The sequence below is a fragment of the Dromiciops gliroides genome, chromosome 2 (assembly GCF_019393635.1).
Source record: "Dromiciops gliroides isolate mDroGli1 chromosome 2, mDroGli1.pri, whole genome shotgun sequence".
NCBI lineage: Eukaryota > Metazoa > Chordata > Mammalia > Microbiotheria > Microbiotheriidae > Dromiciops > Dromiciops gliroides.
The window spans coordinates 546,336,716-546,480,894 of NC_057862.1; the positions used below are offsets into that span (position 1 = coordinate 546,336,716).

The 144,179-nt window shown below is 38.9% G+C and overlaps 1 protein-coding gene and 2 pseudogenes across 1 annotated transcript; 2 read left to right on the forward strand and 1 right to left on the reverse strand.

Moving 5' to 3' along the window:
* Nucleotides 1-18,544: 18,544 nt before the first annotated feature.
* ELP3 (elongator acetyltransferase complex subunit 3) lies at nucleotides 18,545-116,256 on the reverse strand. The gene is made up of 15 exons (XM_043989788.1): nucleotides 116,176-116,256; nucleotides 114,708-114,807; nucleotides 110,476-110,614; nucleotides 108,675-108,745; nucleotides 107,775-107,838; nucleotides 104,572-104,640; nucleotides 102,479-102,633; nucleotides 90,650-90,811; nucleotides 86,188-86,314; nucleotides 75,157-75,350; nucleotides 67,688-67,778; nucleotides 55,577-55,642; nucleotides 44,677-44,904; nucleotides 43,854-43,935; nucleotides 18,545-18,776 (listed from the first exon to the last, which is right to left on the reverse strand). The coding sequence occupies exons 1-15, from the start codon at nucleotides 116,192-116,194 to the stop codon at nucleotides 18,700-18,702; spliced, it is 1,644 nt and encodes a 547-aa protein (XP_043845723.1). The 5' UTR covers nucleotides 116,195-116,256; the 3' UTR covers nucleotides 18,545-18,699.
* On the forward strand, nucleotides 87,437-87,964 carry LOC122742504 (annotated as a pseudogene).
* Nucleotides 106,036-107,085, forward strand: LOC122744337 (annotated as a pseudogene).
* Nucleotides 116,257-144,179: the final 27,923 nt, after the last annotated feature.

Sequence of the window (144,179 nt, forward strand, 5' to 3'; positions counted from 1 at the left end):
CTTGGCCTTCCCATGCTGCTCAATTCATGGTTCAGCAGCCCAGCTCTCTGCTCCAGTGACATCTGGGTGGTTAGAACTGGCCCTAGCTGGATGTTGTGCCTTTTCCCTCAGGCTTTACAGGCATCTGCTTTACCCCCACTCTTTGTGTGCGCGCACACACACACACACACACGCATGCACACACGCATGCACAGACACAGACACAGACACCACCCCCCTCCCCACACACACACATACACCTTGTCCTCTGGCTTGGCAGTCATCGGGAAATCTGCAGCCTTGAGCTGGGGTCTTCATGGCACTGGAAAGGGGAAGGGAGGGAAGTGTTCTCGAGTGGGGGGAAGTTGGGGGGAGTTATAAAAGGCTCTTCTAGTGCAACCTTCTTGCAGGGTGGGAGGTGGGGGAGGGTGCTGGGTGAGCTCAGGGTGAGTGAGCATCAGTTTTTGAAATTTTTTAAACCTTCCTTTGGATTCTGGGTATCCTAGAACATGGAGACAGCTGAAATTGTACCTTTTGTGCACAGTTTCTGTTTTAGAGAGGCATGAGAGGTAATGGGGATCGGAGAAAACACGACCCCAAAGTGTCTTACATTTCTTCTTGAAGAGAATAGTGTATGCTGTTGGGCTCTTTCAGTATTAGAAGATGTTTTAAGAGTGTCTGAGAGGCAGGCCCTCCTCTGCCTTCTGGATGATGGTGGCATGTACACATCAGACTCTGATGTATTCTTCTTTTTCTTCTTATTACCATTTTTATAGCTCTAACAATTTCTAACCTTCAAGACAAAACTGGGCTCAAAGGCAGGGAAGTTGCCCTCTGAAGGATTTGAGCTAATGTACAAATTTGCCTTGATTAAAGCAACTTGTAAGGGTGGTGGGAGAGAAGATCACGTAGAATTACCTTTGACCTCAATAAGAGAGTTTTCAAGCTTCAGTGCCTTTCAATGAAAAACCACCTTGACATTTTGTACTTGGGACTTGCTCACTCTCTCCAATCTGTAGCCTTATTGACAGAGCTGGCTCAAGATTCCAGACACGTTTACTACATCATGTTATGTGTGAAGGGTTGATAGAAATTCACTGGGAACAAACAGAATCTAAGCTAAAGAATAGAAAGTGACTTCAGGTGGCTAAAGGAGGAATATTCAGAGAATGGAGCAGCAAATCAAGTCACCAAATATTGGAACACTTGTGTGTGAGGAATGCTTCTAGGCAGTGTATGTGTGGGATACTTAATTCCTGTCTTTAAAACAGAGATCCTTGGGGGTTTATGGATCCCTCTAGCAGGCAATCTGGTCAAGCCTAGGAACCTCTTCTTAGAATCATGTTTTTAAATGCATAAAATTGAAACATATGAGATTACCAAAAAAAATAAGTTATCAAAATATAAAAAACAAGTTCACAAATTCCAAGATAAGAACTCCTACCTTAAAAAGGAATATACTGTATGGGAAGACAAAACTAACATGTGAAAAAAGAAATCAGAAATACCACAAGACTAGATACGTGTAATTGCTAATGGCATAGTTAATGAACATTGCCAGAGGCCAGTCTACAGTGGTGCCTGGGCATTTCGGTATATTTAAAAGAGTGATGACTCTTGAATCGGAAGATCTGGGTTCTCCCTCCACTTCTGATACTTGATACTTGTATAACCTTGGGCATTCAGCCTCCCTTGGGCCTCAGTTTCCCCATTTATAAAATGAGGGGATTGAAGTAGACAACCTTTGGGATGACTTCCGGTCCAAAATCTGTGACTCTGATGGTGATTTCTCCCACCCCTAAATTCATGGGCAAGAAGGGGCAGGCAACCCTAAATAACTATCTCTTATATGATATTGCACTTTGCTGTTTACACAGTTCAATTTAGCAACACATGTATCAATGCTTGCTTAACCCTTTGCAAAGTGAGAGACAGCAGAGTGTAGTGAAAAGAGTTCTGATCTTGGAGTTAGGCAGATTTGGGTTCATACCTTACCTCTAACACATATTAGTTGTGGATGCATGAACATCAACTCTTTAAGACTATAAGTAACATGTTGCTGAGCTAAGTTGGTGGAAGGAGTTTCCATGCCAGGAATTTTCTACATCAAAGAAATGACAGGTCTAGGCCAAAAAGATGCAAGGCACTGTGCTAAGTATTGGGGATTGTTGTTCAGTCAGTTCTGTGTGACTCCATGACTCCATCTGGGGTTTTCTTGGCAGAGTGAAGTGGTTGGCCATTTCCTTCTCCAGCTCATTTAACAGATGAGGAAACCGAGGTAAACAGAGTTAAGTGACTTGCTCAGGGTCACACAGCTGGTGATCTGAGGCTGGATTTGCATCCAGGTCTTCCTGACTGCAGGCCTAGTGCTCCATCCACTGTGCCACCCGGCTGCCCACAGGTACTGGGGATTTGAAATAAAAAATTGCATGGTCCCTAAATTTAAGGAGCTTACATTCTGGGGTGAGAGTGAGGGTTGGGGGATACATTTACTCAGACATGACATGTGCATAAGGACCTTGGAAATAAAGCTTGGTAGGAGGACAGGGGTGTTCCAGTCTTGGGAGGGAGTGTTGTGAAAGAAGGCACAACTTAGGGGGGAATTGACCCCAGGAACTAATGTTTAGGGTAGAGAATTCTGTGGACAAAGGGCAGGGGAGATGAAATCAGAGTTCCCATTACCAAGAGGAGAGCAATTCTAACCCCTAAAACATGTTGGGGACAAAGAAGAAAAGCACTCTGTCGACCCAAAGAGCTAAAAGAAATAACTTAACTTTGGACTATATTAGAGGAAAAGGAGTTTGAGGGAACACTAGAAGGGCCAGAGAACAGCTTAAAAAATTGGGAGGAAACTGCTGACCTAAAGAACAAACAGCACAGGGAGGGCTGGGTTGTTCTTTCAGTTTAGTTGAGTCACTCTAGCAGAATGCTGCAGTGGGTACTAGGCCTGAGTCAGGAAGACTCACCTTCATGAGTTCAAATCTGGCCTCAGACACTCACTAGCTGTGTGACCCTAGACAAGTACCCTGTTTGCCTCAGTTTCCTCATCTGTAAAATGAGCTGAAGAAGGATATGGCGAATCACTCCAATGTCTTTGCCAAGAAAACCCCAAATGGGGTCATGGAGAGTTGGACATGACTAAAATAACTCAATACCACCACCTCCTACCTCCCACACTAATAAATGCAACAAATGATGAAGACAAGTCAACAAATCAATGACGCTATTCTTATTGACACAGGTTTAAATCTGAACCTGAGGATTTTATAGAAAAACAACATTAAATTATGGGTTAAATGCCTGCAATAATAACTTATTCTGAAAATAAAATTAGTCTCTTGAAGACATCTTGTAAATTTATTTAAAAATTAACCTCTGTATAACTAAATGTTAAAATGTGTCTCTGTCATATCAAACATTTAATTTGAGTGAATGGAGACCAGCCTGGCATATCACATGGGAAAGGCTGTAGTCTCCTTAATATGGAAGGGTCCTAAATGGGGTGAGGTAACTTTTCACTAAAAGGAGATAGAACTGAGTTTTATTCAAATTGTTCTCACTTAATCTTTACTATTGATCTTTTAAGGTGTCTGTAGATAAAATGTTTGACAATGTTTTTTTTTTGGGGGGGGGACACTGGGGGTTAAGTGATTTGCCCAGGGTCACACAGCTAGTAAGTGTCAAGTGTCTGAGGCTGGATTTGAACTCAGGTCCTTCTGAATCCAGGGCTGGTGCTTCATCTACTGTGCCACCTAGCTGCTGTTTTAACTAAGCTATCCTGAGTATTATTAATATTCAAATTAACTACAAAGGAGCTATTGAAAGAAGATGCTGTCCAACTCCAGAGAAAGTGTGTGTGTGTGTGTGTGTGTGTGTGTGTGTGTGTGTGTGTGTGTGTGTGAGAGAGAGAGAGGCAGAGACAGAGACAGAGAGAGACAGAGAGACAGAGACAGAGACAGAGAAAGAAATGGTGGCCTTCCCTAGTGTGGGGTGGGGAGGAAGGGACGGAACCTAAAATGTAACAACAAATAAATTCAATTAAATTTTTAAAAAACCTTATGTTCTGTTTAAATGCATTTTAAAAGTTTTGTTCTAGTATTGGCTTGGGTTTTGTAACTCAGCCAACAAAACCAACAGCTGAAGTAGCAGCAGAGGTATTTGAGTCTGATGGTTGTCAAGGGACTGTTCATTGCAGATTAGAAATAACACCATCCATAGTTTTAAAGGTTTCATGCTGAGACCAGCATGATTGCCCTGTGTGTCATGACTGATCTTTCTCTTTTGGCAGCAGCTGCTTTTAAAAGGGCATGTTTCTTTCTTGAGCTAAAAGACGGGCAGATAGACTGGTTAGTTAGACAGCAGGTACCGAAAACCTTACTGGCTCATTGAGAAAGCCCAGGTTTTTTCAGCAACAGGCTGCAATGGGTTTTTAACACCTGGTGATGCGACTGAGAGCCAGCCGAGGCTAGGAGAGTCCCAGATGAGTGTTTTATTCAAGCATTAGGAGAAAATGAAAGTTAGATTAATCAGTCTTTTAAATATATTTATGTTAGAGTCCTGTGGTGCAGAGTCAAGTAGACCTATTAAAGGCTGATGACCATGACCAAGCCACTTAACCCTTACTGCTCCAGACAGCTGTGTAAGGTTAATAGGTGAGGCAGGTTACAGATCTGCACAGGTGGAGGGAGTCTCCATACTGGGTATCCCCTCCCTTTCTCCCTATCCCGCCCTGTTGTGAAATCACAGACCCATACCCTTCTTCCGATGATTATGTTGAACACTTTTAATAGTTTTATTTTTTAGAGTAAAAACATAATTTGGAAGAAGATTTTATTCTTTATTAGCCATGCCACTCTGGACAAGACACTTAATCTTCCAGTGCCCCAGGCGACTCTCTAAGAAATAATCGGAGAATCAGAGAATTTGCGAATTTAACCCATATGTGAAAAAATTTATACCCACCAGAACATATTGTGTAAAGTCCAATTTCTAGTTAAAGACATCCAAGGAGGGGGAACCCACCATCTCCAGAGCCAGCCCTGTTTTACTTCTGGACAGCTTTACTTGTTTAGAAATATGGCCTGACAGGAGGCCTGAACTAGCCTATTTGCAAAGTCTCCCCATTCCCTACGGTTCTGCCTTCTGGGGCCAAACAAAACAGGCCCAATTCCTCTTACACATGGCAGCCCTTGCAATGCTTCAGTGCTGCGATTGTGAGTTCCTAACCCCCTACCCAGTCTTGTCATCTCCAGGCTAAATACGCCCAGTTAGTTCAACTGATCAGCATGTGGTAGGTATATCAGCATCCTTCATAAATCGTGGTACTCAGCACTGAACATGATGCTCCAGTTGTGGCCTGAGCAGGGCAGGGCACAGTGGGACCATCACCTCCTTATTCCTGGAAGCTCTTCCCCTCTCAGTGCAGCCCAAGATCATGTTAGCTTTTTTGGATGCTAGCACACACTGCTGACTCAGAATGAACTGGGATTCCACAAAAACCCCAAGATCTTTTGGGGAACAATTGCTGTCTAACAATGTCTCCCCACCTTCAACTTGGTAAGTTGTTTTGTTTTTTTTTTACTCAAGAGCAAGAATGGAAACTTCTCTCAATTGGATTTTGTCTTGTTAGAGTCAGTCCAGAGCTCTGCCCTGACAAGATCCTTTTAGATCCTGGCTGTCATCTGAGGTGTTAGCAGATCTGATGATCAGACCATCTATATTTTGTTCAAGTAATTGATAAAGTTTTTAAATAGCATAGTTAAACACAGATCCTTCCGCTATTGCACTGGAGACCTCCTACAGGATTAACATTGAATCATTAATTACTAGTCTTTGGACCCTGCCTTACAATCAAAATAATTTTTTTGGTAGCCCCTCTTGTAAGGCTATAGCTGAAGAAATCTCTCCTGTGTGCTACCAACTCTTCTTTCTTTATGAACCTAACTGTGTCTCAGGCTCACGAGGAAGACTGGGAGAGAGCACTAGCCTTTGTTCATGCAAAACCTTTTACATTTTATACAATCAAAATTGTCCATTTTACCTCCTGTGAACCTTTCTGTTCCTTGTTTCATCAGATCTGACAGGTAATTTCTTCCATGCTCCACTTAATTTGCTTATGATATTACCCTTTATATATAAATCATATGCTCATTTTAAGCTCATCTTGGCATATGGTGTGAGATGTTGGTCAATGCCTCATTTTTGCAGAACCGTTTTCCAGTTTTCCTAACAGTTTTTGTTGACTAGTGAGTTCTTGCCCCAATAACTGGAATCTTCAGGTTTATTAAATACTATGTTAATATGCTAATTTGCTTCCTTTTATTGTGTACCTAATCTGTTCCACAGGCCAACCTCTCTACTTCTTACTCAATACCAAATTGTTTCGATAATTATAGCTTTGTAATATAGTTTGAGATCTGATACTGCTAAGCCTTTTTCCTTCCCACTTTTCTTCATTATTTCTCTTGATATTCTTGACCTTTTGTTCCTCCAGACGAATTTTGTGGCTATTTTTTTTCTAGCTCTTTAAAGTTATTCTTTGGCAGTCTGATTGACATAATGCTGAAAAAGTAGGTTAATTTAGGTACTATGGTCCGTTTTATTATATGGCTCAGCTACTCATGAACAAGGAACATTTCTCCAACTATTTAGAGATAATGCTTGTTCTTAGTTTGAGATAGATATTACTTATAATTTTAAGGAAAGTTTATTCTATTTAATATTGTTATTTCTAGTATTTTTAAAAAACAGAAATGGGTATTCTATTTTATCAAGCTTTTTTCTATATTTACTGAAATAATTATGTGCTTTAAAAATTAATATGGTCAATTATGTTTACAGTTTTCCTAATATTGAATCAGTTCTGAATTCCTGGTATAAATCTAGCCTGTTTATAGTGTATGGTCATTGTAATATATTGCTGTAACTTCCTTTCTGGGATTTTATTTAAAATTTTTGCATCAATATTCATTAGGGGAATTAGTCTATAGTTTTTGTTCTCTTTTGAATCTCTCATTTAGATATCAGGACTATATTTCTGTCATAGAAGGATTTTTATAGAAACACTTTATTCCATATAGTTTATGTAGTATTATACTTATTCTTTAAATATTTGGTAGAATTTACTTGTAAATCAATCTGATGCTGGGGTTTTTATATTTTATATCTTGTAATGTTCTCTCTCTCTCTCTTATTTGGTCATAAATTCTAATTTTTATTATTTTATTTATTTGGGGGCAGGGCAATGAGGTTTAAGTGACTTGCCCAGGGTTACACAGCTAGTAAGTGTCAAGTGTTTGAGGCTGGATTTGAACTCAGGTTGTCCTGAATCCAGGGCTGGTGTTTTATACTGTACCACCTAGCTGCCCCCCATAAATTATTTTATCCATAGATCTGACTGGTATACTATTCCATGCTGCCCTAATTTGCTTATGGTATCATTGTTTATTACCAATACATTCTTTTTTATGAGATATTTTATTTTTTCCGTTACATGTAAAGATAGTTCTCAACTTTTGTTTATACATGCTTTACAATTTCAGATTTTTCTCCCTCCCTCCCCTCCCTCCCCCCTCCCCTAGACAGCAGGTAATCTGATATAGGTTATACCAATACATTCTTTAAAGTTGTTTCCAATTAATTTTAAATCTTTGCTTCAAAGTTCTTTATTGAATTAATTTTTATTGCATTATGGTTGATAAAAGATGCATTTAATATTTCTGCTCTTCTGCAATTGTTTCTGAGTTTTTTGTGTTCTAATACATGGCTGACTTTTGTGAAGATGACATGCATAGCTGAGAAATAGGTATATTTTTTTCTATTCCAATTCAGTATCTCCAGAGATCTATCATATCTTACTTTTCTAAAATCCTATTCGAGTTCCTTAATGTTTGTTGTTTATTTTTTGGTTAAATTTATGTAGCTCTGAGAGTGATAAATTGAGGTCCCCTACTGTTATAATTTTACTGTTTATTTCTTCCTATAACTCATTTAATTTTCTCCTTTAAGAATTTAAATGCTAGGGCAGCTAGGTGGCACTGGCCCTGGAGTCAGGAGGACCTGAGTTCAAATCCAGCCTCAGACACTTAACACTTACTAGCTGTGTGACCCTGGGCAAGTCACTTAACTCCAATTGCCTCACCAAAAAAAATTTAAATGCTATGGTATTTGGTGAATATATAGTTAGCATTGATATTAATTCATTATCTATACTAATTCGTTGCCTACCTCTTAAGCAAAATTTAGTCTCCCTACTTATCTCTTTAATTAAGTCTTTTTTGCTTTATCTGAGATCATGATTGCTACCACTGTATTTTTTTTTTAAGTTTCAGGCAAAGCTGGAAGAGCAGCAAAGGCTGATGACTTTGTGTAGCTCTGCTTCACTTAAATCCAGTTCTCATGCAAGTCAAGACATCACTCTCATGATGTCACTGGTCTTCTTTAAGAATGAAGCATCTTAGGGCTGCTAGGGGCAGCTAGGTGGCGCAGTGGATAGAGCACCAGCCTTGGATTCAGGAGTACCTGAGTTCAAATCCGGCTTCAGACACTTAACACTTACCAGCTGTGTGACCCTGGGCAAGTCACTTAACCTCAATTGCCTCACTAAAAAAAAAAAAAAAAAGAATGAAGCATCAACAACAATAAAGGGAGATTCTCCAAGCTGAGAGGATTCCCAGAGAAAGCGTTGTGAGTTAAACCTTTGTCACACATATTTCTTTTATGTGTGTCTTACTACTATTAAAGTCTAAGTTTAAGCTCACTTATCCTATGTATATTTGTGAGAAGGAGTAAACCAGGTTTTTAGAACCTTTTGTATTAACTGTCTTTACTATCATATCTGGGACTAGTGATAGTTGCCTCACTGCTATTTCTTCTCCTCCTCCTTTTTTTTTCCCTCACCACATGTGGTCCCTCTCTCCACTTGGGGCACACTACTCTTACATGTGGGTGCTCTATACATAGGGATATAAATTTTGGTTGCTTATATTGTGTAAGACATTTTAGGGTTTGGTAGCTAGATTAAAATTCTTTACATTATTTTTTTTTCCAAAAAGTCAGGATAATTTATTTTTTTCTTCATTTTTTATTTCTTGAAACATAGCTCTGGAAAAATTGGTTTTAAAAAAGCTGCTTGTGGGGGCAGAACCATGATTGCAGAGGAAAGGCTGATTCTTCCCACTCACAACAAACCCATCCACACACATTCCAAAAATAATGCCATAAACCAACTCCTGGAGAAGCATAACCCACAAAAGAACAGAGTGAGACTATTTTACAGCTAAAGATGCCTTAATTAGGCAACTGGGATCACCTGTTGTTTGGGCTGAGAGAGGGCACAGCGTGTAGTACAGAACCAGCCCCAGGCAGGCAATGCTTCCAGAGCCTTGGAATCTTCAGCAGCTTCTTCTGAAGTTTGGCTCATGGACCAGTGAGGGGGTCCAGAAGTTGCGGGGAATAGCTGTGGTCTCTGCTGGAACTGGGGCAGGGCACCCATGTTCAGAACCAGCAAGCAAATTTGAGTGATAGCCACCCAGTGGGGGAAGGGCACAGACATGTCAAGCTTCCAACCATAGAAAATCAGATTTCAATCAGACATCTGCTTCCAGGTAAAGAGAAAGTGGGCCATGGTTATTTACAGGCCAGGCAGACTGAGAATGAGCCTAATCACCCCCTGGGCCATGCTGTAGCTTGGGATAGTGTGTCATGAAAGCAGAGTTACACGTTAAGAAGCAGTTAAAAGCCAAGAAATAGGGGGTCAAGATGAGTAGGCAGAGAAATCAGCGGGCCATAGAAAGCTTTTTCGGGGGGCAAAGTAAACCAGAATACACTCTCAGAAGAAGGTAGTAACAAAGTTAAAGCTCCTGCATCCAAAGCTTCCAAGAGAAATATGAATTGGTCTCAGGGCACGGAAGCACTCAGAAAGGACTTTGAAGAGAAAGTAGGAGAAAGAGAGGGAAAATTTAGAGAGGTAGAGGAAAAAATGGAAAGAGAAATGAGATCAAGCAATGCAGAAAAGTCATGAGAAAAAAGTCAACATCTTGAAAAGCCAAATGGAAAAGGAGATACAAAAATTCTCTGAAGGAAATAATTGCCTAAGAATTAGGATTGAATAAATGGAAGCTAGTGACTTTATGAGAAATCAAGACACAAAAAAGTAAATCCAAATGAATAAAAAAAATAGAGGGCAATATGAAATATCTTATTGGAAAAACAGCTGACCTGGAAAATAGATCCAGGAGAGATAATTTGAAAATCACTGGACTACCTGAAAATCATAATCAAAATAAGAGTTTAGACATCAGCTTCCAAGAAATCATTGGGGAAAATTGCCCTGATATTCTAGAAACAGAAGGTAAAAATGAAATTGAAAGAATCCACTGCTCACCTCCAGAAAGTGATCCCAAAAGGAAAACTTCCAAGAATATTATAGCCAAATTCCAGAGATCCCAGGTCAAGGAGAAAATATTGCAAGCAGCTAGAAAAAAGGAATTCAAATACTGTGGAGCTACAATAAGGATAAAACAAGATCTAGTAGCTTCTACATCAATGGACCAAAGGGCATGGAATATGATATTCTGGAGGACAAAGGAACTGGGACTACAGCAAAAAATCACCTACCCAGCAAAACTGAGTATAATCTTTCAGGGGAAAAAATTGTACTTCAATGAAAAAGAGGACTTTCAGGCATTTGTGATGAAAACACCTGAACTGGATAGAAAATTTGACTTTCAAATACAAGACCCTAGAGAAGTATAAAAAGGTAAACAGGAAAAAGAAATCATGAGGGGTATTAAATTATTAAACTGCTTACATTCCTACATGAGAAGATAATACTTCTAACTCATAAAAATTTTCTCAGTATTAGGGCAGCTGAAATGAATATATTTAGAGGGCACAGGTATGAATTGAATGTAAAGGGATGATATCTGTAAAGCATTTATTTTTTGTTTATCCTTGTTTTTTGTGGGGCAGGCAGGGTGGGGTGGCTTGTGTCTAGGGCTGGATTTGGGCTCGGGGCCTCCTGGGTCCATGGCTGGTGACTTGTTCACTGTGTCACCTAGTTGACCCATGATGACATCTTTAAAATAAAGTTAAAGGATAAGAGGAATGCACTGGAAGAAAGGGAAAGGGAGAGGTGGAAGGGGGGGTAAAATAGCTCACATAAAAAGAAACAAGAAAAAGCTTATGGAGTGGAGGAGAAGATGGGGAAGGAGGGGGCGGGGAGTGAGTGAGCCTTACTTTCATCAGAATTGGCTCAAAGAAGGAATAACATACACACTCAAGTGGGTATAATAATATATTTTGCCCTGAGGGAAAGTGGGAGGGGAAGGGTATAAGTGGGGGAAAGGTGAAGGAAGAGAGGGTAAATTGGGGGAGGGGGCAGTAAAAAGCAAAACACTTTTGAGGAGGGATAGGGTGAAAGAAGATAGAAAATAGAGTAAATATCAAGGGGAGGGAATAGGATGACAGCAAAACTGAGTATAATCTTTCAGGGGGAAATACAGTTAACAATACAGTTAGCAATAGTAACTGTGAAAGAAATGATGAGCAGGATGCCATCAGAAAGATGTATGAAAAATGCAGATTATCCACAGAGGAAGAACTGATGGTGTTTGAATACAGATTGAAATATAATTTTATTTGTTATTTCCTCTTTCTGAAGTTATTTTGTCTATTTTCTTTTATAACCTGACTAATGTAAAGATGCTTTGCATAACTGCACATGTATGACTTATATTGAATTGCTTGATTGCATAGGGAGGGTTGAGGAGGGAGGGGGGAAGAAAATTTAGAACATAAAGGTTTTTTTGTTTTTGTCATGGGGTGCAGAGCACCCCAGAAGTTCTCTGGGGCACATCAAGGAACCTTCTCCTTGAGAAACTAAACCAGAGGACAGATAAAGCCTAGAGAGATAAGCTGAACCAAATCAGACTGAGCTAGCTTCGGATTCCCACCCTTTATTCTGGTCTCCCTTACCCTGGGGAGATAAAGTTGTCTCCTCTCAATGTGGATATAACAAGTCAGTCATACTCCCCTGACCTGTTTGTAGGACAAAGGTCTCAGATCCCCTCCTTCCCCTCAGGTTAGCAAGGTCACATGGTTCAAGGAGTCCTGGTCTCAATTAGGTCCTCTCCAGAGTTCTGTCCATATAAGGAAGTATAAAGTCCACTCCTGAGTTATGCCCATACAAGGAAGAGGGGTGGGAATACTGCGTTCCGATTAGCTAGTTTTTGCACGTAGATTGTAACCCCTACCAGTGATGAAAAAGGGGAAGGTCCATTTGTTAGGGACTAGGGTATAAAACAGGGCCTGCGAGCCCCCTTTTTGGGCACCCACTAGCTGCACACTAGGGTGCCTCCTTCTCATGAGAAGAAAATAAAGCCTTTGTCACCTCACTGCTGAGTTCCTGAGAATTATTGAGAAGAGGATGGATTTTTCCCTCACATCCATGGTTATACAGCTAGTGTCAAGTGTCTGAGGTCAGATTTGAACTCAGGTCCTTCTGAATCCAGGGCTGGTGCTTTATCCACTGGGCCACCTAGTTGCCCCTCTAGAACATAAAGATTTTAAAAAATCAATGTCAAAAAAAAGCCCATTGTATTTCAAATGGAGCTACTTGACTGCATCTTTAAACCCAAATCACTTTTTCACTGAATAGCTAATAATACCTCCAGCCCAAGCCTCTGTGGTTCATTGTTTAGGTTTTGTTTGCTTACAATGAGTATAAATAGCACTTGTTTTCTGTTCTGGGCAGAAACTCTGAAGGTCTTCCTCTCCCAGACTGATATTTTTGTGATGGTAAACTAGGCCATCTTTTGTCTCAGTTATTACTTAGCCTTAGGATAGAGTACTGGTCCTGAAATTAGGAGAACCTGAGTTCAAATTTGACCTCATACTTACTAGCTGTGTGACCCTGGGCAAGTCACTCAACCCTAATTGCCTTAAATATCTGTGGCCATCTCCAGTTGTCTTGATATATATCTTGCCACTGGACCCAGATGACTCTGGAGGGGAGAGTGAGGTTGGTGACTTTGCACAGCCCTCCCTCCCTTAAATCCAATTCACTGCAAGTCATGACATCTGTTATGGTTGTCTTCAAGAATGAAGGACAAAGAACATGGAATGGGCATTGCCTCAGACAAACTGAGACCTGGAAAGATCTTAATTTTGAAAGGCCAAGGTCACTTACTGCATCCTGTCTTGACTTTTGCGTTGCCACTGGACTCCCATGACTCTGGAGGGGAGAATGAGGCTGAAGAATTTGTGAAACTCTGCCTCACTTAAATCCAGCTCATGTGCAAGTCAAGACATCATCTTCATGATGTCTTTGATTCTCCTGGAGAACAAAGGATGAATGAACAACAACACTTTTAGCAGAAGCATAATAGACTCTGCTCTAGCCCTTTATTCTAACTCTATGTATATCTTTGTTTTCAAGTGTTTCTTATAAATAACATATTTCTGAATTCTGGTTTCTAATCCATTCTACTTCCTTTTCTGTGTTATGGGTGATTTCATCCCATTCATATTTACAGTTATGATTGCTAACTGTATATTTCCCTACATCCTATTCTCTTATACCTTTCCTTTTCTTTTTTCCCCTACTCCCTTTTTAACAGTCTGTTTTGCTTCTGATACCTTTCTACACCTATCTTCCCCTTTCCCCAGCCCTTGCAGAGAGCATTTTCCTGTTGAATAAGATATGTTTCTATATTCAACTGTCATGGGGTGCAGAGCACCCCCAGAATTTCTCTGGGGCACACCAAGTAATCTTGTCGTTGAGAGACTCAACCAGAGGACAGATACGCCTAGAGAGATAAGTGGAACCAAATCAGACTGAAGTAGCTTAGATCTCCACCCTTCATTCTGGTCTCCCTTATCCTCGGGGAGATAAATTTTGGTGTGGCTACAACCTTTGTGTCCCGAAGAGTGATCCATAGCCACCCCTCACCCAATTCCTCCAGTCACTGCCAGTGGGGGATGGTCCTCCCTCACTAAAGGAACTTTTCACAGGCAGATGGTCCACCCCCATCAGTCCTCTATAAAAGTACCTGCCATTCTCCTGCTAGAGGAGATTGGTACCTCTGAGCCACGTGCTTTTTGCCTATCTCCCCATGAGAAGTCCAAGGATTTCTGTCATGGTTTCCCTTCCCTCTCCGCTTCCCTTCCCTTGCCCCTAAATAAACTACCACCTTATTCTAACTACTTTTGTGTGCAAGAGGGTGTAATTCTTTAAAGAGGAATTCCCAAGAACCCCAACCCTTACCAAACCCATACCCCATTTCCCCCCATTACACAACTCTGTGTTTTCTTCCCTCCTTGAGCCAGTTCAGATAAGAGATTTGTCCTTCCACTGTATAAACTCTTTGCACACCCCATTTATGTGAGATAATTTTTCATATTCTTCCTCTCCATCCCTTTCCAGTGTGTTCCTCTTCCCCACCCTTTCTTCTTTGAGATAAACAAAATTATGTGGTTCTGTTATGTTTTGATTATCTGTCCTTTGATTTTTCTCAATGTTTTGTGAAGTTATTAGTGTCCCTTTGGCAAATTCTAGTCTTTAAGGAGTTATTTTCTTCAGTAAGGTTTTGTACTTCTTTTCTGAGCTGCTAATTCCTTTTTTTGTTTCTTTCATCTTTTCCTCCTAACTCTGGTTCTTTTCTCATTTTTTTTCCTTAATTTTGAAAAATATTTTTCTAGCCCTGCTTGCTTTAACTCTTCTAGGAATTCTTGTTAGTTTCATGTTCAAATTGCATTTTTCTTTGAGACTTTGCTTGTAGTCTTTTTGGAGTCATTTTCTTCTGTGTTTGTCTTGAGCTTCCCTGTTGTCCTAATAACTCTTTATGGCAGGGTTATTTTTGTTTGCTTACTCTTCCAGTCTACTTCTTGACTTTGAAGTTTATACTAGTGCTGGGCTTTGCTCACTTCTAAGATGGGGGAGGGATATCTGGTCAGAGCTTCTGTCATCTTACGTCCTTTTGCTACTTTCATGATTACAGTTAAGGGCCTGCAAACTTTCAGTGCTCTTAAAATAATGTGATCTGTGGGAAGTTCTGTTCACTGCCCTCCTGGTCTGAGTTCTGTAAATTCTGGACCTAAATTTGAACCTGTTGGCTTGTCCCTGGTTGAGTTTCAGTTGACTGCTGCCAGACTCAATCATTCTTAGCCCATTGGGAAGCTCTGCAGGTTCAAAGCAACCAAAGTTCTGGCTTCTCTTCAGTTGGACATGGTGATCTCTGCTCCTGGGATTAAAGCCACACAGCTATTGTTTGCTTTTGAAACTCTTTTCTCTTGCTCAGTACACATTTAGAGCCAATGCTTATTACCTCTCCTCTCTGATCTGGATCCAGGATCCAGGACTGGATAGTGGGCAACAAGAGCTGACAGATGGCACTCATTTCTGTACCCAGCACTTATTCAGGAATCCTCTGGGATCTATCTCTGCCCTGGTGTCATTGCAGCCCTCTTTTGCTCCCTGGGCACAGGAATGCACTACACTGTCTGCATATTCCCAGCCAGACCTTGTTGCTAGTGTCTGCAGACCTCTCTTATCTCCTGAAGCCACCTGGGCTAGAAAAATGATCCACTGTGACTTTTTCCTTGGCTTTCTCTATCAGAATTTGGTCTGGTGCATTTTCTAGATTTTTGCCAAGGAGGTATGGCAGACTCTAATGCTTCTCACTTCACCATCTTGACTCTGTGCCTCCCCCCAACCCCTTATCCAGTCAATTTAGAATCTAATCTAATTGTGTCATGTAATATATATATATATATACATTATATATGTATATATATTTATATATCTTCATCTTTACCACAATAACAAGATACTTTATTAAATCTTTTCTACAATCCAAGTAAGTTAAATCTACAGAATTCCTTTCACCTGCCAATTTCATGACAGTCACAGAAGGAAATTAAGTTAGCCTGGCATGACCTGTTTTTGATGAACCTCACTGGGCTTGCTATCTCTGAACAGCATTTTTCTTTTTAGATTTTCACCATCTCTTTAATAATTCATTCTAGAATTTCCTGAGGCATTAAAATTAAGCTCACTGGTCTATAGCTTGCAGCCTCTGATACCTTTCCCTTCTTGGAAATCCCCACATCTGTCTTTCTCTGTTATTGTGATTGTGCCCAGATTCCACCATCTTTTAGATATTATTGATAGTGGCTCTAGTCCCTTCTGCCCAGTTTTCTTGTGATCTGAAGACAAAGTTCCTTTGGGCAGGTGACCTGAATTCACGAAGGGCAGCTCAGTGACCTCTGACAATATCCTTAACCCATCTTGGATCTGTGGCATGGTGGTAAGTTGCTTATTCTTTGTGGAAAAACAAGCAAAAGAAAGACAGGGCAGAGCTTTCTTATTTCTGTTATCAATCATCATCCCATCTACCCCAACCAAAGCTACAGGGTAGGTGTCAGTCTGAAACTAGGTGGCACAGTGGATAGACTACTGGGCCTTTAATCAAGAAGACCTAAGTTCAGATCTGACCTCTGACATTTCCTAGCTGAGTGACCCTAGGCAAATCATTAATCCTGTTTCCTTCAGTTTCTTCACCTGTAAAATGAGCTGGAGAAGGAAATGGCAAACCACTCCAGTACTTTTACCAAAAACAAAACAAAACAAAATCCTAAAAGGGGTCAAGAAGAGTTGGACATAACTAAAAATGACTAAACAAGGTTATCAACTTTTACATTGGTAGAGAAAGTTTCTGTTACTGAGAGTTCCCTAAACCAACACAATTACTGATTTTTTTTTTAAAGGGAAAATCTAGACTGGTGGTCTCCAAAGAAGGGTACACAAGGCAATTGAGGAAAATATTAAAACTTCTATATTTTGCTAAAAAAGAAAAGGAGAGAAATCTTTACTAATATGGAATATATGAACCAGCACAAGCTTCTTCAGTTGGTTCAAAGGTCAGACTGTCTCATATGTGGCATATAGCCCATGAAGTATCTTGAGGAGAGAGCAGGGATTTCAAGATATGGGAGGTTGACAGTGGTGCCTTCATTTATTTGTTCACTTTTAGTTTATAGCAATGTGTTGCAGGGCAGGTAAATGGATTAACTCAATTAACTCTTACAAAATGTATGAGTGGCTTAGAAATAGAGATTCCTTAAAATCATGGATTGAATGAGAGCACAAGTGAAAAACAAGATGGCAGACTTAAAATAATGATGTTCTAGTCAGAAATATGGACTCATTTTCATTATAGTCAATGGGTATGTTGTGCCTTAAGATATTAGCTGATGATATGTGATATCACAATTAGCACATTTTAAAACTGAGCTTTTGTTGGTCAAAATGATTTGTGTCGCCTATAAAAACTCTAACATATGTACACTTCAAAAAGATTATTTGAATTCGAAATGGAATTGTCTGTGTCTTTTAAACCTATTTGTTAAAAAAATAAAAAATGCAGTATCTTCTAATTAGATTGCAGGAATAACTGACTGACACAAGTTGGAAATCTATTAACCAAATTGTTCCAATCAACAAGCATTTATTAAGCACCTACCGTGTAATAGGCACTGAGAATATAAAGACCTAAAAAAAAAAATTCTTACTCTCAAGGAGCTTACATTCTCTGGGAGAGTGGGGGATATGAGGGTGACCAAATGTATACATGTAAATATAAACACAATAAACAGAGGAAATAGAAAGTTCTTAGGGACAAGAGGACATTAGCAGTTGGGCAGGTAAGGAAAGACTTTGTGCAGAAGGTGGTATTTGAGCTTTGACTTGAAGTAAGGATTCCATGAAGTGAGGAGAGAGTGCATTCCAGACACTGGAGATGCCCAATGTAAAGGCAGAGAGACAGGAATTAGAGACTGTATGAGGAATAGAGAGGCCAGTCAGTTTGGCTGGACCACAGATCTCATCATCTTAAAATGTGTTTATCATAGGTATGTAATTTATAAGTAAATAAATACAGTGTAGTAGGAGTGTTAGGGGCAGTGTGGTGGCACAGTGGATATAGTGCTGCACCTGAGTCAGTAAGACCTGAGTTCAAATCTGGCTTCAGACACTTGCTAACTGTATGACCTAGGCAAGTCACTTGATCCTGTTTGCCAAAATTTCCTCATCTGTAAAGTGAGCTGGAGAAGGAAACAGCAAACCATTCCATTATCTTTGCCAAGAAAACCCCAAATGGGGTCATGAAGAGTCAGACTCAACTGAAAAATGACTAAACAACAACAAAAGTAGGAGTGTATACTCGAATTTTTTCTGGTATGGATGTGAGATCAAAAAAATTTGGAGACCACTGGTCTAGACCACAAGGCCAAAACCAAGGTACCAGCATAGTACTCACAAGAAAATACACATGAATAATGAAATCTTTGAAGTGACAGTCAAACATCATAGAAGATTTAGAAGAAAAACAATTCCCATCCTCAGATGAAAACTGAAGTTTTATTGTTAAATAGAAATAGCTCAATTTAACTCTTGCCAGAGAAGCAAAATGGCCCCAAAGGATAAAGCATGTGCCTCGCTTAGGTGTTTTGTGTCCTCAGACTGAGTGTCTAAGCAGATTATCAAAAAAGTTTCTGAGAGTCAGTGTTTACAAAATGGACCTTTATTACCAAATTCATTGTTGGTTTAGAATAAGGGGAAAATTCCTTGTTGGTTTCATTGGCTTTGTTCCTCCCATGACTTCTTCCTTATAAATTAAGTCTCCACTTCTTGCCCTAGGGCATCCTGGATAAAGATGGATGTTAGTTCAACTCCTTTACCATGTAAGGTCCTTCTAATACATAGCCAATCTTCCTGTAATAATTCCTGGTGCCAACTCCTGTAAAGAAGCAGAAAAATAAGGTAGATGAACCTCTAATAAGTTTAATATTTGTCAAAGAGCTAAAGACTCAGAAGTTTCATGCTAAGAATGTTTTTAAAAAGATAGGTCAGTAGGTGGCGCAGTGGATAAAGCACTGGCCTGGGATTCAGGAGGACCTGAGTTCAAATCCAACCTCAGACACTTGATACTTACTAGCTGTGTGACCCTGAGCAAGTCACTTAACCCCAATTGCCTCACTTAAAAAAAAAAAAAGTTTCCCTTGAGTTCATGGCATTTCATAATTCATTGTCATTGTAACATGGGAGAAAACTGGTGTTAGAAAAAGATGAAAAAAAAAAAAAGATGGGCTTTTGCTTCAGGGAGTAGTTTGGGAACACTGAAACATTATACCGTTTCCCCAAAGCAGCCCCACCTATTCAGACCCACTTCTCTGTCCCTCAACTATCCAAGATAATAGTAATGGACTAGCTTACTAGATGAACCATCTAAATGAATGTTCATAATTTTGGAAATAATAAAACTTGACGTGTTTTCCAAAATTCTGTTGGTGATTAAAAAAAAATTTTGATCAAGTACACCATTTGATGGTTACTCCTAGATCCTAGAAAGTTATGCCATCTTTGGAAATGAGCGGAAGTGAGGTGGTTAGAAAAGAGCAGCAAGAGGAGAACTAAAGACTAGTGCCAGTAAGTTCCTGACATTGTGTGTCTCTATCTCACCTAGGCTGGAAGTAGAGTGGCCACTCATGGGCCCTATTCCACTGCAGATCAGGAAAGAAACTTCTAACAGTTCTGTTTCTGGCCCTGGGCCCTGGGCCAGTGAGGACAGCTGACTGCCCTAGTGAGCTCAAGCCATGCACCGGCCTCAGCCTCCTCAGGGCAGGGACTGCAGGAAGGTGCCATTGTGCCTGCTCAGTGATCCAGTCCTTCCTGACTGCTCTGGAGCAGCTGATTCTGTTGCTTACGTTCCCCTCATGTACACTCTCTCCTCTCCGGTTTTTTGTATTTCTCTTTGTTTTCCTTCTACCTTTCCAACTACTCCTCAGTCTTCTTCGCTGGTTCTTCATCAATGTCATGCCCACTATTTATGCATAGGTGCCAGCCAAGCCTCTGTTCTGGCCCCTCTCCTCTTTTCCCTCTAAACCAAGGGTTCTTCAATTTTTTTGGTGTTATGGACCCCTTTGGAAGTCTGGGTGAAGCCCACGGACCCTTTTTCAGAAGAATGTGTTTAAATGCCTAAAATACAGGATTACAAAGAAAACCAATTGTTGAAATGCAGTTATCTAAATATTTTTAAAAAGCCAAATTAATGGACCCCATGTTAGGAACACGTGTTCTATACTATTTTACTCATAATCTTCTATTAGTTCAATTATCATCTCTATGCAAATGATTCTCTGCCCCCTTCTCTCTACTCACAGAACCACGAGCCTTCTAATTGGCTTCCTCATTCCAATCTGTTCTTCACTTGGCTGCCCCAGTGACTATCCATCTCCTAACTCAGTAAACTCCACTGCCTTCCTATTACTTTTAGGAACAAACATCAAACCCATTGGCATTTAAAGCTCTTCACAACATGGCGTCTTCCCACCATTCCCACAGGTCTCACTACACTGGCCAGCTTGCTGTTCCTCTCCATGACACTTCATCTCCTTTCTCTGTGCCTCTTCCCCGGCTCTTCCCCACACTTGAAATGTTCTCACTCTTTTGCTTCTACCACTTTGTTTCTCTGGCTTCTTTCAAGACCTGGCCTAATCCCACAATTCTGCAGGAAATCTTTCCCACTGTCTCCCACTGCTAGTATTTTTCCCTCTGATTTATCCTGTCCTATGTATTATAGGCATATAATTGTTTGTAGGAGCTGTTTTTACCTTTCTTTCCATCTATCTTCAGTGCTTAACACAGTGCCTGTATCACAGTAAATGCTCAGTAAATACATTTTTTATTGATTACAAATGCTTTTGGTTTGCATTGGAAAATTCCAGATGATTTGCAAGAGGTGAATCTTCTAACCATCATACTGATGTCCAAGGTTTTGGTCTCTTCCTCTCTCACCCTACCTCCAGCCCCCCCCCCCAACTGGGAATGCATTTCATGCCTCTTGCCCCAAATACAAAAATTCTTTGTCATGGTTTCTATAGTAGACTTTCCACCAAGCCCTGGACCAACTATTAAAAAGTCTGTTAAAAGTTCCTTCATAATATTTTACTTTGTACATCCAAATTCAGTTATTATATACAAATACTTTACCACAGCTTCATTCAACAGACTGCTAAAGAGTAAAGGACTTAATAAACACAGTAACACAAATAAACACGAATAAAGTGACTTGCCCAGGGTCACACAGCTAGTGTCAAGTGTCTGAGGCCGAATTTGAACTCAGGTCCTTCTGAATTCAGGGCTGGTGCTTTATCCACTGCACCACCTAGCTGCCCTATAAACATAATTATTAAAAGGTAGACTGGTTCTAATGAGACTTTGCTTATTTGTAAGTAGTAAGACTGGGAAAAAAGTAACGAGATCAAAGGCAAATAACTAGACCAAAGGTGAATAAAGTTGTAGTTTCCCTTCAGGTATTTTTGCACTGTGCTAGTGAGTGACTTACTGAGGAAATAACTTCCCTAGTTCAATTTCTGTGACTAAGGACAGAGAATATCTATTTCTGGGAAGAAGAATGAGCAATGGATTTCTCAATTAACCTCTTCGGTTTTCATCAGTCAATTCAGGCTGTTTGGTGGCAGTGTCTGCTGAATGCCCTGTATAACCCAGCTCATCTCTTATCATACAAAGGTAAGAAAGGACATGGATTGAATGGTAATTTGAAGCTGACTTACTCAAAACATGGCTTGGTATTCAAAGCAAGTGAATCAAGAAGGCAAACAGAACTAATACTCACCTAGGATCAGGCTCCCACAATCATAAAAGAATGCCATGCTACTCAAACATCTCCCTGCTTGTCACCCCTGACCATCATTTGAACAAACAGTAGTGGAACTCGCTGTATACATATGAGGAAATCAAGGCTCATATGGGTTTTTGATCAAGACCCCAACACAAACTGGTCATAAACATAATAAATACCATTGCAAAGGTGTTCATTAACAGAATGACACTATTTTTACATCATTCCTATAACGGTCTGTTCATGGTACTAGACAATACTTTACAACTTTACTTTGTACCCCCAGAGCTTGCCACAGAGTAGGTGCTTAATAAGAGTTTAATTAAGGACCTAGAAAACTCTTCTCCATGCACAAGGCAAGGGATCCCATCCCATCTCCTCCAACAGGCTGGCCCCTCTATCATCCTCACTCTCTCACTTATTTCCAATCTCTCCTTGTCTACTGGTAGCTTTCCTACTGCCTATAAACATGTCTCCCTTATCCTCATTTGATCCATCTATCCCCATTAGTTATCATCCTGAATCTCTCCTCCCTTTTGTGGCTAAACTCCTTGAGAATGTCATCTATAATAGATGCCTCCACTTCCTTTCCTCTCACACACTTATTAATTCTTTATAGTCTGGCTTCCAATTTCATCATTCAACTGAAACTGCTCTCTTCAAAGATCCTAATGCGCTTGCGCTCTCCCTCCCCCCTACCCCCTCTTGTGGGGCAATGAGGGTTAAGTGACTTGCCCAGGGTCACACAGCTAGTAAGTGTCAAGTGTCCTAATTCAGGGTCAGTGCTCTATCCACTGCACCTAGCTGTCCCCTAATGCTCTCTTAATTGCCAGATCTGATGACCTATTCTCAATGTTTATTCTTCTTGACCTCTCTGCAGCCCTTGACATTAGGGATCACCATAATTTCCTTGATATTCTCTTCTCTCTAGGTTTGGGTGACACTGCTCTCTCTTGGTTCTCCTCTTATTCATCTGACTGCTCCTTTTCAGTCTCCTTTGCTGAATCATCATTCTGGTCATGGTCACTAATGGTGGGTGTCCTCTAAGACTCTGTCCTGATGCCTCTTTTCTCCCTCTATACTATTTCACGGTGATCTCATCAGATCCCATAGCTATCTATTTAGCTATTCTTAATCTCTCTGCTGACATCCATTCTTCAATTTTCAATTACCTAGTGGACATCTTGTGCCGGATGTACAGTAGACATCTTAAACCCAATGTCCAAAATGGAGCTCATTATCTTTTTCCTTTCTCCCCTGCCCTGCCAGGCCTTTCCCTTCTTCCTAATTCTCCTGTTACTGTTGAAGGCACCACCATCCTCCCAGTCATCTAGGATCTCAGCCTAGGTGTCTTCTTTGACTGCTAATTCTTTTTCATCCCCTATATACAATTGGTTGCCAAATCCTGTTGTTTGTTGTTGTTGCCTTTTTAACACCTCTCAAATACAGACATGCTCTGATACTACCATCATCCGAGTACAGACCCTCATCCCTTCACACCTGGACTACCTGCAGTAGCCTACTGGCTGGTTTCCCTGCCCTAACTCCTCCATCCAGTCTGTCCTCCACTCAGTTGTCAAATTTATCTTCCTAAAACACAGGTCTGACCAGGTCTACCCTTTACTCATACTCTAGTTGCTCTCTATCACCTCGAGGTGATGAAATCCTTTGTCTGGCATTCAAAGACCTTCGTACTGCTCCCTGCCCCCCTAACCATTCCAGTCTTCTTACATCTTATACCCTCTCTTCCTCCAACAAGACACATTCTTCCTGACTGGGCATTTTCAGTGACTGTCCCCTAGGCCTGAAATGCTCTCCATCCTCATCTCTGCCTCCTCACTTACTTTGAAACCCAGCTAAAATACCACCTTTTTTTTTTTTTAATTAATTAATTAATTAATTAATTAAAGTTTTCAACCTTTGTTTAGATAAGATTTCCAATTTCAAATTTTTTCTCCCTCCCTCCCCTCCCTGTCCCCCTTCCCTAGACAGCAGGTAATCTGATATATAACATTAAACATATTTCTGCATTAGTCATGTTATACAAGAAGAATCAGAGCAAGAAGGAAAAACCTCAAAAAAGAAAATCAACAGCACCAAAAACAAAAGAGATAGTATAGTCCAATCAGCATCCATATTATACAGTTTCTTTTTTTTTCAAATCTGGATTTGGAGAACCTTTTCCATCATGAGTCCTTTGGAACTTTCTTGTACCATTGGATTGGTGAGAAAAATCTAGTCTATCACCATTGATCAACACTCAATGTTGATGATACTATGCACAATGTTCTGGTTCTGCTCATCTCACTCATCATCAGCCCATGCAAGACCCTCCAGGTTTCTCTGAACTCCTCCTGCTCATCGTTTCTTACAGCACAATAGTATTCCATTACATTCATATACCACAACTTGTCCAGCCATTCCCCAATTGATGGGCATCCCCTCAATTTCCAATTCCTTGCTACCACAAAAAGAGCAGCTAGAAATATTTTTGTACATGTGGGTCCTTTTCCCTTTTCCATGATCTCTTTGGGAAAATACCACCTTCTATAGGAAACATTTCCTCCCTTAATTCTAGTACCTTCCCTTTGTTGATTATTTCCAATCAATCCTGTATACAGCTTATTTGTATGCAGTTGTTTGCATGTTGTCTTCTTCAGCAGACTACGAGCTCCTTGAGGGCAGGGACTGTTCTTTGCCTTTCTTTGTAACCCCTGTGCTAAGCACAGTGCCTGGCACACAGTAGGCACTTAATGTTTACTGACTGACTGACTTTAGGAAGAGTAAGGTTTAGGGAGAAATGGAATGACAAGAGTTATGACCTGATAAAAGAATTTGAGTGATCTTGATCATGGGAGTAGCAGCTGTTGAGTGGTAGCAGGATCAAAGGTATTGGCTGTTCTTGAATATAACTGAGGTGGAGTAGCGGAGTGCCTAAAGAGTTAGGTAGACTGAGGAACTCAGAAGTTGATGTTCCCTAGCATAAGAACAAGAGTTGAGGTAAAGGAGATTGTGAACTAGGGCTAAGCCTCAGTGAGAAAGGAGGATTGGTATATCCTGGATATTATTAGAAAGCCACTAGGATCTAGATTGGGTGAAAATTTTGGATAGAGTAAACCTCAAAGGAAGAGAGGGTGTTGACAAATTGCAGCAAAGGAAAGTCTAGAAGAGATAATGGGGGAGCAAGTGGTATTGCAATCACCCTCTGGTATCAGTGAGTTGAGATATGAAAGTACAAACAGTACTAGAAAGGATGGCCAGGGACATAGTGTCAGCTAGCTTAGTGCCAGAAGATGCAAGCATGAGAGGATAAGGAACACATATAAGAGACATTTTAATATTAGGGAATGTGAGCAAGGGCAGACAGATCTAGAATGGGACCTTGGCAGGGCAGAGTTGGGGTGGATGCAGATAAGAAAATGATAAGGAGGAAGAAGGAGGTTAAGACCAGAGGTGTTTTGCTCCCAAGCAGTCAGGCAATCTGTACTGCTAAGCCTGAAGAACCAAGAGGGCGTGGGAGTTGGCTAACCAGCGAGGAATGAGTCTAAGCAGAGCATCAGCTGGTGGGAGTAACTGCTGATGAAAACAGATGAGGAGCTAAATGTTCCTGGTCATAGCTCCACCAAGCAAATAGAGCACAAACCTCACTAATTCCCAAAATGCTTATATATTAGTATAATGCCAACCAACATATGAAGAGGTTATTTTAGATGAAGTTATAACAAAATTCGTATGGGAAAATAGATGAAGAAGAATCTTAAGAATTATGAGGGGAAAAAATGGTGGAGGGAAAGTGGCATTACTAGATCTTAAAGTGTACCAGTAACTAAAAACTGCTTGATTCTTGAAAAAGAGCAGAGAAACAAGTCAAGGGAACAGATGATAAAACCCACTGCATGTAAAATATTAATGTTTGATAAACCCACATTTAAATGTATTTGGAATGAAATCACTATTCAACAAAGATTCTGTAAAAACTGGTAAAAAAAAAGTGATTGGGTCCATGCTTCGTACCATATATCAATAGGCTCTATTTGGATTTGTGATCTAATTTTTTAAAATCATTTAAATTGGCAGAAAAAGGAATAATATAATTAATGGAGAAAAAAATTGATAGATTTTATTGTGCAAAAATAAAAGGGCTTTGCACATGAAAAAAACAAAACCCAAATCTCTAAGATTAAGGGAAAAAAAGGGAAAAAAATAGGTTGGGAAAAATATTTGCAGTAAATGCATTAAAGATCTGACATCCAGAATCTTTAAAGAATTTTATTGTATTGTAAAACTAATAATACACATTATCTAATTGAGCATGGTCAAAGGACAGGAGCAAATAATCTATTAAGGAAGAAGTCTAGACTATTAACAACCACATGAAAAGAATATTCAGAAAAATATCCAGAAAATCCAAATGAACACAACTTGAAGATTCCACCTTACAACTACTAGAATGTTAAAGATAACAACAAAAAAAAGATATAATGTTGGGGATTAGTCATGCTACTATGTCATTTGCAGGATGGGGGCAAACATTTTGTAAAGCAATATGGCAATATGCAGTAAGAATCACAAAACTGATGTCACTGTCAACTTGGAGCTTCATCCCACAAACCATAATAAAAACCCGTCTGTACAAAAATATTCATAGCTGCTTTAATTATGACAAAACTTGGAAACAAACTGTATCCAACAATTGGACAATGGCTGAATAAATGTAATAAAATATTGTGATGTCATAAAGATAATTAGGAAGCCCACAAGAAACTACAGAAAGACCTATCTGAAGTGATTCACTCAAGAAAGAGAGGAAGAAAGGAAGGCAGGAAAGAAGAAAACAGAGTTAGAAGTAGAACTTCAGATAGGCCTGGAAGGGGACACGGAAAAAACTCCATTTTCCTTGCTTTTCTACTATCTGTTCATTTTATTAATTGGCAAAAGTTTGTGTCAGCTTTTACCCCTTTGCTTTTTTACATATGCTTATTCTATAAAGTTTACAAACTGTTTAATTCCCTGGTTCAAATAGGAGCTGTTCAGATTTTCTGGTTTAGCTGTTCACATTTTACCAGTGAAGAAGATATGTCATGTTTTGCAGTGGTAAAAGGACACTTCACAGTGAACACTAACCAATGCAGAGCTGATGTTTTGAGAATAAATAAGAATTATTTATATTCCATTATAACAGTAACTTCTCCTTAGCTAACCCCTTCTCTCTGTGTTCTACAAGTAACATAACTGTTCACATTTACCTGGAATGGAGAGAGAGAGAGAGGAAAAAAAACAAAAAACTTAATGGGGAAGGAAAACAAAAACACATGACCATTAAGTCAGAGAAGCAAGCAGCCCAGCACCCCTGAACATGGAAAGACATCACTTGGTGCTTCCACACAGTTCAAAACCTCCATATGCCCAAAGTTTATCCCCGAAAAAGGAGAAGCTAGATGGTGAGTGAATAATAGTAAAATGATCACAAGATGAATGCTCTGAATCACATATCAAGTGTACAAGGCATTCAATCCTTTGTTTATTGTGACAGATTTAGGATCCCAGGGTCCTAAAAGAGGTTGCCCCAATGTCATTCCCTCTCATTTTAATTAAATCCTGTAGCGCCCCCATGCTAAAGAATGCACCATGGAACAACAAGCATCCACTACAGAAGACCCTCCTTTTGTCTTCACTTATACATGTAAATGGACAATCCTACAAAGGTGGGATAAAGAAAAAACACACAAACCCATAGATAAAATCTTCCAATTTAATAGCTCTGAAGCTCAGGACCTATACCGTAGAGAATGAGTAGTCTGTTAATGACTACTTTCCAAATTCTAACTGTAAAATGGCTGGAGCTGGATGTCAGCACTCCAATCAACCAACTTCCCAGTCTCTCCTCTCCAAAAAGGCACTGTTTTGACTATTAGGGATACAAAAATGACACAGTCCCTCCTTGAGAGTTTATAATTAAAAGAGAAGAAAACATCCTCACAAACAAGTATGATACAAAGTAAAAGGTGATGGGGCAAAACAGATATCCAGGAAAAGTGCCCCAGGAGAAGTTGAGGATCTTTAGGAAAGAGAGACTTCTAAGAGATGAAGCGCATTCCAGGTATAGGGGATGGCCTATACCAGAGATGTCAAACACATGGCTACACTCAGGAGTGTCAGGGACCAAATCAGATTAAAACACCAACTGGGAAATGTTTAACAAAATTAATAAAAACACAATAAAACATAGATAATATTACGTTTTAAAACTAAGTTAACCTGTGGCCCATAGGCATCCTTACGTACAGCTAAGTGGCCCTCTTTCTATTTGAGTCTGACACCACTGCTCTACACCAATATATAGGCAGGATAGGACTGGGTTAACAGCCAGCAACCCAGTTTGTCTTGAACAAGCAGCTCATGAAGGGCAGTAACAAAAGCTGGCATTTACATAGAGCTTTAAAGTTTGCACAGTGTTTTACAGACCTGAGATCACCTGTTCCTCACAACCTAGAAGTATAATTACTTCCCATTTTATAGATAAGGAAATTGAGGCAGGGGAAGGCTAAGTGACATCCACCAGGTCAAACAGCTGTTAAGTATCAGAAGCAGGATTTAGATCAGATCCCAGCTGGCTACAAGTCCAACATGATAAACTAGAGCCAGCTTACTGAGGAAACTTCTTGAATTAACTCAATTCCTTGCAGTGATGCATTCACCTGTTTCCCCAAATAGATTAGAAGCATTTGGCTAAAATGTTAAGAAAGACAAGAGAGCCTTTATCCCTAGTTGCTGTCCCCTGTCTGAAGCCTGGCCTCACTCCTCACACCATATGCTGGAGCATGTAATCCTTTCATGCCCAGAACTGCTGCTCTCCTGACTGGTGAGTGTCTCCCATGGCCTACAACATCCAAGCAGTTTCCAGTCGTACACCTTCTTATCCATGGTCTTGTCATATAACAAACACCCTTCAAGCTCCATACCCATTATCAGTTCTGAAATCAAAACCAAGTCAGTATTGCCATGGCTACCCAAAAGGGTGTGACAATCTGCCATCCTGCAACTCTCAAAACTACAATACCTGGTCCTGCACACCACTTCTCTATTGATGTTACCTCCCTCAATTAGAATTTAAGCTTCTCCAAGCCAGGGACTATCTTCACATTTACTTTGGTATTTTCAGGAGTTAGCACAGTGCTTGGCACATGGTAGGCATTTAATAAATGTTTGCCCTCCCTTTTGGTAAACTGATGGTATTCTCTTTAACTTCTCCTCGAGTTTTGGACCTGAAAGTGGAACAAGGTGGCCAATAAAGTTTAAGGAAACTTAAGGTAAACAAACTGGCAAACCACAGGACTATACAAATTTAGGGCAAGAGGCAGCTAACCATCATTTTCTTATATGTAGAGTAGGGGTTCTTAACTTTGAGTCTACAATGTTCAAGGACAGATTTCAGGGGATCTGTGAACTTTGCTGGGAAAAAATTACATCTTTATTCTTACTAACCTCTAACTGAAATTTAGCATGTCCTTCAATTATTTATGTAAGCAACAAACATTAGTCTGAGAATTAATATATTAGTTTCATCAGAAAGGCCACAAAAAATTAAAATAACTCTGAGATACCACTTTACTACTATCAAATTGGCTAATATGACAGAACAGGGAAATGACAAAGGTTGGAGGGGATGTGGGAAAATCGGGACACTTATGCACTACTGGTGAAGTTGTGAACTGATCCAACTATTCTGGAGAGCAATTTGGAACTATGCCCAAAAGGCTATAAAACTGCAAAATAAGTAGGGATGTTAAGAGGAAGGGTGGATGGAAGGAAAAAGTATGGAGCTCAGTTTGGGACACATGCATTTGAAATGCTGGCAGGCAGAGATGTCTCTGCAGGCAGTTTATGTGGGACTGTAGTTCAGGGATAGATATAAGAGATAAAAGGGCTAGATATATGAATTTGGAAGTCATTTTGTACAGAGGTGATAACTGAAGCTATGGAAGCAGGTTGACCTCAAATACTTACTCACCCTTAGGGGCCAGGAGATAATCTACCAGTAAAGAAGACAGAGATAGAGCAGTGGTCCAGTATGGTAGGAGAAAGAGAGGAGAGCAGGTTCACTGAAGCCAACTGGGGAGAGTGTAGCCAGGAAGCAGGATGGTTGGCAGTAGCTAAATGCCGCACAAAAATCAAGGAGGACTGTGGAGAGTAAGGTAATCCAACCTAGTCAAATAAAAGCCTAGCAACAAAAATTAGCAAAATACATTTCAAGTTATAACAGTGCAACCTATCTTGGGCTCAATGCTAAAGGCTGGCATTTTTCTAAAAGCACTGAACATTAAGGACTTCTAAAATGTTTCTAAAGGAGGTCCTACAAATAAAAATTTTCACTCAAAAGTAATGGCACTTTCTTTACTCCCAGAGGACTTCTGTCAAACTGTGAGTAGGCTGAGGTGGAGGATAAATTCTGAGGAAGTCTCCTGATAGGATCCTGATTATATCCATTACCATCAATCAACCAGCTAAAAGCAGCAAACACCTCATTGATGCTTCTAAAAGGCAATGCTTTATTGCTTGTTGCTACTGGGTGTCAGAGCTGCTGACTGGCAATCAAATTGTTGACTCTTTTTGCTTCTGGGATCTAGCTGCTTCTCAACAGACAAAATAGAGGGCTCCATGGTTTGATGAACATGACTATTTCCTGGGGAGAATGTGATGAATTTAAGCAAACCTTAAAAAAAATCCTCTCCCCTTGCCCCCAGTGAACTTCTTGCTTGTCAAAGATGGAGAAAGAATATGGGGGTACAGTAGCAGCCCAAGACTGACATGCTGTTCTTCTGTGTACCAGATACGGGAGAACCACTTTCTGGTGCCAGAAGATTGCCTATTCGGTGACCTGTTTGGCTCTTGGCCTACTTACTTGTCTGCTCTTAAGCTTCTTCTCTGGTCATTCCATTTTGAGGTTACACAAGTCATAGTATAATTAGCTGCAGCTTGGTTAAGAAGCACAATAATCTTCCACAAACTTTACTTTGCACTGAAATTGGGACTCAAAAGGTGTGTCCAAGGTTAGAGGTGTGAAATATAGGGACTACAGATAAACAAATGGGGGAGAAAGAGGGAGGTGAGAGTAACGTAAACATTAGGGCTTTTTAGCTCTCCTTCCCCAGGCATTTCTAAAGCTTTCTTTGGTACAAAGACAACTTGAAGTTTATACTATTATCTCTACCTCTTACAGGTATCTAACTAGTTTTCAGAATCACCTCCAGAATATCTGAGTTCTGATGATATTTAGCATTTATAAAGCTCTTACTATGTGCCAGGCACTGTGCTAAGTGCTTTACAGGAATTGTCTCATTTAATCCTCACAGCAAGCCTAGGAGGGCTGGATTTGAACTCAGGTCTTCCTGAGGCCAGGCCTGGAACTTCACCAAACTACCTAGAACAAGCCACTTAGCTTGCCTAAGCTCTATTTTTCTTATCTGTAAAATGAGGGAGGGTTTGATTAGATGGTTTCTAAGGCCCTTTCCACTGTACTCCCTTTCCAGCTGCTTATAATTCTGTCTCCACTTCTGCCTACCTGGGGCCTGCTCACCCCAGTTTTCTGGCTTCACATTCCTGCCTGACAACCAGGGATGACTCCACCCTGATGCCAAACCTCCAAGGATGAAGACAACCCACCTGAACTCATTTATCAATGATTGACAAACTCCTTCCCTGTTGTTCTGCAAGCACCATTCTCTGTCCACCCCCCCAACTGCCTGCTCCCTTATTCCCATTCCCCTCCAACATAATGTCCCACTCTAAAACTACACATCCCTTTCCCCTGTGTCTTCCAGAATGCCTGCTCCATAGGCAACAAACCTACTTTCACCCTAAATCTTTTTTTCCTTTCCTACTCCTGCCATCTTTTGGCTCTCGCTAAGACCTGGGTCCTTCCTGATGACAGCCTTCGTTGCCATGGCTTCTGGCACTGGTTTCTATCTTACTCACCACAACTGCTTTTCCAAATTTTTTCATCTCTCCTCAAATCTCCTGTGGTGCTCCCTTCTTCCAACCTTTCAGCTGAGAACCTTGGCTTATATTTCACTAAAAAAATGGAGGTGATTAGCCAAGAAATCCCTCTTCTCCCCTCCTTATCTCATATCCCTCAGATGCCTTCTGCTGCTGTCTCCTTCATTTCCATTTCACGTGAAGAAGTGGTCCTTCGCCAGGCCGAAGCAAATCCACCTACATTCACAAATGATCCAATTTCATCCAGTCTTCTTTAGCAGATCACCTCCCCTATCATTCCTATTCTGTCACTAATCTTCAATCTCCATCTACTGGCTGTTTCTCTTCTGTCTACAAACATGCCCATGTCTCCCTCATCCTTAAAAAAACTCACCTGATCTGACTATTGCCCCATATCTCTCCTCCCTTTTGTGGCTAAACTCCTTGAGAAGACTGCTGACAACTGATGCCCCTCCATCTTTTCCTCTCACTTCTTAACTAGACAATCTGGCTTCCAAGACTTCATTCACCCAAAGTTGCTCTCTCCAAAGTTACCAGTGATTTCTTAATTGCAAAATATAATGGCCTTTTGTCAATCCTCATCCTTCTTGACCTCTCTGCTGCCTTCGGCACTGTCAATCACACTCTTCCTGACATTCTCATTTTTCTGAACACTACTCCACACTGTTTCTCTTCCTGTCTGACCTCTCTTCAGTCTCCTTTACTCGATATTTGTCCACATCATATTTGCTAATGGGGTATATGGGGTGTTCAGGAGGACTAGCACCTCTGGCGTAAGGGTTTGTTGAGCCCCTTTGAGGCCTGTACCTCCACCTTTATTGTCCATCTTCACCCATCTCTCAATTGTGGCTCCAAGAAGCAGTAGCATGCACAGTAACCACACCCCAGTAAACTGTCCTGGCAGATGTGCTAAACCAAGGTTGAGGGTAATTGACAGGCCTCAAACCTATTGGTGAGTTAGGGGGGTGTCCACCTCAAGCATGAAAAGACTTTCTCCCACACAATGGGTGGGTGAGAACAATAGAGCACTTAGAGTTTGGCCAAGGTCATCCAGTGCATCCCAGGCCATTGCCAGTTGTCTTGACTTTTGTTCTCCTACTGGACTTGGATGACTCAGGAAGAGAGAGTGAGACTGATGACACTGAGCAACTCTGCCTCACTTAAACCAATTCACATGCAAGTCAAAACACCACCTGTGATGTCCTGGGTTTTCTTTTAAAATGAAGGATGCAAAACAAAAAACAAAACAAAGCACAACAGCAAAAATGAAGGATGAACAACTTGATAATGGTGGGTATCTTCCAAGACTGTCCTGAACACTTTTCTCTCTATACTATTTCACTTGATTTCATTAGCTCCAATGAATTTTCTATGCTATTGATTCTAAGATCTATTTATCTAGCCCTAATTTCTCTCCTGACCCCAATCTCTCATCTCCAGCTACATCTCAGACATCTAGAACTGGATGTCCCACCTTACACTTAATCTGTCCAAAACAGAATTTATCTTCCACCCTTCCCTAACCTTCTCTTCTTCCTTATTTTCCTCGTGCTCTTGAGGGTACCACGATCTTCTCAGTTATCTAGGAGCACAACCTAGGTGTCATCCTTTAATTCCTTAGTCTCTCTCACCCCCAAATGTAATCAGTTGCCAAGTCCAGCTGATTCTACCTTCCCTAAATCTCTGCTTCTGCGGAATAGAAAAGTTAAGCTATTTGCCCAGGATCAGACATGAGGTAAAGTGAGAGCCATTATTTAAACTCAGATTCTCTGAGTACAAATCTAGTGTTCTTCCCATTGTACCACACTATCTAGTTACTGTTGGCAAGGTTTTGGATTTTGTCTTCCCCAATTCTCTCCTTTTCTCCAATGACATTGCTACCACCCTGCTGTAGGTCCTCCGGTCTGGTCTATAGTCTATTTGTTCATCTTCCTGTCTTAAAGAACTCCCCCTTCATAATCTGGTCTTTTCCTACCTTCCCAGTATTCTTAGACCTTACTTTGATACAGTGACACTGGCTTCTTTGTTGTTCTCACACAAGACACTCTATAGAGCTTGACTGCGCATTTTCACTATGAGTTCTCCACTTAAAATTTTCTCTGCTCTGTTTCCTGGCTGCTCTGAAGTCTTAGCTAAAATCTTACCTTCTATAGGAAGGCTTTCCTGATCCTCCGAAATGCTAATGACTTCTCTCCGTCATTATCTGTCATTTATCCTGTATAGAGCTTGTCTGCACATACTTGTTCCCATGTTATTTCCCTCATTACACGGAGCTCCTTCTCACAGTCCTTGAAAACAGGGACTGTTATTTTGCCTTTTTTTTTTTTATCCCCAGCACTAGGCACTGAACATAGCATACAGTAAGTGCTTAAATAAATATTTATCGACTGTTGACTGGTTGATTTAGGAAAAAATGTAATCAAATAATTTTTAAACAGATGATATTTCTCATAGACTTCTAGAATTTCTTGCTTTCTCCCTATGAAAAGTGTTGGGAAAAGATAATCTTTTCCTTTCAGGTTTTTTTCTGTTTAGCTAAAAGAATCAGAGACATTTATTTCTATGGGTGCTCTTTGTTTTGGCACTGTAGATCACTTTATGACTGGAATGGAATCTCTAGGTAGTCAGTGATTTCTTTCTAGAAATATGTAAATGAGAGATCAACAGAGAGAGCTTTGCATTATTGAAAGAGTTTCAGAGTTAAAGTAAAGGGTGGTTTGAGACCCAATATCCAATACAGTATTATCAATGTAGGAAGTTCCACTGGAAACAAATTGCCTTTCAGTTAACTAGAGACACTCCATTATTTATTTAATCATACCAGTTAACTGACTTGGTATTTTCTTTAGGTAATATGTAAACTCCTTAAGGGCAATGGCTGTATTTTATTTTGTCTTTGTATAGCCAGCCCTTAGTACCTTGCCTTGAACACAGCAGGCACTTAATAAATGCTTTCTGGGTTTGGATAATAACATTTGAATATTATAATGTAATCTAGTGATTTCAACCCAGAGTTTTGACCTCTAGACCTTAGGAGATACCTAAAGTTTTATATAGGGAATTGGACTAACAGGTATACTCCTATGCTCACCTGCCTACACCCATCCTGTCACCATCATTAATCTATTAAGTTAATTTGGGTATTTATAATAGACAAAATAACTTATTCACTCAAAGTCATTCTTAAAACAATATTGCTATTATTGTATACAGTGTTCTCTTGGTTCTGCTCATTTTGCTCTTCATTATTTCATGCAAGTCTTTCCCCAAGATCATTGAGCTCATCACTTCTTATAGCACAGTAGTATTCCATAACAATCATATACCACAACTTGTTCAGCCATTCCCATTAATCTATTAAGAAATAGGTTCTAGTATTATTATGTCTAAGTTCTTCATTTTGCAGATAAGGAAGATGAGGAACAGAAAGGTTAAGGGATCTGCCCAAGACCAGACATGAAGTAAAGTGAGAGAGAGAGCCATGATTTAAAACTAGGTTCTCTGAGCACAAAGCTAGCATTCTTTCTTTTGTACCCCAGTGCTACTCTTCAGCAAGGTTTTGGAGGAAGGACAGACTATCCTGAGTTTCTCTAGGCTCTGACTAACAAATCACATTGATATTCAAGGCCAATCTCTAGATCTTTTTTGGAGGATTTAAGAAATTCATAGGAGAAAGCTTAATCATCAGCTCTTCTCAGTCCCTTCCCTACTTTAAAAAAAAATCTCCTCTTTTTACTTATTTCCTTGTCCCTCCTGCTACTGGGGGAAAAAGGAAGCAGATTCTCTGTTGCTGCAGCATTGCAGATTGGGTTAGTCCTAGTGCTGTCTCTTCTTTGCCTGTGTGAAAGAGAACCACATGCTACCTGGGCTGGGTAAATGCTCTACTCCAGCTTTCATCTGTCCTCCCAGCTTGGTAGGGTTCCAAGAAACTCCATTTACCAGTAACTTTCCTTTCGTTAGCAAGCCAAAGAAAAGCAATTACCCTTCAGAGCTGACGTCAGTCAGGCTCCAGAACTGACGTCCACAGGGTGTCTCACAGCTCTCGAAGTGACTGCTGCCTCCTCCCCTTAAGGAGAGGAAGAGCTCTATCCCCCTTCTGTTACTTGTCACTGTGATGCCTCCAAATCAGTGAGCAAGTGAATGATGCAGTAATTAAATTACTATATATTCCAGCGCTCAAAATGCCTAATTAGCATATCTAATCATTATTGCTAGAACTGTACGGGGGTGAGGGTGGGGAGCAGTGTTTTTCTAACAGTGTTCCCTCAGCTATCTTATAACTGAGAGCTAAAGTTTGCCTGAATCAAGAGGCTCTGCATGTTAAACTGCAAAGCCCTGGAAAACCTCTGTTCTGGTCCTGGTCCCAGTTATCACTTGTGTGACCTTGGGTAAAACACTTAACCTTTCTCACCTTTGGCTTCCTTTCTGAACAATGGAGAATAATAATACCTGCCCTCTCTACTTTCTGAGGATGATTATTGTGGCATTATTATTATTATTAATTATACATATCTAGACACTGAGAACAAGGACTGGTATACTTAGATTTGGCCTTAGGGAACTTTTGGAATAGCACACTTTAAATGACTTTTTCAGAATTCATGGAAGGGGACAGCTAGGTTGGCGCAGTAGATAGAGCACCAGCCCTGGAGTCAGGAGGACCTGAGTTCAAATCTGGCCTCAGACACTTGACACTTACTAGCTGTGTGACCCTGGGCAAGTCACTTAACCCCAATTGCCTCACCAAAAAAAAAGAGAATTCTCTCAGAATTCATGGAAGGCCTGAAACAATTCCAGGTGCCATGTTTACCTGTGTTTTTCTTTATGTGTATACACAAAAAATGAAGTAAAGGAAAAAGTTTTGCTTGGATCAAGAGGCAGGGCATGTCCCAAGAACATGGGATTTAGAATCAGAAGATTCCTGTTTGAGTTCTGGCTCTACCACTTACTAGTTATTTGACCTTGGTCACATCACCTAGTCTTTCTTAGTCTATTTCTTCACCTATAAAATAGGGGGAGTGATACTTAGGGTCACAAGATCAAAGATTCAGAGCTAGAAGGGCCTTGGAGGTCAGTTAGTCTAACCTCCTCGTTGTGCAGGGAAGGGAAAGGAAGCCAGATTGGAGGAAATACTTTGCCCAAGGTTATGTAGGTACTAAGTGGCAGAGCTAAGATCTGAAAACCAGCATTCTAACTCTGAGTCCAGGATTCTTTAGTGGAGAAAGTGCTCAGGAGACCTACACTTCAATCCTAGCTCCCATGCTTAGGCAAGTTCCTTGCTGTGCTATATCACTGTGCCACAAGGATGACAAATATGGAAAATTCAAAGAAATACAGGAAGACTTCTCCAGAGTGAAGCAAATGAACAAAGCAGAACCCAAAGCACACAATGACTACAATTATGTCACTGGAGACAACCTTGAATGGCCTCAGGGCTCAGGTTATAAAATTGGAAAACATGGTATTAACATAAAGCACCCAGCTGCTCTTTCTTAAAACTGGAAGTATATAAAGTTGCATATGCTATTGGTCAAAATCACTGTTCTACTTAGTTGTTTTGGGGACTGCAAAGAGTAGGAATGTGGAAGGAATCTGTATGAGAATATAAAAGAAAGAAGTTGTTGCCCTCACAGGACTGTTGTGAGGCTCAGAGAAGAAAATGTAAAGATCCACATAATAAATGAGACTTATTATTAAAGCCTTCTACTTAAAAAAAAAAATGCCCTGAAACAGGAGGTAGGAGCAATTGCTAGCAGACTTCTCTAAGAATGCTTGCCAGGGCAGGCAAAATGCTAAATGGAAGACATAGTTGGCTGTTTGCCATTCGATGGGATGACAAGGAGGCAAGAATTTGTCAGTAATCACCACCCATCCATTCTTCATTTCCATAATCTCCCATGAAGGATTTCTGGCCTCCCAAAAGCACTTCAAATCTAAAGGGGACCTGGGAACTATAGTATCTCTTTAGTTTCTCTTCCTCTTAGACCAAAGATGCTTAAACCCTAGCCCTGAAATTTAAAAGGACACTATCATTTTTTAATCATTTGTATATTAGCTTATTAACTCTGTTTTTCACATTTTCAGCCTTACTTAATGTAGTTTCTTCCTTTAAGTATTGAGGTTGCTGCAGGGGGGGAAAACTGTTGGTTGTATATTCCAAGTATTTTCCCCACTTGGTTACAGTATAATTATTGGTGAGTCACTAGGTCTTTAATAATGAGGGAGTAAGAACCACAAAGATGAATGAAAGTTGGCAGGAGAGCAGAAATTAGATGCCTTTGTCATTACCCTGCCCTCACCAGCAGCCTTGTGTGAATCTATCAGGGAGAGGGGAAAGTGTGTGAATAAACAGAGTAACTGAATGATTTAAAAAATAAGAAAGTCTCACATTATTTCCAGTCAAGTCAAGATGGGAATGGACTCAAGGAGCTATGGATAAATATGTCACTTAGAAGCATATTCTTGCCTCCATGTTTTTCCAGAAGTGGTACTACAGGTATAGAATGCCCTGCTTCATCACTCACATGTCTTAGAACCCTTTGTTTCTTTTGAGAGTCAGTTCTGATACAACCTTTTAGAAGAGGCTCTCCTCAGTCCCCCTATGTACTAATGCTTTCTCCCTCAAATTATCTTGCATTGACATGTATTGATTGAGTGTAAGCTTCCTGAGAGCAAGGCAAGTTTTTTGTTGTCTTTCTATCCCCATTTTATAGCACACAGTGTTTAATAAAAGTCAGCTGAATTTAATAGCAAGTTTAGCAGAAAGATTCTTTTTTTTCCTGAGGGGGGTAGGCAGGAAAGATCCAAAGCCATAGCAAAGTCAACTATTCCCTGAAGGGAGAATCACCCAAAAGCCAGGAATGATCCCTTCTTTTATATGGCTACAGGGTTCAGTCTGAGTGCATTCCCCTTAGTGCAGAGGGGAAAAAACCCCTAATACAAATCCTTCACTACCTATGAAATAAAAGGTATTATGTGTGATAATACAGACAACTGAGTTCTTAATGTAGACTTTGTTTTTGAAATCAATTTATATGATTTCATAAGGTATAGAGTGAAAGCTTTTGACTTAAATCTTCATTTCTGTAGCCCAGCTTCCCTGCCTCCGCTAGAAAAGGAGCTTTGTTTACTAACTACAAAATGTGTCTGGATTTTGACTAGATTTTTGAGGAAGGGTATGAACAGTGCTGATATTTAGTAAAACCATCTTACTTCCTTCAGCAAAGACGAGGAGAATGAGTCACTGACAAGAGAACACAGATGCTTGTATTATATGTAAGGTGGGGGTGGATTTCTCTCTCCACAGGGGAAGGGAGCAAACAGGACACAGAGTCAACATACCTGGTGGGATGCATTGTCATGAAGGAACATGTGTTACATTCCCTCTAGCTTAGGGTGTCAGCATACTGAATGGGAGACTGCTGTGGGCACAACAGAGGGGAAGACGGAAAAAACTAATAGGATATAATTTCTCAGATCTTGGATCTCACAGTCTGACAAGAAGAAAAGAATTCTGGGGGTGGAGTGATTTAGGACACAAAAGTTACCTTTCAAAAACAGGAGTTTTACAGGCCTGGGTTTCCAGTGGCCTGGGATGCTATGAATAGTAAGGAAGGGACACTGGAATGACTTTTTCACTTCCCCAGAGAATGCTTTGAATTGTTCTTTAAAGGAAAGGAAGGAAAAAGGATTTTCTGGCCACCAAAAGATGAGCTAGATAAGAATCCAAGATGGGCAAAGAAAGAGAAAGCTTAGATCTAAAATATCAGCAATCTTTTATATATCATTTGATAATTTACAAAATGCTTCACACATATTAACTCATTTTATCCACACAACCACCTGCGGCAGGCAATGCAGGTAGTATTATTATTATCATCGCTATTTTTTAAGATATAAGACAACTTAGGCGTAGGATGAAAGAGTGACTATGCAGGCTCACAGAACTTATGATTCAAACCCAAGTCAACTGCCACTACACTCTGTGATCCTTTCTCTTTGCCACAGCTGCCTCCCTTCCCAGGCTCACAGGAAGCACCCAATGTCCCTTGCTTAGAGGCTTGTTTAGAGATAAAAAGGAAGGTGCATATTCATTCAGATTACTATTGAGAGTGAATATGATTTGTTTGTTTGTTTTTTTATGGGAAGTGTGGGGTGGTGGTGGGTAGAGAAGAGACATCTAAAAAGGTGAGGCAGGTATATGTCTTCCACCCTAATACAATTACCTTGGTTCCAGATAAGCATCAGAGAAGTTCTGTGTATATCTGGTGCCATTTAGAGGATAATTGGCCCCTCTCACATTGTGGAGAGATTACCTTTAAGAGAATTTCTCCTACTCAATTCAATATTTGTTAAATTCCTACTATGTGCAAAGTACCAGGTCCAGTTTTATGGTTACAAAGATGAAATAAGGCTGTCTCTCAATGAGTTTTTAATCTAAAGGGAGCTAAGACTATGAGTAACCTGCGTTTTTCCAAAAGTGGCATGAAGGGTCAAATTAATTCATCAACACCTGCCACTTCCTAGCTCACATTAATGGAAATGACTTCTACTTCCTGCTATAAATCAATGACAGTCTGGAGCCACTTGAGGCTCTTTCACATACAACCACCAGCTCTTAAGGACCTCTAATTTCTGTATTTGAATATTTCGAGCATACAGTAGTCAAACAGCTCTTTGGGTTAATTGTGATTGCGAATATGAGTCTATGGGCACATAGCTGCAGCAATGCCTTTGTTCCCCCAGCCACCCCCTTGCCCACCCCAAATTCAAGGTTTAATTATTCATTCTCATCTTTTTTGACTTTTGAAATAGTTCTGAAGGATGTAGTCATCTTCTATCCTAATTTCTCTAAACTATATTGGTTTCTGTCGTCTCTCATCCAGACATTTGTCTCATTCCCAACCATCCTCCTGTGGTCTATTAGGCTTGTGAAATTCTTGGACAATGTCCATATTAATTTTCTACTTGAAAGAACACATACAGAATACCGATTAGGACCAGGATGATGATGGTGGTTGAGGTTAGAAGGCTGCTCATCCCAATGAATAGCAATTAGCTCAAGGAATAGAACAGTGACATGTCTGGTTTTTACATCTAGCCAGGTTGCTGAGACCAGGATAGGAAACATCATCATTTGGGGGTAACATTAAACATTTCTTCAAAAGAAGCTGTCAATACTTATTCTTTTGAGAAAGGGTACAGACAGTTGTTTCTGTCAAAGATCTTCAGCTTTTAGAGTGATTATTAGGGATGATATTTAACACGCCACTGGAGAGAGATTCTGAAAAGTTCTCTATATGATACTCTATAAGCTTGTAAATGGAAAAGATGAGTTGGCTAAATATTAAAGAGAAAGTTCAACATACTGGAAATTTGAATAGAAAAAAAGAAAATTTCTAAATAAATAAGATTATTTTGCTAAGGTGCTTTTTGGAATATATTTAGGAAATACATGTTTATGGATAGTCAAAGGGACATAAGGAAGCTGATCTCTTAAGCACCTGGTTTCATTAGAAGTTATTGACTGGATGATAATCCAACTCTTAATAGCAGAATCTGCTGCTTTCAGGTGTAGCAAATACTCTTAAATTTCGAAATAATTTCAGAACTGAAAAAGGAGGAAAATTTTTTTTTTCAATGTAGAGAAATTTGAGAAGGTAAATACTAGGTGGTCTCCTTGAAGGCAGAGACAATATTTTATGATTATTTCCATTCCTATACAGCCTATGGCAATGCCTTGAGCTGATGTTACTTACTGATATTAGGAAGCAGTTGACCAAGCCTACAACTGGTGTAAATAATCTGAAAACTTGGGAATTCCAAAGTACTAACTGTTGGGATATAGAAAAACTGCAGAATTTGAGAGCTAGAACCATAGAGGTCTAATTTAACCTTCCTCATGTTATAGAGAAAGAACCCAGGCTCCAAGGTAGTTAAGTGACTTGCCCAAGGTTCCATCTTTGGACAAAGCTATGCCACTCATGGACAAGCCCCTTACTTGTGACATTAAAACATAACCATGTAAGCAGATGCTATGAAATTGATTAGAATTTGAAATTAATTAGAATTTGGTAGAAAGCCAAAAGAGAGTCAGTCTCCTCATATTCCTCATCAAATCAGAAACTCAAGTTCTTACAAGTATCTGAATATGACTTTAGGCAAGTCAATTCCTCCCCCTTTTGTGTTTTAATCTTTGCAAATAAACCCTCATCTATTTCAGGTGGTTATTACAAAAATAAATGTACTAGTGTAAAACAGAATGGTATCCAATATAATTTTGATGCTAACTAATGATCAAGTTACCAAATTAACCAGATCTAGTTGAACAACAGGCATGGACGCCAAGGATATCAGCAGAGGCAAACCAAGTTCTCACATTTACTTTGATAGTACAGAACCAGGAATGTTAAGTTTGTCAGTTTGCATGCTTGGCAGAGTATAGGGAATAGTATTAATACATATAGGCAATAAGTGGCAAGTGTATCAGACCACCCTGATCCAGTGCTCTGCTAAAAAAGGCTACCAAAATCCCTGATGTTAACCCTGCACACGTGTTATGCTCCAGATTGATTTCCTGAGTCAATTTGTGATGCTTTCACATATCCAGAGCATATTCAAATACAAGAAGACAATATCTAAGGGACAATTTTACTTATTTTCATGCAGCCTCAATTAGCTACCTCACTTTTAGTGGCATCAAAGAAAGTTGTGTCTAAACATCTGTGGGGAATATTATGTCCTGAAATACTTTATATGTCTGTCCTATTAATAGAACAAATCCTGCCTGAAGAAAACTGGCTCATTAAGCAAGCCCTAGATATTACATTTTCATAATTAAAACTAGTGAAAACTTGGGCACAGCTATTGATCTTTAGGAGCTTGTAGATGATTTTTTAAAAGCTCAGTACAGGTTCTTTTTTCCCCAGAAGTTCAGTTGTTTTTTTCAATGCAACAAACATTTTATTTTCTCTAGTTACATGTAAGGGTGGTTTTCAACATTCATTTTCATAAGATTTAGAGTTCCAAATTTTTCTCCCTCCCTTTTCTCCCCCCTCCACAAGACATCAACCAGGTTATATATGTACAATCCACAAGTGCTCTTTTTATCAGTTCTTTCTATGGGGGTGGATAGTAAGCTTCCTCATTAGTCCCTTGGGATTGTTTTGGATCATTGTATTGCTGAGAGTAGTTAAGTCACTCACAATTGATCATAGAACAATACTGCTGTCACTCTGCACAATGTCCCCCAGTTCTGCTCACTTCACTATACATCAGCTCATATGAGTCTTTCCAGGTTTTTCTGGGATCATCCTGTTTGTCATTTCCTATAGTACAACACCATTCCACTACAATCATATACCACAGCTTCCAGAAGTTCACTTTCTTAAGCTCCTGAAAGATGTAGTCTAGCACTTAGGAAAACTGTAATCTTAGGCAAAGATCATTGGAGGAAGAAAAAAGGTGACCCGGGTTTTAATCCTGCTTCTACCTCTATATTAGTTTTCTGCTAGTAATGATAGTTATCCCAGGCATAAAAGAATGGGAATTATTCTAGGAGGGTCATTTTGGTATGAATTTTATTTTATGTTCTACTTGGCACATTTACTTTTTTCTCATTCATTCCTCTAAATATCTGTAGATAAAGGATAGGAGACTGACACAGTATATGTAGTACTGTCCCATGGCAGGCTCTGCTATAAAGCTACAAAACCAGTGAGAAATGGGGCTCTGACATTGAAGATCTGGCCACAGCATTTACTTTTTTCCCTTATGGTTTTTGATCACTAACAGTGATGGTTCTCTATAAAAGCATACATTTCACTTGTAGGCCAAATATCAAATCACTTTTTCTCAGGTGGCACACCTAGGACATAAAAGGGATGAGGATGACTTGTGTGGTAGTGGTGAAGGCAGAAACAGAATGCATGTGTCTCAGTGTGGGCTTTATTCCCACTTTTCCAACAGTAAAAGGGCTCTTAAAGTCCTATCAACTCAGCTCTTCGGGGGACTTCTTCCCTTGGCTTCAGTCATGTGTTCTTCACCTATTCAGCTTTTCCCAATTTCATACACAAATCACAAAGTGAAGCTAGGGTAGATGAGAGATTTCTTCTTTCCATTAAGGCACTAACCTATAATGCTCGGCATTTGCCAGTCATGTTTTTACAGAAATGTTACCTGAAATGACAGCAATTTTCCGAGCTCCATGCTCTTGTTTGGCTATCCTTTCCGCCTCTTCCATGAGTAGCATGCCAAATCCCTATGGGAGGGACAAAAGAAAGAAAAAGAAAGTCATGTTCACAAATAGGAAGGCTGTAATTTAGAGACTAGTTTGGAGACTGCTTTAGTCTGTTGAAACAAGAGTGGAAAAAAGATTTCTTTAAAAAGTAAGGAAAGAATAATCATTCAACTATTTGAGAAGAGCTCTGTAGCTGACTGCTAACAAAGGCATTAATTTTTATAGTGAAAGTACCATTAAAAGGCCCTTCTCAGATGATGGGAGCTAATCATTGTGAGAAGGAAATTTCCTCCTAACATCTGTTCCTCTTTTGGGGAGGTGCAGGAAGATAGAGGCTGAAAAGCCCTGATTCACTCAACTTGTGGACAGTGGAAGCCTGGGGTAGCTATTCACAAACTTTTTAAAACATTTGCATTTCGTAACAGTTATAAGAAACGAGGCAATAATCTTCAACTACCAACTTTTGTATACACCATACAACTGCCAACAGCTGTTTTTTACTGATTAGCTCCTAAAGCATTTTTCTCTTTTTGGTCCCTACCATATATTATCCTGCCTAAAAGCCCAGGGAGACAAAAAAATTGTTTTGTTTAGGAGGAAAAAAAAAGCTCAGAACAATAAATGATGTGAAATTCTCTGTCATTTTATCTCCCCCCCCCCCTTTATTTTCCCACTTCTCTCTTTCCCCCTTTCCACCTTTCTCTCTTGCTTTCCTAACCTGGGTACTTTTCTTAATTAGAAACCAAATGGGAAAAGAGATACCTGATGCTGAAATTTTGTAGGGTCACGACTGCTCACAGGAACGACACTCCCATATACATGTAGTTCTCGGACTATGGAAACACCTCCTTTCAACTCAGGCCGAAATGATTCCTCTGAACATTTCCGCAAACGGAGAAGGCCAATCAAAATGTCCTGTTCAGGGTCTTCATATGACAGAAAGGTCTCCCAGCCACCATTTGCCACATAATCTCTTCTAACTAATTCAACCTATTTGAAGAAAAAAGAACTGAATATTTATTTTTGAAAGTTGATTTAAAAAAAAAACTACATTAACTCATGTAGGCTAATTATCATAGAAAAAACTCAACTGTTATTATTAACATGTCTGTTCTTGAAGTGGAATTCAGTCCAAGAGACCACGAAGAAACTTGGGGTGAGCCTGTTTCTGGCTGTGCATGTCAAAGGGGCTTGTACTGTCATATATTATTTGACAATGAAAAGTCTCTGAATTGTATTCAGAGGTGGAAGAATTGATCACTAAGGCTGCAGTTACTGAGTCAGGATTGAGTAGACTTGTAACTCATTTTGTTATTACTCTTTTTCTTTTTGGCTGGTTCCCAGTTGGTTGAAGAAGGGACAGCCACCCTCCCTCCCCTTTGGATAGGGTGGCTATGAGCATGCAGCCACCTTTGTCTTTGTTTTTTCCTGATATTAAATGAACAAGTATTCTGGGATGGAAGTGGCCAGGGGACCTTGTGAGTACAGGACATCCAGAGATGCCATTAGAACAATGAGTGTTATTGTCTAGTTGGGGGAGTGGCCACAGAGCAGGTACTTAAGTACTCCAGTGATGTTGTTTGGTCTTTTCAGTCATGTCTTCCTCTTTATGACCCCATTTGGGGTTTTCTTGGCACAGATACTGAAGTGGTTTGCCATTTTCTTCCCCAGCTCATTTTACAGATGAGGAACTGAGGCAAACACTTGCCCAGGGTCAGAGAGCTAGGAAATGTCTGAGGCCAGATTTGATCTCAGAGAAGTCTTCCTGACTCCAGACCCAGTGCTCTACCCACTGGGCCACCTAGCTGCTCTTTCTAATAATGGAAATCTGCTTTTGATTGAAGGTCTGACCCATGTTTAGACACCAGTATATCTTCCTCAGCATAAGCCCTAGGTCAAAAGTCACACTAGGGTAAATTGTTTTTTTGAATCACTGGCCTCCCTTCTGGTAATTCATGGTAGCACCACCCTCTTTCTCCAATACCTTTCAGGTGTCCAAATATCAGTCATTTATACCTTTTTGTGAATTGTAGAATGAAATTGTGCCCTCTGTTAACTATATTTCAGGCACTGATCAGCAGATAGGGGAGGTCTTTTGAAGGCAGGGTTGGGTTTTTGTTTTTGGTGAGGACAACATTTCTGTAATTTTGTTCCATAGGCTGTTTCTTACCCCTCTTTAATCCTCTCCTATTTTCATAAATATGAATTTTACACAAAAGGTAAACTGGTACTTAGTTTATGCATAACAATGTACATACTTATTCATATAGATATAGCTGTCATGGCAAATGTCCATTAACATTTAACAAACTGGTAGATTGCACCCACATGGATTCCACAGAATCACAGGATTCTAACAGTTTAGAGCTAGGAGTTTCTGAGATCCTTTAGCGCAACCCACTAAATTCACAGAAGAGGAAATGAGACCCAAATAGGTTGACAGGCTCTGAGGCTTATATATCAACCTAATGTTAGTTAATGTAATTAATGGGTAGAAGTTATTAGAAGATGAAGGTGAGCCTAGCAAAGTAATTAATTATAGATAGGTTTATACTATTATTCAGGGCTTTGGTGAGGACACAATCTGTCCAGTAAACAAACCATTAGTTAAGAGTAGGGGCAGCTAGGTGGCACAGTGGATAGAGCACTGGCCCTGGAGTCAGGAGGACCTGAGTTCAAATCCAGCCTCAGACACTTAACACTTACTAGCTGTGTGACCCTGGGCAAGTCACTTAACCCCAATTGCCTCACCCCCCCCCCCAAAAAGTAGAAATGTCGATATGGGCACCATCTATTAGTTTGCTGATCACTGACACAGTTGAATTCTAACAATGACACACCCACATACACACAGATAACACCAGACATGGGATACTGTCAGAGGTAGAAGGGATCTCATTAGGCATAATCATATATGCAATCACTTCATCTCAGTTCGCCTTAATCCAATGGAGAAGAACATGGCAAAACACTCTAGTTAGACATGGCTGAATCACCACCATTGCCTTTTGCAATACAACAATTCTGACAAGTGGTCATCACTTGGGTGACTCCAATTCTCAAGTTGTTTCCCTGAAATCAAGCCTAAATCAATTGCTTTGAGACTTCTCATCACTGTTCCTAGTGCTGCCCTTTGGGATGAAGGAGAACAAGTCTATCCCCTTTTCCAACATTTCAGCCCTTCCAATACTCAAACTGAATTGTCATGTTTCCCTTGAGTCTTCTTTATGCCAAAGATACCTATTTTTTTCAACCAATCATCATATGATATGAACGTAAAGCTCCTGACTACCCTGGTTGTCATGGGTTTCCTAAACTTTCATGTCCAGAATGGAACACAGTGATCCTATTGTGGCCTGAACACTGCAGAGACCCCCTATCAGAGAATTATGCCCATATCAGGGTGACCCAATACTTCATTACATCTCTGATCCCTGACTCATAGTGAGCCTTTAGTAAAACAGAATCCTTAAGTCTTTTTTAGACAAACTGCTAGCCAATTGCACATCCCTCATCTTGGATTTAGATTATACTATCTAATTTGGGCAGCTAGGCTGGCACAGTGGATAGAGTGCCAGGCTTGGAGTCAGGAAGACTTGAGTTTAAATCCAGCCTCAGACATGTACTGGCTGTGTGACCCTGGGCAAGTCACTTTACCCTGTTTCCCTCAGTTTCTTCCTCTGTAAAACAAGCTGGAGAAAGGAATGGCAACCTACTCCAGTATCTTTGCCAAGAAAACCCCAAGTGGGGCCACAAAGAGTCAGGCATAACTAAAAGGAGTGAGTAACAACAATAACATCTAATTCGCAAGTTAGAAGATGAAAACCTAGAGAGGTATGAAGAACAACATAAATGATTAAGTATAAATAGTATATAAGTATAAATATCCTGAGAAAAAGGTCTAGGAAGCAATTGATGCAGCAGTAAAAAAAAAAAAAAAAAGAACACAGGAATTGTAGTAAGAAGACCTGGGGTCCATTCCTAGCTCTGTTTAGTAGTTGTGTGACATTAGCCAAGTGATTGCACCTCTTTGAGACTCAATTTCCTCATTTTTTGAAATGAGGAATGGGATGAGATGATCTCTATCAAGCAACCAGCAAGTACCAGGCACTTTGCTAAGTTCTGAGGATACAAATACAAAAGTGAGACAATCTCAACCATCACAGAGTTTATTTTTCACTAGGAGGATACTTGTTTGGTCACTCAGTAAAGCATCTATTAAGTAAATATATTAGGCACTGTGGTAAATGTTGGGTATACCAAAAAAACAAACAAAAAAAAGGTCCCTGGCCTCAAGGAGGTCATATTCTAGTAGAGAAGAGGGAGGGAGGGAGAGAGAGAGAGAGAGACAGTGAGTGAGAGCAAGCACATTCAGGTGTGAAGGAGAGCCAGTGAAAAGGCACAGAATTGGAAATAGGGTGTTGTGGTTCAGGTACAGCAAGTAGGATGATGTATCCAAAATATATGCAGTTAAGTAAATATAGGATATGCACAAATACATTCAAAGTGGTATTTTTGGGGAGGTGGAGGAGGAAATTAGGAAAGGACTCCTTAAGGAAGTGGTACATGAGCTAAGCCCTGAAGGAAGCAAGGGTTAAAAGGGGGCAAATTCGTGGGAAGTTGCCTGTGCAAAAGCATGGAGATGAGAAATGATGTATAGCATAAGGGGCATACTAAGCAGACTAAGTGTGGTGGGAACGCAGAGTGCATAAAAAGGAATCATGTGTAATCCCTCAGGAAAGACTGGCTGGAGCCAGTCTGTGAAGTGTCTTAAATACCTAACAGAGGACTATCAATATGGCAGGTGTGTAGAGGAGGGATAGAGAACAGAGAGACTAGATACAGGGAGATAAATTCGACAACTCTAATAGTCTGCTTCCAGGGTACCTTCTAGTTCTGAAGTTCTGTGGGTCTACTTCTGAAAGATCACAATTGAATGACTTAGACTTCTCACATTTGGGTTTTCCAATAAATCAGATCTCCGTAATCTTTACACTGGTACTGAATTAGCAATTTCTAGAAGTACCAGGATATGGTCACTGAATCTGGGAGTCCACCTAGTCCGAACTTCCTCTGGGTCTAGCTAACAACATAACCCAGCTCTAATTCTACCTATCTGTCCTATCATTTAGCCCATTTTTGTTTTTTTTTTAAACAATGGAAGCAACTGAAGAGTCTGTCAAATGCTTTGCTGGAATCCAGGTATGCTATGTCTAGTGTCCTTTTCATCTGGAAGTGTTCTTGCCGAGGCCATGCTGGCACTATCTCTTTTTGAAATGTTCGAGTCATCGTGTGTGTGTGTGTGTGTGTGTGTGTGTGTGTTTGGGGGGTGGCAGGATGATCTCCTCAAATGTAGGGAAACTCCTACCAATGCAATTCTGTAAACCTACAGTCTTGAAAGAAGAGCCTGGGGCATTGGATGGTTAAATAACTCACCCAGGATCACAGAGCCAAATGCATCAAAGGTAGGGCTTGAAGCCATCTTCCTGACTCCCAGGCTGGACCTCTATCCCTGATGCCATTTGGCCTCTCTCTTGAATAATATATTCTAGAATTTTGTCAGGAACTCAAGTCATGCTTAGTCTAGTTGGAAAACTACCCTCTTCAAGTTTTTTTAAGTGACACAAATGGCATGAAATCCTTGGAATACCCTTCAAGGGTCATATCTAATCATTGGGGGGTGGGGGGGAAGGCCTTTTTAGAGGGCAAGCTTCTTCCTTAGCCAAAGTAGAACAGAAAGCTGGGTAAATAAGTGGAGACATAGCCAGTATTTTTTGGTTCTTTGTTTTTCACTTGATCTCATCGGCTCCCATGGATCCAAGTATCATATTTATTCAGATGATTCTCAGATCTATTTGTCCCTCCCTGCAGTCTCACATCACCAACAACCTATTGAGCATCTCAAACTGAATGCTTCAGATAGCTTTAACTCAATATATCCCAAACTGAGCTCATTATCTTTACCCCACAAACCTCCCCTCCTCCTATCTTCCCTATCACTGTTAAAGAGTATCACCATCCTGCCAATCATCCAGGTTCACAACCTAGGTAGGTGTCACCCTCATCTCTCCACTCTGAATGACCACACCCAATCAGTTGCCAAGTTCCCTCTTTTCTACCTTTGCAACATCTCTTATATATATGCCCCCTTTTCTCTGACCCTGTCACCCAGGTGCAGGCCCTCATCACCTCATACCTGGACTACTGTAATATCTTGCTGGAGGGTCTGCCTGCCTTAAGTCCCTCCCAACTCCAGTTCTTCTTCCTCTCAGGTGTCATATTGATCGTCCTCAAGTGCAGATCTGACTATGTCACCTTCCTATTCAATAAACTCCTGTGGCTCCCTATTACCTCCAGGCTTTCAAAACCCTTCATAAAAGCTCATTTCTACTTTTCCTATCTTCTTATTCTTTATTCCCCTCCACATATTGTATAATCCAGTGACAAAGGCCTCCTTGTTATTTCTCATAAAAGACATATCATCTCCCAAATCCAGGCCAAATCCCCATGACTAGAATTCTTTTCCTCCTCCTTTCTACCTCCTGGCTTCCTTTAAGTCTCAGCTAAAATCTCACCTTCTGCAAGAAGCCTTTTTTAATCCTCCTTAATCTTAGTGTCTTCTGTTGATATTATCTACAATTTATCCTGTATCTATTTTGTCTGTAAATAGCTGTTGACATGTTGTCTTCCTCATAAAACTGTGAGCTTCTTGAGAGCATGGACTGTTTTTTGCCTTTCTTTGTATCCCTGGTACATAATAGGTGCTTAATAAATGCTTGCTGACTTCTTGGAAACATGACATAAAATAAAACATTGTTTACAGGGAACATCTATTTCCATAGGAACATTATGTTGTATATGGGAGACTGAATGAATGGCAAATATGGCGGAGGTATTAAAACTGTATAGGGAGAGGTTTGGCTAATAAACTATATTAATGAAGATACTGAGAAATGATGTTGGTTGGAGTACTATTATGTGGGACATGCGAGTATACTATTGTTACAATAAAATTAGTAAGAAAAAAAAAGTTGTATGTACAGTTTGACCTTTGCCAACTTTAAGGAAAAGGACAGGACAAAGTATTTTTTAAAAAACGTTTAATGAAATGTTCCTAGAACCAATGTGGGAATTTGTTCTTCTGTTTGCAGTCAGGTCATTGATTAGATAGAACAAAGGTCAGAAATCATAACCAAGTTGAAAAGATAAAGAAGAGAAGACATAGCTTTTAAGTTTCAACCTAACAGCTTAAATAACAAACTGATGACTGAAAATTGGTAAACGAATAAAAGTATAAAGATGTTAACTTAATCACCTTTCCTAAAGAAGTTTAACCAAGGTAAAACCAAATTAAGAAGGCTAAAACAGCTCAGAAACTCTCAGTCTTGCCAAGATTTGGTCTCCTTGGCAAGCAGAGACCTGGAAGGCAAGGGCTACACCAGATTAAAGTAAATCTATTTGTAAAACATTATGGAGGAAGATGAAGATTATAAGCATTAAATTCTCAGAAAATTAAAAAAAAATCACCAGAGGTTTTCTGTGTTGTCTCACATCTCAAATTACAACGTTTACTTATCTAACTATATGTATTCTCCCAGTAGTCTGAAGGCTCCTTGAGGGATGGGGCTATTTCACCTTTGTCAGTGTATTCCTGGAGCCTGGCACAACCTTGCACCCATTAGGCACAAAATAGGTTTGTTGACTGAAGTGAATTATTCAGATGCTTCTGTTTATAGATGACAATGTGCTGATTGCATCCCACCTTTAGACACTATAAGGTCTCGGAAATGAGATCTCAAATGGATATGTTATCACTGATGACAACATTCCCTCCATCCAGTCCATCCAGTGGACTTTTAACCATGTCCTCCTATAATTTAACTAGAGGGAGGGGGCCCACTAAATATGGACACCAAAGGAAAAACAGTGGAGCACATGGGCAATTTATCGGTAATGCTTAACTTTTGCCACCTGACCATCTTTCTCTTTTGAAAAAGAGACGCATATAACACTGTGACAGCATCTAACAGTAGACACAATGAATAGCTTTAGTCTCAAATCTGGTGCTCCTCTCTGCAATGAGGGGGAGGTTTATTTCATGATCTGTTCCCTTGGAGCATCACTAGTGTTTTTTTCAATTAGTCAGATTTCAGTTTCCTTTTAGTGATCTTTTCTACTCTTGTGGTCATATATATTGATTGTTCTCTGTTCTGCTTATTTCACTCTATGTCGGTTCATACACATTTTCCAGTGTTTCTCTTAATCCCTCATGTTCATCATTTCTTACTATATAATACCATACCCCCATTTTTATATTCTATGTGAATTTTTTGAGTTATTTTCTTATAAATGGGCACTTGCTTTGTTTCCAATTCTTTTTAGCCCTAAAGAGTGTTGCCATGACTATTTTGATACATACTGGATCTCTGACCTCCTTGAAGGATGGCTCAGTACTAAGAGTGTTAGATCAGAGGAAATGGAAAAAGCAATGATTTCTTTTGCACAATTCCAAATGATCCAGAATGACTGGACCATTGCACAGCTCCATCAACAGTGAATTGATGAACTTTTCTTCCAACAGACCATACAACAGATACCAACTTTTGCCACATTTGCCAATTTGCGTGGCATGAGGTGAAACCTCAGGGTTGTTTTAACTTGTATTCTCTTACCATTTTTTCTTTGTAGTTATTCAAAATTTCCAGATGATCTTTTTTGATCTTCCACATATTTGATGTAGCACTCTTAATGATCCTAAGCTGTTCCTTGATTTAAAAGCTCTTATTTTTAATATCAACTTGTAAAACTACACATTACAGCCCCCTTTCTTAAAAAAAAAGCATCTAGTTAGTTGAATTCTGTACAACTGTAATGACTAATTTTGTCCTATAAAAAAGATAAGATACCTCCCTCTTTTTGATGGAGAAAGGGAACTAAGATTGTAGGATGTTGCAAACACTGTCACACATGGTTGCATTGTTGGTTGGTTTCAATTGTTTTCTTTGTTACAGGGTAAGCTCACAGGGTGCGTGTGTGTATATATATATATATATATATATATATATATATATGTATATGAAAATGACATGTAAAAACAAAAGGTATCAATAAAACATTTTTAAAAGCAGTTATAATTTCAAGACAGCTCTTTTCAAACTTTCTAGGTTACTATAAATTGGAACTTTATATGAAATGCCAATATTTGACTAGATATCGAAGAAAAGGAAGATGATGATTTAAAATAATGATATTATTTTCATTGTATTTACTTTGGTCAACCTAAATTTTACCTCATTTGTTCAAATGGAAAGCAGCGAATATATTACTATCTCTGTTTTGGAGAAGGAGAAAAGAAGCCAATGTTCAAAAATAAAATGGCAGGCTTAACAAACTGAGGAAGAATTAATTCCTGTTCTGCCTGAGGAGTCAACATGAAATTTTAGTCATTTATATTCTTACTATGTTTCCTCACTTATGAAATAACTTAATCATCCCTGACAGGTAAATCTTACTAAGACTAAAAATTTTTATTTAAGCACAAGACTCTGAAAACATTAAACTGTATTAAAAAAAAAAAAACAAAAAACCTTTCTCCCTTACATAATAAGTGTCTTAAGGACAGGAAGACTATCTTAATATGGGGAAAGTATGCAAAAAATTGTAGAAAGGCAACTTTTGTAGAGAGTACAGCCTAAAAGAAAATAGATGCTTAAGATTTGTTACCAGTAACATATATTTCTAAAAGTATAACTGTGATATAAAAAATACAACTGTACATACCCAAAAGAGTTGCTGAGGAACAGATTCATATATTATATAACTAATTCTTCATTTAGCCAATAAGCATCTAATGATTCCCTAAAAACTTGTCTTTGAAATGAAGTTCTACAAATGCAACATTTTCCTACTAAGACATTTCCCTATGAGACATTGTGGCCCAGAGACATAATACAAATGACTTTTAGGAAGGTAGTAAACTTTAAAAACCACATATTTAAAGAGAAAATGCTAAATTATCAGTAAACACAGTGAAATATGTTTGGTTTTTTTCTGAAAGATATAAAATTGGCATGGAGAGAAGCTCATCTTCAATTGTAAAGGGATAACTTTATTCTAGAGGAAAGGTTCTTTTAGGGAGTTTTGTATTCACTTTGGAAAAGAATTTTGAATCAAGTATACTTGAGAATCCTCTAAGTCCTAGCAAGTAAAAGTTTTAGTGAGGCACTCCACTGTTTTAATCTGTTTATTCTGTACTGTCATATTAAAAAAAAAAATTGGTTTTCTTGGCAGGTCCTGCTTCTAGTTTATTTCAGAGTACAAATAAGTATAAACTATGATAAGAAGTGCTTGGCAGGAATCTATAAAATAAAGCTCAAAAAAGGGAATGGTTCCATTATACATGTGGAAATCCTTCATACAATAGTGGCACACCTTGGCATAGCAGTTGAAAAAAAAAAGAATGGCTTCAGAGGGAAGACTAATCAAGAGAACTCTAAACCCAATGACTAAATATAAAAAGTGAAGCCCCCCCAAAACAATTGAGCTATGATGAATTTTAATGAAAAATATCAATTCTGGAGAACTAAGGAAACCTTTCCTCCTCTCAATAAAGAGCTGGGCTGGCATCTATGGATGTGTCACACAGAATATATTCTAAGAGGCAGTTATTCTGTTACTTGTCTTTGCTTAATTTTTTTTTGGGGGGGGGTCACAAGACAGTGCAGAGGGGTGATTATGGTGAAATGATGTGGTATAAAAACAAAAGGCAACAATAAAACTACTTTTAAAAAATGGATTTAAGAGGTATTTGTTTATAATCTTTTAAATATTTCTTATGATCCTTTCAAAGCTTTTTATGCTAATGAAAAAACCTTACACTTTCAATTTGTGCTTCCATGTTGAGCTAAGGTTGTACTCATAGTAACTTTTTATAATCACTTATCAAGCAAAGGATCAATTTCTCAAGTTATCCTTTCTGTAAACTTGGAAATCTGCACAGTAAAGTGTAGCTGTGCTGAAGATCACAAAACCAAAAGTAGGACAAAAGGGGAATGTCCAAATCTACTTCATGGGCATCAGTGCTGCTCAAGTGCCTAAGAATGTAATTTCACACATGCCATATGTAATTGTCACAGACCCCAAATGGTGGATCCTCAAGGCCAGGAGATGGCTCTGACACTAGACTATAAGAAATACAGAAAAACACAGTTCTAGAGAACCATAACCACTTCCCTCAGGAGTTTCTGAGGACATGGACTTACTAACTGATGAATTCGGCCCCAAACCATTAAAGAATCTCTACATTCTCAATGCCAATATACCCACAACCCAGGGTAGAAGGAGAAAAACCTCCAGTCCCTTTCAGGCAAGTGGTGAGACAACAACCAACCTTCTGTTTCTGCTTTTATTCCCTAACTCCTGCTCTGACAGCTTTTTAGGAGAAATTATTCTGATGGATAGATCTAACTCTCAGAGAACTAACCTCTTTCAAACTCTAGTCTTCTTAAATTAATCTTGGTTCTGATGCCCAAGCTCACATCTAAACCACTCCCTTATTCTTGGCTTACCACCTATCAGTCAACCAGGTCCATTGGCATGAACCTGGGTCTGACAATTATCTTAAGAAAAGGAAAAAAAATGTTTGTAAATTCAAGAAACTAACCTGATATGGCCTCACTTTATGATGAATTTCCTGGATTCCAACCTCTCTGGTTCTCACATCACGGCACTGTCAAAAAACAAAGCGGGGCGGGGGAAGGTAGATATGAAGAAAAATACACAATAAATGGCTCAGCACTTAGATGAACATTTCCACTAACCCGTAGGGTTCAGAATTAATTTGAATGGCATGATTCACTCAGAGAAATCCAATGAATCCACTTCAAAATGAAATTCACCAAGTTGTGCTTAATATACTTTGGGGATGAAGAATACAACAAATATATGTGAAGTACAATTTTGCTGTGTTCTTGAAATTAGAAAGACACCAATATGTAAGGCAAGCCTTAAGAATATTATTATTAAAATCAGAGAATAGTTTGAGGGGAGAGAACCTAACAATTAGAGTTTTTAATAGAAGACTTGGTTGAGAGGGGAACAGGATAGTTGTCATCAAATACCTCAAGGGTTGTTATTGGGAAGAAGAAGCAATCGGTCCATATATAAAGGACAGAATTTGGTGGAAATTATATGGAAGCAACCTTCTTTTCAATATAAGAACTAATAATTGGAACTTAAAAAAAATGTAACTGTCTTGGAAGATGAGCTCATCACTGGAAGTGTTCAAGCAGGGCTGAATGACTATCTCTCAGAGAGAATGGATGCATACATGGGATAGAAAGTTGGATTAGAGCTAAGACTCTGATTCCATGAAGCATAAATACAGAATGTAAAAACAAAACCAAAAATTTCCACATTAGTACTGTTTGCAAAGTTTCTATTCTGGATATCTCAGAAAGCCAGTGAAGGAAGGTAAACATCATTGGCTTTTAGTTTTTGTTTTTCTGGGTTTTTTGTTGTTGTTTGTTTGTTTTGTGGGACAATGAGGGTTAAGTGACTTGCCCAGGGTCACATAGCTAGTAAGTGTCAAGTGTCTGAGGGTGGATTTGAACTCTGGTCCTCCTGAATCCAGGTCCAGTGCTCTATCCGCTGCACCACCTAGCTGCCCCCATTGGCTTTTAATTTTTATAGTGGCAGGATTTGTTTCAAAGAAACTTGGGAAGATTTGGTATGAATATATGTAGAATGACATAAGTAGAACCAGGAGAACAATTTATACTCTGACAACAACATTGTAAAGAAAAAAAATTTGGAAAGATGTAAGAACTCAGGTCAATGCAATAACAGGCCATATGTCTACAGGACCTGAATGAAGCATGCTACCTACTCCTGAAAAGAAAGGTGATAAGACTCAAGATAAAGAATAGAATATCCGGGGCAGCTAGGTGGCGCAGTGGATAAAGCACCGGCCTTGGAGTCAGGAGTACCTGAGTTCAAATCCGGCCTCAGACATTTAACACTTAGTAGCTGTGTGACCCTGGGCAAGTCACTTAACCCCAATTGCCTCACTAAAAAAAAAGAAAAAAAGAAAAAAAGAAAAGAAAAGAATAGAATATCTATTTTCATACATGGTCAGTGAAGGAATTTGTTTTGCTTAACTATAAATATTTGTTACAAGTGTTTTGTTTTTATTTTTATTTTTCCACTGGGAGCAGGTGGGATTGGTAAGGAGAAGGTAGGAAAAAACAAAGTTATTGAAACACTTAAAAAAATTTCTTACAAGAGCAGAAGAAAAAAAAAAGAGTGAGCAGAAGGAAGGCCACAGGGATTCACAGACAAGCAAAACAGCTTTGGAAGTTGTAAGTTGGTATTTTGAGGGGCAGAGCGAAGATGGAGGAGGAAAGACATTAAACGCACAATGCTCCTGACACAATTACCCCCAAAATAGCAATAACCCACAGAAAGATGGGCTGAGATTATTTTCCGGATTAAAGGGGGCAGTACTGGGCTGTGAGCAGAGTCCAACCCTGCAATTGCACCGACACAGACCCCAGACACGCTGCACAAGAGGAACTTAGACCTGAGCCTCCAAGTCAGCTGCAGCACCAGTGTCTTCTGGAACTAAGCTTATGATTGGGTGAGAGGACTGAACGGCTGGTGGGGGGGGATGGGGGAGGGAATACAGGGGTGTCTGTGGGACCTAAGGGGGAATTCAGCAGGGAACTAGGAAGAAATCCTAAGTGGTGGGAGGCCCAGGTTGGGGAGGGGCATGGGCTCATCAAAGCTAAGATCCATAGAACACATAGTTATGCTGGCTTCTTAATTAGCAAGTTGGCTTGAGGTTATCTTTGCACCAGAGAACAGGCCAGGAGAGAGAAAAACCTGCCCTCCCTCAAACCAAAACACCTGGGACCCTCTGAAGCTTGGGACAGTGTAGCTTGGAATTCGGGCCCCACTGTAAGAGGGAGTTAGAAGTCAAGTAAAAGATGGCAAGATGAGCAAGCAAAGAAAGTTGAGAATTATCAAAAGTTTCTTTAGCAACAATGAAGATCAAGGTGCATCCTCAGAAGAGGAGAGCAACCTCAGGGCCCCTACATCCAAAGCTTCCAAGAAAAATATGAATTGGTCTCAGGCCATGGAAGCGCTCAAAAGGGACTTTGAAAAGAAAGTAGGAGGGATAGAAGGAAGATTTATAGGTAAAAGAAAGAATGGAAAGAGAAATGAGAGTGATGCAGGAGAATCATGAGAAAAAAGAGCTTGAAAAGCTCTTGGAAAAGGAGATAAAAAAGCTCTCTGAAGAAAAGTATTGCCTAAGAATTAGGATTGAACAAATGGAAACTAGTGACTTTATGAGAAACCAAGACATAGTAAAGCAAATCCAAATGAATAAAAAAAGAGGGCAACATGAAATATCTCCTTGGAAAGACAGCTGACCTGGAAAATAGATCCAAGAGACATAATTTGAAAATCATTAGACAACCTGAAAACCATGACCAAAGTAAGAGTTTAGGCAGCATCTTTCAAGAGATTGTCAGGGAAAATTGTCCTGATATTCTAGAAACAGAAGGTAAAATAGAAATTGAAAGAATCCACCAATCACCTCCTGAAAGAGATCCCAAAAGAAAAAGATCCAGGAATATTATAGTCAAATTCCAGAGATCCCAGGTCAAGGAGAAAATATTGCAAGCAGCTAGAAAAAAAGGAATTCAGATACTGTGGAGCTACAATAAAGATAAAACAAGATCTGGCAGCATCTACATTAAAGGACCCAAGGGCATGGAATATAATATTCCAGAGGACAAAGGAACTGGGACTACAGCCAAGAATCATGTACCCAACAAAACTGAGTATAATCTTTCAGAGGAAAAAATTGGACTTCAATTAAAAAAGAGGACTTTCAGGCATTTGTGATGAAAAGACCTGAACTGAATAGAAAATTTGACTTTCAAATACAAGACTCTGGAGAAGCATAAAAAGGTAAACAGGAAAAACAAATCATGAGGGATATTAAAATAATAAACTGTTTACATTCCTACATGGGAAGATAATACTTTGAACTCATAAGAAATTTCCCAGTAAGGAATACACAGAAGACACAGGTCTGAACTGAATATGAAGGGATGATATCTGTAAAGCATTTATTTTTTTGCTTATTCTTGTTCTTTGTGGGGCAAACAGGTTGGGGTGTCCTATGTCTGGGGCTGGATTTGGGCTCAGGGCCTCCTGGATCCAGGGCTGGTGCTTTGTCCACTGTGCCACCTAGCTAACCCATGATGATATCTTTAAAATAGGGTTGAGGGGTAGGAAAAATGGACTGGGGGAGGGGGGAGGGGAGAGGTAGTTCATATGAAGGAAACAAGAAAAAAGCTTGTGGAGGAGAGGGGAAGAGGGGGAAGGAGTGGGGGAGTGAGTGAACCTTATTATCATCAGAATTGGCTCAAAGAGGGAATAACATACATACTCAAGTAGTTATAGTAATATATTTTTGCCCTGAGAGAAAGTTGGAGGGGAAGGAGATAAGGGGGGTGGAGAAGAGGGGAAGGAGGGAAGGGCAGATTGGGGGAGAGAGCAGCAAAAAGCAAAACACTTTCAAGGAAGGTGAAGATGTTCTACATAACTGTACAAGTATGACATATTGAAATGCTTGATTTCATAGGGATGGTTGAAGAGGGAGGAAGAAAAATTTAGAACACAGAATTAGTTCAAAGACCTTAATCTCATCAGAGTGGGCTCAAGGAGGGAATAACATTCACACCCAATTGGGAGGAGTAATCTATTTAACCCTACAGGAAAGTAGAAGGGGAAGAGGATAAGGAGGGAAGGGTGAAAGAAGGGAGGGCAGAGCGGGGGAGGGGTCAGTCAGAAGTAAAATATTTTTGAGGAAGAATAGGGTAAAAGTAGATAGAAAATAGAGTAAATATCATGGGAAGGGAATAGTATGGAGGGAAATAGTTATGATGATTGATTATAATGGCAAAATGTATGGTACCTACTTTGCTGGGCTATTGTGAAGAAAATTCTTTGTCAAGTTTAAGGTACTATATAAAAGTTATAATGAACAGGATGCTATCAGAAAAACCTGGAAAGACCTACATGAATTGAAGCAGAGTGAAATGTACTATATATACAAAATAACAGCAGTAGTGTAAGATGATCTGTTGGGAAGCACATGGTTATTTTCAGCAAGGCAATGATCCAATATAACCCTGAAGGATTTATAAAAATTACAATTCATCTACAGAGAAAGAACTAATGATATCTGAAAACAGATGGAAACACATTTTTTTTTTTGACAATTCCTTAATCTGAAGTTTTGTTTTTTATCTGTTTTCTCTCACAGCCTAGCTAATGTGGGGATGTTTTCGATGACTTTTCATGTATAACTTATATTGAATTGCTTGAGTTGGGGGGGGGGGGAAGGGAGGGAGGAAAAGAAGTTGGAACACAAAGTTTTAAAAAATTGATGTCAAAATTTGTTTTAACATATGTTTTGGAAAATAAAATTCTATTCAGGAAAAAAAACCAAAACAACAAAAAAAAGAAGTTGTTAAGTTACATTTATTATATATTTTAAAAGAAAAGCAAACTCCATATAGAGATGCAGTTTTAGGTACAATCCTTTTTTTTGTTGTTGTGCTGTTACATATATGAAAAGGCTAATTTTTAAATAAAAAATTTATAATGCTATTGTTTTAGAAATTGGAAAATACTATCTACCAACAAATGGACCACAATTAACTAAATGCTCTTTAGATGAACTTTGGAGCTGCCAAGTTTCCTAGAGATGCAAGATAGAAACACAAAAGTTATTTTGTTATTCTATGAACCATTCAGTTTCTCAGCCTATTCACTTCCCATAACCTGTACTTCAGATAGTCATGCCCTTGATCTTGCCATCAAAGCTTGCAACTTAAAACTCCTCACTATTTCTCACCCCATATATACAAATGTACCACCTCCATGTTCAAGAATTCTGAAATCCCCTTACTTGACCAAAATCTAATGGCTTTTCACACTTCCTTTTGCCTTCCCTCATAAAACCCTATTCTTCATTCACTCCCTTGACCCTTCAGTTCTCTCTCAGGCCATCTCCTCTGCACTAACTACCCTCTCCTCTTTTCATCCTGACTCACTGGCGAACCAGTTCAACTCTACACTCTACACTCTTCTGAATCCCTAACCCCTTTAGCATATCACTCGTCATGCCTAGCCAAGCCATTTGTCATCTTCACTCCTCCACACATGCTGTGGAAAAAAAGTTTAGAAAAGCCACACAACCATTCTGACTGGGTCCACTACAAATTTATGTTACACAACATTGCCATGAGGCAATCCTATTATACCTCACTGTCCCACTCTCCAAAGTAGGTAGCTCTTCCAAACCTTTTCATCCCTCTTCAAACTTCCTATGGCTCCCCCTTCCTTCTCTTTTAGAACCTGCCTCATATTTTACAGAAAAAAATTGAGGTCATTCACCATGAGCTCCCTCTTCCTCAACTCATATCACTCTGATTCCGTCTGTTACCATCTCCTCCTTCAAGCGATCTAATTCCATCTTATTCCTCCAACAGACAGCTCTCTCCCCATCCTATCAGTTATTTTCAACTCCCTCTCTGCCTACTGGCTCATTCCTTAACTACTACCTACAGATATGCCCATGTCTTCTCCACCCTGAAAAAAACCTCACTTGATTCTTCCATAACTGCTATTTCTCTTCTGCCCTTAGTAGCTAAACTCCTTGACTTAGAAGAACTTCAAGAAAGGTCCATCTCACTTGGGTAAAAGGGGAGCACAGCCCAGCATAGATGGTGGCCAGGTAATCCATCGGGAGGCTCTTAAGCATAGCACAAACCAGCAGCTGAGGTCCTTCGGTCCTGGCTTAGCAGGCTAGTAGCACAGCAGGTCAGCAGTGAGACCCCCAGCAGAAGGCAAACTGCCAGGCAGAGAAATCCCTTATATAACAGGCACGACTAGGCCAGGCTACCCCAGCACAATGAACGAACTTTGAGCCCTAGAGGCTCCAAAGCAGAAAGCTAGTGATGAGGCCCCTGGCCCCCAGCACAAGAAGCTTGGGATAGTTCTTCCCGTGCCCCAGGAACAGAACGCAACTTTAAAAGTCATGAAATAGGCTCAAAATGAGTAATAAGCAGAAAAGAACCCTGACCATTGAAAGCTACCATGGCGACAGGGAAGACCAAAACACAAACTCAGAAGAGGACAATACTGTCAAAATACCTATATGTGAAGTCTCAAAGGGGAATGTGAATTGGTCTCAAGATCAAAAAGCCTTCTTGGAAGAGCTCAAAAAGGACTTTAAAAATCAAATAAGAGAGGCAGAGGAAAAATTGGGAAAAGAAAGTTATGCAAGAAAGAATCAGTAGCTTCAAAAAGGAAGGACAAAAATTGACCAAAGAAAACAATTCCTTAAAAAATACAATTGGCCAAATGGGGAAAAAAATCCAACGAAGAATACAACTCCTTAAAAAGTAGAACTGGCCAAATGGAAGAGGTAAAAAAAACCTGACTGAACAAAATAATTCCTTAAAAATTAGAATTAGGCAGGTGAAAGCTAATGAGTCTATAAGACATCAGTAATCAGTCAAACAGAATAAAAAGAATGAAAAAAAAAGAAAATGTAAAATACCCCATTAGAAAAACAACTAACCTGGAAAATAGATCTGGGAGAGATAATTTAAGAATTACTGAACCACCTGAAAGCCATGATCAAAAAGAGAGCCTAAACAGCATATTTCAGGAAATTATCAAGGAGAACTGCCCTGATATCCTAGAACCAGAGGGTAAAATAGTTACTGAAAGAATCTACCAATCACCTCCTGAAAGAGATCCCAAAACAAAATCTCCAAGGGATATTGTAGCCAAATTCCAGAATTATCAGGTGAAAGAGAAAATACTGCAAGCAGCCAGAAAAAAACTATCAACTATCAAGGAACCACAGTCAAGATTACACAGAACCTAGCAGCTTCAATATTAAAGGATGGGAGAGCTTGGAATATGATATTCCAGAAGGCAAAGGAGCTTGGTTTGCAACTAAGAATCAAATACCCTTGGAGCAGCTAGGTGGGGCAGTGGATAGAGCACCGGCCCTGGATTCAGGAGAACCAGAGTTCAAATCTGGCCTCAGACCCTTGACACTTACTAGCTGTGTGACCCTGGGCAAGTCACTTAACCCCAATTGCCTCACCCCCCTCCCCAAAAAAAATCAACTACCCAAGAAAACTTTGCGTAATCGTTCAGGGGAAAAGATGGATATTCAATGAACTAGGGGACTTTAAAACTTTCCTGCTGAAAAGACCAGAACTGAACAGAAAATTCAGCCTTCAAATACGAGACTCAAGAGAAACAGAAAAAGATCAACAGGAAAAACCCAAAACAAAGCAAAACATGTTATTTGATAATATTAAACTGTTTATATTTCTACACAGGAAGATGATACTCTACTATGGCAGACAGAAGAAGTATACAAAGATAGAGGGTGTGGGTATAAGTTGACTTTGATGTGATGATATAAAAAAATTATGGGGTAAAAAAAAGGATTGTACTGGCAGAAAAGGGGAGGCAGAATAGGGTAAATTATATCACATGAAGATGCACAAAGACCTATTCCAGTAGAGGGAAAGAAGGGAGGTGGTAAGCATTGTTTGAACAATACTCTTACTGAATCTGGTTCAAACTGGGAATAATATACACATTCAGTTGGGTATAGAAATTTATCTTATCCAAAGGGAAGCAGAAGAGGGTAGAGGAAAGAAAAAGGGTAGAGGAAAGAAAAAGGGTAGCAGTGGTGTTGATAGAAGAATTGGTAAAAGTAGGAGGGCAAAGGGGCAAGAAAAAGGAGGGTGAGTTAATAGAAGGGAGGACAGACTGTGGGAGGGGTGGTCAGAAGTAAAAACATTGGGTGAGGAGGGACAGGGTGAAAGGAGAGATAAAAGTATAAACAAGGAGAAAAATAGGATGGAGGGAAAAACACAGTAATCATAACTGTGAATGTGAATGGGATGAACTCGCCCATAAAATGGAAGTGGATAGCAGAGTGGATTAAAAAATAGAATCCTACAATATGTTGCTTACAAGATACACATTTGAAGCAGAGAGATACACAGAGAGTAAAGGCAAGAGGTTGGAGCAGAATATATTATGCTTCAGCTGAAGTAAGGAAAGTAGGGGTAGAAATTCTTATCTCAGACAAAAGCACAAATAGATCTAATTAATAAGGACGGAAACTGTGTCTTGCTAAAAAATACCATAGACAATGAAGTGATATCAATGCTAAACATATATACACCAAGTGGTATAGCATCCAAATTCTTAGGGATGTTACGTGAATTATAGGAAGAATTAGACAGCAAAACTCTTACTAGTAGGGGACCTCAACCTTCCCCTCTCAGAACTAGATAAATCTAACCATAAAATAAACAAGAAAGAAGTTAAGGAGGTAACCGAATTTTAGAAAAGTTACATACGATAGATCTCTGGAGAAAACTGAATGGGGATAAAAAGAATGAAGGAGCTTGTAGAAGAATTAAACATTGACCAGTATAAAAAATTATTGCATGTCTAGAGATGCCAAAAACAAAACAAAATAAAGAAAAAAACCCCAACAAAACAAAGCAGTCTAGAAGGAGAAAACAATTACATGAAAAATGTAAATAGAATCAAAGGAAAATAGATTTTTTTCTTAAGAACTACATGAATACATAGATTTATTTGTTGTTTGTCCTTTGTTCCTGAAGAGTACCATGATATCAGGGGTGACATCATGACTTGCAGTGAATTGGATTTAAGTGGGGGAGGACTGTGCAAGGTCACCAACCTCCCTCTGTCCTCCAGAGCTACATGGGTCCAATGGCAAGATATATATTAGGATGACTGGAGATGGCCCCAGATGTTTAAGGCAATTGGGGTTAAGTGACTTTCCCAGGGTCACACAACTAGCAAGTGTCTGAGGTGAGATTTGAACTCATGTTCTCCCAACTTCAGGGCCAGTACTTTATCCACTGTGCTACCTAGATGCCCCATGAAAACACAGATTTATTCAAATGACCAAAAATGAAATAAAATCTCTTGAGGAAAGATATGGAAAGAGAATAAAGAAAAACTCCTCAAAATGGTCTTCCTGAAAGCTAGAACAGACCAAACAGAAACCAAAAATTTCATGAGATAGCAAGAAATACTGAAATAAAAATCAAAAGATTAAAAAAAGCAGAAGAAAATATAAGATATTTGATATAAAAAAACAATTTCCTGGAAAATATATAAAGAAGAAATCATCTAAGAATCACCAGACTCCCTGAAAACCATGTTAAAAAAATAATAAAAATGCCTGGACACTATATTTCAAGAAATCATAAATGGCTTAAATTGACTGGAACCAGAGGACAAAGTAAAGATCGAATTCACTGATCACCTAAATCAAAAAAGGAAAAACCCCAGGAATGTCATAGCCAAAATCCAGAGCTCCCACATTAAAAAAAAATGTTGTTAAACACTTCTTCAATAAATGAGAAACTCTGGAATGTAATATCCCAAAGATACAGTCTTACTAACAAGGATAACTTACCCATAATCCTACATGGGGGAAAAATGGACCTTTAATATTTCATTAGAACAGAAGACTTTTATGCATTTCTGATGAAAAGATCAGAGGTGAGAAGGAATTTGGAAATACAAACACAAGAATTAAGAGAAACCTACAAAAGTAAATTTATTTGAGTGACTAGAAGGAGATATAGCACTGTGATGATATGGTACTAACACTGTAATAGAAGAAGAAACAAGTGCCTCTTCAGGACCTTAATGTCCCCAAAGGATATTGAGGAAGAGAAATAAAAAAGAAGTCCTAGGTGTGGATTGGGTCTGTTTTAAGGGCTATGTGAGGGGCAAGAGAGGGGAGGGTAAAAGGACTTCACTGGTATAGAAGGGAGAAAAAAGGAGAAGGTGAAATTTGCTATTTCTCTTAATTAGAAGAGTAGAAGGTAGGGGACTAGGCATCAAAAGATACTATATCTGAATCAGACAAAGGTGGTTTGAAAACACACAGGCTTGGTTTAGAAATGATACATCATAATCATCAAGGAAACAAGAGGAGTACGAAGGGAAGGATTACACTGGGAAAGGAATAGTTGCAAGCAAAACAAACTTCTTAATCCTGAAGAGAATATTAAAAGGGAAAAGGAAAAGAATCTAAAGAGGTACCCATCAATTGAGGATTGGCTGATGAAACTGTAGTATATGAATATATGGAATATTACCACAATACTATTAGATTACAAATATTATTTGCAGAAATGAAGAAAATATTTCAGAGAATTCTGGGTAGTATGACTTGATCCAGGATGAAGTGAACAGAATCAGGAGTACAAGTTATATAAGGATAACAACACTGTGAAAAAAAACCCCAACTCTGAAAGACTTAAGCACTTTGTTCAATGCAATGACTGACCATGTCTCCAGAGGACCTATGATGAAACATTAGCCTCAAGGTATAGAAAAAAACATATATATTCTTGGACACGGACACCATGTGGGTTTGTTTTGCTTCACTATTATTTGTTACAAGGTATTTTTCTTCCCTCTCAGTTTTGAACTGAGAAGGGATTGGAGGGTAACAGAGGGTTAGCAATAGTGAGGGGCGCCCCCACCCCACCTGAGGACCATTGAAACATTTTTTTAAGCAGAGAAGACACTGGAAGGAAGTTTATTAGGAAGCAAAGACAAGCAGGCCAGTTTTGAAAATAATATTTGGAATTATTAATATGATTTAAAAAAACAAGCAGTATAAAATGGAGTTTCATATACAGTTCTCTTATGTTCTGTTATAGATGTAGAGATGATCATTTTTGTGTGTTTAAATTCAGAATAAAAATACAATACAATAAAAGTAGCATGATCTCCTTTGCACTGTTGTCATGGATGTCTATATGCATCATTGTTTGTCTGTGCCTAGTAATAATAACTAGCATTAGTAGAGTGCTTTAAGGTGTGCAGAGTGCTGAGCATATATTATCTCACTGGAACCTCACAAAAGCCCTGTATGCTAGATACTATTATTATATCCATTTTACAGATGAAGAAACCAAGATAAGCAGAGACAAGGTTACCCAGCCATTAAGTAACTAAGGCTGGTCTTTCTGGCTCCAGGGCCAGTGTTCTATCCACTGTGCCAAATATCTGTAGTGGACAGACTTGGCCATAGTCAAAGCTGCTTGGCTGAATTCCAAGAAATGTTTTTATAGCTTCTGTTGGCATATTAATGAGGCTATGAGTATGAGAGAGGATGTATCTACTCCCTGTGATTTGTGCTAAGCATGGTGTGTGAATAGAGGTAGGAAACAGCAAAAACTGTCTTCGACTGCTTGTTAACTGTTTTATGTATTTTATTTTTGTATCTTCATCTATATCACAAATTTTTTAAAAGGATCTCTTATGGTATTTTGATACTTTTCAAAGAGAAAAGCATAATATTGGGCATTTAGTAGGTGCTCAAAAAATATTTGCTTACTAAAAGGGAAGTGGAAGACAAAAATGCAAATAACCAAATACTCTGGTATGTGAAGGTGGCAGGGGCATGAGATGGTACAATCTGAGTGATCACTGGCCACAATACTAACTGGCTGAGAACAGTTAAGTTAAACAATGACAATGCCTAACAAGTTTGTTGGCCATCACTTGTAAGATGCAACCTAGCAGAAAGCTCCTTTGGTTTATCCAGTTACTTTGATCTTAACTATAAGGTCCTAATTATTATTTTTTTTACCTGTATCCCAAGGTCTTTCATTCTTGCAAATGCCAGCTCCCTCAAATTCCCATGTTCCACTCCTGAGCTGACTAAAGGCATTGGTATATCTCTGTGAAGAAGAAAGAACATAAGATATTGGGACATAAAACCAACCCTCTGTATTAAAACATTGTTTTAATTGTTCCATACATTAAAGTAATCAATTATACACATACACACACACACCAGGGTGCAAGGCATATCACTTCTCACATATTTTCATCAGTTTTTTCATGTCTAAAATTATGATAATCACTTACCCACTAGGATTGCAGTAAGGTACATTTGATGAAAATTACTATGTGGCACTAGAAAATGCTATAAAAACGACTAATAGACACCTATAATTTTCTGATGATGATACAAAGTAGTTTGTTCTAAATGAAACTAGAAATAAAAGTTTAAAAACACCAACTCATTTGGGGAAAAAAATCCTACCGAAGTAAAACAGAAGTACTGAATTTTATTCCAGTCTCTAACTTATCTTTAAGGTCTCAATTCTTGTATCTGGAATCTATTATGATGTTCATAAGCATTCAAAGAAAAGCAGCCCTTATAAGAAAGCATATAAAATTTCAAAGGCTCTCTCCTGTTGTCAATTATTTTTAAACACTTATATGGTCAAAACAACATAAACACAAAGAAAAGAAGGAAAGAGATCCACAAATGAGTGGAAATTAGAGAAATAGAAACAATTTTTTCCATCATTAGAGGTGTTCAAGTGGAAGCTTGATGAATGTTTGTCAGGGATGCTATTATAGAGGATTCCCATTTAGGTATTAGTTGAAATAGATGAACACTTCTAACTCTGAGAACCTTTAATTTTAAGACATTTGTACCACCTATCTTAGTTTAACAGAACAAAGAAAAATGAGATTAAAAAAATCTATATGTACATATGTATATATGTAAAAACAAAGTATTTTGTAACTGTAAAGTATGATTATCACTGAAGTTGTTCTAGTTATCCCTATCTAAAAAACTTTAATCTGAAGATGGCATAAGAAACACTATGAAAAAGAAAAATCTGCATCGAGAATATTGCTGCCTTTGGGGCATCTGTTTCCTATTCAACACTAAGTACTAGCTATCTTTGTTTAGAGAATATGCCAACTATCTTTCTTTCTTTCTTTTGGTTTGCAGGGCAATGAGGGTTAAGTGACTTGCCCAGGGTCACACAGCTAGTAAGTGTCAAGTGTCTGAGGCCGGATTTGAGCTCAGGTCCTCCTGAATCCAGGGCTGGTGCTCTATCCACTGCACCACCTAGCTGCCCCCAACTCTCTTTCTTTTATACTTCAATTCTCTAAATGGATTTGATTTTTTCAAATTCTTTCTCATTTACCCCTACAAATGCAAAGAAAACACAATTAGCCAATCAGCTAGTTTATTTACCTTATTAGAGCTGATAAGATGTTCTATGTTCAAAAGTCCAGACAATTAGTATTAAGAGTACTTCAGGGGGCAGCTAGGTGGCTCAGTGGATAGAGCACTGACCCTGGAGTCAGGAGGACCTGAGTTCAAATCCAGCCTCAGACACTTAACACTTACTAGCTGTGTGACCCTGGGCAAGTCACTTAACCCCAATTGCCTCACTAAAAAAAAAAAAGAGTACTTCAGGAGGGCAGCTAGGTGGTGCAGTGGATAAAGCAATGGCCCTGGATTCAAGAGAACCTGAGTTCAAATTCGGCCTCAGACACTTAACACTTACTAGCTGTGTGACCCTGGGCAAGTCACTTAACCCCAATTGCCTCACTAAAAAAAAAAAAAAGAGTACTTCAGGAGGGCAGCTAGGTGGTGCAGTGGATAAAGCAATGGCCCTGGATTCAAGAGAACCTGAGTTCAAATTCGGCCTCAGACACTTAACACTTACTAGCTGTGTGACCCTGGGAAAGTCACTTAACCCCAATTGCCCTGCTCCCACCCCCCCAAAAGAGTACTTCAGAAAAAACATCTATAAGGTTATGGGAGAAAAATAGCCTTTTCATATAGATGATCTAAATATCAGGTGACATTCTAAGTGCTACTTCTACTAACTAGCTGAGCCATGGTTATTAAGATGGCCTAAAATAAAAGATATAAAATGAATAATGTCTTCTCCTAAGATTACGACAAATCATTGTGTGCATGGGTGATTTAAAAACATTTTTATGAAAAATTAACTTGTTATTTTCAGGACTACAATCTATTAAAACAGAATGTCCGATCAGCATTCTAGAAGGGGCCTTGAGAGATAATCTAGTCTAATTCTCTTATTTTTTTTATAAGTGAACAACTGAGAACTAAAGAAATTATACAAATTGCAGTCATATAGCTAATAGGTTTTTGTTCAAGCTTACTAATGAAGAAGCAGAAATCAAGTGAATAATATCCAGAGTAGAAATTTATATTCACTTTGGCTAGAAATGAACATATTTACTGTCCTTATTACATCTAAGATATGCTATATAAGCCTAGGAGGCATCTGGGTGTAGCTGAAAGAATGCTGAATTTGGGGTCAGAGGCACTGGTGTGAGAACTGGATCTGCCAATGTTTGACTGTGGGCAAGTCACTTCTCCAGGTCTCAATTTCTTCATTTATAAAATTTGGGGTTGGAGTAGAATGGCTTCCAAAGTCTCATCCAGCTCTAAGTCTTATCATTGCAAGAATGTTTAAATAATTTATGCCATTTTTTTTTTTGCAGAGCAATGAAGGTTAAGTGACTTGCCCAGGGTTACACAGCTAGTGTCAAGTGTCTGAGGCTGGATTTGAACTCAGGTCCTCCTGAATCCAGGGTTGGTGCTTTATCTACTGCGCCACCTAGCTGCCCTGCCATTTCTTTATTATCCTGGAAATGTTAAAAATTATACTAATTATGTAGTTTGTATTTTCATACCTTAGTAAGTAATATAAAAAAAGCTAAACTATTATTTTATTTTCACAGAATCACAGAATTTCTTCAGAGGTGAAAGAAATATTAGAAATTATCCAATCCAATCCATATCTAAAGAGGAATTCACTCTACAACACCACTGAAAAGTTGTAATCCAGTTGGGCTGAAGGTTTACAGTAATGCTGAACCTTTTATCTCTACATATTTTTGGACAGCTAATGGGCAGGGCCTAGAAAAGCCACTTGCAGACAGTATGATCTAAGTCTTCAAGCAAGCGTTATATAGTGCTTTAAGATTTGCAAAATGCTTTATATATGTTAACTCATTTGGTCCTCACAGCAATCCTGTGAAGTAGGTGGTATTAATATCTGCATTTTACAGATGAGGAAGCTGATAATGATAAGGTTACACAACTAATGACAGAGGTTGGATTTGAACTCAGGTTTTCCTGACTACATGTCCAACACTTCCTTCCATCCATTGCACAACCTAGCTGTCTAGGAAGGAGAAGGGAAGGAGGGGTGAGGAGGTGAAGCATTCCAAGGCCAGGGAACAGCCAGCAAAAAAACATGGAGACAGGAGCTGAAAGTATCATGGGTATGGGAGCAGAAAGACCAGAGTCACTAGAACATGAAAGGAATTAAAGCATAAGAAGACTAGAAAAGAAGAAAGAGGCCAGGTTTTAAAGGGCTTTAAAAGTCAGAGAATTTTATGTTTGATCTTGGCGGTAAAAGGCAGCCAATTGAATTTATTAAGTAGAAGAGTGACACAGTCTGACATGTGCTTTGGCAGCTGAGCGGAAGATGGACTGGAGGCAGGGAGACCAACCAAAAGGCTACTGTAATAATCTAAGAGTGAGGTAAGGAAAGCCTGCACCAGGGTGGTGCTTGTGTGAATGCAGAGAAGGGGATTTATATGCAAAGTAGAACTTTCAAGACCTGGCAACAGACTGGATATGTAGAATGAGTGAGAGAGGAGCTGAGGATGACATTGAGATTGTAAGCCTGGCTGACTAAGAGGATAGTGGTGCCCTTGACTAGGGAAATTTAGAAGAAGAAAAGGTGGAAGGGGAAGAAAATGGGTTCTGCTTTGGACATGTTACACTTGAGATGCCTACAGGGCATCCGATTCAAGATGTCCAAAATGTAGATGATGATGTGAGACTGGAGCTTAGGAAAGAGGTTAGGGCTAGATATGTAGATCTGGGAATGATTTCTTGGAGATGATAACCTATGAGAGCTGATGAGATCCCTAAGAGAGACAGTACAGAGTGTCCAGCACAGAGCCTTGGGGGACACCCATTCAATTAGACCAAAAGCAAAAGAGACAGTACTAGAAAGAAAATAAAACCTAGAAGTAAAGGGAGAAGAGGAGGACAAGACGCATTAATAGATGGCTATTTTGCATGGGGCGATGCAGCCTGCTTAGACAAAACCTCTTCCTCTGAGACAAGACTGGGGAGAGAGAAGCAGAAATACTGGGTGGACCAAAAGTCATAAAGGGGTTTCAATATTTAATAACTCCTTTATTTTTTCTTTGTAATTTACAATACCATAGCATCCTATACAGTATATATAGGAAATAAAGAAAACATAATTTTCAAAGTTATTAAAATGTCAGACCCCTTTGTGACTTTTGGCCCACCCTGTAGGTATGACTCTAAATGAAATCCCTGACACCAACAAAATTCTATCATCTTCTGTATTCATCTTTGTGTATACATTATTTCTTGATAGAGAATAGAAGCTCCTTCAGAGTAAGATGATTTGATGTTTGTCTTTGTGGTCCCAGGGCCTTACTCAATACCTGGCACATAATAGGTGCTTAATAAATGCTTGTTAGTTGAATGACTGATTTATTGACCCTTATTTAGTCTCTTTATGACTGCTGTCTTGTTTGAAGGTGGTTAAGATCCTGTTTACCAATACTGGAGCACTTATAAAATGGTCCCCCCTCCTTTGTCCTTTTGTACTACTCCTAATGACCTTGGGTCACTCAGCTATGGCCTTAAGTTCTAGGTAGGACTAGTCTCTCTTGGATATGTACTTTGATAACTCTCAGGACAAGAACCAACAAATAGGATACAGAGTGGTAAGAGAGACAGAGGGCACAGATATCCTTACTCATTTGTCTGTCTACCATACTGGTTTGAATATTTCATGTGCACACCCCTCAGACACTTAATAGCTGAAAGACCCTAGACAAGTCACGACTTTCTGGGACTTGGTTGGGTCTCAACTATGAGACGGAGATAATACCAAATAGCACACTGCAGGGTAGCTGAAATGATCAAATGAGATTAATGCACATAAATTGAACCTTAAAGCACTAAATGAGGGCTGCTGTTTTTTGTAGTATTATTGTTATTAAGTGACTTATTGAGGCCATGTAACTACTAAGTATCTGAGATAGATTTTGAACCTAAGGTTTGTTAGTTCTGAGGCCAATGTTTTTTCTATTATACCAGGCTGCTTTTTCCCTAGTCCTGGACATAGCATTCTGTTGGTCTCACATATTCTGTTATAACATATATGAAACAGTTTTCATATTGGAAAATCCAATAGATCCTCTCCATCAGTAGTGTCAAACTCAAACAGAAATAGGGGCCACTAATCTGTATATAAAGATTCTTGTGGACCACATACTGAGGTATTTTTAAAATGTAATATTACTTATGTTTTATTTCATTTTTATTTATTTTGTTAAATATTTCCCATTTATATTTTAATCTGGTTTAGGCCACACTCAAGAGTTCTAGGGGTCACATGAATTTGACATCTCTGCCCTGTAGCATTAATGTTCAAGAGTGTACCACAGTCTCTTACTCAGAGTTCTGCTAACAGTTTTGAAGGCAGGTTTTAGAATTTAGCATCTGTGGGGCAGCTAGTTGGCACAGTGCATAGAGCATCAGCCCTGGATTCAGGAAGACCTGAGTTCAAATCCAACCTCAGACAATTGACATTTACTAGCTGTGTGACCCTGGGCAAGTCACTTGACCCCAACTGCCTCACCCCCCCCCCCCAAAAATTTAGCATTTGCTTTAAAAGGTGTGCCATATGTAAATAGTATCTACACTGTGGAAGCAGCTAGTTAGTCAGTGAATGGACCGCTGGGTCTAGAGTAAGGAAGATCTGAGTTCCAATCCAGCCTCAGATACTCACTGTGTGACCCTGGGTAAGTCACTTAACTTGTCTTAGTTCCCTCAACTGTAAAATGGGATTATCAATAGCACCTAGTAGCTTCCAGGATTTTGTGAGGATTAAATGAGTTAATATTTGTAAAGTGCTTAGCATACTTAGCACTAGAATTAAGAGGAGCTGAGAAAGGCTTCCTGTAGAAGATGAGATTAGAAGCCTCTGACTACAAATGAGATTTTATTTTCTCTCTCCTCCCCATCAAAGTTGTTCATCTGAAGACCAATAAAAGTACTACCATAGTAGAGAGGGGAACTTTACTGTAAAAATCATTTTAGTCCTTTCTAAGTAATCAAAACTGGTTTGAGAGAAGACTTCATTTTCCAAGTAAATCTTCCCTTAATAACAGTGGGGAGTAACTGCAGAGAGTTTTCTGCTATGTTCTGGGCAGAGAAATTCTGATACTATGTGTTCATTTTCATTCCTTTCTATTTCCAAACTTCATTAAAATTCTGGAGTCAAACAGTAAATTAATATCATTTTTAAAAAACTACTGTGTCAGGGGCAGCTAGGTGGTACAGTGGATAAAGCACCAGCCCTGGATTCAGGAGGACCTGAGTTCAAATCCAGCTTCAGACAACTGACACTAGCTGTGTGACCCTGGGCAAGTCACTTAACCCTCATTGCTATATTTTTTTAAAAAATTACCGTGTCCCAATCATTCATATCTTTAAGTCTCTCAGAAGATTCGATGGTTATCATAGATTGGTTAAAATGTGAACAGACAGAACCAGTCAATTTAATTTTGGCAGGTTAAGAAATTGCTTCATCAATATTGCCCAAACCATGAAATATATTAAGAAGGAAAAGTTTACTGAATTAGTCTGGACAGGAACTTCAGATGGACAATGAGCTGGTCTAAGAACTAAGAAAAACAGTGACTGGGGTGTATTTGGGAAAGTGTGTAACCTTTTCAATGATTCTAAGTTGTTTCCTGATTTTTTTTTTAAAGGCCCACATTTTCAATATCAGCATTTCTCTGGACATTCTGTATAGCGGCAAATAATGAAATACCATTATGTCCAAAGAAACAAAATTTCTGGTGACCCAAAAGTCAATTGAGAGATGCATGGTGGGTACTAGCCAGTGATAAAAGATATCAAGGACAAAAGGCAACAGAGCAAAAGATAATAGAATGATAGACCTAAGTGTTATAATGGTTATCTGTGAAAATCAAAAATCCTCAAGGAAATTCTCTAGCTAACTGGGTAACTCCTCTACTGAAGATTTATGGAAAGACGTAGACAAGAATCACAAAAAGTCAGAAGGCATGCATGGAACAGTTCTGATCTGCACCAACAGAGAGAATATCCAAACAATGATGAGATCATAATAGCACCAAAGTACTGAAGTAAGAAACAACATGGACAGATGGACATATCACCTTTGCACTCGGTACACCCGTGTCCATGGTGGTACAAGAGCCAATATTCGAGCTACTAATTCTACAAGGCAACTAGGAGAATAACTCTTATATCTTCCTGATTTCCAAAGCTCATAAAGACCAGTTCCACGAATCACCAGTGTAGGGTAGAGTTTCATACCATCTGGGCGGAAAGCAGGGTTCTCAAAAAATTCCTGAGGACAAAGAATAAACAACTTTCAATTATCCACATAGAGATTATGTACTTTCTGAAATATCCACTGTGAATTTTTAAACTTGATGAGTTTCCCTTACCCACTCAGAATCCTCCCGGGTTGGTTTCCCTTACCACTCAGTTGATGTGTGTTTAGACTGGAGCAGAGGATTTGTTTTAAAAGCAGTAAAGTACAATTCTAATGAAGCTATTGAAAGGAAATGTTTAACTCAGTTCTAGAAAACCCCAAAATTAAAGTAAGTATAGACTGATAGTCCTAGTATGATTTATTCTAACACTTTAATTAGCTGTGCAATTGTTATATTATATATAGAATTCTTTGTTTTGGAACTTGATACAACACAGCAAAATCAGTTAATGTTATTTAAGGAAGGGATAATACTGTCCTACATATTTCTTCAATGGCCTATCTTGATCTTATACAATTTAATTCATATATCATTTTTTTTCTATCCAGAGTAATAGACAAGTTAATCAAAACTTTTTAGATCTTTCTTAGTAAGAATGTTTCCTTTTAAAGGTAATTGTCAGTCCAAATCAAAGAGGAGTAGATTAAGTTCAATTCATAATTGGTGTCAATCTCTTAATGGGAACAATATTTGGGGGCTGTAATCTGAAAAGCCCATAAATGTGCTGAAATCTCATGTGACAAACAGGCAGTTTGCCAAATGAGTTAGCCACAAGAGCTAACCATAAGAATAGAGAAGTGAGGATCTCTCTATTTGAAAATATGCAGGGCAAGAGGAATATTGCATGGAATTGCAAAAAATATGCTTTATCTCTATTTCTGCCAATGACAAATATTAGTTCCATATGAACAATGTGAAAGTTAGTCGCCTGTAGACAGAAGGCAAAGGGAGCAGAAAAACACCTCTTTCCTTAAAAGCTTATCAGGCAGAATAAAGTAATCTCTGAAATAATTGAAGAGGTATTTTAAAAGGAAAAGGAAGAAGAAAAATAATCTTAAGAGAGAAAGAGAATAATCAATATTAAGCCAAGAGGTTGGATGCTAAGAGATTATGATGCAGATAAAGAAGGAAAAGACCACTAAACACCTGAAGTTTTACAATAAGTACAAGATACTTCTCAGAGAAAGCAGAGCTGGACACTGTGAGGAGCAAGGAACTTATGATCCAAGGAAAGCAGGAATCAATTTCTATTCAATGGAAGAAAAATGCCAATTAATGACTCCTTGCTAAGAGACCCACAGGCCAACCTTATGTTAATAAGAGAGAGATAAGCTGTTATGGCACCCAGGCGGTACAGCAAATACAGTACCTGGCCCGGAGTCAGGAAGATCTGAGTTCAAATCCAGTTTCAGACACTTACTAGCTGTGTCACCCGGGGTAAGTCACCTAACCCTGTCTGCCCCAGTTTTTCATCTGTAAAATGAGTTGGAGAAGGTAAAAGAAAACCATTACAGTATCTCTGCCAAGAAAACCCCACATGGGATAAAAAAAAGTCAGACATGATGAGTTGGACAGGACTGAAAAACAACAACAAATGTGGTTTCCAGTGGGTTAATAATTTGCAAACCTGACAAACAATACCCTTTCTGAAGATTCAACAGGGAACAAATGACATCACTAAAAGGAACCAAGGAAGCACATAAATATATGCTAAAGTTTGTTCTCTGCCCAAAGCAAAGTAGATGATAAGTTCTTAACTGGCATTAATGATGACTTCATTCTTCAACATATGAGGAAGTAGTGAGAGCTATTCTTAACCAAAAAGAAGGAAGTGGTTGAATCTGAAATGATGGTAACATTGAAATATAATTGAACTTTACCTTATAGTTCATGATAAAGAAAACCAGGAAAGTGGGGTAGTCTAAATTGCCCCAGATTTTGAGAAAATGGATTTCAAAGAATTCAGAGAAAGGCTAGGAAAATCACATATCTTAAAAGTTGGTTAAAGAGTTAAAGGAAGAATAAAATTCTGAAGAAACATACAAAGGATTTCAATGAGATAAGCAGTTGAAGGAAATAAAGAAAAGGTATTTCATCAATCATCTGAAAACGTTCCAAACACCCATAAGAGAAATGGAAATTAAACTGAGATTTCATCATGCCCATAAAATTGGGAAAGATGAAAATAGTATTGGAGTGATGTGTGGAAAAATAGGCACATTAACACATTCTGGAAAAGTTCTGAATCATTAAAGAAAAGTTACTAAACTGTTCTGACACTTTGACTCAGTACTCCCATTGGTTGGTGTTCAGACACTCTTTGCCCAAAAAGGCCAAAAGAAGAAAGTATGGTCCAAAAGATACCAAAATATTCATAGTAAGCCTTTTTGCAGTGGCATAAAACTGAAAAGAAATAGGGTAAGGGCTAGGGTTAAAAGAAAATTGGGTCAATCGACTGGAGAATAGCTGAATAAATTGTGGTACATGAAAGCCATAGAATACTACTACCTCATAATAAATATAGAATAAGGGGAATTCAGAGAAACATGGACGATTTGTACAGAAAGATACATAGTGAAGAAAGTAAAACCAGAAGATCAATATGACGCATTGACTAAAATAAAATAAAGATAAAAATAAAAAGTGGTTGAACTCAAGAGTAAAGGTAATGTCCAGTACTGGTTCTGGAAGGCAGATGATTGAAACAAGCATCCCTCCTCTTGACTATGTCATATATTACTGAATATTACTTAGGTTGTCAAACATATATTAGTTGGTTTTGCTTAACTTTTTTTTTTAATAACAAGGAAAGATTTGGGGTGGGAGAATGGTGAGAAGACTGAGAAATAGTTTAAAAATAAAAAACAATAAATAAAACTTAAAAATAATTTTAAAAGAATAAGATATGTCTAAGATTACTATAGATGCACAGGGGAAACTTATCAGTCAACTTAGGTTTTAAAATGAGAAGTAGAGAAGATAGAAATAAGGGTAGATAACTGAACAGGAATAGGAAAGGGTGGCATGGTCTTCTAAGAACAGTGACAGCAATGTTAAGGCTCACAATAAACTGGTGATAAATTTGAAAGACACCAAAGCAAGGTAATTTAGCCACATTGAAAGTAAAAGAAAGATGAAACTGTTGCTTGGAATGAATGGTTCCATTTCTTCAGCAAAACAAATGATCTTTATTTAGACTCCAAGAACAGAAATGGTGGGTGAATTCTGATCTAAGTGAGCAGATTGTAAGAGTTCATCTGGCTGCCCTAAGTGATCTCTAGTTCCCTTACAGGCCTAGCAAACTTCATCTCATCATCTAGTAATAATTTATGGATGGCATAGCTAAGCCACTTGCTGATCTATGAAAAACTGTCAAAAATCAGGCCTGGAGATGGGCAAGTGTTGTCCTGGTTTTATAATAGCTGGCTTGCTTGAATTCTGGGCCAATTTTTAAAGTATAATCTTAAAACTGATGGTTTGTGAACAGTTAGAAAGAGAAATGAAGTGTCAGAGTACCAATCACTAGAAGCCAGCATAAGATTAATCAAGAATAAGTCAGTTAGTTGCAATCAAAACTAGCTAAAGGGGGCAGAGCCAAGATGGCAGAGGAAAGACATTAAAGGCATAGAGCTCCTTATACAAAACTAGTTAAAAGACTACACATAAAGAGTAGTAGTTATTGGATCCATGCCATGATGGGAGATCTCTGTAGAGTGCTCTAGTGCATTTGGCCTTGTATTCAATATTTTTATGAATGAATTGGCAAAGATGCCATACCTTTTCTTACAAGACCATGTCACCCTTTCCTATTCCTGTTCAGTTATCTACCCTTGCTTCTATCTTCTCTACTTGTCATTTTAAAACCTAAGCTGACTGATAAGTTTACCCTGTGCATCTACAGTGATCTTAGACATATCTTATTCTTTTAAAATTATATCTTTTAAAGTTTTATTTATTTATTTATCTATCTATCTATCTATTTATTTATTTATTTTTTGTTTGTTTTTTGCAGGGCAATGAGAGTTAAGTGACTTGCCCAGGGTCACAAAGCTAGTAAGTGTCAAGTGTCTGAGGCCGGATTTGAACTCAGGTACTCCTGAATCCAGGGCCGGTGCTTTACCACTGCGCTATCTAGCTGCCCCTATTTATTTATTTTTAAGGCATTTCTCAGTATTCTCACCATTCTCCCACCCCAAGCTGATAACAGAGTTCAGATTCAAAAATATGTTGACAGGCTAGAATGATAGGCTGAATCTATTAAGATATAATAGATAAGAAAAAAAGAAAAAAAATCGATAAGGACAAATGTAAAGCCTTACACTTGGGTCCAAATAATCCATTGAATAAGTATTGGACAAGAGAGGTACAGCTAGACAACCATTTGTGTGAAAAGGAACGGTGAACTGGAGTTTTTCTGAACAGCAAGCTCAAAGTAAGAGTATGATGGCAGCCAGAAAAGTTAATGTGAGCTCCTCCTTCATTAAGAGAAGCATTGTGTCCTAATAGAGAGAGCCAATAATCCTATGTTATTCTGTATTGGTAAGGCCATGTGGCATTCTGGGCACTGTATTGTAGGAAAGATGGTCCCAAAGCGCAGCACATCTAGAAAGGATAGTCAGTTAAGAGACTAGAGACAGAGACCTAAAAGAATCACTTGAAAGTGTTTAGACAAGACAGAAAACAACTTGCTCCAGTGATGGAGGTGGTTTAAGTTGTCTGAGTAAATGGAGGGCTATATAATGAAAAGTAGATTTGTTCTTCTTGGCCTCAGAGCCCAGAAATAAGAGAAGTAGATAGAACATCTTAAGGGAGATAAATGTGGGCTCAATGGGAAGAAAGAAAACTTGCAAATAATTATAGCTGTTCAAAGGTCAAATGGACTGCTTTTGGAGGTACTGGGTTTTTTGTTATCCATCCAATGGAGGCTAAAGAACAGCTTCTTAGGGAAACGTAACAGATTCCTTTTAGGTACAAGTTGGACTGGATGGCTTCTGTATGATGCAATATTAAAAGTAATAATATTCAGTGCCTGTATTTTAGTGGGCCTTTTCAGAAAAAGGTACTCAGAATTCTTATACTCTTGGTCACTTCCTCTAAATCCTTTTCTTACCTCACCACAACTTAAACTTTGACTGGATGGAGGCTAATTTGGATTGTACTCCAGAACCAATTTCCATCGGAAATCAGAACTGTAAAAAAACCTCATATATTTAGGAATTCTGAATCAACTACATGTTGAATCTACCAAAAAAAAAAAAATCTTTCCTCTGCTTACTCAACTTTTTTAGTAAAAATTTCACTATCTCTGTTTGCTTTTTCTAAATGCAATCTACAGCTTAACAAGAACTGGGCTGATCCCCAAGCTAAGACTCAGCTTCCAGTCTTGTAAATAAAACATTTAATTACATTCTTTACTCACTGTGATGGTGTGAGTCAGAAAGAAATCAGGCTTAGAACAAGAGAAGCCAGTTTCCTTAGGCCCATTTTTTGCACTGGTTTGAGAGATTATGTTTTTTCCCAGGATAGATTAGAAAATGTCAGCATTGAGTTCGGAAGCTAGAAGGATGAGAACAGAGCTTCATATGATGTTTGTTCTTAGCCTATAAAATTTAAATCTCTTCTTATGTCCAACATATTGAATATAGACTGACATAACAGCAGTCCATTCTACTGTATGTTTGTTTAGAAAAACAAGAATTCCATTTCTGAATCTAACCTTTTCTGCTTATTTGATGGTTGTTTCCAGGCCTATGATCTTGACAATGAACATTAAGACCAGAAAAATCTCCTAAGTTTATGATATCCAACTGGCATTGTAAACAATCTGTGTTATGTTTGTCACTCAAGTCTGCAGTTCTGTTTCTTCATTTGGCATTGGTAATGGAACACTACATATGTTTTTATTGCTCTTCATAATAGTAACTTCTCCTTTTTGACTAGAAACTGCTTTTGTTTTGCATCACGTATAATGGAATAATCACAGTTCTTAAGTAGATCTCCTCCTTTGAATCAATAATTGTCCAACACAGTGATGTTTTTAAAAACCTTTTTGGGGGGCAGCTAGGTGGCGCAGTCAATAGAGCACCGGCCCTGGAGTCAGGAGGACCTGAGTTCAAATCCGGCCTCAGACACTTAACACTTACTAGCTGTGTGACCCTGGGCAAGTCACTTAACCCCAATTGCCTCACTAAAAACAAAAAAAACAAAAAAAACAAAAAACCTTTTTGCTCAGGATGCCTTTTTCATCTACTGCATCCTCCTTTAATGGTATTTCCATTGTACCTCTAAGTACATGTAACTATTGACTTCTTCGATTTCTCTCTTGTTGATTTTGAAACATCTTTCCTCTCAAGATGCATTGTATATCCACTTGGACTTAGAGAAATTCTTTGTAGCTGTTATATTTTATGTTCCCAATTTATAAGGTCTTTGGCAAATGTTATGCAGTTGTCTGCAAAGAGCAAATGTGTCAGTTCTCCAGATTTCCTGATAAATTTCCCATACTATCATTTTGAAACCCTATAATCAATACTTGTGTATATATTTTTATGGAAACCATGTTATCCTAGTTTACTCATTTCCTGTTGTAAAAATTATATGGATTCTGGAAAAGAAGAACTTCCACTGTACAAACTGTTCTCATTTCCGCCCACAGATCTATATGAGGTTGAGCCCAATGTCACCCAAAGTATTTATTAGCAGAATGAATTTTGCTGAATAAAAATACCTTTTTGTAGTAGATGCACAAATAACTGTCTTGTGCCTCATGAATACCATCTCCTTGTACACTTTACATTTCTCCTTCAGTTGCCAAACTCATAAGCAAGAATCTAGATTGAAAACCTTATTTTTTTTTTAACTTGTTCACACATTTAAGTCATTATGTAGTTGATGCCATTCTCTTCTGCCTCCTTTGAGAGCCTGCCCCTTTGATCAGTCTCTTTCAAGCCAATCTTCTCATTCTACAGGCTCCTTACTTCCTACTTAAAAACATATCTAAATCTCCTTATCCTTAAAAAACCCTCAGTCAATTCTGCTCTCCTCTCAAATTACTGTACTATATCTAGTACAATTGCTCTTTTCCATGGCTATCCATTATCTTTTTTTTTCTTCTTTTTTTGCCGGGCAGTGAGGATTTGCCCAGGGTCACACGGCTAGTAAGTGTCAAGTGTGTGAGGCCACATTTGAACTCAGGTCCTCCTGAATCTAGGGCCAGTGCTTTATCCACTGCACCACCTAGCTGCCCCTATCCATCATCTTTTAACTATTCAATCCAATCTTTAAAAAGAAAGACTAGAACAGAAAACATCAATCTGGAAGGCATCTACACAGAGAGGATAGTTAAACCCACAGAAGCAATGTCACTGAGAGTATAGAAAGAGAGAAGAGCCAAAGAGAGGGCCTTGCTGTAGATCCAGTGTTAGGGGATATGGAATGGATGATGATATAGCAAAGGAGACTGAGGCATGGTCTTAGGTAGGAAGAGGACCAAGAAAAAATATCAGGAAAATCCAGAGAGGAGAAAGTATCCAGGAGAGGGTGAGCCACAATGTCAAAAGATGCATAAAGGTCAAGAAGGATTAGAAATGAGAAAGAACCATTGGATTTGTCAATTAAGAGACCACGAGTAACTTTGGAGTAATTCATTTCAGTTGTGATGGATTGGAAACCAGACTGCAGAGGGTTTAGAAGAGACTGAGGGGAGAGGAAGTAGACTCACTGAGTGGAGAAAGCTTTTTCAAGGAGTTTAGCTGTGAAGAGGAGGAGAGATAGGGGATAGTGAGGGTTTTTTAAGGACAGGGGATACTGTAGCTTCCTAAGTGGTCTGTTTTCTTCCCCCTTTCAGTCTATATGCCAACATAACCTACACAAGGTACAGACAGGTCTGACCATGCAACTTACCTAATAAAAAAATATCAGTAGTTCTCTTCTACCTCTACAAAACCCAGTTCTCTCAACCTGGCATTTAAAGTCCTCTGTGACCTTCTCAGCCTTTCTGTTAGTTCATATATTCTGTTTCCCAGTCAAATCAGATAACCAGCCACTCCTGGATTTTGGCATTCTAATGCCTTTCTGTGTATTTTGGTGACCACGAAGGGTAAACAGCCCAGAATAGAGAATTTCACACATGTGAGGTTACTAAATAATTGTCCTTCTTATGCACTGTTCTGACCCCATGGTAAGAGACCGTGAGAATGATGCAGAGAACCAACCAGAGAACTATCTCTTTCCTGTTCTAATAAGGAATCCATGTTAAGTTTTAATTTCTTCTTTCACAATGATTAAGCAATTTATGGAAATATAGATATAGAACATTCAAATTAGACACTAACCTCTTACCCTCTGCCAGTCTCCCCACTGTGGTGGGGGAGGAAGGCCTTTAAAATGGGCCTGTTTTCGGCGAGAGGAGAAGACAGCTTATCAGAGTGGTCCTGATGCTGTCCAAAGGCAAGATATCACTACAATCCAGAGTCTTTGTAATCAGACAGGTAGACTTCTAACTCAGCAACTCTATGAAATAAAGTTAAATCTAGAAAGACTTGGGTGTTGCTAATTAGAAGCCAAGTGTCCCATGAAAGAAACTGAAGAACAAAGAGTAAAACAGGATTTAGAGTACAAACTGAAGTCACCTAGAAGTTGAAAAAGAGGTTCTGAATTCTACTGGGCCTGAACAATGTTATTATCTAACCAAAAATTTTATAGAGGAAATGAAACCATTAACTTGGAGAGTATTATTCTCTAGGGATAAATCAGAGTTTCCATTTTAGCTCTTTACCATTCAACTGCTGAGATGTAGTTAGAAATGAGATAGGTCTGCCAATATTCCCTGTGGACTGGAAAGATCACAAACAAGCAGATAAATAAATCTGCTTATATAAAGAGACTATCTGCAAGATATACTAGTGAAATAACCTTTCTCCTTGGATACCAAGAATAATTGATTGAGATTAAGCTATTTGCTATTATTTGGAACACACTATATCCTTTTAATAGGGCCCTTAGAGTACTATTATTGATCTTCCCAGGAGTTTTGCTAATGAAAACTGTGCTTTAGGTGTTAATAGTCCTATTGTTCAAATACCTGCGACTACTACTGAAAACCCTAGGCCTTACTGAAAACCACAAATTATTATGGAGGCATTATTTGAGAAATTACTAATAGTGGTACCTGAGACCTATTTTTGTTGTATAAATGGTTCTTTATTTGGGGGTGCACTTTCTCTAAATAAAGAAAGCTTTTGAAAGCTAAGAAAAGAGATATTAATAAATGTGTAGCACCACATCTGAAGGTTTCTTTCTTAAATAAACACAATTCCATTTTTTTCATGAGGCAGACAGAAAGAAAATTTTCTACTTATCTTAACAAATGAATTATGCTATTTAGCCTTCCTCCCAAAAATATATCTTCTATAAATAACATTTTCTTCATTTGTTAATGGGAAGAAACAACCTTAGCAATCTCACTTCTTTAAAGTTATGTTGATGCTTTAAAACATATAGCTTATCATGGGGCAGCTAGGTGGCGCAGTGGATAGAGCACCGGCCCTGGAGTCAGGAGGACCTGAGTTCAAATCCAGCCTCAGACACTTAACACTTACTAGCTGTGTGACCCTGGGCAAGTCACTTAACCCCAATTGCCTCACAAAAAAACAAACAAAAAAAACCCCCACATATAGCTTATCAATGATTCTTCTTCTCTCTCTCCCTGGTAATTAAGGACAATACAGCAAAATAAACAAACAAATTGGCAATATCTGTTGATGTATATACTTCATTCCATATCTTTAGTTCACCAATTAAGGCTAACCATTAGTCCTCTGAAAGAACACAAGGTGGTACACTGGGAAAGTTCTGAAAGTGGAAATCTGGGGACCTGTGTTTGATCTTGGCCCTACCAATTATTACTTGTTTGACCTTAAACAAGTCACTCAACTTCTTTGGGTCTTAGTTCTCAAGTTGCAAAATGAGGGATTAAATTATATAGTCTCTGAGGTACATTCTAATTCTAAACCTATTAGCCTACAAAGTCAGGATCAGTTACTGCACTAATTAAGAGTTCTGATGTATTCCAATATTATTTTCCTTTATATTATACTGGTTATTGTATTCTTTTGGTTCTGCTTACTTTGCTCTATATCTGTTCATTCAAGTATTTTCAATTTTTTCCAAATTTTATATATTATTTTATTACGATGGAATGATACCATTCCCCAACTGATAGGCACCAATTTTGTTTCTAATTCTTTTGGCAGCACTGGAAAAAAAATATTTGTACATGTGGGACTTTTCCTTGTCTTTGATCTCTATGTTTTCTAATATGTACTGGTTTGTATATGCTGTCTTTCCCATTAGAATGAAAGCTCCTTGGAGCAGCTAAGTGGTGCAGTGGATAGAGCACCGGTCCTAGAGTCAGGAGGACCTGAGTTCAAATCTGGCCTCAGACACTTAACACTTACTAGCTGTGTAACCCTGGACAAGTCACTTAACCCCAATTGCCTCACAGCCCTCCCCCCCCCCCAATAATGAACTAATGAATGAAAGCTCCTTGAAAGCAGGGACTATTTTATTTTTTTTTAATATCCCCAGCACTTAGCCAAATGCCTGGAACATAGTAGGTGCTTAAAAAATGCTTGGTGATTGAATGATATACCTATTAGTGGCATTACTATGTCAAAGGACACCATACTTGGTATGGATTAGTGACTTTTCTAGAAGAATTCCAAGCTGTTATTCAGATCAGCCAGAATAAGTAACAACTCATCAGTGTACTTATCTCATAGCCCTACCAAAATTTCCAATTTTCATTTTTTGGTGAAATTTCCAATCTCATTTCTAAGAGCATAACAAATAATAGGAAGGATACACAAGATAAGAAGCAAGTCTAAAATTATTTAAGTGAATACTCACAGTAAACTGTTCAATGTCTCTTTCTAGTCCCACATTTGGCAAATCTGGCATCATATGTGCCACAACTTTGAAACCTGCATCCTTAGCCAGATGAAATGATTCGCACACTGCCTTTACTGTGTGGCCCCTAAAGAAACAACAGGCACAACACATACTGGTTATACACACAAATGAGTGACAGTATTACTACAGGGCAAGAAAATCATTTGGATATACTAGAGCAAGACTGAACCTAAGAATCTTAAGGATATGTGTAAAAAGCTTTAACATTCAAATCATTCCTTGCTGTACCATTTTGCCTTCAAAGAGGCCTATAATGAAACCATTCTGGAACCATCTTCTAAGACTTGGTTTAAAGGTGACCTTATTTCCCAAGCCCTTCCTGTTCCTCTCAATTAGAGGTGACTTCTCTCTCCTTAGAACTCTCACAGAATGCTTGAGAAATAGCATGGCATGGTGAAGAGGGTGCTAGACTTGAGTCAGGAAAATCTAAGCTCAAAATCTCACAATTAACACTAGCTGCGTGACTGTGGACAAATCAATAGACCTCTCAGAGCCAGTCTGTTCCTCTGTAAAATGGGATAACGATACTCATAGTACCTACCTCAGAAGACTGCTCTAATGTTCAAATGAGAAAGTGTGTATAAAGAAAGAGGTGAACTTTAAAGCACTATATAGATATCAGCTATCATTATTCTTACCTCTCTTATGCACTGATAAAACATGGCATAGTGAAAATACCATTGCACTGGGAGTCAGGACACCTAGGTTTGAGCTGCAGTTCCAAAGTAGTTATAATACTATTAGCTCCGGAGGCATGCCACTTTAAGCTCTCTACCTCATTTCTCTTTACATTTCCGTAAAATGTAGATAATAACACACTAACTACCTCTGAGGATTACTGTGAAGTATTATTTTGTAAACTGCAAACTGTAAAGTGTTACTAACTATGAACTTGACCGTGACCAGAAATAGCTTCTTTAATTTTTAAACAATTGATGCCTTTTGTGTTTCTATTGCCTAACTGTCTAAACATATCATTCCTCCCATGTCCTCCCAGAAAGAGCTATCACTTGCAGCAAAGTATAAATATAAAGAAGCAGAAAAAAGAGTTCACCAGCAACTGGTGCTGTTCAGAAGTCGCTGACCCCTCCCATTCTTCTCCCCAGACCGGCTGTCTGCCACCACTACTCACTCCAGGCACAGAATATTTACTCATGGATAAAAAGGAGCTGGTACAGAGAAGTACGGTGACATGACAAGCTGCATGGAGGCTGTAACTGAGCAAGGGGCTGAATTATCCAGTAAGAAGACTCTTTTCTCTGTCGCTTATGAAAATGTCATAGGGGCCCAAGGTCAACTTGGAGGGTCATTTTAAGGACTGAGCAAAAGACAGAGGGTGTTGAGGAAAAACAGCAGATGGCTTGAGAATAGAGAGAGAATATTGAGCCTGAACTAAGAGGTATCTACGATGTATGCACTCTATTGGAAAGATTCTTGATCTCTAATGCTTCACAAGCAGAAAGCAAAGTTTTCTATTATTTGGCTGAGATTGCTGCTGGTGATGACAATAAAGGAATACTGGATCGATCACAACAAGCATATCAAGAAGCATTAGAAATCAGCAAAAAGAAAATGCAACCATTTGAGCTTCTTTGTGCTCTATTACGAGATCCTGAACTCTCCAGAGAAAGCCTGCTGCTCCCTTGGAAAGATAGTTTCTGATGAAGCCATTGCTGAACTTGATACATTAAGTAAAGAATCAGATAGACAGTAACTAGCAATGCAATTCCTTGTTCAGTCGTTTCAGTTGTATCCAACTCTTTGTGACCCCATTTGGAGTTTTCTTAACAAAGACATTGGAATGGTTTGCCATTCATTTCCTTCTCCAGCTTATTTTATAGATGAGGAAACTGAGGCAAACACGGTTAACTGACTTGCCCAGGATCACCCAGCTAGAGTCTGAGGCCAGATCTGAATTCAGGTCTTCCTGACTCCGGGCCCAGACAGAGCTCTATCCACTGTGCCTGCCACTTAGCTACCCATAATAATACAATTACTGAGATAAAATTTTACATTGTAGACACTGGACACTCAGACATGAAACTCAAGCAGGAGGAAAGAATAACCAGTCTTCTAACCTTTGTCTGCCTCATTTAAAAATTTACATGATTGACCATTTGTCATTCATGCTTTCCCACAAATACTTTTGTTTTGTTGTTGTTGTTGTTTTATCATTTATGACAGGTTTATGTGACTTCTATTTCGATTTCTTTATTTCCCATATGGTTTTTATGTTTAATATCAGGCAAGTAAAGCCAGTTAGCACTTGGGGAGTTTTCTGTTTTCATCCAAGGTGGCCAATATGGAAATATGGAATCTTTGTTCATGTTTGACATGTTTGGCATAGTATTTTTGGTATACTGTGATTTCACAATGCCAGTGTTAAAACAGCTTCTATGTCTAAGCAAAGAAAACCATTTAAATGCTGGCTTGTCATGGTAGGTGGAAAAAGGGATAAGTGGTTCCATCCACAGGTGTAGTTATTGTGGGCACTTGAGGACTGGAGAATTCATGGCTGTAGTGGAAATAGATGTCTCATAGATATTATGCGTCATGCCATGTGTATCTGTAGAATACACAATCTTAATGTGTACACCTTTAAAAGTGTTCCTGAAGATAAAGTTTTAATTCAGTCTATTTATTCTAGAGAAGGGCAGAAATGGTTCACATTCCATTATTTGTAATTACCTGCTGTTTGCTTTCATTATTTTTTGCTATACTCATTTTATTTGTATTTAAATTCAAACCTAAGAATAAATGTACAAGTAAAGATGCAGTAAAAATGAATTGCCTGATATTCATAAAATCACTGTATATCAAGTATAACAGTAAAAAAAAAACCCATGTATTTAACTTTAGCCTTTTGCTTTTGTGGGTATTTTTTGGATACTTGCCTAAAATGCATATCCTATAAAAATAGATAACAAGGAAATAAATTGAGACAATGGGTAGCTTTGTTTAATGTCTTGTGAAATTTTCATGAACAATACAAGCATAAAATTTAAGAACGTGTGTATTAAGTTAATGCAAATGGAATATGGTTGGAGAAAAAAAACAGCAACAATTCAGCAAAACTAACACATTAACTAAGTCCGACAACATGTGCTAGAGATATGTTCCGTAGCTCTTACCCTGTACAGGGAAATGAGGTGGATTGCCATTATTTCTGCTTTGGGGCAAACACTATCATTATCATTTAATAGAACTTAATTTCAACTGCTTTCTCCTTGCTGTTTTTTCCATTTATATTGCTGTAGTAATTGAGTATAAGGCTTTCTTGGCTCTGATTACTTCACTTTGAGGTCTTCCCAATACTCCTCTAGGTTCTGGAAGTTCACTACTTTTTACATCACCGTAATATTCTATTATATTTATATATCACAATTTGTTTAGCCAGTTCTCAATCTGTGTGCATTTACTTTTATTTTCAGTTCTTTGCTACTATAAAATTACTACTGTAAATATTTTGGTGTTATGGAACTTTTTTTTTAATCACTGACCTCCTTAAGATATATGCTAGCAGTAAGTCTAATTGCTTCCTAGAAATTTCCACTTGGATGTCAAGTCTTTGATACAAACATGTAGAAATCATGATTTTCTTCTAAAGCCTGCCACAATTTTCTCGATTCGTGAGATTTACAAACTCAAAGTCATCTTTCATATTATCTTCATATTCAAATTCCTTAATTCTGCTGCAGTAGGTATTATAGAGTAAACAAGGACTATGAGACAGTGAAATAGTACGTTTATACTTACATATAAAACACATACAAGGTTACCTAAGGTAGGGGAAGATGCTGATTAGTTAGGGACCAGAAAAGACTCATGAAGAGGCTTAGCACAATTTCTGGCACATAGTAGGCATTTAATAAATACCTGTTGACTTGACTAGACTTGAGCTGAATCTTGAAGGAAACCAGGGACTCCAAAAGGTGACAGAGAAGATGGCATGCATTCTAGGGTGAGCACAGCTTGTGTTAATGGAAAGTATTTATATAGTGCTTTAAGGTTTGCAAAGTGCTTTACAAATATTATCTCATTTTATATTCATAACAACCCTGGAAGGCAAGTGCTATTATCATTCCCATTTTACAGATAAGAAAAATGAAAAAGACAAGATAAGTAACTTGTACAGTTACACAGCTAGTATCTGAGGCTGGATGTGAATTCAGTTCTTCCTCACTCTAGGTCTAGGACTATATCCACCGCACACACCTAGATGCCTCTTGTGTTCAAGACAATCTTTCATTCAATTGACTTAAAATTAAAGTACTTGACTTTTTTTCACATTCTGTTTATAAGCATGGACTAATATATTGTTTTACGTGGGCCCTTTGGATTGGGTTGGCTTAAAATGCCAGTGCCACATACCAACTTTCAGAGGTAAGCACTACCTTACCTGTTGGTATCTCTGGCTACATCTTCATAAACACTCTGCACTCCAATCTCCAGTCTTGTACAGCCATAGGATAACATATCACTCAAATGCTTCTTCAGGCAATAATCTGGTCGTGTCTCAATGGTGATTCCAATACATTTTGTGAGGCTTCTTTCAGAGTACCTGTAAAAACAAACCTAAAAATAAACCACATTTTCCAATTACAGGAAATCCTTGCCTACTCCCTGAAGCACGGATTTCTCCTCCCCCGCTGAGAACCCAGTGCTTCTGCAACCATAGTCCTCTTGAAAGCAATAGTTTCTGATATAAAATCATCTTCCTGGTCCTACCAATCATTATATTTAAATGAAAAATATCTACATGGATTTTATCTCCCTCTCTGTGAATTACTCAATTTAAGTATTTTGCAACGTGCACTTTCTCCTAGAGGCTGCTAATCTTGAAATAGCATATAACAATCAACCTTTCTGTTTGATACCTTTTCCTTAATGTCACGATATTAGATTGCTAAATACCAGAATATTTTCCAATTACTTTAGTCAATATTCTATGTGCTGATCACCTCTGGGATAGAGAAAAGCAAATCACTTGCAAGAAAGACTAAGTAAAGATTGTTAGAGAAAGAACCTAGAAGGAAAAGTTTTAGTTGTATCCTCTCCCCCTAGTCATTCTTCCCAATGTTTCACGCCAGAACTTTCCTAACATTTCTACTATGAATGAAACCCACTTTGCATGTTAGGCTGCTTCCTCTCTTTAGAAAATTAATGCCCATCATACTAAAAACTTACAAGTCATGGAGAATAGAATAAAATACATTGTATTACAGATAAGCAAAAAGACCCAAAGAAGTCTCTGTATCATTTGTCTAAATCCAAACCAGTAGTTAAATGAAAAAGTTTCAGGATTCAATTCTCTGACTCCAAGTATAGTCATGTTTTCTACTCTATTATTGCTTGAAATAATGATTCTCCTAATAAACTATGCAATTATCTCATTGTTTACTTATTCATTCCTCAGTTGATAATAGAAACTGAATCCACTAGTATCTATTAACATTTATTTACTTTGGGAATAATTGGGAAATTAATGAATTGTTCTTCTGTTTTTACTTTAATTCTAAAAATTAAATGTTAATTTGAATAATGCTCTGTATACTGATTTAGGCAAAGCTATAATAAAATATCTGTAGGATTTGGTCAAGGTTTGAAAATTGTATTATGTTCTGTATTGTATAATGTAACCAATTTATCATAAATATATGTGCAGTGCAAAGTTGAATTTTTTGGCATTAAAACACATGGATTTGAGGGATAGCTATGTGGTGGATAAAGCACCGGCCTTGGATTCAGGAGGACCTGAGTTCAAATGTGACCTCAGACACATGACACTTACTATCTGTGTGACCCTGGACAAGTCACTTAACCCTCACTGCCCCATCAAAACAAACAAACAAACAAAAACACATGGATTTATTAAAAAGTCACACCAGGCGCAGCTAGGTGGTGTAGTGGATAAAGCATCATTCACATTCATGTCTAGCCTCTATCAGTCAGAGACCCATTCCTTCATATTAATGTAACATACAACAATGAAATAAAACTGAAAAAGTTTGATTATCCATTCCCAATATACCACTGAAGTCTTTTTCAAACACCAAAATTACATTCATTACATTTAACATAAGTAAATTGAAAGCATTCCCAACTACTACTGTTTTGAACAATTTCACACACACACACACACACACACACACACACACACACACACACACACACACACACACACACACCAGACAAAAGAGTATGACAAACCAATTTTCTCCCTTTTGGTTCATGATATTTGTGTTTGGGCCCTTCTAATTTTTGGTTTACAAGTCCAACCCTCAGGATTACTTTCTCTTTTGTCATTTGTACACAGTTAGGAGATCTGTAAGTAAGTTATATTGCCTTAGATAGGCGGCTTGAATGAAAAAGCCCTGCTTTTAATCTGAGAAATAAGAATAATAGATTTGCAAATCAATATTTTTTTAAAACAATGCCAAATCAAATGAGGTAATATGCTTAAATCATTTGGCAAAGCTTAAAATGCTAGATCAGAATAATTAATTATAGCATTATATAACAAAAGTGGAATTTCCCTTTCATAGAATGTATATAATAGGGAAGTGATTAAATTACATATTAGATTCATGTTCATATTAGGGTTTATTGTCATTTTGTTTTTATTCTTTGCTCTTCCTGAAAATCCCTGATCAGGTGGGGTTTGTGTAAATTAGCCTTCTGAGTTTGCTCCCTAAACCAAGTATGATTAACTGAACTTCCATCCTACATAGCCTCCTCCACCCCAATTCATGAGCCTAGAAATTGGTTAGTATTTACTTGATAAAGAGACAGAGGGCAGCTAGGTGGCACAGTGGATAGAGCACTGGCCCAGGAGTCAGGAGGACTTAAGTTCAAATCTGGCCTCAGACACTTGACACTTACTAGCTGTGTGACCCTGGGCAAGTCATTTAACCCCAACTACCTCACCAAAAAAAGAGAGACAGAGAGAGACAGAAAGTCTGGAGGCCTAAAGAGTTAATATGCTTCATAGATTTAGAGATGGAATGGACTTCAAGCCACTCAAGTCATCATTTTACAGATAAGGAAGCTGGGGTCCAAAGAGAATAAATGAATTACTCAATCTCAAGATAGTAAATAGCAGGAATGGGATTCATAGATACTTAGGTCTTCTGGTTCCAAATTCAGCATTGTCTTTATGGCATTATATTGTAATCTACATGGTATTATATTGTAATCTACATCAGTTTTCCTTTCTGGTACTATCTGCTTTTCTATCTTTCTGTACTTCTGGGTTTGTTGTTGTTGTTGTCTAGCCGTGTTTAAAATACAGCGAGCTTGTTGATTCTGGTTTTGATTCTCATATCCAGCCGTACAGTTGTTCTAGGCTGCAAACCCCGACATGGGGGAAAATAGCCTGATGTATTGGACTGAGCACTGGATGAAGGGTCAGGAAGGTCATCATCATCAACATTGGGTAGGCACAGAGTGCTGTGAGAAAGCTGAAGAGAAGAAGATCAGACTGCAGGGAGCCTTGATCGTTAGGTTAAGGAGTATGAACTTGGACAAAGAATAGCAATTTCAGGGTTTCATTAAATGACTATGATGAGATCTACTGAAAAAGAAAGAAGAGTATGGTAGAAGCATGAAGGATGGATTGCAAGGAAGAAAAAAATGGGAGGCACAAAGAGTGTACCAGTGGTAATGAGAGCCTGTAATACTGTGAGAATAAAGCAGAGTAGATAGATGTGTTTGTGTGTGTGAGAGAGAAGTTACAGGACTTGGCAACTGAAAAGAAAGACATAACAGAATTCACTGGTTAATCTGGGAAGGAGGGAGAGATGTACAGAAAAGGAAGCAAGGGCAAGTAACAAGAATAAAAAGGGCACGAAACAATCTTGTAAGAAAGTGTCAGGAAATATTAAAGGTTGGCATGAGCTGATACTGCCGAGGACTATGAAGGACCATACCTCCACACTCCACCCCACACCCCACGCCCGGGAAAAGAAGATTACCAAAGACTACGAGGATCAAAATGAGTCAGGTTTTAGTTTGCTTTGCTCTTTGCTGATTTAAGCCTCAGTTTTTTCAGCAATAAAAAAGAGGGTTTAATTATAAGATATCTAAGGTCTCTTACAGCTTTAAAATTCAATGATTCTATTATTATTTAAAAGTGAATCTGGGGGCAGCTAGGTGGCACAGTGGATAAAGTACAAGTCCTGGATTCAGGAGGACCTGAGTTCAAATCTGGCCTCAGACACTTGACACTAGCTGTGTGACCCTGGGCAAGTCACTTAACCCTTATTGCCCACCCCCCCCCCCAAAAAGTGAATCTGCTTTCCCCAAGCAATCCACACAATTAAAGAAATTATCACTAAATTGTACCCAGGAACCTGCAAATAGAGTGCACTTATTTATTTTTTTACTTATTGGATAAAGCACAAGATTCTGTGAAAACTTTTTATTCTAACAGTATAAAACTTATTGTATCAATAGTACTACACTGAAGTTCTACAGGAAGATAACAAGAAGTAACAGTAATCAACTTGTGCATTCACTAAAGGATAGCAATAGAAGAAGGAAAAAGAATAGTCCAAAATGTAACCAGATTCCATCAGGAAGCAAACATCTTGGCCTCCTGATATTTTTAGCCTTCAACAGACAATAGTATTAATACTCTAAAAAGGCATTTAATGATGCAAAACAAAAGAATTCTGAGCTCAGATGAAGGTATAGTTGCCAACAGAAAACCTCACTTAATCTATATATTAAAAAATCCATTTCTTAGAATTCATGCCATTAAGTCAGCAAGTTCACTGCCAAATGACACACCAGTGACTCACTGAAAATACCACTGGGAAAGCAACTGCACAAATGTGAATTTTGTATACGGGAGAGGCAATCACAGGATAAGGCCAGTGGAATTTACTAGCTAATCTTTCTACTGGAGGGGAGAGCATCAAAGACCCAATCAAGGATACAGGAAACTGCTGCAGGCATGATAACGTCTCTTCATAAGTGAAGGTTTATAGAGGGCACAAGGGACAGGAATACAAACTAGCCCTCGCACAATCATTTTCAACTTCATTTCAAAATGCTTTTCTTCAGGGGTTTTAAAAAACCACCATTACCTTTGTTAATTTAGTTGCAGGAAGGGAAATGGAAGAAACAAACAATGAAAGTTAGTGGTTAATATCCTTTAGATTCAATAAACTTTTACTCCGGTTATTTTCTACAATCTTATTTTCATTTCGCAATCCAGGATTTCTCTAGCATCCTGTAGAAGGTGAGCTACAACAGCTAGAAAATAATTCCATCTATTAAAAACCTAGTCAGAAGCTCCTCATATTAATCAGTGAATAATTGTGAAGGCTAGGTCCAGTGAGGTGAGTGCATTGAAGAGTTGGGAGGGACAAGCAGCTAGGATTTGAAAATTACTTCTTCTTTCACTGTGAGACCTATAATGTAATTTGTTACAGAATAAATTCCTATATGTTATGCAGTTATATTTTCCTGCATTTAATATATGTACAATTATAAATAGTCGTTAAAAATTGTCCTTCAATATACCCTGTGGCTGGCTGCCTCTCTCAATCTCAACTGCAGTACAACAGCCTGGTAGGTAAAAAGCCAGGATGAATCAAAAAGTAGTTTAGGAAGCCTTAAGTCCAGGAGAGACCTAAGATCCAGAGGTACTAAACTAATTTGATGTCTGTCAAATTCAGGGCAAGACTGAAGCAAAATTCAGCCTTCTAGCTAGGCTTTTCTCCTACTCTATTCAGGGGTACAGCCACAAAAGAGACTCAAATAACTCAGTCAAGGCCTAGCAAAACCTTACTCTCTCTACCACATTCAAGGCAACAATCCATCAGAACATACTGAATTAAAATAAGTCAAAGAACTTAAAGAAGACTATAAGAAAAATGAAAAGATTGTAATGAATTACAAATTCCACAGGGAGAAATACTGATTCATCCACTCTTTAACAATCCTTGAAGGGTAACTCATTTTAAATAGCTTCTATTGAGAATAGCTAGGAAACATTAAAGATTGGGCATAAAATAGCTTCTGGGCAGCAGTGATTAATAAAGAATAAAATCATCTAAAAAGTATGACCAGGTTGTTATACGCTCTTTTACATTTTGGTGTTTGGATGACTCATCTCTTTGTCAATTCCTTTTCATCTCCCAATCTGTAATTTTTATATCTAATTTTGGTAATCACCAAAAGCTGTTACTTTCTAAAAACTGACAGACTGAATTACATGCACAATGATGGTGTCATTTAGATTAATCGAGTCTTCTGGGAAATTATACTTGTTCTGTTCTTGAACTCAGTTCCCATATTCCTTCTGATGTTTCCAATCCTTATTATACTACATTGCTCTTATCAAGATTCTTCTTATCAGTAATGAGCAGGGGAAGAATTCATTACCAAATGAGTGAGAAAAATCACAGAAGATAAAATGGACAATTTTTATCACATAAAACTGAAAAACTTTGTACAAGCCAAATCAATGCAGTTAAAATTAGAAGGGAAATAGTTAACTGGAAAAAGTCTTTATAGCAAATTTCTCTGATAAAGGTCTAGTATCCATATATGTATATGTGTATATGTATGTGTATATGTATGTGTATATATATATATATATACACACACACATACATATGTAGGTATATGGAACAGATTCAAATGTATAAGAATAAGAACTGTTCTCCTATAGACAAATGGTCAAAGAATATAAATAGGCATACATCAAAGGAAGAAAATCCAAGTCATTCAAAACAACCATATAAAAAAGCCTCTTAAAATTAGAATTGTTATTAAAATTAAAATAAAACTATGAGACAGTACTTCACACCCATCATATTGGCAAAGATGACAGGAAAGGAAAATAACAATTGTTGGAGGGGCTGCAGGAAAACAGGCACAATAATGCACTGTTAGTGGAGGTGTCAACAATTATGGAAGGGAATATGGTATGATGTCTCCAAAGTCATTAAACTGAGCATAACTTTCAACCCACAGATGCCACTAGCCCCAAAGAGATGACAGAGAGTAAAGAGACCCATGTATATAAGAATATTTATAGAAGCTCTTTTATAGAGAAAAACTCAAAACTATAGGGATGCCCATCAATTGAGAAACACATTGTGGAATATGAATATAACCAAATATTATTGAACTGTAAAAAATGCCAAAAGAAATGGTTTCAGAGAACCTGAAAGTCATATACAAAATGATGCAGAGTAAAACGAGTAGAACCTGAAGAAGAGTTTATGTAGGAACAGCAAAGGAAAAACAACTTTGAAAGATTTGAGAATTATGTTCAATGCAATGACTAACCACTATTTCAGAAGACTAATGATGAAACATGCTACCTACCCATCTCCTAACAGAGAAGTAATAGGGTATTGAATGAAGTATGTTTTTTCAGACATGGTCACTGTGGGAATTTGTTTGATTATGCATATTTGTTAAAAACCATTTGGGACACTTACTAGTTGTATGACCCTTAGCAAGTCACTTAACCCTCACTGCCCGGCCAAAAAACACCACAAAAACCAAACAACAAAAAAACTGTTTGGAGGAGGGAGGGGAGGTAAGTAGGAAGGAAGGAAAGACTATGACATGGTTGTCTAAAAAAAGAAAAATATTATGAATGGCTAACAAGAGAATTGAGATGGTAATGACCAATATAAAGATAAATATCACATTATAGTACTTCTCAATTTAAGGCCAAAGAACATAGACTCTGTAAAACGACCACATTAATTATCTTTAGGATTCATTTATAAAATCTGTTAGGCCCAATGAAACCATGTTGGTATCCAAATAGACCCATTCTACTAATGTACCTATTTCATTCTTGAAGCACTCTAGATATCTGCCATTCTTGCTTCTCATCATTCTGTTTGTATTAGCATTAACAACAAGTCTTTTGGAGGTAAAAACCTCTATCTTTCGTAGGTGGTACATGTGGGATCTATCACGTTAATGTGGTCCTCTGGATCTAGAATAGGATTTTTTTTTTCCTTTAAGAGTTATTTATAGGGGGCAGCTAGGTGGCACAGTGGATAAAGCACCAGCCCTGGATTCAGGAGGACCTGAGTTCAAATCTGGCCTCAGACACTTGACACTTACTAGCTGTGTGACCCTGGGCAAGTCACTTAACCCTCACTGCCCTGCCCCCCCCTCAAAAAAAACCTCAACAAACAAAAAGAGTTATTTATGAGTTTTAAAGATAAAGGGTCCACATACCTATTTGAAAATGAATGAATAAAAGTATTTTGTCTCCAGAGGACCTCAAGAACAAAAGTAGAAATAAAAAGATACTGACTTTGTCCTACAGTAAAGGAAGTATTTTTTCTTAAGAGTTAACTAATTAGGGGCAGCTAGGTGGCACAGTGGATAAAGCACTGGCCTTGGATTCAGGAGTACCTGAGTTCAAATCTGGCCTTAGACACTTGACACTTACTAGCTGTGTGACGCTGGGCAAATCACTTAACCTTCATTGCCCCCCCCCCCAAAGTGTTAACCAATTATATCCTGAAGACGTCCCCAAAAAGAGAAAAGGACCTATTTGTACAAAAAATATTTATAGCAGCTCTTTTTGTGGTGGCTAAGAATTTGAAATCAAAGGAATGGCCATCAATTGGGGAATGGCTAAACAAAATGTGGTATATGGTATGATTGAAATATTATTGTGCTATAAGAAATGACAAGCAGGATGACTTCAGAAAGGCCTGGAAAAATATGTATGAAATGATGTATTGTGAAGTGAGCAGAAGCAAGAGAACATTGTACACAGAGACAGCAATATTGTTTGATGAAGAGCTGTGAATGACTTGACTATTCACAACAATATAATGATCTAAGACAATCCCAAAGGACTATTGATGAAACATACTATCCACCTTCAAAGAAAGAACTGATATTGATGGAACAGACTGAAGTATGCTATTTTCCACTTTCTTTCATTTTTTCTCTTTTAATCAAGTTTCCTTGTACAAAATGACAAATATGGTAATGTTTTGCATAATCATAAATGTATGACCCATATCTGATTGTTTGCAGCCTCAGGGAGGGAGGGAAAGAAGTATAATGATTGGAATGATGCCACCTGCTGGAAACTTACTGTAGAAGAGCTCCGCCCATGAGGTGAAGGTCTTTGAGGGCAAAACCATGTGTCTTTTCTTTTGCATCAGGAAGTGACATTTGCTTGTGGGAGGAAGAAGTGGGGGAGCCTGGTGCTCTGACTGGGGCTCTTTTCCTGTGGACTCTGGCGGAGAGTGGAGTGAGAAATGTGCTCCCCCTTTAATAGATAGATGAATATAGGCCTTTCTCTCTCTCTTTACCAAATTCTTATTCTCCTTAATAAATGCTTAAAAGCCTAACTCTTGATAAAGCTTATAATTTATTGGTGACCACTCATTAGATATTTTAGACAGTTTAGCTAGAATTTTAGCCTTTAACAGAAGGATAAAAATTGGAACCCAAAACTATAAATAAAAATGTTTATTATTAAAAAAAAAAGTTAACCAAGAAAATGATCATGTAAAACTAGGATAATTCCAACAAGAAAGTTGGAATATATAAATATCTCTACATATTTATATCCCTACAAAGACAATCTTTTCTAAAAATGAATGAAATTCACCAATTCATAAAATTAGTCACTGTAACATTTCTGAAAGCATTTCTAAAGCTCATACCTTTCTGCTATGAGGGAAATAATTTAAAATAATTTTTCAGGTGTTTAAAGTGTCATAATGGCAATATCTTAGATTGTGCTTTATAGCCAGTTATCTTCCTGCTTAGAATGAAACTGGAGTAAGCCAAAGGTTTTGATTTTTTTTGTCTTTCCTGTATAAAATGGAAGCTTAAAAATTTTTTAATATACTATATTTATTTGTTATAAGGAAAACATTTTTATGGTTACATGTTTTTAATAATATTTCCCCCAATTACATGTAAAAACAATTTTAACATTCATTGTTGTTTTTAAGTTTTGAGTTCTAAATTTTATTCCTCCCTCCCCTCTCTTCCCCCTCCCTGAGACAGTAAATAGTCTGATATGTTACAGATGTACAGTCATATAAAACATTTCCACATTAGTCATTTTGTGAGAAAAATTAAAAGTAATGAAGGAAAGGAAGGAAGGAGGGAAGGAGGGTAAAGAAAGAGAAAAAAACAGTATGTTTCAGTCTATAGTCAGATGATATCAGTTCTTTCTCTGGAAGCAGATAGTATGCTTCATCATGAGTTCTTTGGGGTTGTCTTGATCATTATATTACTGAGAAGCTAAGTCATTCACAGTTTTTCATTGTACAATATTGCTGTTACTGTGTATAATGTTTTACTGGTTCTGTTCATTTCATTCGGCATCAGTTCATGCAAGTCTTTTCAGGTTTTTCTGAAATTATCCTGCTTGTCATTTTTTATAGCACAATAATATTCCATCACAATCATATACCACAACTTGTGCAGCTATTCTCCAACTGAAGAGCATCCCCTCAATTTCTAATTCTTAGTCACCACAAAGAGTTGCTATAAATATTTTTGTACTGATAGGTTCCCCCCACCCCTGCTGACCTTTTTAAAATCTCTTTGGGATACAGACCTAGCAGTGGTATTGCTGAAGTTAAAGATATGCATGATTTTATAACCCTTTGGGCTATAAATTGTTTTCCAGAATGGTTGGATCAGTTCACAACTCTTGCAAGAATGCTTATATTATTATTCCAGTTTTCCCACATCCCCTCCAACATTTATGATTTTCTTTTATTTTTCATATTGGTCAATCTGATGGGTTTGAGATGGTAACTCAGAGTTATTTTGATTTGCATTTCTCTAATCAACAGTGATTTAGAACATTTTTTTCATATGACTATATATAGTTTTGATTTGTCTGAAAACTGCCTGTTCATATGAAAAAGGAAAGTTTTATGGCAAATATTTTCAGAAGATAAAAGGAAATAACAAGTGACCCAGAGAGCAATTCCCTCTCACCCAAGGAAGTCAAAGACAGTCAATCAACAATCACGTATTAAGTACCTATTATGAGTCAGGCACTGTGCTAGGCACTAACATGATGAGTTAATGGAGAGAGAAGTGTAGAGAAGAGAGGGCTTAAAACAGCAGGAGAGTGCACTTTCTGTAATGGGGTTAAGATATGTATAATGATCCAGCAAAGAAGACTGAGAAGGAATGGTTCTTAGCTAGAAGAACCAGGAGAGAACAATATGAAAATAGAAAAAAACATCCAGAAAGAAAAGTTTCATATATGCCCAAATTTTCATAGCAGCATTTCTTGTGCTACCAAAGAACTGGAAACTTATGAAATGATATAAGTGAGGTAAAGACTATGAGTAAAACATATACATTAAGAAAAACACAAATAGAAAGAACATGAACACAAAATTGAATGCATAATCATAATGACCAGCTAGGCATTGGTAAAGAGTTGAGAAAATGCACCTCCTTTCCTTTACTGCAGAAATGGAATACTATGGGTATGGAACATTCCATATACTAGCAAAGCTGGTTAATCTATTGCTCAGTTGTACTCAACTGCTTCCTCTTCCCCTTTCTTTTAAAGTCTTTCTTACAAGAGATGATTCATTGGGCAGGGGCAGAGGGAAAAAAATATATTCAGAAATGATTGTTAGTAAAAACCAAAAAGTCATCAATTTTTTAAGAAAACCATCAAGAAAAAACAAATCAATGGTCTGAGTCATTAAGCAAGAAGAGAATCATGTAATTATTTTATGCTTTATTATCCATAAATGGTAAATGAATTGAAAATAAACAGAAATCTATTTAAGGTAAGCAGAAAGAACAACATAATTTTCATTGAATTTGAAGTAGTTTCTATGATAAAAAAAAAATCTCTTAAGGTTGTCACTTACAGTCCTGACATTCTATTCCATTCCCTTCTAAGTATCTACCTCTTTTTACCTTACATTGGTTGAAACCTCAACTAAATAGCAACACACCTTCTCTTGCAGTTTAGACCAATTTGAGGAATACTTAGAGTATGCTCATACAATATTTTTATATCATTAGTTAGATGAAGAAATACATCTTTTTACCAATGAATAGTATTCATTTGTTAAAGAGGGTAACAACAGAATCCTCACTTGCACAAAATCCATAGAAAAAAGAATATTTCCTTATTGAGCTTTAAGCCCCAGATATTGAAAATATTTAAAATCATTATCTGTACTTAGAAAGAAATTATTTGCATTATGAAATGAAGAACTCTCACCTGACTGCTTCAGATACATTGTTGGAAGTATGTCCAGATAAGGCATCGTGCAAATTTCGGATAAAATAATCTCTGTACTCTTCTGAGAGGGCCATAAATGTTCCACCCATCACAATGAACTCTACCTTATCCACACTGTGACCCAATTGTTTCAACTGAAAGAAAGAAAAGTCATCAGTATGATAAAAGACATCAACAACTGTGCCTTAAATTCCTATATTTTATATTGTGAAATATTTCATTAGTATTGAAATTGAAGAATCAGAAACCATCTTTATACATGTTGCTTAATTCTATGAAAGAGTTGGTTCAAATAAGAAGGGCTCTAAACATGTTAGGAGAAAAAGCAACTGAAAGGCTAGAATGAGGCCAAAGGAACTATTAAGTAAATTATTAAGTAAAAAAATAAGACAAAACGAAGGGTATGTCAAAAAAGGGGATAGAAAACAAAAAATATAGGCCTGTATAACCTGCTGATCAGGGCTGTTGGTGCTGGTCTAGGGTAAGCATGTCCTGTCCTCTGCATAGAGGGAGAATGGGAGTGCTAGGAAAGCACCACTGGTCTATATGTGTTTGCGGGTAAGGGACTTGAAGAAGGGCTTGGAGAGACAGCTTCTGGATCTGGGCTAGCAGAACCACCAGTAGGTCTGCAATTTGTGATAAGTGATGGCTCTCAGCTTATTTTTTTCTTTAGACTTCTCGAGTACAATGCTCTGAGTCTCTACTCTTACTCATAAATATCCTTCAAAACTATCATCAAAGCTGTACATATGGCTAATGTCCTGTTTTGTTTACTAAGTGTAGTTTTGAGATTACAGGTAAAGTGTAAATATTTTATATATACACATATATTTTGTTTTATATCGTGTTATATTTGTCTTCCTGTATGTAACTGTATAAATCTAAAGGTAGTTTCTGGTTGTTTCTTTTTGCTGTTGTTAAAGGAAGGGACCTATGATTTTACTGGTATAGAGCAGAGCTTCTTAAACTTTTTCCACTTGCGACCCCTTTTCACCCAAAGAAATTTTTACCTGACCCTGGGTATATAGGTATATAAAATAGGTATACATGACCTTTTACTGTTGCCAATTTTTTCATGATCCCCACAGTCGGTTATGCCACCCCATATGGGGTTGTGACCCACAGTTTAAGAAGCTTTAGTATAGAGAACTACCAGAGGAAACTCCCTGTATCAATGCAATTTACTGCACTCCAACCTTCCTTCACTTCCCACCAGAACTAAGAATCCTGTTTCTAGGACCTTGAGCACTAAGAGGGTACTGATAGCACTAATTTTCACCTAATCTTGCCTAGAACTAGGCCACTAAGTCATTTCCCAGCCACCTCCAAATCAAGAGACTACATATAAGCCCTCTAATTCCTCCTTCTTTTCAAACTCTAGCTCCATTATGTGTGTTGTCTTCTCCTATCAGAATGTGAGGCCAGGGACTGTTTGGTTTTTGTAGTTGTGTCCCTAGCACTTAACACAGAGCTTGGCGTGCATTAAATGCTTAATAAATGCTCATTCACATCTGCCTGAAGGCACTAAAGAGTTAAGTGATTTGCCTAGATTCACAAAGCCTGTATATTAGAGGTCTTCCTGGGTCTAGGATTAGCTCTCTATCTGCTATGTACTACTGCATCTCTGCAGTACTCATAATATCAAGACAAGTAAAACAAAATTCCAGTGGGGAGGAAATGTGCATGTTTTAGACAAAGGGAAAGGATCAGCCTACCAACAATATACAACGCTTTTTCATCAGGCTCATGGGAACCAAAGTGGTAACATAAAGAAATGGAACAAAATGCAGTAAAAGACATTAGGGGCTTTTAGAAATTTAAAAAGTCAACTTCCCTTGAAGGAAGTGGTGTTTCTGACTTATCTAAAGCATCAGTAGGTGGTATTACAATCACCTGTCAATCTAGATCCAGCCCAAATTCATCAACTATGTTTTGAATCAATCGAGCATTTATTAGGCTGCTACCATGTAGTAAGGCACTGTGCTAGACATTAAACAACCATCTCTTACTATTAAGCTCTTAATTCTTTTATTACTGAGAAAATGGTCTTTAAAATGTTTTAACATATTTACCTGGTCTATTCGGTGCCTTGTCTGGAGAAAAGGGTCATATCTGGCACGGATAGCTCGCATGGAGGTTGGCTAGATAAAAAAAGGAAAAGTATCTAAAGTTTCTTTTTCTTGGTCATCTAATTTGCTGTCAATTGCTAAACAGATACAGATTAAAAGTTTAAAAGTAAATAGTTATCTTTTTCTCCTTCCCTCCCTCCTCTTCTTTTCTCCCTTCTTCTCCTCCCTCCCTCCTCCCAAGGCTCAACAGTTTGGACTAGGATTAACATTTGTCTTAACCAATACCCAATGTTCCAAGCATTTTAATTATAGGGTATCCCTCTGGATCACATATCTGTTGAAGAATCACTGAACACATTAAGACTTTAGACCATTTAGTCTGATCCCCTCATTTGAACAGCCGAAGCAACTGAAACCCCAGAGTAGAATTCTTTGGTTAGACTTGAGCTGGGACTAGAACCTCCATTTGTGGATCCACAGTCCAGCATTCTTTCCACTATAAAATGCTGCTTCTTAGTACTCCTTAGGATCACTCAATTGGTATACCACATACAGATTTAAAAGTCCAAGGGTATGTGGAGAATTGAACAGAAGATACAAGTGTTTTGAAAACTGAAGACAGAGTATACAGGTGAAAGAGGAAGAAGATGATTGGAAGAAAGTAAGAAGATAGGCAGCAAAGCTGACCAATTAAATAACCACAAAATCCTAGCATCTAATTTCTTTTACATAGCACCTGACACTATACACTAGACCTAAGTAATAATGAAATGAAATTTTAAAAAGTAGATTTTGTTTTTGTTTTTGCAGGGCAATGAGGGTTAAGTGACTTGCCCAGGGTCACACAGCTAGTAAGTGCCAAGTGTCTGAGGCTGGATTTGAACTCAGGTCCTCCTGCCAGTGTTTTATCCACTGTGCTACCTAGCTGCCCTTATAAAGTAAATTTCAATATAGCTTTTTAGAGTTCATCTCTGCAAAAAAATTTTACTAGCTCAGTTTTTGAAAGATACTCCTTGAATAGGTTTTATTTCATCCCAATACTCTTAAAGAATATCTATATTATAAACACATAATGAAAGATACTCACAGTCAATTCAATCTACATTTTTCCTTTTCTTTAAATATTCTATCTGACCATCATAATTTATCCAATAACCCTAAACCTCATTGAACAAACTGGGAGTAGCAATAAAGAGGGAGAAGTGGATGTAGCCCAAGTGTAGGCAATAGGACACAAGGACAGTACGTAAGGAGGTAGGGGATAGCCTACTGGCATTAACTGTGAGAGAACAATTGGGCAAGAATTTCCCTTTTGCTCCCTAAATTATGAATGCTTTGGAGAAAAATGGAGATTGTCAGCATAATTATCACCGTGATGCCTTCCATTTTAAAATATCCCTATATACTGCATGAATTGAAAAAAAAAAACCCTTTAAGAATTTTTTTTAAATAGCATGACAGCGGGAACATGGCGACGTGCAGGTAGTGGAATCCTTGTGTTTCTGTTAAGGGAACCCTAAGATTACTGTGAGCGGCTCCGGTCGGCAGAAAGAAGGTGGCTGCACACCGGAAGGGAGGAAGAGATGCTAAGAGGCGCAGATAAATAGGGATGATAATAACCACTTTTGAACTGGTGAAACATTGAGGACAGAGACTGACCCGTTTCTCAACATGAGTGTCACCTCAGGAACCAAGGGTCGAGGAATGCAGTTTGCTGAGGAGCAGCTGCATAAGCACGGATGGATTCAAGGCAAGGGCCTGGGCAAGAAGGAAGATGGCATAGCCCAGGCCATCAAGGTGAAGCTGAAGCAGGACAATGCTGGGGTGGGACATGACCCTTCTAAGGAGTTCACCGACCACTGGTGGAGCCAACTCTTCAACAAGACAGCTGCCAGCTTGGTGGTGGAGACTGGGAAGGATGGAGTAAAGATGAAGACCCAGGCCAAGGACACCAGCAAGCAGAAACGAACTGGGAGCTCAAAGTCCAGCCTTTTGTATGGACACTTAATAAAGAGCGCCACTCTCACTTCAGGAGGGGAGAAAGCAGAGAAGCAGAGGGAACAAAACAGCGAGGATGAGGCACCTCCCCCAGCAAAGATCCTGACAGATGAGGAGTTGATTCGAGCCTGTGAGGGACGTACTGCACACTAGGGTGCTCGCCACGGGCTCACCATGAAGGCTAAGCTGGCACGGCTGGAAGAGCAGGAGCGGGCCTTCCTGGCGCAGTACAAAGGCCAGAACACAGGTGTACCCGACTCCCCAGGTGAGGACATACCCCAGAAGAAGAAGAAGAAGAAGAAAAAGAAAAGTCAGGAAGAAGCATCAGCAGCAGACAGGAGTGATGAGCACATGGAGACCACAGAACAGCCTGATGAGAATAGCAGGAAGAGGAAAAAGAGACAATTGGAAAAAGAAAGAGAAGATGAAGTGGCCATTCAAGTAGAGAAGGAATAGGAAGAAGAAAGGAGAACCCGGAAAAGCAAAAAGAAGAGAAAAAAGGAAGCCCCAGAGGCTTAGCAAGGACTGTCCTTTGTTGGAGACCAGGACTCCAGAGGCTCCCACTTCTTTGGGCCCTTTGCCCATTGGGGGGGGGGGGGGGGCAGAGGGGACAACAGAGGGATCAATAAACACTTCCCAGGGTCCTGCCAAAAAAAAAAAAAAAGCATGACAAAAAGAATGAAGAAATAATGAAGAAAATGAACAATTTGGTGAATGCAGTAAAAAATCCATGAAAGCAAAGGAATAGAACACTGACTCTTGTGAAAAACAGAATTGCACACATTCAAGAGTAACTCAAAGTACAGACTCTGTAACTTCTGTTGAAGAAGTTATTTCCTCTTTTTCCCAGTGGCCATAAGAAGCAAACAGAAAAATTATGTTCATCTTTGTCTAAGGAAAAATTTCTAAGTACTCATAATTTTAGACTAGTGTAATAGTAATAACAGTATAATTAAACTTCTAAAATATTTATTTCCCTTCCAAAAAAAGAACAATAATATTCTGCCCATTTAAAAAAGCATTAAATCTATTTTCCAGCACTGAATGGTCCTATGTATCATTTACTAGGAAAGAAAAGCTTTTTCCTTTTGGGGATGGATTTTCATTCATCTAATTTTAAGAAAAAATTCTTATGGAACATTACACTGAATACAAAGTCTGGCAAAGCATTTTATTATGATAAATAAAGTAAGTCAAAGGTATTTTACCTCATATCCAGTATAAGATTGGGTTGAATACTCAAAATCTGAGTCAGGTCCACCAGGACAGTAACTATAAAAATGAAGAACATTAAATGCCACTTACAAAACTTATTTCAAGAGCTCAAATAATATCCAAGATTCTATGTTCTCCATGCCGCTGAAATCAAGAGCTCCATCATAGAAATACTAACAGAAATGTCTAACTCAGCACCAACTTCAGTGAATGTTTTGCTACCAACAAAAATATGGAAATGCATCAAAGAATAACATTGCTTGCACTTTTAAAGGACAGTCACTAATGGATCATTATGAAGCATTTTTAATGGAAATAAATTGGAATATTTTTCTCGGGATGCTATTAAACCATCAGGAATAAAGGTTTGGTCTTAAATATATACAGGAATATCTCTTCCCCTTCTTACCAACTGAGATAAATCATATGCTCCTGCTAACTATCCTTAATTAAAATCCAAGGAGACAAATATGAAGTATTTCTATATAAATCTTTACTTATCAAAATTCCTATTTCTGGGCAAACTCTACCTTAATTCCATGACACTTGTAGCAGAGTCCACACATATTTTCAGGTTTGATCTATCCAGTTAATAGGACAAATATGTGTTCTTTAGGTCTTCTGATTTCATAATACATATGTTCTCTAGTGAACATTACGACAACAGTCACTAAAAGCAAAATGGCCGGAAGCATATTGATAATTCTTTTTTTTTTAATGGGAGCATTTTATAAATCATGTGTAGGCTGTTTTAAAGAACTGAATTATAATTTTTGTTTTTAATGAAATCTAAGCTTAAGTTACCAGAATTAAAGCCAATGTGAAGATTAATGAGCATCTACTGCTACTGATAAAAGATAATGCACATCCCTAATTATAACCATTATACTTACACACATATATTTCCTGTAAAATTAATATGGGGACATCTGTGGGGCTTGCACATCACAGCCACAACAGCAATCTGTCAAGGGGGAAGATTTGTAAAAAATAAATAAACCAAAATCACTCTTCTACCCCATTCCCCACAACAAGGTTTATATCTATATATTGCCTTAATATTCTCAGACGATCCTCATAAGGCACCCCCTTTTCTCCCTCCCAAAACTGTTTTATGGTAGTGGCTCTTCTCTATTCCATCTATATTTCTGAAGTGCAGTGACTCTAGAGTATAGTAAGTACAGATGCAAAACAATTTTATAAAAATATCAGCTGTTTTTTTTTAAAACCTCAATTCCCAAAACAAGTAACATGTTCTCGATGACTTTAAAAGTATTAATCAAATCCAGCCTCAGACACTTGACACTTACTAGCTGTGTGACCTTGGGCAAGTTACTTAACCCTTATTGCCCCACCAAAAAAAAAAAGTATTAAGTCATAGTCTACACATAAGTCTACACATCCAAAACTACCAATCTGTATTGGAAGAGTGAATTTCTTTACTTGAAGTTCCTTATACCAATGAAATTACAGATCCAGACCAAAACCCCCCACTTCTTTTGAAGATGTCCAACACTTTGACCACAGGAACATATTGGGCTGACATTCCCAGAAAGCTATCTATTTTTACTCCAAGGTATTCTTCCTAGGTCATGCTAAAATTTACTTGAATTCCACAAATATTAAGTGCCTACAATATGAAAGGCACTATTAGGTACTGAATCTACAAAGACAACAAAACATTTGCTGACCTCAAGGAGGTATCATTCTATTGGGGGTATATGACCTTAACTCAGATGAGGATAAAACAAGAGAGGGAATAAAGGCGACAAAGGAGAAATCAAAGAGCTACTGCAAAATGTGAAGATGGGAATGAAATGGGAAGTCTATAAAAGCTGTCACACTGAGCTAAATCTAGTCTACATAAGGATCCTGAAAGGCAGAGATAAGAAGAGAGTACATTCCAAGCTTTGGTAATTCAACATTTTAGAAACAGAACACATTACCTTTCTCCCACAACCCACACTTCTTCTAAACTTCCCCATTACTGTCATCATTTCCCACCCAGCTAATCTTCTAGGACTTCACCCTTGTCTCCGTAACTCATCTTCCCGTAGCACTGAATGAACCCTGAAGTTCATACCTCCTCAGTACCCCTTGGCCCTGGGACCTCTCCCTCCCTCCTTCTAACCAGAGAGCTCCTCCCAGATCCTCCATTTAAGGAGGGGGCCCAGTGTAGCTAACTCATCATTACCCAACCAGCTGCAGGTTCTCATCATGCCCCTCATGCTAGGTACCCCCTGCCCCCACTTTTCATGTGTTGTCTTCCCCCATGAGATGAGCTCCTTGGAGGCAGGGACTTTCTTTTGTCTTTCTTTGTATCCCCTTAGCACAGTACCTGGCACATGGTAGGAACTTAATGTTTGGGCATCAAGATTTTATGATACTGAGGTGGGACTGTAGTACTTTGTGCATTTCTCACCTTTACTTACAATAGTTCCCTAATTCTCTCTCCTTTACCCATCAAAACTTTATTCTTCCTTCATGGCTCACATCAAATCTTTCCCATTTACCCAAACCTATCTCTCCCTCCTCTGAACATTTCTCTGTCACTCATTTGACATTATGTTCTCTGTGGGTAGTTGTCTTTCTAGCAATAAAACAAATATTTACAATGGAAGCAGCACGTGTACCAAATTTTAAAGACAATCAAGTTCAGGTCGCCAGCTACTAGTTGTAAAAGCTATCACTTACCCCACTTGCAGTTCTGATTGGTTTTGCTTTTAACTTGGGCACCAAGATTTTACGATACTGAGGTGGGACTGCAGCAATGATGTCCACCAGACGAGGCTGAGCTGAAAGACCATATTTGGCAGCTGTTCTGGTTTTCACTCTAAAAAACAATCATCGGGCATTACAAACATTATTCTAATTCCTAGACAGGTTACCAAAACAATTAAGGCACTTGTAAGCAATAGTTTGCTTATCAATTACATGAATCTCTTTCTATCTAGCAAGTGGCAATAATGGCTTCAATTGCTCTATGTTTAGAGAACCAGAGTCAGCATTCCTGAATGTTGCCTTTCTTTGGCTCTGGGATCTTTGGCTCAGTAGATCTTATTGTAGAAGGCACCAGCAATTCTGAAATTCTAATTACAGATACCTACAAGTGTTGCTCTACTTCCACAGGAACTATAGATAAAATATTGTTTCTGGACAGTGAGAATAAAGGAAGGCTCTTTTCCTAGAATGAGAGCCAATAATAACAAACATTTTTAAAGTCTTCTACCCAAATTCAATTCTTGGACCCAAACTGGCAGTCAACAAGTATTTGTTAAGAATACACTACAGTAGGGGCAGCTAGGCGGTGCAGTGGATAAAGCACTGGCCCTGGATTCAGAAGTACCTGAGTTCAAATCCAGCCTCAGACACTTGACACTTACTAGCTGTGTGACCCTGGGCAAGTCACTTAACCCCCATTGCCCTTCAAAAAAAAGAATACACTACAGTAGGGGGCAGCTAGGTGGCACAGTGGATAAAGTACCGGCCCTGGATTCAGCAGGACCTGAGTTCAAATCTGACCTCAGATACTTGACACTTACTAGCTGTGTGACACAGGGCAAGTCACTCAATCCTCATTGCCCTGCAAAAAAAAAAAAAAAGGAATACACTACATTATCTCTTCCACACAGTGGGGCTTAGGGGAATGGCACCCTGTGATTGAGAAAATCTGTGTAAAATTATTTGGCCCTCCCTTCATACCAGAGAAGTCTGGATTATTATGATATCAAAAGACAAAATGTTGATATTATACAATACTATACATCTATTTTATGCATTTCTGAGTTGCTAAGCCTTTTCTGTGTCATCTACTGGCCTTCACGTGTTGTCTGAGGCGCCTGCAAAACTCCCTAAAAATTCCCATTTAATTTCTTATGCTGACCTGCAATATATCTAAACTGTGATGGGAAAAGTTACAATGTGGAAGGGATAACTGTATGTTCCAAGTACTGTGCTAAGTACTGGGGACTCAAAGAAAGGCAAAAACAGGATCCCTGCCCTCAAGGAGCTCAGGAGAGACAATCCACAAACAAGTATGCATATAAAAGAGACAAATAGTGTAAATGGAGATAATCCCTGGAGTCAGGAGGACCTGAGCTCAAATCTGGCTTTAGATACTTACTAGCTGTGTCACCTTGGGCAAATCACTTAATACTGACTGCCTCTCCCCTCCCTTCCTCACCCCAACCCTCCCCCACCCCCCCAATAAATAAAGTAAAAATAAGACATGACAACTGACTGGATATGTGGGGTAGATGATTATGAGTGAGTCGCTGAGGATGACTGTTGATGAGGTTGTGAGCTTGGGTGACCAGAAACATGATGGTGCCCTTGACCAGTAAGAGGAAAACTGGGAAAAGGAAAGAGCTTAAGGAGAGAGGACACTAAGTTCTGTTTGGGACATGCTGACTTTAAGATGTCTTTGGGACCTCCAGTTTGAGATGTCTAACAGGCAGTTGGTGTTGTGAGACTGTAAGTCAGGAGAGCAGTTAAGGCTGGATAAACAGCTCTGTAAATCATCTACATAGAGATGAAAACTGAACCTATTGCTGTTGATGAGATCAACAAGTTAGCTAGTATGGGGGAAAAGGAAAGAGGGTCCAGGAAAGAACCTTGGAGGTTACCCACAGTTGCCGGGCATGAGCCACAGGAAGATCTAGCAAAGGACACTGAGTAGCTGTGAGTAGCCAGGAGGACAAGGAGAAAGCAGTGTCATGAAAACTTAGAGAAGATAGATTACTTAAGAGTTGAAAGTGTCAAAGGCTGCAGAAGGATCAAGAAGGATGAGGACTGAGAAATGGCCATTAGATTTGGCAATTAAGAGATCACTGGCAACTTCAGAGAGAACAATTTCAGTTGAATGATGAAGTCAGAAACCAGACTGCAAATGGTTTAGAAGAGAGTGAGAGGTAAGGAAGTGGAGATACCAAGTATGGATGGCTTCCTCAAGAAATTTAACCATTAAAGGGAGCAGAGATAAGAAACAATTACTAGTGGGGATGGCCAAATCAAATAAGAACTTAAGGATGGGGGAGGCAGGGGCATGTTTGTAGATAGCTGGGAAGCAGCCAATAGATAATGACAGACTGAATGTTGGGGGGAGGGGGTGGATCAGAGAGGGAACAATCTGATGGAGGAAGGACAGAATGGAATCAATGGTTCATGTAGAGAGGTTTGAATAGGTAAAGAGTAGGCTAGATAACCACTAGGAAACTGCAAACTACTTTTAATGACTTCAAGCTTATTCTTGAAAGAAAGGTCTCTCTTTAACACCAAGACTGTTCCAGTGACACTGTATAAGTTAAGAGTAATGAAATATGACAATCTCTGAAGAATTAAGTTCCAGAGAACCCAAAGGGCAAAGGATATGCACATAGTAGGTGTAAGTAGGTATACATTTACCAATGAAAAGTTCCCCTGGAGAGATAGAGTGGACATCACTAGAGAAATGTATATTTTTTTTAAAGAGGGTTATTTGCACAGTAAAAGAGATAACTGATGAATATCATTCCACTAGCATCTGACCAATGTCAAGAGACCTAGAAGAAGGGCCTCTGCATGAAGAGTAAACCCTTTGTTGAGGCTTTATGGGAAGATAAGAGGGAAAACAGCATAGAATGAAGATGGGTGGGTTGCATTTGTACCTTTGGAGGGAGCATCCACATTAGTGAGGCCATAAATCCAAACTACTGTACAAATTTCAAGGCAGTCAATTATATTTTTTACTTGACCAGGGATATTTGGTGGGTTATCACCATCAACAAACAAATGGAACACTTATCATGCAAGATAGTGTGTTAGGTGCTAGGGGCACAAAGAGAAATAAGACAGTCATTCATTTATTCAAAGATAAGTAAGGAGATAAAATAACAAAAGGAAAGTAAGCTTCTAAAGTGGTCCAAACAGCAATCCTTATACCAGTTTGAATGAAGCAGTATTATTATGGGTTGGGATGGTTGTTGAAAGATTTATGAAGGGTTGTAGGGTTAGGCTGGGCCTTTAAAAAAAAAAGTAGACTATTGTGATACTGCCAATTCTAGTCAAAAAAGGAAGAAACAACTGGACATAACTAATTGGACTGTTACTCACAAGGGAAGGATCAAAATGAACACTAAGATGAGTAGGTAAATGGTGGCACCACTGAAAGAAAGAGTAAAGTCAAGATGGAGAGGTATGTGAAGCTGGCTCTGGGGGAGGAAATAAGAAGTATGATTTTTAAAGTTTCAAGGAATGACCATATATACAAGCAGAAATACCCAGAAGGTAGCTCAGGAGAGATGAGATTTCAGTCTAACACAATGAGCTAACAGCTGCAGATGTGAGAGCAGACAAGCTCTCCAAAGCAGAGAATACACAGTGGAAAAGCATAGCTATGTTCATATTTAGAGGGCAGCTACTAAAAAAAGGCAGGTGAACCAAAAACATATAATGTCATGTTAGTCAAGAAATATTTATTTTAGGGCAGCTAGGTGGCACGGTGGATAAAGCATCGGCCATGGATTCAGGAGGATCTGAGTTCAAATCTGGCCTCAGACACTTGATGCCTTCTAGCTGTGTGACCCTGGGCAAGTCACTTAACCCTCATTGCCCCACCAAAAAAGTTTATTTTGCAAGTGATGGAGTGGGAAGTAAAGAGGGAGAATTGGTAGAGGACAAAGACCCAGTGAAAAAGTTGAAAATGTCAGCAAGTGGAAATAATAGCTGCCTCCAGGGCACAGGGCATGAGTGGAAAGGTTAGTTTTAGAAAGGAAGATCAATTTTTCTCCTAGGGCAGAAGGGGAAGAGAGTACAGATATTTTTTGAGGTTGAAAGCATGGCAGGTATGACATGACCAAGTCAGAAGTTTTAGAAAATTACAATAACAGTTCTACAATATCAATAAATGTCATTTTTTTTAGGGCACTAAAAAAATAAATACCACTTACTTATTGAGATCAATATCTTTCCCTTGTTCATGGGCTTCAATCAGTTGTTTAATAACATCGCCTATAGTCAGTATCATCAGCTCAGCAGGGCTGAGATCTCCTGAAAAAATAAAAATCAGTATTCAAAACATTATATTGTTCAAACTTTTAAAAGCTTATGCATACTATAGCTTAGGAACTTTTCTATGATTATTGATCTAATCCTCCAAAATTAAAAACTCAAGCATGACTTTTAACCTTAGCCATCCTACTATTCTGAATATGTATTTTTTATATTTCAATAAAAATGAAGATTTTATCTACAGTTTAAGTGAGGAATGGCTATATAGTATTTCAGCAGCTATATTTTAAGTAAGGTATTCATTCACAGGATGCAGGTAACCAGGAAAAGCAGAGGCAACATAAAGAAAAGATCCATCTTATGGTAGCAAAGGCAGAGCTATTGGGTTAATAATATATGAACATGTACACACAAACGCATGCTTGAGGTAGCTGGTATATAAGATGAATTGAGTCCAAAATATTATCAAGATGGTGTAGAGTTAATGTTGTATGACGGTTGGTGGAAGAAACTGGGCATGTTTATTCTGGAGAAGAGATTTTTTTTTCCCCTCCACGTCCTCCTTGTGGAAAATAAAGAGAGTCCAATGAAATAGGAGGTGTTCCAAAAGGTTTAAGAGCTTAAAATTCCCGTTAGACTTTTGGGGACAACCTGAATTTACTGGTCTACACTGAAGTGGCAGAACAGAACTCTGATATGGATTCTTCATCTGCTGTCCAAATCCTTAGAAGTTTCCTTCCAAAACTTTGGCGTGGGGACTTCTTTTCTCTAACGCACAATCAAGGCCAATCTCCTCTAAAGGTTATGGGGAAGGGGCTGAGGGTGTCCCCAAAGTAAAGCGTTCTCGGCGTAGGAGAATAAAAGAATTTAACTGACCAGCAGCTTTACAAGATAACTTCTACAGATACCATTCAATCGAAATTAAAGAGTACACGTAGAGACCTCCCACACTATCCATTCAGACGCAAATTAAGCTCTAACCTGAGAGACCTTTAATCACAAGTGTGCAGATTTTACATCTTCACTAAAACTGTTTTCGAATCACTCGAAGCTGGGAAACCAGCTTGACCCTGGGGGTTTGCTGCACCCTCTGAACAACCCTGAGCCCGGGTCACTAATTGACAGGCTCGGCTGAGGAAGGAGGGGGTGGAGGCGGCCTCGGGATTACGCGCGCGCACACTGGCCTACGTACACACACGACCCGGTCCAGGGCATAGGAACACAGAAGCAAGGCCTGGACACGTGCAGGCAGACAGACACACACTCACTGACAGGCTCACACACATACACAAAATCAGAGAAAGAGTGACACAGACACAGCCCGTGAGGGCCCGGGGGGTGCTGCTGAGAAGGGATCCCCAGGGACAGAAAAGCAGACCCTCCAGATCACATCTTTCCCTTTCGCACCTTTCCGTTTTTGCTTCATGTTGTCAACGCCGGCGAAGGCAGAAGAAACTCCCGGCGGAGATTGATCAACTTCCGCTTGTAGCCGGCAAGCAACGAAACGCTATCGCGAAACTGCTGTAAAATTGCCGTAAAGTGGCACTTCCTTCCTCCTCTCCGTCTCCCACCTATGTTTTGGATAGGGGAAGAAAAGAGATGGAATTAAGGTATAAGGAAATTGGGCTCACAGAAAATTTTTGTAATTACCAGGTTGTGCTGGAGATATTGGAGGAAGGTAGGGGAGGAGACTGGGTCCAGATAACCCTCCGTGTATTATCCATGATATATAGGGTGTCCCCTAAAGTCTCCGTCAACGCTTATAACTTTGCCATGACTTTGGTTGTTTTCTTTTGTAATCCTGTATATTTTATTTTATGCATTTAACGTTATTCCGAGAAGGGTCCCCGTAGACTACACCAAATTGCCAGAGAGGTCTAGGACACGGAAAAAAAGATTAAGAATTGATGATCTAGGGGGCAGCTAGGTGGCGCAGTGGATAAAGCACCGGCCCTGGATTCAGGAGGATCTGAGTTCAAATCCAGCGTCAGACACTTGACACTTACTAGCTGTGTGACCCTGGACAAGTCAATTAACCCCAATTGCCCTGCCAAAAAGAAAAAAGAATCGATGATCTAGTACAAGCCTCTGGTTTTACAGATGAAGGAATCGAGTCCTAGAGGGAGTAAGTGGCAGAACTAGAACATCCTCCCACCTCCTAATCCAGTGCTTTTACCACTACACCACTGCTTCCTCTACCCCTTCATTGTTTAATTTGACTCAACAGACATTTGTCAGCTGCCAACTTATGTGCCAGGCCCTGTGTTAGCCACCAGGGACACAAAGACAAAACTGAAATAGACCTTGCCTTTATGGTGCTTACATTCTATTGAGTGGAAATATGTATGTAGAAAATTCAACACAAAATATAAGCAGGAATTTCTTGGGGGAGGGCACTAGCATCTGAGATTAGGAAGGTCTTCTTCAGGGAGGTGGTACAAACAGCTTTAAAGGAAACCAAAGATTGTATGGGGTGGAGGTGAAGAGAAGGAATGCATTCCAGTCCAGCTAAGGCAAAGTCACGGAGATAGGAAACAGTGACTTGTATGGGGAAACAGCTAGCAGGACAGTCTGACTAGAATGTAGAGTGTGTTTGGGAGAATGACATGCAGTAAGCCTGGAGAGGTAAACTGAAGCCAGATCTTGAAGGGCTTTAAACACTAGAGGGATTTGTATATTATTCTAAAGGCAAGAAGGGGCCACTGAAGCTCCTTGAACAGAGGGATGATATGATCAACCCTGTGATAGATGTAGGTAGGTAGGTAGATGATAGATAGATAGATAGATAGATAGATAGATAGATAGATAGATAGATAGATAGATAGATAGATAGATAGATAGATAGATAGATAGATAGATGGTCGATAGGATAGCTATATGGAGGCTTAGAGAAAGCAGAGACCTGAGGCAAGAAGATGTGTTGGGAGACTATTTCAATGGTCAAGGTTAGAAGTGATATAGGCCTGAAGGCAGCTAGGTGGTGCAGTGAATAAAGCACCAGCCCTGGACTCAGGAGGACCTGAGTTCAAATCCAGCCTCAGACACTCGGCACTTACTAGCTGTGTGACCCTGGGCAAGTCACTTAACCCTCATTGCCTCACCAAAAAAAAAAAAAAAGACGTGATATAGGCCCTCCTGAAAGAGAGTGGTGGCCATGTAAAGTGGAGACTATGGGGAAAGATAGAAAATATATTGTGGAGGTGAACTTAACAAGCTTTAGAAAATGATTGGGTATGAAGAGTGAAGGAGAGGAAAGAGTCGAAGATAATTCTAAGGTTGTGAACTTAGATGACTAGAAGGATAATGGTGCCCCAAACAGAAATAGGGAAGTTAGGAAGAAGGTAAAGTTTTGGGTAAAAGATAATGATTTTGGACTTGTTGAATTTGAGATACCTACAGGACAATAAGTTCAAGCTTACAATAGGCAGTGATGTGGAATTGGAGTTCAGGAAAGAGGCTGGAGCTAGATACATATATACATACATACATACATACATATACTCATGTATGGCTGCATGTACATATGTATGTATTAGTTGTTGAATTCTTGGAAGTTGATGAGAGGAGGTGGACTCACAATGTCAGACTGAGAAGAAATATTTTTATCTAACTGTTCCAACAGCCTTCACAACAACCTAAAACAAAACAAAACACCAGATTTTGATTAGGAGAATTAAGAAAAAGTCATAATGAATCATTTTTCCAGCCATTTTTTCTAGGGAAGCTTAGAAAGACAGACAAAGAAGTTTGTGGACAATGGGGTGGGGCCTGGCCAGGAGGGTAGTGTGGCCAAACCAGGATCATTTCAGCATCCAAAAGGAAACTAAGATAAAGCACCAGAGCAGGATCACCATGGTAGAAAGAGATCCTAGGGAACCCCTGTACTAGTGCTGGAAGTAGGAATGGGTGCCATCTGGCAGCTCTGTCACCTATCAGCCAGTTCTGGGACACAGAGCCAGGGCAGAGAGAAATGGCTGCAACTGAGCTCTGCCAAGTACTGAACATAAAACAAATCATAGAAACTTATTTGTATGGCTGTGAGTATGGGAGCAGAACAGTGACAGTTCTAATCCTTAGCCCAACACATAAACTAAACCTGCAGTGGACTGAAAGCCTTCTAGCCTCTATGAATGAAAAGGGAACTAAAATAAAGTACTAGAGCAAGGAGCAAAGGGGCAAAAAGAGATCCCAGGGAACCCCTGAACTAACGTTGGAAGCAGAGTCGGGTGTCACCTGGTATCTCCATCACCCGTTACCCAGTTTCAGGTCACTGATTCAGAGCAGAAAAGGGCAGTCATATCTGATCTGGGGCCTTAGTTGAATACTAAGTACAAAAAAAATTCCAGAAACTTAGCTGTGTTTCTATGAGCATGGGAGTAGAGCAGTGACTCAGTTCTAATCTTTTTCATAGCACATGAGCCTAGGAAAACCAAGGCAGGATGCCAGGACCAGAGAGGAACCAGCAATTCAGCAATTTTGAATCTGTAGAACCTCCCAACAGGCCAACAGTGACAGAATCTAGCAACAGTGTACAGAAACTCAACCACATACAAGCCAATAGACCCAAACCTAGCTCAGGAACTTGTAGAGCTTAGACCAGGAGAGTTATGAATAGACTTCTCCCCAGATCATACCACTTTGGAAACACAAAAAACTTTCAGGCCCACCACTCCAAGCTGTAGAAGTGGCAGAAGCTTAGGCCAGACATCTCCCAAAGAAATGGACAGAATCTAATACTATCCTAGTCAAAAGTCAAGAAGCAGAGTGGAAGAAAGAGCAAATGAAAAAGAAACTGACCAAATAATGAGTGGCGACAGAAACTCAAGACACACAAGAAGACAATAACTTGAAAACATCTACAAGTAAAGCCTCAAATAAAAATAGAGATGGACATAAGCTAAACAAGAATTCCTAGAAGAATTAAAGATTTTTAAGAGCAAAAGAAGATTTTTAAAAACCAAATTAAAACTGTAGAGGAAAAAATAGGAAAAGAAATGAGAGCTATTCAAGAAAGTTATGAAGAGAAAATGAACAGCTTGGTAAGAGAGGTACAAAACCTTACTGAAGAAAATAACTCCTTAAAAAGGAGAATTAACCAAATGGAAGCTAATGGCTCCATAAGACATCAAGAAATAATAAAACCAGAAGAATGGAGAAGTAGAAGAAAATATGAAATATCTGAAAAGAAAAACAACTAACCTGGAAAATAGATTGAAGAGAGAAAATTTTAGAATCAGTGGTTCACCTGAAAGTCATGGAGAAAGAGAGACAGAGCGAGAGAGAGAGAGAAAATCTTGAGCCTTTAGGCCTGTAAGCTTCATGGCCTTGCTGTTGTTTCTGCCTCTGTTATGTATATTCTTTCCTGCTCTTAGATGAAGGAGTATCAGACTAGGTTCTGGCCTTTTGAGCTTTAAAAGTTTGTGATATTAAGCTGCCAACAGCAGGAATGAGGGTCTAGACCAGAGTTTTTAATCTACTAACACGGCCTTGAGGAGCAGCTAGGATCTAGCCAATCAGTGGGTTGACTCTACAATCAAGATGCTAAGTCCTCCTACAAAAGGGAAGGACTCATCCATCAGCTATGCCACATTTGGAAATGAACTTGGAGGGGCAAATACTTTGTAGAAACTGTTTAAATTTGAGCTTATTCTCAAGGACTTAGATGGCATTGGGGAGAGTCTGCCTCAAGGTATTGGAGGGGAAATGTTTGTCCTTCTGTTCTTTCTGTATCTTTTTTTAGTATGTAGTCCATTGTAACAATTTATGTTTATTCATTAAATAAACCATAAATATTTTATAGCACCTCCTATACACTGTGTTGAGGACCAGGGATACAAAAAGAGGTAAAAGACATCTCTGCCTTCAAGGAACTTATAATCTAATGGAGGAGAAAACATGCAAACAAATATATACAAAACAAGCTATATGAATGTAACATAGTGGAGCTTTAACAAAAGAATGTTTACTTCCAAAGGTATAATTGAAAATATACAAACACGGTCCCCCGACCTAACTCATGGGAGATATCCTCCTCCTCCCCACCTTCCCCCCCCCCCCACGTCATCTCAATCTCTGTGAAGAGAGAAGATATCAGGTTCATTCATCCCCAGGCCCCACCTTTGCTCTTGAGTCCTAGGCATTAAATGATATTGAGACACTAGTGGCTAGTTAGATTTCAAGTCAATATACACTTATGAAGTGCCTATTATGTATCAGGCACTGTGCTAAGTACTAGGGATACAAAGAAAGGCATAAAGTGGTCTCTGCCCACAAGTAGCACACAATATAATGGGGAATACAACATAGAAAAAGAAGCTGAAGAGGGAAGGATACCTGGTGGGGGCCATCAGGAAGTCCTGTAGCTAAAGTTGGAAATGATACGAGGAATTGTGAGATACTGAGTTGAATTTGTCTTGCAGAATGATGAGTTTCTGGAGATCATGGCATCCAGTAGATCAGCCAGGGAGGAAATGATGAAATGAGTTCCCTGGATGTCCTCAAACAGAGAGATTGAGAGGAACTCCCAGATTTTGAGCCTTGGCCTCTAAACCAGAAAGAGAGAAGGACTCCAGGGATTGGGGATGTGGAGGAAGTATGAGTTTCAGAGTTGCTTTCATCCTGAAAAATAATTAGTTTCAGGAGCTCATGAAATCTAGGAGATCATCAGAGTGGGAGATGATGAGGTGAATACTCTGGTGATTGATATTGGGATAACACTAGAATTGGTACTTAAACCAATGGCATTTGAAAAAAGATAAGGCAGGTAGGTGGCACAGTGGATAAAGAACCTGCCCTAGATTCAGGAGTACCTGAGTTCAAATCTGGCACTTGACACTAGCTGTGTGACCCTGAGCAAGTCACTTAACTCTCATTGCCCCACAAAAAAAAAAAAAGATAAACTGCGCCCCTCACAGGTAGCCCTGGAACCTTGAGATAGAGATGTAGCCTTTCTTGGGGATCCAATTCAGTGTGAGTGTGAATTAGGATAAAGCTATAAAAAGAAAGAATACTAGTTAGAATATGTCAGCTGGATTCAGCACTCATCCTGAGAGCTAGTGAATGAATCCCATATAATCCCTAAGGAACTTTATACTAGGACTATTGCAGTAGGGGCAATATTTTAAGCACTGCCTCCATGCAAACTAGGCTTAGTTTTTCCCTAACAGGAACCATTTAGCTCAGGGGACTAAAAGTGGGTCACTGGTGTTTCCATCCTTATGTCTTTCTCCTAGCCTCAACTTGAGTAGAAGATGCCCAGGGTGTTAGAACCTTGATGGCCTTAGAGAAGAAGTAATGTCTGGCTCCAACTTTTCCAAACATTATAAGGCTGCAGGTACTAAGTTTTAACAGTCCCACCCCTTCTGCCTTAACAAGATCTTTCCAGTCAGAGTCATGATTCCTGTGACTACTGGCCAATTCTATGTCTTCTAAATTTAGTATCTACTTAGAACAAAGACCCATTTGGCCTACCCCAGCTTTAAGGGGCAGTTGTGAAGATAGCACCTTGTAAACTTTTAAGTGTTTTATTGTGAATTTCTGTTACTAATATAGACAGGGTCTGGCAAGTAATTAACATTTTAAATGTTCTATCTCTATTAATAGTTAACATTATTTAAAAATTAATCATGTGTGATGCTTCTAGAAGGTAACTGGGCTCTTTTGTATCACAGATGGCTCTGGCACCAGTCTGCCCTGCAGGGTACCTAGGAGGGAGGACATTCAGTGAATACAAACTGATGTGAATTGATGAAACTTGAAATTAAATTTCTAGAATTATAGAAGACTTTCTGTGTTTAAATTAACCTCCCCTAATATAGAAAAATATTTTCAACAACTTTTAGAAGGGCTGCCATAACCAGGGACACTACCTACTATTATCCCTCTTTTAAACCACTTTGCTTCCCCAAAGAAAACACCAAATTCAGAAGCAGAAGGTGAGTGACCTCTATCTAGTGGTTTATTACATGCTTATTCCCGAGAGATACAGGTATTAGTTATGCTCCCACAAAGAACCAAAGAGTACTCTCTTAGAGACCATTAGTCCTTCATTTGAACTCATTCATGCTGAAAGAGAAAAGAAAAAAGAGCTGGTTAAGTGTCTCTCCCATGGTTCCCTTTGTTCCCATGATATCCCCCCCTCCCTTTTTTGCAGGGCAATGAGGGTTAAGTGACCTGCCCAGGGTCACACAGCTAGTAAGTGTCAAGTGTTTGAGGCCGGATTTGAACTCAGGTATTCCTGAATCCAGGGCCAGTGCTTTATCCACTGCACCACCTAGCTGCCCCCGATAGCCCCTTTTGACATTACATGTGCTGCTACCTATCTTATGGGATCATAGATTTAGAGAAGGAAGGTACTTTGGAGGTCCCTTAGAGAACAGCCCCCTGATTTTACAGATGAGGAAATGTAAGCATTTACTGTTTATTGAATCAAATAATCACTGGCTATGCCTGTGGATAGGAGCCACAATATGGTTATGGATAGACCTTGTCAGTCAAATGAAGGTCATTTCATCCAGGGAAGGTTAAAGGACACACTTCTAGTGGTTATCTGCCACGGTTAGGGGTAGAGGTCAAAGGGATAGACTTGATAGTCCCCTTATAAAACGAGGATTAAGTGTAGTAGGAAGACCCCTATTCTTACAGGCAGGAGACTGTAGCTAGGTGGCACAGTGTATAGAGCTGGGCCTGGAGTCATGATGACCTAGTTTCAGATGCAGCCTTAGACATTTACTAGCTGTGTGACCTTGGGCAAGTCACTTAATCTTCTTTTGCCTCAGTTTCTTCAACTGTAAAATGGGGTGATAAGAGCACCTACCTCCCAGGGTTGATGTAAGGATCAAATGAGATAATATTTCTGAGTGTATTGCCTAGGACAATGACTGGCGCATAGCAGGCAATTAATAAATGCCTTTTTCCTTCCTTATTACTTGAGATTAAATCATGCCACTGCCATTAACTAGTGGTATCTCAGGTGATTCAATCTCTCAGCATCAATTTTCTCATATGTAAAATGAAGATGATGTATCATTTGCACTACCTACCTTACAAGGCAGTTAAGAGGAAAGGGCTATTTTTCTGTACTTGGACTAGCCCTTTGTATTTCTTAGACCTATCACCTCATTATGGGCTATTTCTTATTATAGTTATTTGTGCATATTTTGAACTGCTACTAGATTTAATGCCTTAAGAAGGCAGGGGGCTGGTCCTCTCTCTCTCTCTCTCTCTCTCTCTCTCTCTCTCTCTCTCTCTCTCTCTCTCTCTGCATTTCTCTGAAAGCCTAGCACAGCACTCCTAAATGGTCTTAGAATTGTACTGAAAAATATGAGAGAGAGAGAGAAAATGAATGAGAATATCAGAGCAGGCCAGTATAGGTTAGAGAGGCCAGTGACTTCAGTGCAACCCAGGAACAAGCCCATTACTTTCTACGGCACCCCATGCTACAAGGTATGCAGGAACAATTCTCGTCCTGAATGTTTTGCCATTGGGAGCCTGTCTTATACATTTTTTTTTTATCAAAGAGATTTGTGCACATTTCACTGAGATCTACTAGCAAAATGAGAACTCCACAGGGTTTACCAGCAGGATAGTTCATCTATCTCTAAGAAGGCAGCATTTAGCTCCATCAAAAGTAAAGTGCAAGTGAAGCTTAGAGGGATGCAGGATTCTTGATTCAGTAAGAAGGCAGATGAGATTCAGTTTTGTGCTGAGAGCATTTTTATGATGCCCTGAAGGCTGTTTATGGGCCAGAGACCTATGGTACATCTCACCTTCTCAGTGCTGGTGGAGCCATATTGATTAGTGATAAAGACATAATTCTGGAGAGATTGAGCTGACCATTTCCATAGTGTTCTCAATGGATTGTCAACCAATGCTGATGCCACTGACCATATACCTCATGTTGAAATCAATCCCTCTCTAGTCAAACTTCCAACTGAAAAAGAGGTATAGAATGTTGTTCAAAATACCATTCCTCTCATGTGGCAAAGCACCTAGTGCTGATTCTGTGCTAGCTGAGATTTACAAGGCAAGGGGGGTGAGCTGGGGGCGGAGCCAAGATGGCAGAGGAGAGGTTGTGACCCCTACAAGCTCCAAATAAACCCATCCACTCACTCCCAAATAATGTGGTAAAACAAACAAACAAAACCCAGAGCAGCCTAATGTACATAAGAACAGAGTGAGACTATTTTTCAGCAAAAGAGGGGAATTGTGATGACCACAGGCTGAACAGCTCAGCGCACAGTCCGGACCCAGCCAGGAACAGACAGAGCTTCCAGCGTCCGTCAGAGTCTTCAGCGCCAGCAGCTTCTGAGGCTCTGATCATGGACTGGTGAGGGGGTTCAGTAATAGACTGGGGTGAAGTGGAGGCAGTCTCTACTGGAGTTGGGGTGAAGCGCCCTGGTTCTGGGCCAGTGGGCTGAATGGAGTGGTGGTGGCCCAGTGGGGGAGGGGCACAGGCACACCAAGCTTCTGAACATAGAGAATCAGAGTTCAATCAGACTTCTGTTTCCGGGTCAAAGAGAAAGCAGCAGTCATTACTCACAGGCCAGGCAGGCTGAGAAGAAACCCAGTCACCCCCTGGGCCACGCTGTAGCTTGAACAGTGTGTCCTTGAAGCAGCACTACACTTTAAGAAGGAGTTAAAAGCTAAGAAATAGCCGGCCAAGATGAGTAAGCAGAGAAAGCAGAAGACCATTGAAAATTTCTTTGGGGGAAAGGTAGATCACAATACACCCTCAGAAGAAGAAGAAGATAATAACAGGGTCAAAGCTCCAACATTCAAAGCTTCCAAGAAAAATATAAATTGGTCTCAGGCCATGGAAGCTCTCAAAAGGGACTTTGAAGAGAAAGTAGGAGAAATAGAAGGAAGATTTAGAGAGATGGAGGAAAGAATGGAAAGAGAAATGAGAGCAATGAAGGAAAGTCATGAGAAAAAAAGTCAACAGTTTGAAAAGCCAAATGGGAAAAGAAATAGAAAAGCTCTCTCAAGAAAATAATTGCCTAAGAATTAGGATTGAACAAATGGAAGCTAGTGACCTTATGAGAAATCAAGACACAGTAAAGTAAATCCAACTGAATAAAAAAATAGAGGGTGATATGAAATATCTCCTTGGAAAACAGCTGACCTGGAAAACAGATCTAGGAGAGATAATTTGAAAATCATTGGACTTCCTGAAAACCATGACCAAAATAAGAGCTTAGAAACCATCCTCCAAGAGATTGTTAGGGAAAATTGCCCTGATATCCTGGAAGCAGAAGGCAAAATAGAAATTGAAAGAATCCACCAATCACCTCCTGAAAGAGATCCCAAAAGGAAAACCTCCAGGAATATCATAGCCAAATTCCAGAGCTCCCAGGTCAAGGAGAAAATACTATAAGCAGCTAGAAAAAAGGAATTCAAATACTGTGGAGCTCCAATAAGGCTAAAACAGGATCTAGCAGCATCTACATTAAAGGACCGGAGGGCATGGAATATGATATTCCAGAGGGCAAAGGAACTGTGACTATAGCCAAGAATCATGTACCCAGGAAAACTGTGTATATTCTTTCAGAGGAAAAAGTGGAACTTCAATGAAAAAGAGGACTTTCAAGCATTTGTGATGAAAAGACCAGAACTGAATAGAAAATTTGACTTTCAAATACAATACCATGGAGAAGCATAAAAAGGTAAACAGGAAAAAGACTTCATGAGGGATATTAGAAGATCAAACTATTTACATTCCTACATGGGAAGATAATACTTCGAACTCATAAGAACTTTCTCAATAAGGAATTCACAGAAGACACAGGTCTGAACTGATTATGAAGGGATGGTATCTGTAAAGCATTTATGTTTTGTTCTTTGTGAGGCAAACAGGGTGGGGTGTCTTGTGTCTGGGACTGGATTTGGGCTTGGGGCCTCCTGGGTCCAGGGCTGGTGCTTTGTCCACTGTGCCACCTAGCTAATCCATGATGAAATCTTTAAAATAGGGTTAAGGTGTAGAAGGAATAGTCTGGGGAAGAGGAAGGGGAGAGAGAGTCTGGGGAGAGGTAGTTCACATTAAAGAAACAAGAAAAAAGCTTATATATGGGAGGGGAAGATGGGGAAGGAGTGGGGGAGTGAATGAACCTTAATATCATCAGAATTGGCTCAAAGAGGGAATAACATACATACTCAAGTAGTTATAGTAATATACTTTTGCCCTGAGGGAGGGGAGGGAGATAAGGGAGGGGTGGGAAGAAGAAGGGAAGGAGAAAAGAGCTGATTGGGGGAGAGAGCAGTAAAAAGCAAAACACTTTCAAGGAAGGTGAAGATACTCTGTATAACTGCACAAGTATGACATATTGAATTGCTTGATTCCATAGGGAGGGTTGAGGAGGGAGGGAGGAAGAAAAATTTAGAACACAGAATTAGCTCAAAGACCTTAATCTCATCAAAGTGGGCTCAAGGAGGGAATAACATTCACACCCAATTGGAAGGAGTAATCTATTTAACCCTACAGGAAAGTAGGCGGGGAAGAGGATAAGGAGGGAAGGGTGAAAAAAGGGAGTGCAGAGTAGGGGAGGGGACAGTCAGAAGTAAAACACTTTTGAGGAGGAATAGGGTAAAAGAAGATAGAAAATAGAGTAAATATCATGAGATGGGAATAGTATGGAGGGAAATAGTTATGATGATTGATTATAATGGAAAAATGTATGGTACCTACTTTGCTGGGCTATTGTGAAGAAAATTCTTTGTCAAGTTTAAGGTACTATATATATGTTATGATGAACAGGATACTATCAGAAAAACCTGGAAAAACCTACATGAACTGAAGCAGAGTGAAATGTACTGTATACAAAATAACAGCCATAGTGTAAGATGATCTGCTGGGAAGCACATGGTTATTTTCAGCAAGGCAATGATCCAATATAACCCTGAAGGACTTATGAAAATTGCAATCCATCTACAGAGAAAGAACTGATAGTATCTGAAAACAGATGAAAACAATTAATTTTTTGTTTGTTTTTTACAATTCCTTAATCAGAAGTTTTGTTTTTTGACTGTTTTCTCTCACAACCTAGTTAATGTGGGAATGTTTTCCATGACTACTCATGTATAACTTAGTTTGAATTGCTTGAATTCTTGTGGGTGGAGAGGGGGAAGAGAGGGAGGAAGAGAAGTTGGAACACAAAGTTTTTAAAAATTGATGTCAAAATTTGTTTTTACATATATTTTGGAAAATAAAATTATATTTGGAATAAAAAATACAAAATTATCCTCTCTTCGAGGATGCCTCCATTGCTCATCTCTATAAAGGAAAAGGAAATAGGTTGTTTTGTGACAATTACAAAGGGTCCCTTTTTTAGTCACTGATGACAAGATTCTTGCCAGAGTCCTCCTTAATCAGTTTATCCTTCACCTATATGACAGTCATCTACCTGAGAGCCATTGTGGTTTCAGAAAGGGCTAGTTGATATGGTGTTTGCTGCCTGATAACTTCAGGAAAAATGCCAGGAGCAGAACAGGGGTCTCCACAAATTTGTCAATATGCCAGTTCCACGATGGTATGTTTACATGGGTTCTGGATAATGGATGATGCTCTTGTGCTTTCTCAATCACCAATGGAGTGAAGCAGAACTGTGTACCTGCTCCCATGCCTTTTAGCATCTTGTTTTCAGTCATGATGCTTTCAGTCAGATGCTATCAATGAGGATGAAAATGGCATCAGTGTCAGCTACTGCGCTGATGGTAAATTATTCAACCTGAAAAGACTATAAGCCAAAACTAAAGTGGAGGGAGAATTGGTGTGTGATTTTTTGTTCACAGATGACTGTGCACTTAATGCAGCCTCTAAAGCTGAAATGCAATTGTCTGCTGCTGGTGCTAATTTTGGCCTGACAATTAACATCAAGGAAACAAAGATTCTCCACCAGCCAGTACTGCACTATATATGCATGAAACCAACAGTTACAACAAATGGAGAAATTTTGAATGCTGTGGACAAGTTCACTTACCTTGGCAGTATATTTTCCAAGAATATCCACATAGATGATGAGATTGACGCATGCATTGCCAGAGTTAGTTCAGTGTTTGGGACCTTCTAAAGGAAAGTGTGGGAGAGAAGTATTAGACTGCCTATCAAAACTGAAGATCTACAGAGCCATTGTGCTGACCTTATTGTTGTGTGCCTATGAAACCTGAACAATATACTAGCACCATCCATGAAACTGAATCTCTTCCATTTGAATTGTCATAAGAATATTTCGAAGATCATCTGGCAAGATGTAATATTGGACAGTAATGTCCTTTCTCAAGCTTAACTGCCACACATTCAGTGCAGAAAGTATAATTCCCAATGGGCCGAACATGTTCAAATGCCAAATGTATGTTTGCCTAAAAGACTTTTATAGGGAAACCACTGAATCTGCAATGGCAGAAGCTGCTTCCAGAGCTCTTAGCCCATAGGTGGTAAGGGGGTCAAACAACAGGTCATAAGGAGATTAAAGGCATCTCTTTGCTTGCACTCTGTTGCTTTGCCCATACTCAGATATAGAATGTAGTCATGGGTAGCAGTCCCAGGGCAAGGAGGAGCATTAACACATCAGAGCTTAAAGCCAACTCCAGTGGAGCAGGGACCCTCATCACAGTTCCAGGGAAGAAAAGATTGCTTTTGGTTGCTCATAGACCAGACCACAGGCCAGGAGAGGAGTAAACACACCTCTCCTTAGATTATGCTAACTGAAAACTTGCAGGTCCCTAGAAGTATCTCTGAAAACAGCTGCACAAAACCCCTCAAGCATGGGACAGTGTGCCCTCTGCCCTGGAAGCAGAGCCCTACTTTGACAAAGAGGTAAAAGTCAAGAAATAGGCTGGGAAAAGGAGCAAACAGAAAAAAATTCTGACAATAGAAAATTATTATGGTGACAAGGAAGATGAAAACACACCCTCAGAAGAAGATAACAAGAGTCAAAGCTCCTACATTCAAAGCCTCCAAGAATATATACATGTATATATATATATATATATATATATATATATATATATATATATACACACACACACATATATATATACATATATATACATACACACACATATACATATATATACACATATACATATATACACACATATACATATATACACACACATACATATATACACATACACACATATACATATATATATACATACACACATATACATATACACACACACACACACACACATATATATATATATATAGGCTTCAGGCCATAGAAGATCTCAAAAAGCATTTCGAAAACCAAGCAAGAAAGGTACAGGAAAAATTGGAAATAGAAATGAGAGTAATGCAAGAAAATCATGAAAGAAGAGTCAACAGCTTAGTAAAGGAGACACAAAGAATATGGAAGAAAATAACACCTTAAAAAACAAACTAGGCCAAATGGTAAAAGAGACAAAAAGCTAATGAGAAGAATGCCTTGAAAAGCAAAATTTGCCAAATGGAAAAAGAAGCACAAAAATTCACTGAAGAAAAAACTTCTTAAAAAGTAGAATTTCCCAAATGGAAAAGGAAATACAAAAACTCACTGAAGAAAACAATTCCTTAAAAATTAGAATTAAGCAAAAAAAAAAAAAAAAGCTAATGACTTTATGAGCAATCAAGGAAGAATAAAACAAAACAAAAAGAATGAAAACATAAAAGAAAATGTCAAATACCTCATTGGAAAAACAACTGGCCTGGTAAATAGAGCCAGGAGAGATAATTTTTAAATTATTGGACTACTTGAAAACCATGATTTAAAAAACAGCCTGGATAACATCTTTCAAGAAATTATCAAGGAAAATTGCTCTGATATTCTAGAACCAGAGGGTAAAATAGAAATTAAAAGAATCCACAGATCATTGCCTGAAAGCAATCCCAAAATGAAAACTCCCAGGAATATTATAGCCAAATTCTAGAGCTTCCAGTTCAAGGAGAAAATATTGCAAGCATCCAGAAAAAACCAACTCAAGTATCATGGAGCCACAGTTAGGATTACACAGGACTTAGTAGCTTCTACATTAAAGGATGGGAGGGCTTGGAATATGATATTCCAGAGGGCAAAGGAGCTTGGATTACAACCAGGAATCAACTACCCAGCAAAACTGTGTATAATCCTTCAGGGGGAAAATTGGACAGTTAATGAAATAGAGGACTTTCAGGCATTCTTGATGAAAAGACTAGAGCTGAATAGAAAATTTGACTTTCAAATACAAGATGCAAGAGAAGCATAAAAAGTTAAACAGGAAAAGAAATTCATAAGGGATTTGATAAGGCTAAACTTTTTACATTCATACTTGAGAAGACGATATTTGCAATTCATAAGAACTTTTTCATTATTAGGGCAGTTGGAAGGATTATATAAAGACAGAGGGCACCAGTGTAAGTTGAATGTGAAGGGGTGATATAAAAATAAAATTAAAGGATTGAGAGAGGAATGTACTGGGAGAAAGGGAAATAGAGAGGTGGAATGGGATAAATCATCTCACATGAAAGAGTTAAGAAAAAGCTTTTACAGTGGAGGGGAAGATTCAGGAGGTGTGGGGGAGTGAATGAACCTTACTCTCATTAGAATTGACTCAAAGAGGGAATAGCATACATGTCCAATTTTGTATAGAAATCTATTTTACCCTGCAGGAAAATAGGAGGGGAAGAGGATGGGGTAGATTGGGGGAGGGGGCAATAAGAAGCAAAGCACTTTTGAGGAGGGACGGGGGAAAGGAGATAGAAAATAGAATAAACAGCATGGGGAGGGAATAGGATTGAGGGAAATACAGTTAGAAAAAGTACCTGAAAAAATTTTTAATCAAGTTTCTCTGATAAAGGCCTAATTTTTCAAACATATAGAGAACTGAGTCAATTTATAAAAAATAAAAGCCATTCCCCAATTGATAAATGATCAAGAGAGATGAACAGTTTTCCGATGAAGTCATGAAGACTATCTATAGTCATATGAAAAAAATGCTCTAACTCACTATTGATTGGAGAGATGCAAATCAAAATAATTCTGAGGTACTACCTCATATCTATTAGATTGTCTAATAGAACAGAAGAGGAAAATGACAAATATTGGAAGGGATGTGGGAAAAATGATACATTAATATATTGTTTGTGGAGTACTAAATTTATTCAACCATTCTGTACAACAATTTGGGATTGTGCCTAAAGGGCTATAAAACCATGCATACCCACACTACTAAGTCTGTATCCAAAAAAAAGATAAAAAATAAAAAGGAGAAGGACCTAAATGTACAAAAATATTTATAGCAGTTTTTTTCTCTGGTGCCCACACCTTCAAAGTCCATTTATTATGGACTCATCCAACTCCATGGGAAGGAGGACCTGTGGAATTCCATCACTTAGCAGTGCTCTGATTGGGACTGTGCTGGCAGCTTGAAGTGGGCCTCTGGCCATGGTCAGATCAGCCATGATGGGAGGGATCCTGCTGGCCCTGATTGTAGGAGGAGTAAACAGAGTATGTGTCTTCAGGGATTGATTGTGTCCTGGGATAGTGATTACAGACATTGGGCTGGAAGCATTACCATTCCAAGGGCTCTTGGTTTAAGAGTGCTAGGTTGTGAGGCAGGCTAGGTGGCACAGAGGATAAAGCACTAGCCCTGGATTCAGCAGGACCTGAGTTCAAATTCAGCCTCAGACCCTTGACACTCACTAGCTTTGTTCCCCTGGGCAACTCACTTGTCCTGGAAAAAAAAGAGTGCTAGGTTGTTTCCATCAGGGACTGAAGGCGGGGTGGTGGTCAAGGATGAGGTTGGAGGCTTGACTTCCCTGGTACATACTGCCTCCTGTGCCATCCTCAGGGTATCCTGCTGCTTCAGCTTAACTGGCCTGTTTGCCCTTCACATGGTCATATGGCAAAGGTTGGACTCTAGTTAGTCTTTTCCCCTGCTTTACTATGTCCACTCTCTCATTTCCAGGCTCCAATGTATGTTTAGCCCAGGCCTCTGATCTAGCGATCACTGATACCTCCTACTTTCTTCATATAAGAGCTCATATCCATTGCCCAGTAAGTCCCTCTGGGCCTTTCTCTTTTTCTGGAATTCTAGGGAAGGAGGGGAAGGAGCTGCCCCACAGGGCAAAGGGATCTCACCTGCTACCATTGTCCTGATTGTGTACTATCAATAGCCTTTAAAACTAAACATCATTAGTAAACTTAGCCCCTGAAACACCCAAGGGAATGTGGGATACCATTGGAAGATATTTGTGAAGTACAAGGAGCTCCTGTCATAAAGCTCTCCAACCAGTGATGGGGCTGTTGAGCATGCTTTCTCACTTGCCTCCCTCTCACACTCTGACCCTTATCTTCACAAGCCTGTCATCACTCCCCTCACCTCATACTCAGGACACTACTGACTCCTACTCATGGGGGCCCTGACTATTGCCACAGAAAGTTATCATGAGGCTTAAATGAGATGAAAAAGCTTAAGGCACTATACAAATGTCAACTATTTATTTTCTAATTCTGGCTTTTCAAAGATCTTGAGACATCCTTCAGGAAAGCATGATTCTTAGGAGGCAATAGAATCATAGAGGCTTTTTTTAGTCTTTATTTCAGACTTTTTTCTGCCACTCTCCATCCCCCATCCCAACCAATTTGAGACAGTTTCCTGAAATGGTGTCCAACCCAGATATGGTGGGACACTCAAATGAGATAATAGATGTAAAGTACTTTGTAACATTATAAGCACTATATAAATGATGGTGATGGTGATGGTGATGGCAATGGTGATGGTTATGGTACTGCTGCTGCTGCTGCACTTAACCTGCAATTGGTTGGCCACTGTTGCTAGTACCTGTCTGAAGCCCTGGGCTCAAATCCTCTTTGGACTTTCCAAGTTCCTTGGCTTCTTTCCCTCCCTTCCCCATCAAGCTTCCACCTCCTATAATCTTTCACACACACCCTCTTCCAGTTGGGAAAAACCACACTTTCCACCAACCTACTTGCTGATAGGGGCTACTTTTGGATGGCAGCTTCCTATTTTAACCAAGTATTCTTGCAAACTAATGATTATTTAGGCCATGAGTGAATGATTGGGGCCAAAGGAATACAGGCTACAAAGAGGAATTATTCTGACATCCCTCTCCCCTTGCTTGCACCTAGGTCTAATCTCTGTGTCCAACCAATGTCTTGTAAAGAGATTTAATTATGGGGGAAGTTACTTGTATTCCTATCCTCATGGCCTTCTCCTATCCTCAGCTTGGGTGAAAGATACTCAGGGAGTTAGAGCCTCAGTGTCCTGAGTGAAGAAATAATGTCTGACTCCAACTTCCCCAAATCCTATAAATCTGCTGGTGGTGGGTGAATGGAGTTTGCTGGAGGTACTAGGAGTTTTGACAGTCTTATCCCTTCTGCCTTAACAGGATTCTTCCAGGCATAGTCACTATGCCCATGATGACTAGCCACTCCCGAGCCCTCTAAATTTAGTATCTGCCTAGAACAAAGGCCCCTTTGACCCACCCCATCTTTAAAGGGTAGTTGTGAGGATAGCGCCTTGTAAACTTTTAGGTATTTTATTGTGAATTCCTATTATTAATATAGACAGAGCCTGGAATCTAATTAAAGAATTTGCAATGTTCTATCTCTATTAGTAGTTGCCATTATTTTAAAGAAATAAAAATGTGTAGTGATCCTAGAGGGTAATGAAGTTCCTTTGTACTATGGATGGCTCTGGTACCAGTTTAATTTGAAGGGTGCCTTGGAGGGAGGGCATTTAGTGAATAAAAACTGATATGAATTTAATGAAACTTGAAATTGAATATCCAGGATGATTGCAACTTTTTGTATTTAAATTAGTCTTCCCTAATGTAGAAAAACATTTTCCTCCATATCTTAGAAAGGCTGTTATAACCAAGGAGACCACCCACCATTATCTCTCCTTTAGCCCACTCTGTTCCCCTAAAGAAAATGCCAACTTCAGAAGCAAAGGGTATATGACTTCTTTCTCGTGGTTTATTGTATGCTTGTTCCAGAGAGGCACAGCTATCAGTCCTGCCCCAACAGAGAACCAAAGACTGATCTCTTGGGGATCATTAGTCCTTCAGTGACACTCACCTGATCTAAAAGAGAAAAGAAGAATGAGCTGGTTGTATCTCTCCCATGATCCCCATGATACAGTTCTGGCATTCGATGTCCTATTACTTCTCTTACAGGATCATAGAGATGTAAAGAACTTTAAAGGTCCTCAAGTCCATCCTCCTTTTTACAGATAAGGAAATGGAGGCATTTATTGCTTATTGAACTATCCCTATGGGAAAGCCTCAATGGTAATGGATAGGAAAACTTGGCAATCAAATGAAAGTCATCTCATCCAGGGAAGGTTGAAGTACTCACTCTCTAAGTTGTCTGCCACTTATAAAGGCAGGAGGCAATATGTAGTATAGTGGTAAGGTAACATTAATTGTAGTCTGAAGACCCAAGTTCAAATCTTGTCTCATTCCCTTACTAGTAGTATCCCTAGTTACTCAATCTCTAGGTTTCAATGTCCTCATCTGCAAAATGAAGATGATAACACAACTCGTGTTATCTACCTCTCAAGGCTGATATGAAGAAAGGACAATTTTTCTGTACTTGGCCTTCCCCTTTGTATTTTTTCTACCAATCACTTGGCCATGTTTTGTTTCTTACTATAACCATTATTTGTACATGTTTTAATCTGCTACTAGATTAACTGCTTCAAGAAGGCAAAAGTTCTCTCTTACCTTTCTTTGCATTTCTCTGAAAGCCTAGCACAGTGATTTGCACACTTAATAAATGCTCATTGAAATGAATGAAAGATATGGAGAGAGAGAGGGAGAGAGAGAGAGAGAGAGAGAGAGAGAGAGAGAGAGAGAGAGAGAGAGAGAGAGAGAGAAAGAAACCAAAGTGGGGAAAATTAGAGCAGGTCAGTATAGTTTAAAGTGACCAAGTGACTTTAGTGTAGTCCAGGAACAAGCCCATTACGTTTCACAGCAGCTCATGCCATTGTTGGTGCAGAAACAAGTCTCACACTGGCTGTTTTGCCATTTGGAGCCCAACTTGTATAATTTATTATCAATTTCATCCATGCACATATTTCTGGGACCTATTAAAAAAGATGCATAATACGGTTACCTTCATTCCACCCTGGTGAACAACTCCAGCCTAGTCCAAAAAAGGATCAGTTGAACGCAGGGTAGGGGTTTTGATAGTTTCCCCCATTAGTCTGAGAGCTTCTTAAAAACAGAAACTGTCCTTCCCCTTCTTTGTATCCCCAGCACTTAGCATAGTGCCTAGCACATAGCAGGTAGTTAATAAGTGCTTGTTGATTGACTAACTAATTGATTAGATCCTGGTTAGAATTCCATTTCTTCTGCATATTGCAGAGATGATAATGATATAAACTGTACTTTAAGGACCTGTGTTTTTATCAGTGTGGGTACTCAATGCAACAAATCAATTGAACAAACATTAAATACCTACACTTTCTATGCTCTGGGATAAATAGCCCAAAATCAAAGGGGTGGATGATAGGGGAAGAAGAATACAATAGGCTCCCTGCTAAGTAAACAGAACATGTATCCTTTCTACCTTTGAAATATCTCTCCTATAAGGTCTCTTATTTACACTCATTTGGCAGCCAGCTTGGTTCAGGCTCAGGCTCTCCTCACCTCCTGCTTGGATTATTGCAATATTCTTTTAATGGTCTCATTATTTTCCTGGACCAAGTTTCTCCTTATTGCTATCTATCTTTACCCAGCTGTCAAAGGGATTTTCCTAAACCTCAGCTCTGATTATGTTATATCTCTACTCAACAAACTCCAGTGGCTCCCTATTTCCTTTAGGATCAAATATAAAAATACTTACTTTGTGTTTAAAACCTTTCAAAACCTGGCCCCTTTCTACCTTTCCAATCTTATTATACTTCCTTTTTCTCTACCTACTCTGCTATTCAGCTACACTGGCTTTCTTGCAGATCCTGGAACATGACACCCCATCTCTGGATCCTGTGCCTTTGCCCTACCCATTCCCTGTGCTTAGAAGACTCTCCCTCCTTGCCTCAACATCATTCAAGTCTCACATTCTGCAACAGGATTTTTCCAGTTTCTTTATTCCATGACACTGTCTGCCCTCAACGCTGCTAGTGATTTCCCTCTGAGATTACCTTCCATTTACACTGTATCATCTTCTATGTACCTGGTGATTTACTTGTTGACTCTCCCATTAGATTAGGAGCTCCCTGAGGGCAAGAATTGGAATTTTCCCCCTTTTGTTGTATCCCCAGTACTTACCACAGGGCCTGGAACATAATAAATGCTTAATAAATGCTTGATGACAGATTCTTAAATACAAAATAATTAAAAGAGGTGACTACTAAAGTGGTCATTGTAACAAGATCAGGAAAATACTTTTATAGTAAGTGCCACCAGAACAGTATTTTAAAGAAATTTAGGGATTGACAGAGGCAGAAGAGAGGCAAAGCAGCCTAGGCATGGGACTGGGAGGACATTTATAAAGATGTACAAGGTGAGATGGAATCTCAAGCACAGGGAATGCCTACTCCTTTCACCAATGCACCTGCCAGTTCTTGAGTGGGTGGTCTTTGTCAACTATGATGGTTGAAAACTTTATCGCCCTGTGGATCAACCTGGCAATGAGCCTCTCCAAAGCTAGTTAGGTTGGTACTTAAAGGTTAGACATACACAGAGTTAATCACTATCCCTATTCTTAAAGTTAGGAGAAACTTCAAAGTCAGTACTCTATTGGGATAACCTTTGAAAATCCCAAGTCATGCAATACAAAGAGTCTGGTGTATGATATGATTATGGATTTGAGTCAGATTAAACTCTGAGGATGGGGTCTGGAAGGTACCCAGCCCTGCCCCAGTATAGTTCGTTTAGAAGTTTATTGCTTGTCAAATTCTCACTGTCTCCTTTAAGTTTTATTGCCAATTAACAGTATTTTTACTTCTGCTCAGTCTCCCCACTTGTCAGCTACATATTAGTTTTGTCTGCAATCCATCATGTGTCAGAACCCCAGTCAGTGGGTCAGGGAGTTAGCCCACCAATTCAATACTCAGGACTCAAGAAGAAAGAACGGGGCTTGGCACAGGATGCAGCAATTGAGTTGAGACCAGATGTTAAGTGACATGTCTCTTTTTCTCAGAGCAGAATCCCCTTGACCCTAGGGTCCCAACAATGTGTTATTCTTTTATTCTTTATTCTATTTCTTTGACTTCCCAACATAGCTGAAGATAAATTTTAACCCTGTCATCCTTAACAATGCTGAAGCACCTGAGTGACTCTTCCTGTTGAATATCTTTAGAGACAGGGGCCCGAAGAGGGGAGTCAGTGGGAACTGTGAGATCTGAAACATCTGACTGTCACTCCCCTGTTTCCTCTTCCTTTGGTTTGACCTTGTTCCCCCTCCCCTTTTCCCCCTTGTTCCTGGAACACGTATGCATGTCTCCATACATTGATCACGAGCTGAACACGCACTCTGGGTGAGACAGGATTGGATGTTAGATTGTGAGCTCGACCTAGTGTGCGTGGGGACTTCCCCTCTGACCGACATTCCTATATAAGGTAAAGGAATGTATTGGCTGGCGCGGTTCAGGTATTGAACTTGCCCATTCCTATGGGAATGTAATAAATCTGTCTCTGCTTGACTTGGTGGTCTCCTCGAGTTATTTGGGTAAACTGAGGCAGTTTGCTCCATACACTGGGAAGAGGGAGGGGGAGAGAGATTGGAAGCAGGGATACTTAGAAAGAGCCTATGGAAATAGTGCTTCTAAAAAGAGATTAAGGATTGAACTAGGGGAGATGGGGATGTGAGTGGAAAGAAGGAGAGAGAAGCCACAGATAGGATTAGACTGTGAGCTCCTTTGAGAACAGGGACTTGTTTCTTTTTGCCTTTCTAAGCTAAACACAATGCCTGGCAAAGAGCAAGGACTTGGTAAATTCTTTTTGACTCGGCTTTTGATAGTAGAATCAAGGAACTTGGGAACTGATTGGAAATGGGGATTCAGGGAGAGGGAAGAGTGCAAGATGGTTTTGAGGTTTTGAAGCTGCTTAACTAGGTAGTGGTGCCCTCAACAGAAATAAGGAAAGTTGAAGGACTGGCAGGATTATGGAGAATGTTATGAGTTTTGTTTTGGACCTTTGGGTTTGAGATGCCTCTGGGACAAGTAGGTGGACAGACCTTACCAGTTGGTGATATGGGAGGGAAGCTCAGTGTAAAATGTATAGGAAATGTAGGTGAGATATGTACATTTGTGAGCCATCTTAATAGAAATGATAATAAAGTTCACAATTATCCCCTAAATAAATAAATCTCTAATGGTAGGACTTCAGGTATCAGAAAGGAAAGAATTTGCAGGTATACTTGATCCTTTCAAATCTCCCCACTTGAATAATCCCTTCTCTATCACAACCACCTTTAGTGACAGGAACTTTGCTTCTTTTACAAGCCTCTTGTAAGTTTCCTCTTATTTTAACTGGGCAACATCTCAAACCAACTCATAGTTTTCCCAAGTGGTCTGCTCTTACCAAATGCTGAGATCCTATGAAGTTGTACTCTGTAACAGTATCCGTGGGCCAGTGCCAGGACTGTGCACAATAACAGCAAACCAATCAGACGCTCCTGCAATGATCAGTCAACATTAAAATCCACACTGAATAACTACCCATTCCTGAGCCTCCAATGGGAGCCCCAAGGGGCATTGGCCCCTCTCACCAACATTCAGGTACTCAAAATTGAGGAAATCATAATTACCTCAGGCCCTCATAACCCTGGGCCCTAAGTGTTGGAATCAACAGAGGTCATTCCAGGGAGTGAAGGAACTGGTTTTCTAGAGTCTTGCTTGGGCTGAGCCCAATTTCACAATGTTATGGCCCTCTTCCCTCCTGCCTGAGCCTCACCTTTCCTGCTTTCCCCTTTGGGTCATGAGACCCACCTGTTTCTAGGAATCTCTTTGATGGCTCCTCCACACTAATCCCCACCCCCCAGACACAATCCTCCATTCCTGACAATGCCAGGTGGCCACACTGAGTCTGAATGTTCCTTCATGTTTTGAAAGTGAGAGCCTGGACTTCAACACAGAAAGTCTGTATGTGTTACTCTGTAACAAGAGCGAGGGCTTGGAGCCAGGAGAGTCTTGAGTTCCAATTTAGCCTCTACTACTAACTGTGTGACTCTGGACAAGCTAGTTTTCTGAGGTTTGGTTTCCATATCAATAAAATAGGGATAATACCAGTAATTCCCACTTCACAGTATTGAATCTCAGGTGAGATTATTATGTATGTAAAGTGCTTTATAAATGCCAAAGCTTCATTGTCAGTTATTATGTCATTGCATAAATGTCAGTTATCATCATTGTTTGTTAGGTGGCCACTTTCTCCTCAGATATACTGTGACACCTTTAGAGGCAGCCAGAGGCTTCTCTTTCTTACTCCCAGCGATTCACAATATGTTTCCTTCCAAATGGAGATCCAGCCTGCACCCTGGGACTGTGCTGATTAGAGAGAGCTCTCAGCATAATTAGCCAGATGCACCATTATTAGGTCATAGAATCCATTTCAGAGTTGTTGGTTTTTTTAATGTCATATCTTAGCATTAAATAATAGTTCTTACTAATTCAGTGTATTGACAGTTTTAAAGTGACCAGATTCTGTTGCCTAGAAAGAAGAAGTCCTAAGGCACTGATGATTCCTCAGCGTTTCATTGATCCTTGGGAGACCATACTACAAAAAGTGTCTTTCCAAACACCAGGTATCATGTCAGAATGGCTACCAGGAATGTGAGCAGGTGGCAACTTTCCTAGATGAGATTGGTGAAAGTTAAATGGCTATGATCTGGCAACTAGGTAGTGCAGTGGATAGAGCACAGGCCTTGGAGTCAAGAGGACCTGAGTTCAAATCCAGCCTCAGACACTTGACACTTACTGGCTGTGTGACCCTGGGCAAGTCACTTAAGCCTCATTGCCCCACAAAAACAAAAACAAAAAAATGGCTATGATCTTATACTCAGAATGTAGGCATGAAGTGATGGGGTTGGTGGAAATGATGAATTCAGCCACTGAATCATCAGTGATATCACTGAGCAAAATTCACATTTCTGCATGCTTTTATGGAATCTCCATTCATAATTATTTTGCCTTTCAGGGACATGAAGAACCCATATGTCCTATTAGTTCTTTATAGCTCAGTAAAATTTTAATGAGGACAGTTTTGTTTTGTTTTGTTTGCTAACAACAACAGCAACACATAAGTAACAGCAAAAAGAGGAGAGGAAGACAAGGAAAAAAGGGAAGATAAGAGATGACATGACCTTATATTTCTATGAAAGGCAGCATGGCCTAATTGATAAAGAGAGAACTAAAAAACCTGAGTTCAAGCCCTGCTTCTAACACATACTGGTTCTGTGACTAAAGACAAATCATTTAGTTTCTCAGTTTCCTAGGCAACGCTCTATGACTATAAGTTGCACAGGAGGTTTATCTGAATTGGTTTAAAAAAAGTTTCTCTGGGAGTTAGTTCCCTGTACCAATCCCTATCCTTATTTTGTATATTGCTTTCTTTCTGCATTTTTATATACCTTACCATGTTTGATCCTTAGAACAACCCCATGAGGTAGGCATGATAGGCATTCATATACATCCCTGTATATTAATGAATGCTATTTAGTATTCCAAACTTAGTAAACACTTGTGTATAGCTCCTGAATCAGAGACAGAGAGTTTTGCTTTTTAGTAGGCTATAAGTAGGATAGCTTGTCCTTTCCCTAGCAGGGGTCAATATTTTTAGCCTTATTAGGTCTTGTGGCAGGACTAAACAATGCCTATGGACACTACTGATAGGTTCACTGAGGAAAGAAGAGGAAGAAAAAAAATAGAAGGAACTGGGAAAGTAAAATGACAGAGAGAAACCAGGAAATGAGAGAGAAGAGGAAAAAAATAAGTATGATGGGAGAGTGATAGGATCATAGATTTAGAGCTAGAAAGAAAGGACATTAGAGGTCAAGCCTAATCCCCCATTTTTACATCTGAGGAAACAGGCTCAGAAAGATTAAGTGACTTGCCAAGGTTCACACATGCAATAAATGGCAGTTAAAATTTGAACACAAGTCTGGAACTCTTTACACTGTATAATTCTGCCTTTAAGTGTTCTTTGGTAATGGCAGCATACCCATAGGTTAACAACCCTAAACCCAAAGGGAGAAGCATTTATAAGCAGAGCAGGGCATTGTAAAGAAGAGCATTGGAACTCACCATTCCAGGTGACATAAATCTGATGAACAGAATGAGGCTGACAAATGTGCCCAGGGGGAGAGAGGAACCTTGACTGATGATTTGAAAAGCAATAGAGGCTGCTTTTATAGAGAGGAGCAGTCACATGGAAAGAAGACTTGCCAGAAACAGAGAGCTTTAAATAGAGAAAGGTTCATTTTATGCATGTATTTACTGATATGGATAGATAACTTCAAACAGCATGAAGCTACCATTTTTTTATAGCCCAGTAGTATTCTATTACAATCATAAACCACAGCTTGTTCAGCCATTCCCCAATTGATGAGCAACCCTTCAAATTCCAATTCTTTGTCACCACAAAAGAGCTGCTATAAATATTTTTGTACACATAGGTCCTTTTCCTTTTTCTTTGATCTCTTTGTGATGTAGACCTTGTAGTATTGCTAGGTCTTTCAAAGGGTAGTAACAGTTTTATAGACCTTTGGACTTATTTCCAAATTGTGCTCCAGAATGGTTGGACCGTTCCCTACTCTAGCAGTATTTCATTAATATAACTATTTTTCTCTTATCTATGCCAGCGTTTGTCATTTCTGATAGGTATGATATAGTACCTCAGAGGAGTTTTAATTTGCATTTCTCTAATCATTTAGAGTATTTTTCATATAACTATAGATTGCTTTGATTTCTTCTTCTGAAGAAACTGCCTGTTTATAACTTTTGACCATGTATCAGTTGGGAAATTGACATTACTTTTATGAAATTGACATTACTTTTATGAAATTGACATTACTTTTATAAATTTGACTCAGTTCTCTCTCTCTCTCTCTCTCTCTCTCTCTCTCTCTCTCTCTTTCCATATATATATATATGTATATATATATATATATATATTTGAGAAATGGGGTCTTTATCAGAAAAATTTGCTGTAAAATTTTTGATATTACTTCATTGTCTATGGTACCTTTTATCAAAATGTAGTTTTCCTGATTAACCCTTTTAATTAGATCTATTTATGATTTTGTTTTTTCTGAAATCATGATTCTACCCCTGCCTTTTTTATTTCAGCTGAAGCATATTATATTATGCTGCTGTGTCTTTCTGTTTCAGGTGTGTTTCTTGTAAACAATATATTGTTTGACTCTGGTTTCTAATTCATTCTGCTATCTATTTTTTTTTAATGTATGAGGTATTTTATTTTTTCCATTACATGTAAAGATAGTTCTCAACTTTTGTTTATACATGCTTTACAATTTCAGATTTTTCTCCCTCCCACCCCTCCCTCCCCCTCCCCTAGACAGCAGGTAATCTGATATAGGTTATATCTATATATCTCTATACATATACATATAGATATATATAGATATATACACACACACATATATATACACATAATAACATTAATCCTATTTCTGCATTAATCCTGTTACAAGAGAAAGAATTAGAGCAGTGATGCAAAACCTCAAAATAGAAAGAAAAAAAAAACCAACAGCACCCAGAACAAAAGAAATAATATGGTTCAATCAGCATCTATACTCCACAGTTCTTTCTTTCTTTTTTTTCCTTGGATTTGGAGATCCTCTTCTATCATGAGTTCCCTGGAACTCTTCTGTACCATTGCATTGGTGAGAAGAATATAGTCCATCACAGTAGGTCAACACTCAATGTTGATGATACTGTGTACAATGTTCTTCTGGTTCTGCTCATCTCACTCATCATCAGCTCACGTAAGACCCTCCAGGTTTCTCTGAACTCTTCCTGCTCATCATTTCTTACAGCACAATAGTATTCCATTGTATTCATATACCACAACTTGTCCAGCCATTCCCCAATTGATGGGCACTCCCTCAACTTCCAATTCCTTGCTACCACGTAAAGAGCAGCTATAAATATTTTTGTACATGTGGGTCCCTTTCCCCCTTCCATGATTTCTTTGGGCAAAAGACCTAAAAGTGGGATTGCTGGGTCAAAGGGTATGCACAGCTTCATCGCCCTTTGGGCATAATTCCAAATTGCTCTCCAGAATGGTTGGATCAGCTCACAGCTCCACCAACAATGCATTAGTGTTCCAATTTTCCCACCTGCTATCTATTTTGTGGGTGAGTCCATACCATTCACACTCACAATCATCAGGCAAGAGAAGTCTATAACACAGGGTGGAGACCTCATGGGAGGTCACACACAAGGCAATGGCAACATGGCAGCAGCAA

What these genes read in the sequence shown, in the direction of transcription:
- ELP3 (XM_043989788.1), bottom strand. An exon ending in TTTACAGGAAATATATGTGT is followed by an intron (nt 107,839 to 108,674) that starts GTAAGTATAATG and finishes TCATTTTTATAG; the next exon opens with TTACTGTCCTGGTGGACCTG. An exon ending in ATAAAGTGAGGCCATATCAG is followed by an intron (nt 44,905 to 55,576) that starts GTTAGTTTCTTG and finishes TTCTTCAAATAG; the next exon opens with GTTGAATTAGTTAGAAGAGA.